Source organism: Cherax quadricarinatus, unplaced genomic scaffold (assembly GCF_038502225.1).
Source record: "Cherax quadricarinatus isolate ZL_2023a unplaced genomic scaffold, ASM3850222v1 Contig648, whole genome shotgun sequence".
Taxonomy (NCBI): Eukaryota; Metazoa; Arthropoda; class Malacostraca; order Decapoda; family Parastacidae; genus Cherax; species Cherax quadricarinatus.
In genome coordinates this window covers 892-145,070 of record NW_027195674.1, presented here as the reverse complement: position 1 = coordinate 145,070, position 144,179 = coordinate 892, and the positions used below count along the sequence as shown (strand labels likewise).

The window sequence follows — 144,179 nt, the reverse complement described above, 5'->3', positions numbered from 1 at the left end:
AAATTTATATTTTTTCTTATGAAATCGTAGAGAATCTTTTTGTGAAGGTAATAAAACAAAAAGTACGAAATTTGGTGGAAAATTGACGAAATTATGCTCTCGCGAATTTTGATGTGTCAGCGATATTTACGAATCAGCGATTTTGCCGACTTTGACTCCCATTTTAGGCCAATTACATTATTCCAATCAACCAAATTCTTAGCTATTTCACTAGTATTACTTCCATTCTATCGATTGAGCACAAGAAATCGCCAAGTCAACTGTTTCAACTACAAAATAAAGTGATCGGAAATTGTTAATTTGGCCAATTTAACACAAAGTTCAAAATATTCCAATTTCAAAATAGGGTCCAGAATAAACAATGTAGGCATTCCTGGCACTAAACTAACATTTCCTCTGTTCATTAGTTATGTTTTGAGGCTTTACAAATAAATTCCATTTTGATTTTTTATTCACATAATGAATTTTTATTCACACCAAAAAATAGAAGATTTACTGTTATGCAATACTGTAATAATTGTATAAATATCATCACCATATTTGTGAATGTATATTAGACCCACCAGCTGACGTGTATTAGACGTGTGAGGTCGTTTGTTTACTCTTGAATATCGGCAAAAATTTAACATTTCCGCTACTTTGAGCTCAGTTTCAAGCCATTTCCAGTGCTAAAACCAATCAAAATCATCACTATTTCTGTAATATGTCTTCCATTCTATCAAATGAGACCAAGAAATCGCAAATACATCTATAAAAAACATACGAAAAAACACTGCAAAGTTGCTGTTTCAATCGAAAAATCATGATTTCAGTTTTTTTCTCTCATTATACACAGTGTGCTGCAGGATCTGTTTTATGTGGTGCACACATACCACATAGATGTATTCTCTCATATCTAGGCCCAAATGTACCACTCACAGTTTATCAGAGTGAGCTGAGCTCATGGCGTAGATCTACGGTTTGGACACTCACCGTAAAGCCGTAGATCTACGGGACGGACCCTGAAAGGGTTAAAATGCCGACTTTATGGTCCATTTTCGTTTAGTATTTATGGTTGTATTCTCGTTTTCTTGGTCTCATTTGATAGAATGGAAAACATATTATAGAAATAGAGGTGATTTTGATTGATTTTACTATAAAAAAAAACTAGAAATGGAGCTCAAAGTAGGGGAAATGTTTGATTTTTGCCAATGTTCAAAAGTAAACAAATGATGCCGTTGTCCAATAAATGTCCAACTAGCCATTCTAATATGCAGTCATGAATGGGTTAATGTTATTTATACAATTATTACAGTATTGCAGTAGTCTGCATAATAGTAAGTCTTTATTTTTTGTTTGAATAAAAATTCAAAATAGAAAGCAAAAGTAATATCAGAGGGGCCTGGAGACATGACTGATGAGCAAAGAAAATGTTATTTTAGAGCCAGGAATGTCTGCATTATTCATTCTGGACCTTATTTTGAAATTGTCATATTTTTTAGTTTTCGTGAAATTGGCCAAATTGCAAATTTCTGACCACATTATTAGGTAGTTGAAATCGGTAAATGGGCAGTTTCTTGTGCTCAATCGATAGAAAAAATGGAGTTCTAAAGAAATAGCTATGAGTTTGGGCGACTGGAACAATGGAATTAGCCGAAAATAGGGCTCAAAGTGGGCGAAATCGCCGATTTGTAAACAGCGCTGAGGTCGCTAACTTCGTTAGAGCATAATTCCATCAGTTTTCCATCAAATTTCGTTTTTTTGGTGTCATTACAATCAGGAAAAGATTCTCTATCACTTCATAAGAAAAAATATTTTTTTTTTTTAAATTTTGCGACACCAGGAGACACCTCAGGATTGGGGGTTGCGACAGTCAAAGGGTTAAGGTAAGTAATGAGTGTACTGTATATGCATTTTATCGCTCTAGGGCACTTTAAATGCCTAGTATATAATGTGTGGGTGGGGTGATAAGATAAGATAAGATAAGATTTCGTTCGGATTTTTAACCCCGGAGGGTTAGCCACCCAGGATAACCCAAGAAAGTCAGTGCGTCATCGAGGACTGTCTAACTTATTTCCATTGGGGTCCTTAATCTTGTCCCCCAGGATGCGACCCACACCAGTCGACTAACACCCAGGTACCTATTTGCTGCTAGGTGAACAGGACAACAGGTGTAAGGAAACGTGTCGAAATGTTTCCACCCGCCGGGAATCGAACCCGGGCCCTCCGTGTGTGAAGCGGGAGCTTTAGCCACCAGGCCACCGGGCCACCCAGATGGGGTTACAATACCTACTACACTATTCGATACCTACCTACCCTACTATTCACCTTGCACCATATATTAAGACTACAAATATTTTAAGGTAAGTAATGAGTGTACACTATATGCATTTTATCACTCTAGGGCACTTAAAATGTTGAAGTATATTATGTGTGGGTGGGAGGGGTGGCCTGGCTGGCTACCATAACTACCACACCTAACTTCTTACAATAAACACTACTCACCCTACATTAAGCCTACAAATATTTTGAGGTAAGTAATGAGTGTACTTGTGTGTATTTTACTTTTTATTGTTTTTTTAATGCCTTGTTCTATTGCTAACTTAATATATATTAGTGTAAACTTATTATCTGACATTTATAAGTGGAAACAAATGGCATTTTGCTTTCTGGCAACGTCCGCTTTCCAGCAGTAACCTGGAACCTAACTTACTATATAAACGGGGCCCAACTGTACAATGCTGGCAGTAAATGAGTGCATATTTTCCTGCTATGATATCTTTCCTGGCTTGAGTGAAGCTTTGAGCACAGAAAAGTACAGTGGAACCTCTGTTATCGTATGCCCTGGTTTTCATAGGGTTCGGTTTTCAACGACTTTTTTCATCTAAATTTTGTTCCAGTTAAACCATACCCCCGGCCGGGATTGAACCCGCGGTCATAGAGTCTCAAAACTCCAGCCCGTTGCGTTAGCCACTAGACCAGCTAACGCGACGGGCTGGAGTTTTGAGACTCTATGACCGCGGGTTCAATCCCGGCCGGGGGTATGGTTTGTTTGCAATCGTGTCATTACGATTTCTTGAGTTTTGTTCCAGTTTTTGTCATTCGCTCGGTTTTCATAGAGTTGACAATGGTCCGTACTAAATGCCTCTGCCTGCCCGCGCCCACACAAAGTATCCCACGCATTCTGACTTAGTCTGGCATTGTTTCTCATTAAGTGAACATTACCCCACACATTCGGATAACATTTCATAATAATCCATTGTTTTTTTGCTTGTTTATTGAGTGGGACTGTTAAATAAGTTACCATGGGGCCAAAGAAAGTTCCAATTGATAAAGAAGGTGAGAAATATGATAGAATTCAAGAAAGAACTCATAGCAAAGTACGAAAGTGGTGTACGCGTGGCTGATCTTGCCAGGATGTATGGGAAGTCCGCATCAACGACCAATTCCATCCTGGCAAAGAAAAAAGAAATCAAGGAAGCTGATGTTGCAAAAGGGGTAAATGTGCTAATGAAACAGAGATCATAAATAATTGAAGATGTTGAGAAGTTGTTGTTGGTGTGGATCAATGAATAACAGTTAGCAGGAGATAGTGTTTTGATGGAAGAGTCGGTGAACGACCACAGGGAAGAGCTAACCACTGAACAGCTCAAAGGCCTTCAACTGGAACAGCTACAGACCACAGCTGAGGAAATTGCTTCAGAGGAGGAGGAGGAAGAGAGAGGGGAGAATGTGCCTTCTTCAGTAATTAAGGACATGTGTGCAAAGTGGAATGAGTTGCAAAGTTTTGTGGAGAAATATCAACCTAACAAAGCTGTTGCAAGTTATATCTGCAACATGTTCAGAGACAATACCTTGTCCCATTTTAGGCAAATCTTAAAGAGACGCCAGAAACAGACCTCTCTGGACAGATTTTTTGTGTGACAGGGGTCCAGTGACTCTCAAGCTGGTCCTAGTGTCAGTAAAAGACAAAGAAGGGAAGTAACCCCAGATAGGGCCTTGATACCTGAAGTCCTTATGGAGGAGGATTCCCCTTCCAAACAGTAACCTCTCCTCCTCACTCTCCCTTCCTGGCCGTCTTCCATACACCAACAAGAATATTCAGTAAAGGTAAGAGTAATGTTAAACATTCATTTATCCATTTCATTAGTCATTTATATTTATTTCTCATTTTCTGTATGTAAAACTATAGTTATTCTCTATAAAATATATTTTTTATTAATATTTTTCGGTGTCTGGAAGAGATTAATCGCATTTACATTGTCTTATGGGAAACGCTGCTTCAATTTTCGTACAATTCGGTTTTCGTCAGACTTTCTGGAACGAATTAATCACAAAAACCGAGGTTCCACTGTATGTTAGATGTGATAAAACAAGTGATTTGAATAGTGATGGTATAACTCTTCTTATAATTTCTCTGTGATTACAAAATAAAATATGTTTCAGGTTGACAGTCCCTTCAATACCAAAACCCAAGAGGGTTTGCTTGTGCTCAGGACTTGAAGAACCATACCAAGAACTATCCTTCAATACTGAGGAATCAATCAAACATTTATCCATTCCACTTAATCTTTCACCATTCAAGATTGTCAGCGTACGGATCAGTTATGGTTAAAACTACAGTTTGGTTCAATAGAGTTTAAATTAATGGAACCTTTTGTATTCTTTATATGCCTTTTTCAGTTTACTGGTTATAATGTTGAGAACCATACTGTTAAAAGATCAACAAAATATATTCATTAAAACTTTGCATTTAAAGTATTGTTCACTGTATACAGTACACTATTTAAAAATAAAATAGGATTTTATTGGTCAGTAGCCCGAAAGTTCAAGATCACAGTTGATTCTTTTTCATACCATTCTCTTAGGGTGATATTTGATATAGTATATTGTGTTTACATTCACTGTTGTTATTATACCTTTATATATACAGTAAAGTATTTTTGTAATGTTAGTTTTGTATGTTGTACAAAAATTCTTATGTAGGATTCTGGGGGATCTCCTAATACCGATATGAGCTGATTGCTCAGTTGTGCCCAAAACTGCCTCGTTTTTTCATTCAGCAGTCGTTATTTTATTTAGCAGTGCAAAAGTTTGATGGATTCTATCACAGTTTACATCCAGACTATATGTCATTACCTTCCTCTTCAATCATGTTGAGCTATTTTATTGTTTCTCGTATGCTCGTCACTAGGACACCACTGGGGATATTTGATATTTGTATTTCATGTTTTACACATCTGTCCAAAAATGATGCCTACTGTCTGTCTGGTACGTCCTAGAGGATGGGCCCAGTACAGGCTTTTCCATTAGATAAATTATTACTCTGTCTCTTTGGTTTTCTGATGATGATCCCTGAATTAAGGTGTTAAGTAAGAATACATCTAGGGATGTTACCTGAGATTTCCAAGTATCCTTGCTTTTCAGCTTCTTCAATAGATTCTACAGTCTCTCTGCCTTTTCCTGAGCTCTTTCAGAGTCTTGCATTAGAAGTGCAATATGGTGACATCTTTACTTCTATTCAAGTTTACAGATATTTTATGAGTGAACTTCAACATCTCCCAAGTCTCTGTGACATTTCCTCTTGCACCAGGATTTTGATGAAATATTCCTAAGATGTCTTCTATTTAAATCCTGCATTCTGACATTTCTGGCACTTCATGATCTGTCCATCCATTTGTTTTGCACCATCTGTACACTGGCTTTATCAAATTGACTTTGGCAACTTGGATTGACATTCATCCTATGCTCCAACAGGCTGGTTGTGTCCTGGTGTTCCAAACTGTAGAACCTAGCATCACTCTTCAACCCTATGCCCCCTTTCTGCTTTAGTAGAGGTGTTTCCATCTTATTACGTCTTCCAGTTTCCATCATAGTACAAATCACATATCAATCATATTCAGTCATACATTCGAAGGACATTTGTCAGACAGGTCTTGTCAAGTTCCCAGTTGTCACTTCTCTGCTTTGGTATGCCATTGTATCTTCATGGGTGAACATTCATTCATACATGGTGTTTGACAGCTTATAAATTACAAATAATCCCACGCAGAGGTTCTTAAATTGGAGGCAGCAGGCATAGTACTGAAGTAAAGATGTAATTAATCCATCAACCTTGGAGAACTAGTTTTTGTAATGGTCAGTCCCTCAGCCTGGAGAGGTGTTCAGCTCCATAGTCCGGAACAATGTAATGTTGAATAATAAGAATGGAGTCTTAAATACTGCCAAGGGTGAAGCGTAAGAGGTCTTGAAGACATTGCTTATCATGGACCAGTAGTCCCTCTTCAGTACTCCTCAAATTCTTACATTCTTCTACTAGTGGTCCCTGCCTCGTGCTATGTCATTCAGACCTACATGCTTTACCTTCAGCAGTATTTAAGATTAATGGACTGAATACATGAACTGATTGCTGAAGGGCTGATTACCTCAAACTGTTCCTTATCTTCTGCCATTCTTATCTGTATTGGACTGAAGAAGCCACTGGCTGGCTAAATGTTTCCTCAGTAAAGATTTCCAAAATTTGCACAGGTGTCTCTTCATACCCAACTGTTATATATGTGTCTTACCCTGCCATAATTTTCCTAATTTTCCAACTATACTACTTTTGCTTTCTTCTTTTAGTCATCTCAACCACTGCTACACTACAATTTCTATCTCTATTACTACTACTTCTACTAATGTTACTTCCATTTTCAGTACTGCTACTACTACTAATACTGCTACCAATATTACTTCTACTATTACTACTGCTACTGCTACAAATACCTCTATTTCCACTACCAGTACCTCTCCCCTCTTTCCCCACTCATTCTCATAAAAATTCTGGCCTTCCCTTCTCTTAATTGCAGGTTATGTATGTATTGTTCCTCTTCTATGTGTGGATTTTTGTGAATCATTATGTCACAGTAACTTTAGTGCCCAGCTGCGCATTGATATTGTGTAATATCGCATTGATATATTGTAATATTTCTGAAAATCAGTTACCACCGATGATCACCTTAGAGAGTCTCAGATTCACTTCTAACTATTCAGTCTCGCTGAAGGCCCTGTATGTTTTAAAATCAATATATGAAGGAAATGAATATGAATTAGTCTATAATGTGGTCAACCTGGCTATGATGACTACAATAACAGACTCATACCCAAAACACGAGAATTAAAGACCTTGAATATCATCTTACGACACAAAACTCAAAGATTAGTGAACTAGAAAACAAACTGACATCATTAATAAACTCGTCTAAAGAACAAGCAAACCTACATTCAACTATAGACACACATGCTAAACAAATAGATTCTCTCACCACCAAGCTGTCAGAAGCTACACAAGACTGGAAGTTAAACATGGAATCCCAGTGGAATGCATGCTTCCAGTACCAAAGGGATATGATTGAACAAGACAAGCTCCTAGGCTCTGTCATTTTAACCAGCTCTACCTTACCACCAGATACAAACAATGAGAATTGCACCATCAAAGCACTCCAAATAATAAAAGATGAGATAAAAGTTAACATTAAAACCAGTGATATCAAGGAGGCCCAACTGCTAGGCAAGTCGGGCCAACAACAAAGTGTTAGGTTAAAATTCAATTCCATTGATGTAAAAAATGATCTAATAAGTTCCTCCATCAAGAAACTGAGTAATGTGTATATCTGTGTCTAACTAAAAAACGTCAGAACCTATTATACAGACTTTGAAAACTTAAGCATGATAATGCATCAATAAAACAGTGCTTTACTCGTGATGGCATTATCGTGGTAAAATTATCAGACACGGGTCGTAGGTTTGAAATAACAAATGATCAAGAACTAGCATGTTTCCTCTCATTCACTGGTTTGACTGAATCTTGTTAAGCCATATCTCAACACATTATCAACCATGTTCAGTGCTGTAGTTTAGTAGAATTTACCCTAATTCTAATCCATATTTTCATGACTTAGTGAATAATGGTAATTAATTCCCAGCTACTTAATACACCTAAGGCACTATTCAAGGTGCTAATCCAGGTACTTAAGTGTTTTATTCTCTGTCTTATTTTATACTTGAAACCATAACTTTTAACTTTGAAATAATCAAGGTACTAAAGTGTTTTATTTTAATTTTCAGTAGCTCCATTATTTTTTAGATTTAAATTAACTATCTTAGTTCATAATTGTTAGTGGTTTAACATCACTGCTTTGGTCTTTTTGTTCTTTAATAATTGTAACGGCTATTTCTCTACATACCCCTTACATACATACCTCTTATTGAACAGCACACATAGTCCAAACAGTAATTGCCATTACTACACTGTAGTCAGGCTAATACCCTTCTCAGTGTCAGCAAGAACATTACAGTCTTCAACTACAATGTTAGATCATTGAGTAAACACTATGATGACCTTATTGCACTACTTAAGTCTCTAAATGCTACTATAACTTTCATTATACTTACTGAAACCTGGCTCAGACAAGATCTGACAGACATATTTACCATACCTGGTTACACAGCCATACATAACTGTAGGCCCGACCAATCAGGAGGAGGCACTGCCATCTGTTACTCTGATGAACTAGAATGTGTGAAATCAATTAATGTATGAGACGAAAACGGTGAATATATAATAGCTAATTTCACATTAAGGACACTTAAGAAACCTGGAGCAGTTGATGCAGTCTACAGACTACCACACTCAAACACTTACACCTTTAGCAATAACCTTAGAAACATGATAATTGAGTCAGAGTTGAATAAACACCATCTGATAATAGCAGGAGATTTCAACATCAACCTTATCCAAGCAACCGACCCTCCAGTAGTTGATTTCACAAATGCTATGAACAACAGCTTACTGCTACCCACTATAACAAAGCCAACAAGAATCTCTGACACTAGTGCCTCGTTACTCAACCATATCTGGATGAACATAATATCCTCACTACAAGCAGGTATAATCACAGATAACACCACAGGCCACTATCCTACCTTTCTCATAACCAACTTATCTAAACTGCCTCAAAAAAGAAGAAAGATCTCATTTCGCCTGCATGATGAGACATCGATAAACAACCTAAAACTAGCTCTAGGTGCCATTGATTGGCAGAGAGAGCTAGATGACAGTAATAACATCAATAAAGATATCAAACATTTTTTACATAAAACCCTAAACCTCTACAGCAAACATTGCCCAATCAAAATGAAACAGATCACAGAAAAGAGGCTAAACAGCCCATGGCTAACTAAAAGTATCCTCAAATCTATTAATAAAAAACACCAAATTGAAAACCAGTTCAGATTAGACTTAATTACTAAAGAATTTACTAAAAGACACACAATAATACTAACAAAACTAATACATAAATCAAAGCAAATGTATTATGAAAATAGATTTAGTGAAATGAAAGGTGACATGAAAAGTACCTGGTAAACCCTCTCCAAAATTCTGGGCTCAAGGAAACCGACTGGAAATAGAGATAGACTTAACTAAACCAGATGAACCTCACATGCAACCTATAGACATGGCCAACAAATTTAATGTCTTCTTCTCTACTGTAGGATCAAAGCTAGCAAGTCAAATTCCTAGCTCAAATACTCGTCTGAGCGAATAACTCACTGGCAACTATCTAAATACTCTATTTCTAGCTCTAACTAATCCCACTGAAGTCTCACTCATCATTAAATCATTAAGAAACAAATCAGGTAATCTAGGTAACTTGTCACCATTCATATATAAAAAAGCTGCACCAGATATGTTGCCCATTATTGCAACAATGTTTAACAAATCTATAGCTTCCTCAACCTTCCCATCCATACTCAAGACAGCAAGGGTCACCCCGATCCACAAAGGTGGAGATCCAACTGATTTGAACAATTACAGACCCATATCAAACTTGCCCTTACTATCCAAGATATTTGAAAAAATAATACACAAGCGACTTTACTCCTACCTTACACCCAACAATATACTTAACCCATGCCAGTTTGGATTTAGACCAAAAAAAAAGCATGAATGATACTATTATACAAATGCTTGACCTAATATACACAGCTCTCGATAAGAATGAATATCCCCTGGGGCTCTTTATCGACCTAAGAAAAGCGTTTGACACAGTTGACCATAATCTCTTGCACCTCAAACTGAATCATTACGGCATAAGAGGACATTCTCTTGAATACTTAAAATTCTATTTTAACAGCAGACACCAGTATGTACATGCAAATGGAGTCAACTCCGCTATCCAACCTGTAGCTGTAGGAGTACCCCAAGGCAGTGTCCTAGGCCCACTCCTCTTTCTCATCTACATCAATGATCTCCCCAGTGCATCCTAACTCCTTACACCAGTTCTGTTTGCAGATGACACTACTTATGTCTACTCCCATTCAGACCCAGCTGTGCTTGAAAACACTGTAAACAATGAACTGCTAAAGATATATGCTTGGGTGATGACCAACAAACTCACACTCAACGTAGACAAAACTTACTTCATGCTTTTTGACAACAGAGCCTCAAATATTCAACACAACATACTGTTAAATAGTTCCCCTATATCAAGACACATGGAGGGCAAATTTCTAGGTCTTCTCCTTAACTGTAATCTTAAATTTCAGTCCCATACCCATCACATAGCAAAGAAAATTTCCAAATCAGTAAGAATCCTTTCCGAGATACGCTACTATGTACCACAAACGACTCTCCTTACCCTGTACCACTCTCTAGTATATCCTTACCTCACCTATAGTATCTGTGCCTGGGGCTTAACCACAGCCAACCACCTTAGACCCTTAATAATCCAACATAAAGCTGCTGTGCGGGGTAATAACCAGCTCCTGCGCTAGACAGCACACACCACCACTTTTTCAAAAGACTCAACTTGCTAAATATACAAGACACACTCTTATTATTGTGCCTACCTTGACTGGTCCGAACCCGGGACTGGTTTCAAACAGTTTCGTTGGACAATAAAGCAGACTGTAAACGGATGGGGTTGTAGGCGCCCTTATAAACACAAACATTAAAAATCAGGAACGTGACGGTAAGCTGTCCAATATACAAAAAGAGTTAGAAACAGAAATACAAATAGCTAGAGCTTCATTTAAGGTTATTAATATAATATTCAAGAGGTTGCTAGTAGAATTGCAGTAAATCAACCATTCAAATCATTATGAAGCTGTGTGTAGTCTGTGGTCAGTCAAACAAACGGGCTTCCACATGGATAAATTGTCATTTTTGTGGAAATTGGTGTCACGCCCCTTGTGCAGATATCCCAGAACTAGCTACAAGCAGTATTAAAACAGAGAAGTGTTTTTGGGTATGCCCAAATGAGGAAAATCTGTGGACTAAAATCACAAGGGTATTAAAAGAGGATAACATCAAAGCTGCTTTCATAGAAAACCTGGAAGCTTTCTACAACAGATGGGAACATAAAAAGTCTGGGCTGAATGGTACTGCCCTTGATACTGGCCATGTAGTCACAAACTGTAAGGCTGGAGGTGATGTCCTGGTAGTCAGTAAATGTGGGGCTGATAGTGCTGTCCTGGGAGACAGTAATGGTGAAGCTGGAGATACTGTCCTGGGAGACAGTAATGAGGAAGCTGGAGGTGCTGTCCTGGGAGACAGAAATGGTGAAGCTGGAGATACTGTCCTGGGAGACAGTAATGGTGAAGCTGGAGATTTTGTCCAGGTAGTCGGGAATTATACGCAGGAAGGAATACATATAAATGACCTCATAGGGGACAGGAGCCATAGTAGGGAAACAAGTGTAGTCAAAGATAAGATAAAACCAATATTGCAAACTAGAAATACCGCAGGAAATAGCAAACAAGAGGACTCCAATAGCAATAGTGAGGATAAATTACCAAAAACAACTGGTGGGAGCTCCATTGTTGGTGCTAGGGAGGATAGAAGTAAGACAGGGAAACATGCACCAACAGGGAATACAGTCACAGAAACCCAAGGCAAGCGGAAACCAAGCCTGTGCACATACTATGCACTTGGTATCTGCTGGCATGGGAAATCTGGAAAAACAGATGGGACATGCAACTATGACCACCCTAGAAAATGCCATGCCCATATGACAACAGGAAAATGCAAACTCCCTTCCTGTAAGCTTTTTCACCCTGAAATGTGTACCTCTTCAGTACAGGAAAGACTGTGCTATAACTTAAATTGCCAGGCATACCATCTAAAGGGGACAAAAAGATACCAAACATCCAGGCCATGGGAAAACCTGGGTAGCCACAGCCACTCAAGAGGGAGAGGTTTTTTAGTGCCAGGAAGGAAAAAAAACTGGCAGGAAATGGCAGAAATCGTACACCAAATCCAGTCATTCCTGGAGTGGAACCACAGTCGATGGCCTCCACTCCAAACCAACAGATACAGATACTAATGCCGGAAAAAAAATCCCCCCCCAGTACCAACAATACCACCAGTCCGATAACATTCTTCTTTGCAAATATACAGGGTCTAAAACCAGCAACAAACAACAAAATACCTTTCATCCGTGGACTGCTTGCAGAGGCAAAGGCAATGTTCGCGGCTTTCACTGAGACCCACATAAAGGATCACTTGGACAACGAAATATGGATCCCAGGTTACAACCTATACAGATGTGACAGAGTGAACAGGCAAAAGGGGGGGGTTGGCCTGTACATTGCAGAGTCACTTGTTTGCACAGAACTGCTTAATGCCTCAAATGACGTAGTGGAAGTTTTAGCAGTAAAGGTCGAGAACCAAAACCTAGTCATTGTGGTAGTCTACAAGCCTCCGGATGCAACATCCCAGCAATTCCAGGAACAGCTGTTAAAAATTGACCACTGTCTGGAAAATCTTCCAGCTCCTGCACCCAACATCTTGCTCCTGGGGGATTTCAACTTAAGGCACCTAAAATGGAGGAATATAGCAAATAATATTGTTGCAGTAATAACACCAGGAGGCAGCTCTGATGAAAACTCACACTCACACGAGCTTTTAAATCTCTGCACAAAATTCAATTTAAACCAGCAAATAATAGAGCCTACTAGACTGGAGAATACACTAGACCTCATCTTCACAAACAATGATGATCTGATAAGAAATGTCACAATATCAAAAACAATATACTCAGATCACAACATAATTGAGGTTCAGACATGTATGCGTGGAGCCCCAGACCGACAAAATGAGACTAGTCACGAGGGAGCATTCACCAAATTCAACTTCAATAACAAAAACATAAAGTGGGACCAAGTAAACCAAGTCCTAATCGATATAAGTTGGGAAGATATACTAAGCAACACAGACCCAAACTTATGCCTAGAACAGATTAACTCGGTGGCACTCGATGTATGCACAAGGCTTATTCCTCTAAGAAAAAGGAGGAGTAGATGTAAAATAGAAAGAGACAGGCGCTCCCTTTACAGGCGACGGAAAAGAATAACAGAGCGGCTAAAAGAGGTCAATATATCTGAAATGCGCAGGGAGACACTGGTCAGAGAAATAGCAAGCATCGAACTTAAGCTAAAAGAATCCTTTAGGAGTCAGGAATCGCGGGAAGAACTAAAAGCCATAAATGAAATCGAAAGAAACCCAAAGTATTTCTTCTCCTATGCCAAATCAAAATCGAGAACAACGTCCAGTATTGGGCCCCTACTTAAACAAGATGGGTCCTACACAGATGACAGCAAGGAAATGAGTGAGCTACTCAAGTCCCAATATGACTCAGTTTTTAGCAAGCCGCTAACCAGACTGAGAGTCGAAGATCAAAATGAATTTTTTATGAGAGAGCCACAAAATTTGATTAACACAAGCCTATCCGATGTTATCCTGACGCCAAATGACTTCGAACAGGCGATAAATGACATGCCCATGCACTCTGCTCCAGGGCCAGACTCATGGAACTCTGTGTTCATCAAGAACTGCAAGAAGCCCCTATCACGAGCCTTTTCCATCCTATGGAGAGGGAGCATGGACACGGGGGTCGTCCCTCAGTTACTAAAAACAACAGACATAGCCCCACTCCACAAAGGGGGCAGTAAAGCAACAGCAAAGAACTACAGACCAATAGCACTAACATCCCATATCATAAAAATCTTTGAAAGGGTCCTAAGAAGCAAGATCACCACCCATCTAGAAACCCATCAGTTACACAACCCAGGGCAACATGGGTTTAGAACAGGTCGCTCCTGTCTGTCTCAACTACTGGATCACTACGACAAGGTCCTAAATGCACTAGAAGACAAAAAGAATGCAGATGTAATATATACAGACTTTGCAAAAGCCTTCGACAAGTGTGACCATGGCGTAATAGCGCACAAAATGCGCACTAAAGGAATAACAGGAAAAGTCGGTCGATGGATCTATAATTTCCTCACTAACAGAACACAGAGAGTAGTCGTCAACAGAGTAAAGTCCGAGGCAGCTACGGTGAAAAGCTCTGTTCCACAAGGCACAGTACTAGCTCCCATCTTGTTCCTCATCCTCATATCCGACATAGACAAGGATGTCAGCCACAGCACCGTGTCTTCCTTTGCAGATGACACCCGAATCTGCATGACAGTGTCTTCCATTGCAGACACTGCAAGGCTCCAGGCGGACATCAACCAAATCTTTCAGTGGGCTGCAGAAAACAATATGAAGTTCAACGATGAGAAATTTCAATTACTCAGATATGGTAAACATGAGGAAATTAAATCTTCATCAGAGTACAAAACAAATTCTGGCCACAAAATAGAGCGAAACACCAACGTCAAAGACCTGGGAGTGATTATGTCGGAGGATCTCACCTTCAAGGACCATAACATTGTATCAATCGCATCTGCTAGAAAAATGACAGGATGGATAATGAGAACCTTCAAAACTAGGGAGGCCAAGCCCATGATGACACTCTTCAGGTCACTTGTTCTATCTAGGCTGGAATATTGCTGCACTCTAACAGCACCTTTCAAGGCAGGTGAAATTGCCGACCTAGAAAATGTACAGAGAACTTTCACGGCGCGCATAACGGAGATAAAACACCTCAATTACTGGGAGCGCTTGAGGTTTCTAAACCTGTATTCCCTGGAACGCAGGAGGGAGAGATACATGATTATATACACCTGGAAAATCCTAGAGGGACTAGTACCGAACTTGCACACGAAAATCACTCACTACGAAAGCAAAAGACTTGGCAGACGATGCACCATCCCCCCAATGAAAAGCAGGGGTGTCACTAGCACGTTAAGAGACCATACAATAAGTGTCAGGGGCCCGAGACTGTTCAACTGCCTCCCAGCACACATAAGGGGGATTACCAACAGACCCCTGGCAGTCTTCAAGCTGGCACTGGACAAGCACCTAAAGTCAGTTCCTGATCAGCCGGGCTGTGGCTCGTACGTTGGTTTGCGTGCAGCCAGCAGCAACAGCCTGGTTGATCAGGCGCTGATCCACCAGGAGGCCTGGTCACAGACCGGGCCGCGGGGGCGTTGACCCCCGAAACTCTCTCCAGGTAAACTCCAGGTACAGTGGACCCCCGGTTAACGATATTTTCTCACTCCAGAAGTATGTTCAGGTGCCAGTACTGACCGAATTTGTTCCCATAAGAAATATTGTGAAGTAGATTAGTCCATTTCAGACCCCCAAACATACACGTACAAACGCACTTACATAAATACACTTACATAATTGGTCGCATTCGGAGGTAATCGTTATGCGGGGGTCCACTGTACAGAACTTTCAACTCCACTGTAAACCCTCCCCTAAAACTACTCCTCGACAGTTACAACAGAATGCACAGTCACAATACAAGGCATAAGGCCCTTTTCAACATCCCTCGAGTAAGGCTCTCACTATGCAAGAGCGCTATGCACATAAAAGGCCCAAAGATCTGGAACTCGCTACCGGAACAGGTCAAGGATCCAGAGACAACTTATAAATTTAGGACTCTGCTAAAAAATCATCTTATCTCACAATATTAACCAATTCAACCAAACATCTACTGACTAGTTTTATCATGTGACCTCCTGGCTTTTAATACTGCCATTCCATAGAATATTACCACCTGCACCATTCCTTGTAAATTAGATTTTGTACTAAGTATACATAAGATTTATTAAGTCCAAATAAGATTGTAAAACAGCTAACCACTATTCTATGTTTAGTTTTAAGTAATAATTGCTATGTACTCTTATCTTATCTAGTTTTAATTAGTTACTATGTATTAGGATTAGTTTGCCCGAAATGCCTCGGCATGATAGTGGCTATCTTTGTACTTAGCAAATCAAAATTGTAATTACACAATGTAACATTTACAAAGAAATAAAATTATTATTATTATTATTATTATAATCCAGCCATGTCCTGTACAGTGGTAAAGCTACAAGTTTTTTATGAGAAACCCTTTAATTAACACTACCACTGCCAGAGTTTAGCTATTTTTTTAACTGTAGTCACTGAGCAGTAAAATTCCCAAATAGAATATTAGAGCAGTCTGTAACCCACAATTTGCATAAAAGTTGAAATAATTTTTATATTTTTTTCTAGATTATTGACTGCAGCATTGAAATAAGCTGGACTTTTTCACAAACTGTGTTGGCAAGAGAAGTTCCCTATAAATAGAAATAAAGTAAATGTTTTGGAATAAACTAGAGTTCATCCTCAAGCAATTCTGAACTAGGAAGCTCAAGTACTGACAAACAAGTCAGGTACACAGGAAAAAAAACAAAAGCAGGTCACTCAGCAAAAAAAAAAAATATGACATATGAAGCAAGAATACAAGCTTATGTTCATTGACTCCGCCCATCAGCTTGCTTGTGCAGTTTTCATTTCCGAATTGATCTAGCTTAGAGTTATCAAATTCTTAATAGACAGGCTGCCTAAAAACATTTACTAACTTTTTGTTGATCATTTATCATTCTTCAAGATTTGTGGGGTTAGAGCATGTGATTTTTGTTCACCATGAGGTGGGCCAAGAGGACATGGGTTCAACTCCTTGGGTAGTACAGTGTTGTTATTGATCAATACCACTCGTTTGTGGTTACAATAATATATATACAGGTCTCCCTCAACATTCGTGTTTTCAAATTTCGCGGGCTTCACACATTCGCGAATCCCCAACTGCCAAATACCTAACCGCCAAATTCCCAGCCACCAAATCATATTTAAGTTTCCTGCCACCCGCGAGTCCCTACTACCCTCCCTCCAACCTCAACAACTGGCAGCCAGCCCTCTCACCACTCAGTGTGGTGAGTGTTTTGTTTGTTCATTATTTGTTATTAAACTACAGTATAAATAATGTCAATACCTGGCTGTTCGCACAGGTATTGGACGGTGACATCATATGTTTACTCTTGAACACGGCAAAGAATCAAACATTTCTGCTACTGCTAATAATAATAATATTAATAATAATAATAATATGATAGCATTGAAGGAAATTGTACAAAAATACGAGGGTTGAAACAGTGGTGGAAGAAGTGGTTGAGGCATCGTCAGTCAGTGTGGCTTTGTTTATGCTGGAGTGAGCATTAGTCTCCACACTCTTCCAAACATTTCACAATAATTCATTGTGTTTGGTGCTTGTAGATTGAGTGTGACTGGAGTGGTAGAGGCAGCAGTTGAGGCAGTGGTTGAGGCAGCAGTTGAGGCAGTGCTTGAGGCAGTGGTTGAGGCAGCGGTTGAGGCAGTGGTATTTAATAAGATATATGTTATTAATAATAATAATACATGTTATTATTAATAACATGTATTATTATTATTATTTTTTTTTTTTAACACACTGGCCGATTCCCACCAAGTCAGGGTGGCCCGAAAAAGAAAAACTTAAACAATCATTCGCTCCATCACTGTTTTGCCAGAAGGGTGCTTTTCACTACAGTTTTTAAACAGCAACATTAACACCCCTCCTTCAGAGTGCAGGCACTGTATTTCCCATCTCCAGGACTCAAAAACCACTCCCTTAACCACTGCCTCAACTGCTGCCTCAGCTGCTGCCTCAACCGCTACCTCTACCACTGCCTCTACCACTGCCTCTACCACTGCCTCTATCACTGCCTCAACCATTGTCTCTACCACTGCCTCAACCACTGCCTCAACCATTGCCTCTACCACTGCCTCTACCACTGCCTCTACCACTGCCTCCACCACTGCCTCTACCACTGCCTCTACCACTGCCTCAACCATTGTCTCTACCACTGCCTCAACCACTGCCTCAACCACTGCCTCTACCAATACAGTGGTCCCTCGTTGTTCGTAATTAATCCGTTCCTGGAGCCGTTACTATAAACGAAATTTACAATTTACGAATCAATTTTCCCCATAAGAAATAATGTAAATACAATTAATCTGTTCCTGACACCCAGAAGTATTAAAACAAAAAAAATTTTAACATGAAATATACATGTAGTACATAAACAATACAATGGGAAATGATGAATGAAACATTAACAGCATAACACTTACCTTTATTGGAGATTCTTCTTAGTGTATGGGAGACTGGAGGAGGAGAGAAAGTGGATTGTTAATAGTTTGGAAGGGGAATCCCCTTCCATCAACACCTCAGATACCATTTGCTTTTCTGGGGTTGCTTCTCTTCTCTGTTTCTTAATGCCACTAGGACCACCTTGAGAGTCACTGGAGTCCTGTCTCACAAAATAACTGTGGAGAGAGCTCTGTTTCTGGCGTCTCTTTAACACTTCCCTAAAATGGCCCAAGACTTTGTCACTGTACATGTTGCCAACCTGGCTTGCAACAACCTTGTTAGGGTGATGTTTCTCCATAAAGCTTTCCATCTTACCCCACATAGTAAAAATCTCTTTAATTTCTGAAGAAGGCACCTTCTTCCATCTCTCTTCCTCCTCCTCTGCAGCAAGATTCTGAGCTGCGATGTGTTGCTCTTCCTGCTGAAGCTCTTGCAGCTCCTCAGTGGTGAGCTCTTCATTGTGGTCTTCCACCAATTCTTCCACATCCTCCAAACTCACATCCAACCCCATGGAACTCCCCAGTGCCACAATTGATTTTACAACAGACATAGGCTCATTAGGGTCAGTCCCAAATCCTTCAAAATCCCTCCTGTCGACACAATCTGGCCACAATTTTCTCCAGGCAGAGTTCAAAGTCCTGGTAGTCACTCCCTCCCAAGCCATACCTATAAGGGTTATGCAGTGGAGGATGCTGAAGTGTTCTCTCCAAAATTCCCTTAGGGTCAAGTGAGTGTCTGTGGTCACAGTCAAGTACCTGTGAAACACTGCTTATGTGTAAAGTTTTTTAAAGTTTGCAATAACCTGCTGGTCCATGGGTTGGAGGAGAGGAGTGGTATTCGGGTGCAAGAACTTTACTGTGATGAACCCAAACTCCTCGAAAATTAGGTCATCCAAGTTTGGAGGATGAGCAGGTGCATTGTCCATTACTAGCATGCACTTGAGATCCAATTTCTTTTCCAGGAGATACTCCTTCACACTAGGGCCAAACACTTCATTGAACCACTCGACGAAAATTTCCCTCGTGACCCATGCCTTACTATTAGATTTCCAAAACACACACAATTTACTCTTCATAACATTGTTTTTCCTGAACACTCTGGGATTTTCAGAATGGTACACTAGTAATGGCTTCACTTTGAAATCCCCACTAGCATTAGCACAGAACATTAGCGTCAGCCTGTCTTTCATAGGCTTGTGTCCTGGCATTGCCTTTTCCTCTTGTGTAATGAAGGTCCTCTTTGGCATTTTCTTCCAAAAGAGGCCTGTTTCGTCACAATTGAACACTTGTTCAGGTTTCAGTCCTTCACTGTTTATGTACTCCTGGAATTCATGCACATATTTTTCAGCCGCCTTGTGGTCCGAACTGGCAGCCTCACCATGCCTTAACACACTGTGTATGCCAGTACGGTTCTTAAATCTCTCAAACAAGCCTTTGCTGGCCTTAAATTCACTCACTTCACCACTATTTGCAGGCAATTTCTTTACCAAATCTTCATGCAACTGCCTAGCCTTTTCACAAATAAACGAAGTCATTTGATAACTCTCCTCTCCTATTTTTAACTGACAAATCCATTTGTTCTCTAGGCTTCCTTAACTTGTTAATCTCACTCCAAAACTTTTTCTTATTTTCAACAAAATTTGTTGATAACATCTCACCCACTCTCTCATTTGCTCTCTTTTTACATTGCTTCACCACTCTCTTAACTTCTCTCTTTTTCTCCATATAATCTTCCCTCCTTGCATCACTTCTACTTTGTAAAAACTTCTCATATGCTAACTTTTTCTCCCTTGCTACTCTCTTTACATCATCATTCCACCAATCGCTCCTCTTCCCTCCCGCACCCACCTTCCTGTAACCACAAACTTCTGCTGAACACTCCAACACTACATTTTTAAACCTACCCCATACCTCATATTATCTTCATTCACCCTAAAAATGGTGTGTTGCTGTTTGTTTATTCTGAACTAACTTGTACACAATGTAAGAGTATTTGTATTGTGAGGTAATTATAATTAAAAAAATATTGAGGTAAATGTTTTACAAACTCTTACAAATGGACGTGAATGAACTAAAAGTAGACACATATTAATACGCATTTATTTTGCCTGACTAAGTGATCGTCCACTACCTGTTCAGTTTGTGTTCTTACATTGTCTCAACTCTGTATCTCGTTCTCTCTCTCATTTACTCTTTCGTTAACTAGTTGGCTCTCATTGATGATGGCGTCTAAGGTTAGCTGTGATAAAAAGAGAAGTTGTAAGCCTCTTGCTTTAAGTGCCAAGTTAGAGGATGATGGTGTGCCATTCTGATTTTATTCAATAAACACCCTGCCACTCACCTCTCACACATTAATACAGTGGACCCTCGCATACTGTTGGCATCACATAATGTTAAATCCGCATACCGATACATTTTATCACTAAAATTTTGCCTTGCATACCGCTAAAAAACTCGCTTAACGCTATTCGTCCGAGACACGTCTAATGTGCGGCTTGAGCCAGCCTCACATGTTCTGCCAGTGGCATTGTTTACAAGCCAGCCTCCGCGGTAACATCCAAGCATACAATCGGAACATTTTGTATTATTACAGCGTTTTTGGTGATTTCATATGCAAAATAAGTGATCATGGGCCCCAAGAAAGCTTCTAGTGATAACCCTGCGGTAAAAAGGGTGAGAAATACTATCATACCACAGTCAGCTGCTGCTGCACCATGGTCAGCTGTTGCTGGACCAGTCAGCTGTTGCTGGATCACTCAGCTGCTGCTGCACCATGATCAGCTGTTGCTGGACCAGTCAGCTGTTGCTGGATCAGTCAGCTGCTGCTGCACCACGATCAGCTGTTGCTGGACCAGTCAGCTGTTGCTGGATCAGCAACTGCTGCTGCACCACGATCAGCTGTTGCTGGATCAGTCAGCTATTGCTGTTTCAGTCAGCTGCTGCTGCACCATGATCAGCTGTTGCTGGACCAGTCAGCTGTTGCTGGATCAGTCAGCTGTTGCTGGACCAGTCAGCTGTTGCTGGATCAGTCAGCTGTTGCTGGACCAGTCAGCTGTTGCTGCATCAGTCAGCTGCTGCTGCACCACGGTCAGCTGCTGTTGCACCACCATCAGCTGTTTCTGAACATGACTCGTCCCGAACCTGTCCGTCCAGCCTGAGCGCCTGCCTTGCTGTCATTGTTTACAAGCCAGGGTGGCCGGTTGCATGCATACATTCGATACATTTTGTATTATTCCATTATTTATAGTGCTTTTAACTGCTAAATAAGCCACCATGGACTCAAAGAAAGCTTCTAGTGCCAACCCTGTGGTAAAAAGGGTGATAAATACTATTGTACCACAGTCAGCTGCTGCTGCACCACGGTCAGCTGTTATTGGACCAGTCAGCTGTTGCTGCACCACAGCTGCTGCTGCACCACAGCTGCTGCTGCACCACAGCTGCTGCTGCACCATGGTCAGCTGTTGCTGCACCACAGCTGCTGCTGCACCATTGTCAGCTGTTGCTGCACCTCAGCTGCTGCTGCACCATGGTCAGCTGTTGCTGCACCACAGTCAGCTGTTGTTGCACCACAGTCAGCTGTTGTTGCTGCACCACCATCAGCTGTATTACTCGAAGATGTGGAGAGTGTGTTGTTGGTGTGGCTTAACGTGAAACAATTACCGAGAAACGATTAACCCTGGAGGGTTAGCCACCCAGGATAACCCAAGAAAGTCAGTGCATCATCGAGGACTAACTTATTTCCATTGGGGTCCTTAATCTTGTCCCCCAGGATGCGACCCACAACAGTTGACTAACACCCAGGTGAACAGGAAAAAATGCCTGGAACTAGTGCTCATATTGGTGAGGTTAGTGGGGAGGATGTGGAAGAGTTGGTGGAGTAGGACAATGAAGAACTAACCACTGATGAGCTGCTAGATCATCTTCATCAGCATGAAGCCAGACCTGAGGAAACTGCTTCGGAGGAGGGGAGAGAGAAATTGAAGAAGTTGCCTACTTCAAAGATTAAGGAAAAGTGTGCAATGTGGCTTAAAGTGCAAACCTTTTTTGATGACAATCAACCTAACACAGCTATTGCAAGCCGTGCTGGTGACTGTTACACTGACAATGTTGTGAACCACTTTAGGAAAGTCATAAAGGAACGGGAGGTACAGGCCTCTATGGACAGATATGTTGTGCGACAGAAGTCCAGTGACTCTGAAGCTGATCCTAGTGGCATTAAAAGAAGAAGGGAAGTAACCCCGGAAAAGGACTTGACACCTCAAGTCTTAATGGAAGGGGATTCCCCTTCTAAACACTAAGACTCTCTCCTCCTCCCATCCCATCAATCATCACCAGATCTTCAATAAAGGTAAGTGTCATGTAACTGTGCATGTCTTTTTCAGTTTGTGTGTATTAAAATTAATATTTGATGTGGTAAAATTTTTTGTTCATACTTTGGGGTGTCTTGCACGGATTAATTTGATTTCCATTATTTCTTATGGGGAAAATTCATTCGCATAACGATAATTTCGCATAACAATGAGCTCTCAGGAACGGATTAATATCGTTATGCAGGGGTCCACTGTATATATATATATATATATATATATATATATATATATATATATATATATATATATATATATATATATATATGTAGTGGACGTTCGCCTAACGAACGCATCGCATAACGTTAAATTTGCCTAGTGATACATTTTATCGCAAAAATTTTGCCTCAGCTAGCGCTAAAAAACTCGCTGAATGTGATTTGTTTGAGACGCGTCCACATGCGGCCTGAGCCCACCTCATTTGTTCCGTGGGTGCCAGTGTTTACAAGCCAGCCACCGCGGTCGCTTCCAAGCATACAATCAGAACATTTCGTATTATCACATCCTTTTTAGTGATTGCACCTACAAAATAAGTCACCATGGGCCCCAAAAAAGCTTCTAGTGCCAACCCTACAGGAAAAAGGGTGAGAATTACTATGGATATGAAGAAAGAGATCATTGCTAAGTATGAAAGTGGAGGGCGTGTCTCCGAGCTGGCCAGGTTATACACAAATCCCCAATCAACCATCGCTACTATTGTGGCCAAGAAAACGGCAATCAAAGAACCTGTTCTTGCCAAAGGTGCAACTTTGTTTTCGAAACAGAGATCGCAAGTGATAGAAGATGTTGAGAGGCTGTTATTGGTGTGGATAAACGAAAAACAGATAGCAGGAGATAGCATCTCTCAAGCGATCATAGGTGAAAAGGCTAGGAAGTTGCATGACGATTTAATTAGAAAAATGCCTGCAACTAGTGGTGATGTGAGTGAATTTAAGGCCAGCAAAGGTTGGTTTGAGAGATTTAAGAACCGTAGTGGCATACATAGTGTGATAAGGCATGGTGAGGCTGCCAGTTCGGACTACAAAGAGGCTGAAAAATATGTGCAGGAATTCAAGGAGTACATAGACAGTGAAGGACTGAAACCTGAACAAGTGTTTAATTGTGACGAAACAGGCCTATTTTGGAAGAAAATGCCAAGCAGGACCTACATTACTCAGGAGGAAAAGGCACTCCCAGGACATAAGCCTATGAAAGACAGGCTTACTCTGTTGATGTGTGCTAATGCTAGTGGTGATTGCAAAGTGAAGCCTTTATTGGTGTATCACTCTGAAACTCCCAGAGTGTTCAGGAAAAACAATGTCCTCAAGGCTAATTTGTGTGTGCTGTGGAGGGCAAACAGTAAGGCATGGGTCACTAGGGACTTTTTCTATGATTGGTTACACCATACATTTGCCCCCACTGTGAAAAATTACCTAATTGAAAATAAATTAGACCTTAAGTGCCTCCTGGTATTAGACATTGCTCCTGGTCATCCTTCAGACGTGGCAGAGTGACTTTCTATGGAAATGAGCTTCATTAAGGTCAAGTTTTAGCCTCCTAATACCACTCCTCTCCTGCAGCCCATGGACCAGCAGGTCATTTCCAACTTCAAGAAACTGTACACAAAAGCTATGTTTGAAAGGTGCTTTGTAGTGACCTCAGAAACTCAATTGACTCGAAGAGAGTTTTGGAGAGATCACTTTAGTATCCTCAATTGTGTAAACATTATAGGAAAGGCTTGGGAGGAAGTGACTAAGAGGACCTTGAACTCTGCTTGGAAGAAACTGTGGCCAGAATGTGTAGACAAAAGGGATTTTGAAGGGTTTGAGGCTAACCCTGGGAATCCTATGCCAGTTGAGGAATCCATTGTGGCATTGGGGAAGTCCTTTAGGTTGGAGGTTAGTGGGGAGGATGTGGAAGAGTTGGTGGAGGAGGACAATGACAAACTAACCACTGATGAGCTGCTGGATCATCTTCAACAGCAAGAGGCCAGACCTGAGGAAACTGCTCTGGAGGAGGGGATAGAGAAATTGAAGAAGTTGCCTACTTCAAAGATTAAGGAAATGTGTGCAATGTGGCTTAAAGTGCAAACCTTTTTTGATGAAAATCACTCTCACACAGCTATTGCAAGCCATGTTGGCAACCTGTACACTGACAATGTTGTGAAACACTTTAGGAATGTCATACAGGAACGGGAGGTACAGGCCTCTATGGACAGATATGTTGTGAGACAGAGGTCCAGTGACTCTCAAGCTGGTCCTAGTGGCATTAAAAGAAGAAGGGAAGTAACCCCGGAAAAGGACTTGCCACCTCAAGTCCTAATGGAAGGGGATTCCCCTTCTAAACACTAACACCATCAACACTCTCCCCTCCTCCCATCCCATCAATCATCACCAGATCTTCAATAAAGGTAAGTGCCATGTAACTGTGCATGTCTTCTTCAGTTTGTGTATTAAAATTGATATTTCATTTGGTAAAAATTTTTTTTTGTTCATACTTTGGGGTGTCAGGAACGAATTAATTTGATTTCCATTATTTCTTATGGGGAAAATTAATTCGCCTAATGATAATTTCGCCTAACGTTGAGCTCAGGAACGGATTAATAGTGCTAGGCGAGGGTCCACTATACATGTATATATATATATATATATATATATATATATATATATATATATATATATATATATATATATATATATATATATATATATATATATATATATATATATATATATATATATATATATATATATATATATATATATATATATATATATATATATATATATATATATATATATATATATATATATATATATATATATATATATATATGTATTCAACAAACTGGCTGTATCCCGCCAAGGCAGGGTGGCCCAAAAAGAAAAACGAAAGTTTCTCTTTTTAAATTTAGTAATTTGTACAGAAGGGGTTATTAGGCCCATGCTCCAGGTATTTTAGTTGTCTCTTACAACAAGCATGGCTTACGGAGGAAGAATTCTGTTCCACTTCCCCATGGAGATAAGAGGAAATAAAAAAGAACAAGAACTAGAAGGAAAATAGGAGAAAACCCAGAGAGGTGTGTATATATATGCTTGTGTAGTGTAACCCAAGTGTAAAGTGTAAGAAAAAGTAGCAAGTCATACCTGAAATCTTGCATGTTTTTGAGACAAAAAAAAGGCACCAGCAAGTGACAGCGTGACAGTGTCAGCGTGCGTCGTTGTGCTCCGGGTTTTCTGGTGTTTTCACGGTCGCTCTTACGTGCTAGAACTTTAATTTGTGCCATCAATCCTATACGATACATCCCTCTAGCGCCTGGAACCAATCTTGGGCGGAAAACATTATATACTGAGTCAAAAAAAGGAGAATTAGTGTGCACTACCTAGCAGAGTTTACTGCCAGAGGGGAATCATAGGCCTGTGTTCCGTGTGAAAAAAAAATAATAATAATTGAACTTTTCGTGTCAGAGGAAAGAAAGTCTCCCTGATAACATTGAGTATACATAGTGTATAGTGTATACTACAGTGGCTCCCTAGTATATTGATGATAAAGGCTAAAGTGTCATTTGAAAACAGGTGAATTTGTAAATGAAGTGATAAGCCTATAGAGGCAGGTGCCAGAAGTCGCCAGAAACTTACCACAGGTCAGCTGTTTTTAATAATCTTCCTGGCTTGCTAGTGTACTCGCATATAATCTAGTGATACCAGTGAATAGCAGAATACAGTGTTGTAGTAGCAACTAACCAGTATTATAATGGTACTTAGTGGAGTGGAGTGACTTTCATTAGTTTCTTTTTTCTTGAAATACCAGACATATACTGTGAATTTCATATAACCTGTAGTTACCAGCGGTCGCAACATACACAACGAGAAGCAATTATTACTCCAGAAAAAGCGTCCTTCCTCCAAAATTTGCACCAGTCAACTATAGTGATAATATAGCATTTATTGTGGTGGAGACGGAAAAAAAAAATAGAAAAGCTAGATACAGCGATTGATAAACAAGGGTTGAGGTCGACTGTTCGTCATTGTAGGAGTTGCCAGCAGTCACCGACTCTTCAACACGCAAGTTATACTTTTGTATCAATCAAATCACATATTACTCGGGAAGATAATTTCCAGTAGATCCTTCATGTGTTAGCTCAAATCACCGACCAGTATGGTTTAAATAAGTAACCCACTGATCAGATCAGATCGACTGGTCCGAACCCTCGACTGGTCCGAACCCTTGACTGGTCCGAACCCTGGACTGGTCCGAACCCTGGACTGGTTTCAAATGGTTTCGTTGGACAATAAAGCAGACTGTAAACGGATGGGGTTGTAGGCGCCCATATAAACACAAACATTAAATGTATGTCAGGAACGTGCACGGTAAGCTGTCCAATATACAAAAACAGTTAGAAACAGAAATACAAATAGCTAGAGCTTCATTTAAGGAGGTTATTAATAGAATATTCAAGAGGTTGCTAGTAGAATTGCAGTAAATCAACCATTCAAATCATTATGAAGCTGTGTGTAGTCTGTGGTCAGTCAAACAAACGGGCTTCCACATGCATAAATTGTCATTTTTGTGGAAATTGGTGTCACGCCCCTTGTGCAGATATCCAAGAACTAGCTACAAGCAGTATTAAAACAGGGAAGTGTTTTTGGGTATGCCCAAATGAGATAAATCTGTGGACTAAAATCACAAGGGTATTAAAAGAGGTCAACATCAAAGCTGCTTTCATAGAAAACCTGGAAGCTTTCTACAACAGATGGGAACATAAAAAGTCTGGGCTGAATGGTACTGCCCTTGATACTGGCCATGTAGTCAGAAACTGTAAGGCTGGAGATGAAGTCCTGGTAGTCAGTAAATGTGGGGCTGATAGTGCTGTCCTGGGAGACAGTAATGGTGAAGCTGGAGGTGCTGTCCTGGGAGACAGTAATGGTGAAGCTGGAGGTGCTGTCCTGGGAGACAGTAATGGTGAAGCTGGAGATGCTGTCCTGGGAGACAGTAATGGTGAAGCTGGAGATTTTGTCCAGGTAGTCGGGAATTATACGCAGGAAGGAATACATATAAATGACCTCATAGGGGACAGGAGCCATAGTAGGGAAACAAGTGTAGTCAAAGATAAGATAAAACCAATATTGCAAACTAGAAATACCGCAGGAAATAGCAAACAAGAGGACTCCACTAGCAATAGTGAGGATATATTACCAAAAACAACTGGTGGGAGCTCCGTTGTTGGTGCTAGGGAGGATAGAAGTAAGACAGGGAAACATGCACCATCAGGGAATACAGTCACAGAAACCCAAGGCAAACGGAAACCAAGCCTGTGCACATACTATGCACTCGGTATCTGCTGGCATGGGAAATCTGGAAAAACAGATGGGACGTGCAACTATGACCACCCTAGAAAATGCCATGCCCATATGACAACAGGAAAATGCAAACTCCCTTCCTGTAAGCTTTTTCACCCTGAACTGTGTACCTCTTCAGTACAGGAAAGACTGTGCTATAACTTAAATTGCCAGGCATACCATCTAAAGGGGACAAAAAGATACAAAACATCCAGGCCATGGGAAAACCTGGGTAGCCACAGCCACTCAAGAGGGAGAGGTTTTTTAGTGCCAGGAAGGAAAAAAAACTGGCAGGAAATGGCAGAAATCGTACACCAAATCCAGTCATTCCAGGAGTGGAACCACAGTCGATGGCCTCCACTCCAAACCAACAGATACAGATACTAATGCCGGAAAAAAAATCCCCCCCCAGTACCAACAATACCACCAGTCCGATAACATTCTTCTTGGCAAATATACAGGGTCTAAAGCCAGCAACAAACAACAAAATACCTTTCATCAGTGGACTGCTTGCAGAGGCAAAGGCAATGTTCGCGGTTTTCACTGAGACCCACATAAAGGATCACTTGGACAACGAAATATGGATCCCAGGTTACAACCTATACAGATGTGACAGAGTGAACAGGCAAAAGGGGGGGGTTGGCCTGTACATTGCAGAGTCACTTGTTCGCACAGAACTGCTAAATGCCTCAAATGATGTAGTGGAAGTTTTAGCAGTAAAGGTCGAGAACCAAAACCTAGTCATTGTGATAGTCTACAAGCCTCCGGATGCAACATCCCAGCAATTCCAGGAACAGCTGTTAAAAATTGACCACTGTCTGGAAAATCTTCCAGCTCCTGCACCCAACATCTTGCTCCTGGGGGATTTCAACTTAAGGGTAGACCCACCAAAGCTGTTTGCAAATCTTACCGTGGATTGCCATCCTATATCAGCTAAGTCACGCCGCTATTCTTATGAGGATCGGATGTTCATTGAGAAAGAAACTCAGAGGCTGCTGAAGGAGGGTATTATAGAACCGAGTAATTCCCCTTGGCGTGCACAGGTTGTTGTTAAAGGTGATTATAGGAAATGGAGACTGGCTATCAATTACTCTGAGACAATCAACAAATTTACACTTCTTGATGGGTACCCTCTACCTCGAATTGATGATACAGTGAACAAAATTGCTCAGTACTATGTGTTTAGCACAATTGATCTACAGAGTGCCTATCATCAAGTCCCTATAAGGAATGAAGATAAACCATACACAGCGTTTCAGGCTAGTGATGGCCTGTATCAGTTTACCAGAGTCCCTTTTGGAGTCACCAATGGGGTAGCCTGCTTCCAACGAATTATGGATTCACTCATTCAGGAAGAGCAACTCATGGGAACTTACGCGTATTTAGATAATGTTACCATTTGTGGCAAGACCCAGGAGGAACATGATGCAAACCTTGATAAGTTTTTGGAAGCTGCCAAGAAGAAAAATATCAGTTACAATGAGGAAAAGTGCACTTTTTCAACTAAAAGGCTTAGCATCCTTGGTTATGTAGTGGAAGGAGGTTCAATATTCCCAGACCCGGAACGACTACGGCCTCTACGGGAACTTCCAATGCCTCAAGACAAAAAGTCACTCCGAAGAACTCTTGGTCTCTTTGCTTATTACTCACAATGGATCTACAACTATTCAAGTCCGCCCATTGAGTGCTACCACATTTCCTGTGACAAAGGAAGCAGAAGCCGCTTTCCATACTCTCAAACAGGACATTGAAAACTCAGTAGTTCAAGCCATTGATGAGTCCCTACCATTCGAAGTGGAAACGGATGCATCTGACATTGCCATTGCTGCAGTCTTATCTCAGGCAGGACGACCAGTAGCCTTCTTTTCGAGAACTTTTCAAGGATCAGAGAAATGTTAAGCTGCTGTAGAAAAGGAAGCCCAGGCCATCATAGAAGCAGTTCGCCACTGGAGGCATTATTTAACTGGTAGACATTTCACCATAAGGACTGACCAACGGTCCGTGATGTATATGTTCGACAAGAAGCACAAAAGTAGGATAAAGAATGACAAGATATTACGCTGGAGGATGGAACTATCGTGTTATGACTTTGATATTCTGTACCGATCAGGTCAAGAGAACATCTCACCTGATGCATTCTCAAGGTCCCACTGTGGAGCAGCATGTCATGATTTGCAATCACTCTCAGCGCTCCACAAGGCTTTGTGTCACCCAGGAGTTACACGCCTGTACCATTTTGCCAAATCAAAGAACATGCCCTTCTCAGTGGAAGATGTGCGACAAGTGATCAGAGCATGCAGAGTATGTGCAGAGTGCAAGCCAAACTTTCATCAGCCAGAGAAGACTCATCTCATAAAATCTACCCAGCCTTTCGAGAGACTGAATATAGATTTCAAAGGACCTCTACCAAGCACAAATCAGAATAGGTATTTCCTTAACATAGTAGATGAATATTCAAGGTTTCCCTTTGTATTCCCCTGTGCAAATATGACTGCTTCAACTGTTATTAGTTGTCTTTCACAGTTGTTCTCTATTTTTGGTATGCCAGCTTATATCCATTCAGACAGGGGATCCTCGTTCATGAGTAACGAACTTCAGGAGTTTTTGGCTAGCAAAGGTATTGCCTGCAGCAGAAAAACAAGCTACAACCCTCAAGGCAATGGTCAAGTGGAGCGGTTCAATGGTACTATATGGAAGGCAGTTACAATGACATTGAAGTTGCGCAATCTACCTGTTCAACACTGGCAAACTGTCCTACCTGATGCTCTTCACTCTAATAGATCATTGCTGTGCACAGCTACTAATGCAACCCCTCATGAAAGACTCCTCAACTATTCATGTCGTTCTTCTACGGGAGCCTCCGTGCCCACTTGGTTATGTCATCCTGGACCCGTTCTCCTGAAGAGTCACCGTAGGATGAACAAGATGGATCCTTTAGTGGAAGAGGTAGAGCTCCTGCAAGCTAATCCACATTACGCCCACATTCGCTACCAAAACGGTGAAGAGACTACAGTATCTAAAAGACATTTAGCCCCAGTTGAAATCCCCATTAGTGTGGAATCTCAAGATACACCAGTAGATGTGAAAGATGCTTCGTTTTCTCCTGGAAAGCCCCTTGAGACTACCCCTACGGAAATAGAGGATTCTGCTCCAGCAGTTAGTCAAACCCCACTGGAAAATATTGAACCTCGTGAAGAGGCTCAAGGGCTACGAAGGTCGGGACGTGTACGTCGCCCACCTGACAGTTTGGGAGATTACTGTCTCTGATATTTTAGAAGGGGGAGATTGTAGTGATACTGCTCCTGTGGGGAGCAGCAGCAGGATAATACTGCACCACCTCTCGGGGCCCTTAACAACAACAACAGTTTGGTGTGTGTCATGGGCGCCAACATATGGTGTGTGATTCTCTTCTCTTCTATCCCTATATTAGTGATGCAGATTACATGGTGAGTTTAAATATGTGGCCTGTAGTTATAACTTTTCTCTTGACATATGCAAGACATCACCATCCCTGTAGAAGCCGTTATTAGATGTTCTAGTCATTATATTTTGTTGTTGCAGAAGTACTATGAAGATTCTATGTTCAATAAAGCCTAGAGATAAGGCCTGTGTTTCTATCACAACAATCATCAGTTTCATAAGAGTGGCAGTATGATCATCAGGATCATAAGAGTGACAGTATAATCATCAGGATCATAAGAGTGACAGTATGATAATCAGCATCATAAGAGTGACAGTGTGATCATCATGATCATAAGAGTGACAGTATGATGATCAGCATCATAAGAGTGACAGTATGATCATCAGCATCATAAGAGTGACAGTATGATCATCAGTTTCATAAGAGTGACAGTATGATCATCAGCATCATAAGAATTACAGTATGATCATCATGATCATAAATGTGACAGTATGATCATCATCATAAGAATTACAGTATGATCATCATCATAAGAATTACAGTATGATCATCATGATCATAAATGTGACAGTATATTCATCAAAATCATAAGAGTGACAGTATGATCATCAGCATCATAAGAGTGACAGTATAATCATCAGCATCATAAGTGACAGTATGATTATCAGTATCATAAGTGACAGTATAATCATCAGCATCATAATTGTGACAGTATGATCATCAGCATCATAAGAGTGACAGTGTGATCATCAGCATCATAAGAATGACAGTGTGATCATCAGCATCATAATTGACAGTATGATCATTAGCATCATAAGAGTGACAGTATGATCATTAGCATCATAAGAGTGACAGTATGATCATTAGCATCATAAGAGTGACAGTATGATCATCAGCATCATAAGAATGACAGTGTGATCATCAGCATCATAATTGACAGTATGATCATTAGCATCATAAGAGTGAGAGTATAATCATCAGCATTATAAGAGTGACAGTATGATCATCAGCATCATAAGTGACAGTATGATCATCAGCATCATAAGAGTGACAGTATGATCATCAGCATCATAAGAGTGACAGTATGATCATCAGCATCATAAGTGACAGTATGATCATCAGCATCATAAGAGTGACAGTATGATCATCAGCATCATAAGTGACAGTATGATCATCAGCATCATAAGAGTGACAGTATGATCATCAGCATCATAAGTGACAGTATGATCATCAGCATCATAAGTGACAGTATGATCATCAGCATCATAAGAGTGACAGTGTGATCATCAGCATCATAAGAGTGACAGTATGATCATCAGCATCATAAGAGTGACAGTGTGATCATCAGCATCATAAGTGACAGTATGATCATTAGCATCATAAGAGTGACAGTATGATCATCAGCATTATAAGAGTGACAGTATGATCATCAGCATTATAAGAGTGACAGTATGATCATCAGCATCATAAGAGTGACAGTATGATCATCAGCATTATAAGAGTGACAGTATGATCATCAGCATCATAAGAGTGACAGTGTGATCATCAGCATCATAAGTGACAGTATGATCATTAGCATCATAAGAGTGACAGTATAATTATCAGGATCATAAGAGTGACAGTATAATCATCAGGATCATAAGAGTGACAGTATGATAATCAGCATCATAAGAGTGACAGTGTGATCATCAGCATCATAAGAGTGACAGTATGATCATCAGCATCATAAGAGTGACAGTGTGATCATCAGCATCATAAGTGACAGTATGATCATTAGCATCATAAGAGTGACAGTATAATTATCAGGACCATAAGAGTGACAGTATAATCATCATGATCATAAGAGTGACAGTATAATTATCAGGATCATAAGAGTGACAGTATAATCATCAGGATCATAAGAGTGACAGTGTGATAATCAGCATCATAAGAGTGACAGTGTGATCATCAGCATCATAAGAGTGACAGTATGATCATTATGATCATAAGAGTGACAGTATGATCATCAGCATCATAAGAGTGACAGTATGATCATTATGATCATAAGAGTGACAGTATGATCATCAGCATCATAAGAGTGACAGTATGATCATTATGATCATAAGAGTGACAGTATGATCATCAGTTTCATAAGAGTGACAGTATGATCATCAGCATTATAAGAATTACAGCATGATCATCATGATCATAAATGTGACAGTATGATCATCAACATCATAAGAGTGATAGTATGATCATCAGCATCATAAGAGTGACAGTATGATCATCAACATCATAAGAGTGATAGTATGATCATCAGCATCATAAGAGTGACAGTATGATCATCAGCATCATAAGAGTGACAGTATGATCATCAGTTTCATAAGTGACAGTATGATCATCAGCATCAAGAATTACAGTATGATCATCATGATCGTAAATGTGACAGTATGATCATCAGCATCATAAGAGTGACAGTATGATCATCATGATCATAAATGTGACAGTATGATCATCAGCATCATAAGAATTACAGTATGATCATGATGATCATAAGTGTGACAGTATGATCATCAGCATCATAAGACTAACAGTATGATCATGATGATCATAAGTGTGACAGTATGATCATCAGCATCATAAGAATTACAGTATGATCAACATCATAAACTCTAGAAAAGATGAATTTTCAACTAGAAATAAAAATCATGAGCAGATGACCGGCACTTAACACTCACTGGAAAGCTGCTATACAGTCTGACAGCTACAAAAGACTCTACAAATAATTTCTCCACAATAGCATGAGGCTCAGCCAGTCTTAAAAGTCTTCAGCAATTCACAGGAACATTGCTGAACCTGATGTAAAAGATACAAGCATATTAGCAAGATACAGTACTTTGGTTCTATAAACTTAATTATTATAATCAAAATGAAGTGCTAAACCTACAAGGGCCATACAGCACAGCAGGGCAGGGAAGGATGCAGGGGTACTGGGTAACGAGAGAGAGAGGGATGATTATTAGGGCATGGAGTGCAGCAGGGCAGTAGATAGTGCAGGGCTAGAGGGTAGCAAAATATTGAGGTAGAAAGGGCTGTAAGGAGTACTAGAAGCATCCTCATTAGAGTTTGTGTAGTAAATCATTTGCTGTCAAAAAGTCAATGAAAGTGGGTTACCTGGAGTTTACCTGGAGAGAGTTCCGGGGGTCAACGCCCCCGCGGCCCGGTCTGTGACCAGGCCTCCTGGTGGATCAGAGCCTGATCAACCAGGCTGTTGCTGCTGGCTGCACGCAAACCAACGTACGAGCCACAGCCCGGCTGATCCGGAACTGACTTTAGGTGCTTGTCCAGTGCCAGCTTGAAGACTGCCAAGGGTCTGTTGGTAATCCCCCTTATGTATGCTGGGAGGCAGTTGAACAGTCTCGGGCCCCTGACACTTATTGTATGGTCTCTTAACGTGCTAGTGACACCCCTGCTTTTCATTGGGGGGATGGTGCATCGTCTGCCAAGTCTTTTGCTTTCGTAGTGAGTGATTTTCGTGTGCAAGTTCGGTACTAGTCCCTCTAGGATTTTCCAGGTGTATATAATCATGTATCTCTCCCTCCTGCGTTCCAGGGAATACAGGTTTAGGAACCTCAAGCGCTCCCAATAATTGAGGTGTTTTATCTCCGTTATGCACGCCGTGAAAGTTCTCTGTACATTTTCTAGGTCGGCAATTTCACCTGCCTTGAAAGGTGCTGTTAGTGTGCAGCAATATTCCAGCCTAGATAGAACAAGTGACCTGAAGAGTGTCATCATGGGCTTGGCCTCCCTAGTTTTGAAGGTTCTCATTATCCATCCTGTCATTTTTCTAGCAGATGCAATTGATACAATGTTATGGTCCTTGAAGGTGAGATCCTCCGACATGATCACTCCCAGGTCTTTGACGTTGGTGTTTCGCTCTATTTTGTGGCCAGAATTTGTTTTGTACTCTGATGAAGATTTAATTTCCTCATGTTTACCATATCTGAGTAATTGAAATTTCTCATCGTTGAACTTCATATTGTTTTCTGCAGCCCAATGAAAGATTTGGTTGATGTCCGCCTGGAGCTTTGCAGTGTCTGCAATGGAAGACACTGTCATGCAGATTCGGGTGTCATCTGCAAAGGAAGACACGGTGCTGTGGCTGACATCCTTCTATGTCGGATATGAGGATGAGGAACAAGATGGGAGCGAGTACTGTGCCTTGTGGAACAGAGCTTTTCACCGTAGCTGCCTCGGACTTTACTCTGTTGACGACTACTCTCTGTGTTCTGTTAGTGAGGAAATTATAGATCCATCGACCGACTTTTCCTGTTATTCCTTTAGCACGCATTTTGTGCGCTATTACGCCATGGTCACACTTGTCGAAGGCTTTTGCAAAGTCTGTATATATTACATCTGCATTCTTTTTGTCTTCTAGTGCATTTAGGACCTTGTCGTAGTGATCCAATAGTTGAGACAGACAGGAGCGACCTGTTCTAAACCCATGTTGCCCTGGGTTGTGTAACTGATGGGTTTCTAGATGGGTGGTGATCTTGCTTCTTAGGACCCTTTCAAAGATTTTTATGATATGGGATGTTAGTGCTATTGGTCTGTAGTTCTTTGCTGTTGCTTTACTGCCCCCTTTGTGGAGTGGGGCTATGTCTGTTGTTTTTAGTAACTGTGGGACGACCCCCGTGTCCATGCCCCCTCTCCATAGGATGGAAAAGGCTCATGATAGGGGCTTCTTGCAGTTCTTGATGAACACAGAGTTCCATGAGTCTGGCCCTGGGGCAGAGTGCATGGGCATGTCATTTATCGCCTGTTCGAAGTCATTTGGCGTCAGGATAACATCGGATAGGCTTGTGTTAATCAAATTTTGTGGCTCTCTCATAAAAAATTCATTTTGATCTTCGACTCTGTCTGGTTAGCGGCTTGCTAAAAACTGAGTCATATTGGGACTTGAGTAGCTCACTCATTTCCTTGCTGTCATCTGTGTAGGACCCATCTTGTTTAACCCTTTGACTATTTCAGGGCCCTCTCTGAAACTGTCATTCTATGTCGCCAAATATTCGAAAAAAAAAAAAATTATTTTTTCTTATGAAAATGTTAAGATTATTTTTCTGAGTGTTTTAGTCCAAAAAAAAAATTTTTGCCATCGGTACTTACCGAGATATAGAGCCATGAAGTTTGCAGAAAATGAGCCGCGTATGGCAACAGCGGCGACTGCCGCTCACCCGGTAAACTTTAGTTTACTTGTAATTGAAGGTTTTTTGTTTTTTTCACTATTTTATTTTTTCACATAACTTATGTGGCCTATGAGACCAAAGTAAGGTGCAATGTATATATATACACTCGTTGTATACAACACAACAAGCACACAAACATAATTATCAATATATTGTTTACAAAACTTGTTTACAAAAACAAACAAACAATTCTTCTTCTTCTTCCTCTTCCTCTTCCTCTTCCTCCTCTTCCTCTTCCTCCTCTTCCTCTTCCTCCTCCTCTTCCTCCTCCTCTTCCTCCTCCTCTTCCTCCTCTTCCTCCTCTTCCTCCTCTTCCTCCTCCTCTTCCTCCTCCTCTTCCTCCTCCTCTTCCTCCTCCTCTTCCTCCTCCTCTTCCTCCTCCTCTTCCTCCTCCTCTTCCTCCTCCTCTTCCTCCTCCTCTTCCTCCTCCTCTTCTTCTTCCTCCTCCTCTTCTTCCTCCTCTTCTTCTTCTTCCTCCTCTTCTTCTTCTTCCTCCTCCTCCTCCTCCTTGTGTGCGAGTGTGTGGCTTATAATTGTTTTGAGTCAGGAGTCGGCAGCTGTCAAAGTGACATATTGTGTCATTAGTCACTACCCTACCGCCTGTCAAAACAATGGGGTCGGATGCTGCTTCCCCTCCTCCATTCTATCTAATTATCTTTCTCCCTCATTTTATATCTTTCAATCTGTCTCTCTTTCTATCTGTCTGCCTATCTCTGTCTCACAGGTACACATAAATACAAGTATACATAGTGTAAATTACCTAGGATAACCCAAGAAATCCAGACAAAGTGCTATACTCTGCTTGAAGATGTGAGTAAACGTGATGACACAGTCTTGTGGCTCTCTCTGAGACAGAGAGCTAGATGGACAGACAGGGAGCTTGACAAACAGACAAATAGACAGACAGAAATGTTTGTGTACCAGCAAAAACAAAGGGAGGGCAATGGTCATGTAATATTACCCTCCTTTACCCTCATCAAAGTCAGCTCTTATCAGATGTTATCTCCCCTTATCTTGTCACTGTCATGGGGTGGACTTTTTTTTTTCTTGCTTCAAGGGAACAATATTATTACATCTTCTTCTTCCTCCTCCTCCTCCTCCTCTTCTCCTCCTCCTCCTCCTCCTCCTCCTCCTCCTCTTCCTTCCCTCCTCCTCCTCCTCCTCCTCCTCCTCTTCCTCCCCTCCTCCCCCTCCTCCTCCTCCATTGCTTTTGGTCTCAAACTCCTCCAAATCATGAAATTGATCTTCACTGACACTTCCATCTGTGTTAGAGCATCACTTGGGAAGAGAAGAGTCCCAGATTTGCTGGGGAATCACATATTTCTTACCGCTAGACATGCTGAAAAATGACAACTGAAATGGCATTCCCACAATGCACCACTGGCTCCCCGATTTTTTTTATATGGTGCACACTGACCATGGAGACCCATTCTCTCACATGTGGGCCTACCAGCTTTCTCCTGCTTGATTTGAAGCCGCTAGAATTTGTGCGTATAAATACGTCAGAAACATTGGCTCGTAAGACGTATTTATACGTCGGAAACAGTCAAAGGGTTAAGTAGGGGCCCAATACTGGACGTTGTTCTCGATTTTGATTTGGCATAGGAGAAGAAATACTTTGGGTTTCTTTCGATTTCATTTATGGCTTTTAGTTCTTCCCGCGATTCCTGACTCCTAAAGGATTCTTTTAGCTTAAGTTCGATGCTTGCTATTTCTCTGACCAGTGTCTCCCTACGCATTTCAGATATATTGACCTCTTTTAGCCGCTCTGTTATTCTTTTCCGTCGCCTGTAAAGGGAGCGCCTGTCTCTTTCTGTTTTACATCTACTCCTCCTTTTTCTTAGAGGAATAAGCCTTGTGCATACATCGAGTGCCACCGAGTTAATCTGTTCTAGGCATAAGTTGGGGTCTGTGTTGCTTAGTATATCTTCCCAGCTTATATCGGTTAGGACTTGGTTTACTTGGTCCCACTTTATGTTTTTGTTATTGAAGTTGAATTTGGTGAATGCTCCCTCGTGACTAATCTCATTATGTCGGTCTGGGGCTCCGCGCATACATGACTGAACCTCAATTATGTTGTGATCTGAGTATATTGTTTTTGATATGGTGACATTTCTTATCAGATCATCATTGTTAGTGAAGATGAGGTCTAGTGTATTCTCCAGTCTAGTAGGCTCTATTATTTGCTGGTTTAAATTGAATTTTGTGCAGAGATTTAAAAGCTCGCGTGAGTGTGAGTTTTCATCAGAGCTGCCTCCTGGTGTTATTACTGCAACAATATTATTTGCTATATTCCTCCATTTTAGGTGCCTTAAGTTGAAATCCCCCAGGAGCAAGATGTTGGGTGCAGGAGCTGGAAGGTTTTCCAGACAGTGGTCAATTTTTAACAGCTGTTCCTGGAATTGCTGGGATGTTGCATCCGGAGGCTTGTAGACTACCACAATGACTAGGTTTTGGTTCTCGACCTTTACTGCTAAAACTTCCACTACATCATTTGAGGCATTTAGCAGTTCTGTGCAAACAAGTGACTCTGCAATGTACAGGCCAACCCCCCCCCCCTTTTGCCTGTTCACTCTGTCACATCTGTATAGGTTGTAACCTGGGATCCATATTTCGTTGTCCAAGTGATCCTTTATGTGGGTCTCAGTGAAAGCCGCGAACATTGCCTTTGCCTCTGCAAGCAGTCCACGGATGAAAGGTATTTTGTTGTTTGTTGCTGGCTTTAGACCCTGTATATTTGCAAAGAAGAATGTTATCGGACTGGTGGTATTGTTGGTACTGGGGGGGGGATTTTTTTTCCGGCATTAGTATCTGTATCTGTTGGTTTGGAGTGGAGGCCATCGACTGTGGTTCCACTCCAGGAATGACTGGATTTGGTGTACGATTTCTGCCATTTCCTGCCAGTTTTTTTTCCTTCCTGGCACTAAAAAACCTCTCCCTCTTGAGTGGCTGTGGCTACCCAGGTTTTCCCATGGCCTGGATGTTTTGTATCTTTTTGTCCCCTTTAGATGGTATGCCTGGCAATTTAAGTTATAGCACAGTCTTTCCTGTACTGAAGAGGTACACAGTTCAGGGTGAAAAAGCTTACAGGAAGGGAGTTTGCATTTTCCTGTTGTCATATGGGCATGGCATTTTCTAGGGTGGTCATAGTTGCACGTCCCATCTGTTTTTCCAGATTTCCCATGCCAGCAGATACCGAGTGCATAGTATGTGCACAGGCTTGGTTTCCGTTTGCCTTGGGTTTCTGTGACTGTATTCCCTGTTGGTGCATGTTTCCCTGTCTTACTTCTATCCTCCCTAGCACCAACAATGGAGCTCCCACCAGTTGTTTTTGGTAATATATCCTCACTATTGCTAGTGGAGTCCTCTTGTTTGCTATTTCCTGCGGTATTTCTAGTTTGCAATATTGGTTTTATCTTATCTTTGACTACACTTGTTTCCCTACTATGGCTCCTGTCCCCTATGAGGTCATTTATGTGTATTCCTTCCTGCGTATAATTCCCGACTACCTGGACAAAATCTCCAGCTTCACCATTACTGTCTCCCAGGACAGCATCTCCAGCTTCCCCATTACTGTCTCCCAGGACAGCATCTCCAGCTTCACCATTACTGTCTCCCAGGACAGCACCTCCAGCTTCACCATTACTGTCTCCCAGGACAGCACCTCCAGCTTCACCATTACTGTCTCCCAGGACAGCACTATCAGCCCCCCATTTACTGACTACCAGGACATCATCTCCAGCCTTACAGTTTCTGACTACATGGCCAGTATCAAGGGCAGTACCATTCAGCCCAGACTTTTTATGTTCCCATCTGTTGTAGAAAGCTTCCAGGTTTTCTATGAAAGCAGCTTTGATGTTGACCTCTTTTAATACCCTTGTGATTTTAGTCCACAGATTTATCTCATTTGGGCATACCCAAAAACACTTCCCTGTTTTAATACTGCTTGTAGCTAGTTCTTGGATATCTGCACAAGGGGCGTGACACCAATTTCCACAAAAATGACAATTTATGCATGTGGAGGCCCGTTTGTTTGACTGACCACAGACTACACACAGCTTCATAATGATTTGAATGGTTGATTTACTGCAATTCTACTAGCAACCTCTTGAATATTCTATTAATAACCTGCTAGGTAGTGCACAACGAAACCGTTTGAAACCAGTCCAGGGTTCGGACCAGTCAAGGGTTCGGACCAGTCAAGGGTTCGGACCAGTCAAGGGTTCGGACCAGTCAAGGGTTCGGACCAGTCAAGGGTTCGGACCAGTCTATCTGATCTGATCAGTGGGTCACTTATTTAAACCATACTGGTCGGTGATTTGAGCTAACACATGAAGGATCTACTGGAAATTATCTACCCGAGTAATATGTGATTTGATTGATACAAAAGTATAACTTGCGTGTTGAAGAGCCGGTGACTGCTGGCACTCCTACAATGACGAACGGTCGACCTCCACCCTTGTTTATCAATCGCTGTATCTAGCTTCTCTATTTTTTTTTTTTTTTTTTTTTTCCGTCTCCACCACAATAAATGCTATATTATCACTATAGTTGACTGGTGCAAATTTTGGAGGAAGGACGCTTTTTCTGTAGTAATAATTGCTTCTCGTTGTGTATATTGCGACCGCTGGTAACTACAGGTTATATGAAATTCACAGTATACGTCTGGTATTTCAAGAAAAAAGAAACTAATGAAAGTCACTCCACTCCACTAAGTACCATTATAATACTGGTTAGTTGCTACTACAACACTGTATTCTGCTATTCACTGGTATCACTAGATTATATGCGAGTACACTAGCAAGCCAGGAAGATTATTAAAAACAGCTGACCTGTGGTAAGTTTCTGGCGACTTCTGGCACCTGCCTCTATAGGCTTATCACTTCATTTACAAATTCACCTGTTTTCAAATGACACTTTAGCCTTTATCATCAATATACTAGGGAGCCACTGTAGTATACACTATACACTATGTATACTCAATGTTTTCAGGGAGACTTTCTTTCCTCTGACACAAAGTTCAATTATTATTTTTTTTTCACACGGGACACAGGCCTATGATTCCCCTCTGGCAGTAAACTCTGCTAGGTAGTGCACACTAATTCTCCTTTTTTGACTCAGTATATAATGTTTTCCGCCCAAGATTGGTTCCAGGCGCTAGAGGGATGTATCGTATAGGATTGATGACACAAATTAAAGTTCTAACACGTAAGAGCGACCGTGAAAACACCAGAAAGCCCGGAGCACAACGAGACACGCTGAAAACACCAGAAAATGGAGGAAATATTACCCGGAGCACAACGAGGCACGCTGTCACTGTCACGCTCTACATTAAGACTACAAATATTTTAAGGTAAGTAATGAGTGTACTGTGTGTATATTTTACTTTTTATTGTTTTTAATGTCTAGTTCTATTGCTAACTTAATATATGTCAGTTTAAATTTATCTGGCATTTATATGCATATATAAGTGGAAAAAATGGCGTTCTGCTTTCTAGCGATGTCCGCTTTCCATCGGTAGCCTACAATCTAACATGCCATGTAAATGGGGTCCCACTGTACATTCTCTAGATCTGCACTTTCGTCTGCTTGAAAGAGGCCGTTAGCGTACAGCAATATTCCAGCCTAGAGAGAGCAAGCAAGCATTAACTTGGCATCCCTTGTTTTGAAGGTTCTCATTATCCATCCTATCATTTTCTTAGCAGATGTGATAGAAACATTGTTGTGATCCTTGAAAGTGAGTTCCTCTGACATTATCACTCACAGGTTTTTCACATAAGTTTTTTGCTCTATTGTGTTGTTGGAATTTGTTTTATACTTCAAAACAGTTTTAATTTCCTCAAATTTTCCATATCGGAGCAACTGAAACTTCTCTTCATTGAACTTCATATTGTGTTCCACAGCACATGCCGTAGATCTACGGCTTTACGTTGAGGGTCCAAACCATAGATCCACTGTTATTACTGTTCTTGCTGTTGAACAGCGGTTTAGTGCCGATGGAGGTAGCATAGGTAGCAATGATACGGCCGTGGACTAGTTTGGCTTTAATTGGATAGGAGTGAGTACACAACTGGCAATGTGAGGGAATGACCGCTAGCCAGTCCGTGGAGGGGGAAGCACTTGTGCCTATCAAGTCGGTCGGCCGGGGAGTGAGGGCGAATGGGCCCAGCCTCCCACTGACCTGGGTGAGCCTACAGAGGGCAGCACTTATATGCTGCGAAATATGAACTAGTCAGAACAGACGGCTTAGGCTGTCTGTTCTGACAGTACAGGCTGTCTACACCACGCCAAAATTCTAGCGGCGTCAAATTTAGAGCGAGAAGGCTGGTAGGCCTACATCTGAGAGAATGGGTCTGGGTGGCCAGTGTGCACACTATAGAAAAAATCTGGACGCCCGCATGGCATTGTGGGAACACCTCCAAAGTAGTTTTGTTCATCGTGCCTGGCGGCAAGGAAACTCTCACTCCCCACTCACTCTCTGGGCGAATTCTGACTCTCCTCTTCACAACTTACAGTTCTAAGACTGATGGAAGTGGAGCTGAAGAGGAATTCTATGGTTTTGAACCATTGTACCATATGATACAATGGTACCATATGGTACATTGGTGTCATGTCATACAATGGTATCATATGGTACAATGGTACAATGTGCCATATGGTACATTGTGCAATATGGTACATTATACCATATGGTACATTGTACCATACAGTACAGGTACAGGGACCCTAATAGAAATAAGTCTGACTTTTTTGGGTTATCCTAGGTTCTCCAAACGTATACCTGGAGGTTACCTGGAGGTTATTCCGGGGATCAATGCCCCCGCAGCCCGGTCCATGACCAGGCCTCCTGGTGGATCAGGGCCTGATCAACCAGGCTGTTACTGCTGGCTGCACGCAGTCCAACGTACGAGCCACAGCCCGACTGATCTGGCACTGACTTTAGGTATCTGTCCAGCTCTCTCTTGAAGGCAGCCAGGGCTTATTAGCAATTCCCCTAATGCTTGATGGGAGGCTGTTGAACAGTCTTGGGCCCCGGACACTTATGGTGTTTTCGCTTAGTGTACCAATGGCACCCCTACTTTTAATTGGGGGCATTTTGCATCGCCTGCCCAGTCTTTTACTTTCATAGGGAGTGATCTCTGTGTGCAGATTTGGGACCATTCCTTCCAGGATTTTCCATGTGTAGATTATGATATATCTCTCCCTCCTGCGTTCCAACGAGTACAAGTCAAGTGCTTCCAAGCGTTCCCAGTAGTTAAGGTGCGTGACAGAACTTATACGTGCAGTAAAGGATCTCTGCACACTCTCTAGATCTGCAGTTTCACCTGCTTTGAATGGAGATGTTAATGTACAGCAGTATTCCAGCCTAGAGAGAACAAGTGATTTGAAAAGGATCATCACTGGCTTGGCATCTCTCGTTTTGAACTTTATTTGTGTATACCTAAATAAACTTACTTATGATTCCACATGCGCTTAAGTAAGTTTATTCAGGTGTACAGAAATACAATTACAAGGATTATCATACACAGCAGCATATATATAAAACCCTAGTTTAACCCAAAAAAGTCAGGGTGACTTATTTCCATAGAGATCCCTGTATATGTACCATATGGTGTCTTGTACTCTATGGTACCTTGTACCATATGGTACAAGATACCATATGGTACCCTGTGCCATATGGTACCCTGCACAATATGGTACCCTGCACCATATGTTATCCTGTACTGCATGGTACCCTATACCATATAGTACAATGTACCATATGGTACCCTGTAACATATGATACCGTGTACCATATGGTCAATAGGTGGTGTTGGTGACCCGAGACACCAGCCAAGACTGAGTGGCGACGCAAGCTAGCTAGTGACTCAGCAGTTTCCAAGACAAAGGGCTTTGTCATCCACCTCAAGGAACATGTCGAGTGGCTGTATATTTGTAAATATGTAATAAAACATTACTAATATACAACATTTTTGCATATTTTTGTTGTAAACAATTATTGTAAACAAAATAAAGATGAAAATATTAGTGTGTTTATTGTGTTGAATACAACAGTACCATATAGTACCATATTACCTGGAGTTTACCTGGAGAGAGTTCCGGGGGTCAACGCCCCCCGCGGCCCGGTCTGTGACCAGGCCTCCTGGTGGATCAGAGCCTGATCAACCAGGCTGTTGCTGCTGGCTGCACGCAAACCAACGTACAAGCCACAGCCCGGCTGATCAGGAACTGACTTTAGGTGCTTGTCCAGTGCCAGCTTGAAGACTGCCAGGGGTCTGTTGGTAATCCCCCTTATGTGTGCTGGGAGGCAGTTGAACAGTCTCGGGCCCCTGACACTTATTGTATGGTCTCTTAACGTGCTAGTGACACCCCTGTTTTTCATTGGGGGGATGTTGCATCGTCTGCCAAGTCTTTTGCTTTCGTAGTGAGTGATTTTCGTGTGCAAGTTCGGTACTAGTCCCTCTAGGATTTTCCAGGTGTATATAATCATGTATCTCTCCCTCCTGCATTCCAGGGAATGCAGGTTTAGGAACCTCAAGCGCTCCCAGTAATTGAGGTGTTTTATCTCCGTTATGTGCGCCGTGAAAGTTCTCTGTACATTTTCTAGGTCGGCAATTTCACCTGCCTTGAAAGGTGCTGTTAGTGTGCAGCAATATTCCAACCTAGATAGAAGAAGTGACCTGAAGAGTGTCATCATGGGCTTGGCTTCCCTAGTTTTGAAGGTTCTCATTATCCATCCTGTCATTTTTCTAGCAGATGCGATTGATACAATGTTATGGTCCTTGAAGGTGAGATCCTCCGACATGATCACGATGGTACAATGAACCACATGGTATCATTGTACTGTATGGTACAATGTACCATATGGTGCCATTGTACCATTGCACCATATGGTACCATTGTATCATATGGTACCATTGTACCATATTCTACCATATGGTACCATTGTATCATGTGCCATTGTACCATATGGTACAATTGTACTATATGGGGGTGGAGACGTTACCCTTGCAATGTGGCTCGTTTAACTTTTGACAGCCGAGAACTCCCGTCCTCTGTATATGTCGCGGGACATCAATTACAAGTTCGAAAGATGATACCTACACCGCAACAATGTAGAAATTGCTGGCATTTTGGCCACCCAGCGAAATATTGCAGATCTATGGCCGAATGCCCAGTCTGTGGTGCCGACAACCATTCTAATACATCTTGCAGTCAACCTCCATCTTGCCTTAATTGTAATGAAGCTCACCCTTCGTACTCCTGCCATTGCCAGGTCTACTTAAATGAACGTGAAATCCGTTGCCTCAAAGAGGCAGAAGGTCTCCCTTATGCTATGGCAGTTACTCATCTCCGCCTCCAAGGGAGACTACCCCGTGTTTCTTATTCTCGTGTTTCCAAACATCCCCCTACTTCTGGGGTCCCATCTTCTGCAGCCTCCTCTGTTGTTACCCCTCCCATAGCCACTCCGGCATCTAATCCTTTTGCTATCCTTGGCTCTGACGTCCCGACTACAACTCAGTCTGTTCTCACATCTTCGCGTCCTTCCTCACAAGCCCCAGTATCGACAAGACCTCGTACGACACCTAATACCAATCGCCCCTCTACTTCTCAGAAGCCCAAAAAATCCACATTGCTCAAATCTTCTTTGCCCCTTCCTTCCCTTCTTCCACCTCCACACTTTACCTTTCCAGTCTCTGTACCTAGTTCTTCCCCTCTCTCTGGCTCTATTACAAGTGTGGAGATTCACCCTCCTCCTCATACTATGCCTTCCACCCCCGTCCCCTCCCAAGTTTCTCCCTCTTCTGCCACCTCCCAGGTTTCTGCCTCTTCTGTCCCCCCCCACACTTCATCTCCAGTCCCTTACACTCTTCCCTCCCCCTCTACTTTGGTACAGTCCATTACTGTCCCAATCTTTACTCACCCTCCTCCTTCTATCTCCAATATGGTCTCCCATACATCTTTGAATTCAGAAACACTTGAAGCCATTTCAGAATATATTGCAGAGACTAAACCTTCAATGGACACTGATTCACTTCCTGTTCCTTCTCTTCCCTCTCCTCCATCTTCACAACCCCATTCTTCGCAACGTTCCATTCCTTCGCTGCTTGAACATCTTCCAATGCCACCACACGTTGACTTTTCTAACCCCTCTAGCCCGTAGGTGCCTTTACCTACAGATTCCTGGTATTTTTTTCATCGCCAATCATGGCCTATTTACAGTGGAATATACGCGGCCTCAGGGGTAATCGGGGTGAGCTTCAGATGTTGCTTTCCAGGTTTTCCCCTGTTGGTGCTTGCTTACAAGAACCAAAATTACACTCGGCTGTTTTCCAACCTATCTCAGGCTATAATTTATTGTATTCTTCGGATCCTTTCTCAGATGGGACCTTTAATGAAAGTGCCCTTCTTCTATGCAATGATATTCCGTACTGTCAACTATTTGTCCATACCTCGCTGCATTACACTGCAGCCCGTATCCACTTGAATAAGTGGTTTACAATATGTTCTTTATATCTCTCTCCTTCTCGAGCATTTTCTATCCCAGACTTTGCCTTTCTTGTTTCATCCTTACCACCACCACTTCTGTTACTTGGTGATTTTAATGCCCACCATTTCCTCTGGGGGGGTCTCATTGTGACTCACGTGGCATCCAGTTGGAGGCTTTTCTCGCCTCTCACCCCTCCATGTTTTAAATACGGGTACTCCCACCCATTTTGATCCTCGTACTCATACTGTCTCTTGCATCGATCTATCAGTCTGCTCTTCCTCCACTGCACTAGACTTCACCTGGTCTGTTCTACCGGACTTACATGACAGTGATCATTTTCCAATCACTCTTACTTCTCCTTCCTATTCACCACCTTTCCGTAGCCCTCGCTGGCAATTTGATCGGGCAAATTGGGATCTTTACTCACACCTCACTGCTTTTAGTGAGGTTCCTTCTTCATCCTCCATTGATGAGCTCCTACACATCTTCTCGACGTCAGTTTATACCGCAGCTTCTCATTCTATACCCCAAACCTCAGGCAGGCATTCTCAGAAGTGCGTGCCTTGGTGGTCTCCTGCTTGTGCTCGTGCAGTACGTTTGAAACGCGCTGCATGGGGCAGGTACCGGTACAATAGAACCGCTGAGAGACTTATTGATTTTAAGCAGAAGCGTGCGATCGCTCGCCATGTCATCCATGAAGCTAAACGCACTTGTTGGCGAGACTATGTTTCCACCATCACCTCTGCTTCTTCTATGAGTGCAATCTGGAAAAAAGTGAGGAAATTGAGTGGTAAATACTCTCCTGACCCGGCTCCTGTTCTATGGGTCGCTGGTGTTGATGTAGCAAACCCTCTCGATGTTGCCATTGAACTTGGCATACATCTGGTCCGTATTTCCCGAGGGCTCCATCTATGCCCCTAGTTTCTTTCCTCAAAGTCTGCCAGAGAGTTAGTACCCTTGGACTTTTCTTCTCTCAGAGAAGAACAGTATAATGTGCCTTTTACACTTCAAGAACTAGAGGCAACGCTCTCAGCTTGCCGATCATCGGCAGCTGGGCCTGACGACATTCATATTCGTATGTTACAACATTTACATCGGTCAGCCCTTGTAGTCCTCTTACACCTCTTCAATCTTATTTGGGCACAAGGAGTTCTTCCCCAGCTGTGGAAATCTGCCATTGTTCTCCCTTTCTGCAAACCGGGTACTACAGGACATGATGCCTCCCACTATCGTCCCATCGCTCTTACTAGTGCAGTTTGCAAAGTGATGGAACGTCTCGTAAATCGACGTTTAATGTGGTATTTAAAGACACACAACAGTCTCTCCACTAGTCCCTTACTATGCTTGGATACGTATGTTCGTAATGCCTTTGCGAATAATCACTCGGTTATTGACATATTTTTTGACCTTGAGAAGTCATATGACACAACTTGGAGGTATAATATTTTGGCCCAGGCCCATTCCTTAGGCCTCCAAGGCAATCTACCATCCTTCCTTAAGAACTTTTTAACTGACAGACATTTCCGTGTTCGAGTCAATAATGTTCTTTCCCCGGACTTTGTCCAAGCTGAAGGTGTCCCTCAGGGATGTGTTCTAAGCACAACACTTTTTCTCCTTGCTATAAATGATTTGGCCTCTGTTCTTCTACCCAATATTTGGTCAACACTCTATGTTGATGACTTCGCTATTGCTTGTGCAGGCGCTGACTGTCATCTTATTGCAGTTTCTCTCCAGCATGTGGTCGACCGTGTTTCCACTTGGGCCACCACGCATGGGTTTAAATTTTCAAGTACCAAAACTCACCAAATTACTTTCACTAGACGCTCTGTTATCTCTGATCATCCTTTGTATCTCTATGGCTCCCGTATCCCCGAACGTGATACAGTCAGGTTTCTAGGCCTTCTCTTTGACCGTAGGTTATCCTGGAAACCTCACATTACCTCTCTGAAGGCAACTTGTCACAGCCGGCTAAACCTTCTTAAAACCCTTGCTCATCTTTCCTGGGGAGCTGATCATCGAACTCTGCTTCGCCTACATTCAGCCCTCGTTTTATCGAAACTCGATTATGGTGACCAGATTTATTCCACGGCCTCTCCTGCTACTCTCTCTAGCCTTAACTCTATCCATCACCAAGGATTACGTTTGTGTCTTGGTGCTTTTCGCTCTTCCCCTGTTGAGAGCCTCTATGCAGAAGCGAATGTTCCATCCTTGTCTGATCGCCGTGATGCCCATTGCCTTCGCTACTATGAATGCTCTCACGATCTACACAATCCTTCCATTTATAGAATGGTCACCGATATTAGTAGACATTCTTTATTCGTTCGCCGCCCCTGTTTGCTCCGTCCCTTTTCTCTTCGCCTACATTCACTCGTCTTCCCTTCAGTTACCATCTTTATATGTTCATGTAGCATCTCACTTTTCCCTACCATCCTGGGAAGTTCCAGCTGTTTGGGTCTGTTCTTTCTCACTCCCTTGCTCGAAAGCTCAACTACCTATGGTGGCTTCCCGCTCTCTTTTTCTTGATCACTTCCACTCCCATTCTCATGCCACCGCTGTGTACACAGATGGCTCTAAGTCTTCAGACAGTGTCGGATTCGCAGCAGTGTTTCTGGACAGCGTCATGCGGGGGCATTTACTATCTTCAGCTAGCATTTTTACTGCTGAACTGTATGCCATTCTTGCAGCACTTATTCGTATCGCATCTATGCCTGTGTCATCATTTGTAGTAGTCTCAGACTCCCTTAGTGCTCTACAGGCTATACGAAAATTTAATACATCTCATCCCCTAGTTCTCCGTATCCAACTTTGGCTACGCCGTATCTCTACCAAGCATAAAGATATTGTTTTTTGTTGGGTCCCTGGTCATGTCGATGTACAGGGCAATGAACAGGCAGACACTGCTGCACGGTCAGCAGTACATGACCTACCAATTTCCTATAGAGGTGTTCCATTTCTGAACTATTTTGCTGCAATAGCTACCCACCTTCGCACCCGTTGGCAACAACGTTGGTCAACTCTGCTCGGTAACAAACTTCATTCTATTAAACCGAGCATAGGTTACTGGCCGTCTTCTTGTCATCAGTGCCGAGGTTGGGAGACCACTCTCTCCCGCCTTCACATTGGCCACACTCGTCTTACTCATGGGTATCTCATGGAGAGGCACCCTGTTCCTCTCTGTGAGCAGTGTCAAGTTCCAGTATCGATTAGCCATATTCTGTTAGACTGCCCTCTCTATCAACGAGCACGCAGAATTTACCTCCAACGTCGTCTTCGTTCTACTACTCTCTCTTTACCTTCCCTTCTTGCTGATAGACCCTCCTTTAATCCTGACTCTCTCATTGACTTCTTGACAACGACTGATTTACTCCACAAACTCTGATGATACTTTTCACACTCCCCTCAGCCCTTTCTAGTTCAGTCTCTTGCTGCCCTTTACCCTTTCACCATCCACTACCCCGCTGTTATCCGTAACCTATTACTCATCCATCTCCCTTTTGCCACCTGATGCCCTCGCTTCCTTCCTGCCCTGCAGCGCTGTATAGTCCTTGTGGCTTAGCGCTTCTTTTTGATTATAATAATAATATTCAGATTGGCGGGGCCCCTTTGAGTTACGGGTAAGAGAAGCGACCCCTTCCAGCTTGGGGGTGGGGGGGTCAGTATGAGCCTGTTTAAGGTCTAATTAAATACATTCTGGCTATTTAGATTAAATTTAATAGGGAAAGTACATCAAGACAACCAAAACCATTTACCAACAGCCATTATAACTATCTTGTTAAATCATGCATTTTAAAGAGAATAAACTCAAGACAGCATAGTATTACTAGATTAGGCTATTAAAGTAGTGACATCATGTACCTATTATATTCAGCATAACCACTACAGTACTATTATTCCCTTTATAAATCACTGACCATTATTGTTATTATTGCATCATGCATAAGACTATCAAATCATATAAACTCTAAGAAAGTAAAGAATTGTTTATATTCACAGGCACTTCTTAAACTTTTTTCTGGATTTCATATTGGCAAAAATCATCAATTATATTCTGAAAAATCAATATTTCTTGTTAGATCAGACTCAATGGTCAACAAGGCTAGGTTACACAATTTGTCTTGGCTCATTGTTGAACGGAGCTGGTTTTTCGCTCTTTTCAAAACAGAAAATGAACGTTCTCCTTCACAGTTAGTAGCTGGAAGTGTTAGGTAAAGGCAATACACTATGTCAACATTAGGGAAGGTTTCTGAGATACCTGCATTTCTTAAATGTTTCAAAGCAGCTGAGGGCACACATTTTTCAGGTGGAGCTTTAATCTGATTCATATACCCAGAAAAATGAACTATTTCTTCAACAAATGTGTCCTGAACATCTGCTGAAAGGTGTTGTTGCAACTTTAATGCAGCTTCTCTCAATTCTGCATCTGGCATAGTAGTAATTTTGAACAGAAATCCAAACTTGTCATTGAGATTCTGGTAGATTTCTTTTCTTTTCACTGATTCTGTAATCAGTGAATCCAGAATGAGGAAGTATGTAGCTGTCTTACATTTCTGCCTTGGTAGCAACACAATTTCATTGTCTGGCTCTTCAAAATTGTGTTTCCTCTTCCTTGACCGCTGATGATCAGTCCGGTAACTGTAGTCTTTCACCAGCAGTTTAGCTTTCTCTTCAAACATTTCAAAAGCTTCATCATTGCGAAGTGAGCTTACAAATTCCACTAAGCCTGCATAGAGGTTAGCACAAGTAGCCATTTCAATTTCAATTTTCTGAAGTGTCTTGTTCGTGGCATTTAACCGTTCCAGTATACAGTCCCAAAGCACACAGAGTAAGGCCAATTCAAAATCTTCCAATTTTGATGCTAAGCTGGCTGCTTCGCTTCTTGTAGTTGCTGTCTGGTCTTCATTCTCTGCTATTTGGATCAAAGCAGAATGTATTTCAGCAAAGCTGTCTTTCAAAGCATGTGTTGCATCATGCTGCGCTGACCACCTTGTTGTTGATAATGATTTGATGGCATCTCCATGAATGGTTCACTTGAGTATACTCCACCGATGCGTTGAAGCAGAGAAAAAATTAAAGAGTGCTTGTAAAAGCCCAAAAAATGAAACTGCAGCGACACAACACTCCGCAGCACATGACCCAACAAGATTAAGGGAATGTGTTGAGCAGGGCACATATTCAGCAAGTGGGTTGATTTGCTTGATATGGGCTTGCAATCCATTATATTTACCCGACATGTTACTTGCCCTGTCGTAGCTCTGGCCACGGCAATCCATAATAGAAAGATCATGTTCAAGCAGAGTATCCAGTACTACATTCATCATTGTTTCTTCATCATGGCCTGAAAGAGGAATGAATTTTATAAAGCGCTCTACAGGCTTACCACTGGAGTCGACAAAGCGAACAATGAATGTCAATTGATCTGTATGTGAAATATCTGGTGTTGAATCTACACTTATTGCAAAGTATTTTGCAGTTTTCACAGCTGCTATGATGTTATTGAGGACCTTCTTAGTCATCAGTTCAATAAATTCATTGCATATAGTAGATGACATGTAAGATACAGTGCCTCTTCCTGCATTCCCAAGGCGTGACACATGATTTGCTAAGAATGGATCGAATTGTGCTTACAGTTCTATGATCCCTAGGAAATTGCCATTGTTTTCTGAACCAAAAACCTCATTTTCTCCTCGGAAAGCAAGTCCTCTTAGAGCTAAGAATTTTACAACAGCAACAACTCTTTCTAGAACTTTTCTCCAATAAGTGTGCTCTTTTTCAGTTTGATTTTCCAAATGAGAATCCAATAAGCCTTTTTTCTGTGCACGAAATACACTGGCTAAAATGCAGCTCCTATGAGTGGTGCTGTTTTCATGTTCCTCGAAACGCTTGGAATTTTTCCAGCCATTGAACCCCTGTGTGAAGGTATTTTCTTTGGTAGAAAATGGCTTGCATGCTGAACAGTACACTTTTCCTGAGCTTTCAGAGTATACCATCCATGATCTTTTCACAGTTTCTGAATTTGCAAGCTTCCTATAAAACATAGACGACTTTAAGCAACGACGATTTCCATCATCATAAATCCTTGTTGATTTCCTAAAGTCAATGTTCAGAGTTTGACTGAAGTTTTCTGCAATGAAAGCATTACGTAGAGAATCTGGGATTACATTTGGCCATGAGGCAGGATCTTTTAAGACAAATACTGTGGATGAAATGTCCGTTGAGACATTGAGAGGAGACACAAAAGAAGTAGATGCTGGCTGAGAAATAATGGAGGGAGGGCTTCCTGTATGATCTGACGTATCTGCAGATTCAACTGTACTGGTAACATCAGAAACTGTTTTCGTGAGCATGTCTGTGATCTTTCTGCAGCTTCCTACATCTTACTTTTTCTGTTCTTCTTGAATTTTCTTCTTTCTTTTCTGTGACCCACTCGCATAAGAACGTCCAACATCACGTTCATGAGATGCCATAATGAGGATGCATCACGGTCTGTAATCATGCAAATACAAATTTTTCATTATCAGTTATTAATTTTTTAATTATTAAATTTTTTTTCTGTCAATTGGGGGGATATGGGCCTTGTAGCCCCCCTTTCCTCTGGCTGCGCATCTAAAAATTCAAAACGTTACCAGAAAGGAGTCATATACAGAACTTTTACCATAGATTAGGTTAGTGATTTGGGCTACGAATATTTTACTAATTCATCCTCCTTGATCTCCAATTTACTTAAACAGAAATCATACTGAGTCCAAGAACAATGCACAATGGTATTTATATTACCATTTTCATAACTAAACTAATCATTATGTTTTGCATGATATATGGCCTACCACCAAAGATAAGGGCATGAGAATTAAAGAATGCAGGGACAATTTTCAGTTTCACCCAACCAACGATTTTCTGATGTGGCTTAAGTGTTTCTGTTGAAATATGTAGTAAATTAATTGATGTTCTACATCACTTCCATCACAACTTGAAAACTAAGCATTTGCAACGGAAGTTATGTAGAACATCAATCAATTGAGATCTGTTATTGAAACGATAAAGACTTAAAGACAGGACAAAGTGCTTTTAAAACCTACAAACGGAAGTCAGTTTGCGTTTTTAGGATTTTCTTTATAGTATTTTTACCAAAAATGCGTCTTTACTGGTCCATGCATCTTTACTGGTCCATGTGTCTTTACTGGTCAAGTAACCCTATCAGGTACCTCCCTTAACATTTAGAGGTGAAAACAAACATTTATCCATACACATCAATGTCTATCAACAACACTTCAGTTAATTTGTCACAGTACAAGTCTAGATAATGTGTAATTACTACAGAAAATTGGAGAGGAATCTCCCATACTCACCCATTAGCGGGAAAACACAGCTGTTCTGATGTAAACAAAGGCGTGTTGAGTGTTGCCATCTATGGTTAGGTTTATTTATTTTTATTTTATTTTATTTCATTATTTATTTTTTTGATTAATTTTTAAAAATCAATTTTACTCTCCAAACACTTGAACTTTTTAGGTAGGGACCCCTTTCCACTTGCACCATGTGCGCAGTCTTGGATGAGCCCCTGAACCCCTTGGACCGCGGGGCCCCCAAATGCGCGGGGCCCTAGGCAAATGCCTCGTTTGCCTATGCGGTAATCCGGCCCTGCCCTTACTGACTCCACAGGCTGCAGACAGTACCATGATACTTCATGGTAGGGAAACTTCATGATAGTTCATAGTAAGGGACCTCCATGATAGTTCAAAGTAGGGAAGCTCCATGATAGTTCATAGTAGGAAAGCTCCATGATAGTTCATAGTAGGGTAGCTCCATGATAGTGCATGGTAGGGAAGCTCCATGATAGTTCATAGTAGGGTAGCTCCATGATAGTGCATGGTAGGGAGGCTCCATGATAGTGCATGGTAGAGAAGCTCCATGATAGTGCATGGTAGGGAAGCTCCACGATAGCTCTTGGTAGGGAACCTCCACAATGGTACAATTTTGTTCGAGTGCAGCAACACAACCGTCATAAGAAATGCCAGAACAGAACTGCAGAGTAAATCATCCTACTTTCTGCAAGGAAAAATTAGTTTTTACAGAATTAAACTGTCTCAACAAACACAAAAAAAGAAGAGTGAATAATGATATTCAAACTTGTTCTGGGAAATGAACAAAAAGTTTTTTTTTTTCTTTAGATCAGAGTCCCTTCACCAGTACAAGAAATCTCACCGGAAAAAAAGATATCCAACTCCTTGGATGAGGATCCCTGGAACTCACTACAACCCCATCCAGCCCTTGTAAGATCAATGATTCCAAAATTCTGTTTCTTCACTAAATAATACTCTCATGAATGACAATGAGTTGATTTGTGATATGGGAGATTTGGAAGAGAAGTTGCAGAGGTTGGTGGATGAGTTTGGTAGAGTATGTAAAGCAAGAAAATTGAAAGTGAATACAGGTCTCCTTCAACATTCGCAAGAGTTAGGGGATCAAAAGCCTCGTGAATGTTGAAAAATTGCAAATGTTTGGTGCCTCAACATATTGTAAGGAAATATAATACTGCTTCCTTAACCTGTTGAACCATGAACAATCATAAAATACATGAAAATGTCGTAAAATAACATGTATGTAACATGTATGTATAACATGTACGTTATTAATACCACTGCCTCCACCAGTGCCTCAACCATTGCTGCGCACTGCTCATATTTTGGTACAATTTCTTTCTTCAATTCTATCGTGTTTCTCAATTTCTTTACCAAAGGGCTGGCACTAGCAAGTTTCTTTGGGCCCATGGTTAATTATGTGGCAGTTGCACTCAATCTACAAGCACCAAACACAATGAATTTTTGTGAAATGTTTGGAAGTGTGTGGAGACTAATGCTCACTCCAGCATAAACAAAGCCACACTGACTGACTATGCCTCAACCACTTCTTCCACCACTGTTTCAACCCTCGTATTTTTGTACAATTTCCTTCTTCAATTCTATCATATTATTATTATTATTAATACAATAGAATTGAAGAAGGAAATAGTACAAAAATATGAGGGTTGAAGCAGTGGTGGAAGAAGTGGTTGACACATCGTCAGTGTGACTTTGTTTATGCTGGAGTGAGCATTAGTCTCCACACTCTTTCAAACATTTCACAATAATTCGTTGTGTTTGGTGCTTGTAGATTGAGTGCTACTGGAGTGGTATTATTATTATAATAAAAAAGAAGCGCTAAGCCACAAGGGCTATACAGCACTGAAGGGTAGGGAAGGAAGCCAGGGTATTGGGCAGCAGATGGGGGAGGGGCAATCAGTAGGTTACAGAAAACAGCGGGGCAGGGGATAATGCAGGGTAGAGGGTAGCAAGAGATTGAGGTAGAAAGGGCTGAAGGTATCAGAGTTTGTGAAGTAAGTCAGTTGTTGTCAAAAAGTCAATGAGAGAGTCTGGATGAAAGGGGTGGGTCCATCAGCGAGAAGGGAAGGTAAAGAGAGAGCAGCGGAGCAAAGACCACGTTGGAGGTAAATTCTGCATGCTCATTGATAAAGTGGGCAGTCTAACAGAATGTGGCTGACCAATAATGGAACCTGACAATTCTCACAGAGAGGAGCAGGGCGCCTCTCCATGAGATATCCATGAGTAAGACGAGTATGGCCAATGTGAAGACGGGAGAGAATAGTCTCTCAACCTCGGCACTGGTGACAAGAAGACGGCCAGTAACCTATACTTGGTTTAATAGATTGAAGTTTGTTACCGAGTAGAGTAGACCAACGTTGTTGCCAACGGGTGTGAAGGTGGGTAGCAATTGCAGCAAAATAGTCCGTAAATGGAACACCTCTATATGAAACTGGTAGGTCATGTGCTGCTGACCGCGCAGCAGTGTCTGCCTGTTCATTGCCCTGTAAGTCAACATGACCAGGGATGCTGCATAGCCAAAATTGGATATGGAGGACTAAGGGGTGAGGTGTATCAAATTTCTGTATAGCCTGTAAAGCACTAAGGGAGTCTGAGACAACCACAAATGATGACACAGGCATAGATGCAATACGGATAAGTGCTACAAGAATGGCATACAATTCAGCAGTAAAGATGCTAGCCGAAGATAGCAAATGCCCTTGTACGATGCTGTTCGGAAACACTGCTGCGAATCCTACACCGTCAGAAGACTTAGAGCCATCTGTGTACACTGCAATGGCATGAGAATGAGAGTGGAAGTGGTCAAGAAAAAGAGAGCGGGAAGTTACCGTAGACAGTTAGGCTTTCGAGGAAGGGAGTGAGAAAGAACAGGCTCGAACAGCTGGAACTTCCCAGGGGGGTAGAGAAAAGTGAGATGCTACATGAACATAGAAAGGTGGAAATTGAAGAGAAGACGAGCGAATGTAGGCGAAGAGAGGAGGGACGGAGCAAACAGGGGCGGCGAACAAATAAAGAATGTCTACTAATATCGGTGACCATTCTATAAATGGAAGGATTGCGGAGATCATGAGAGCGTACATAGTAGCAAAGGCAATGGGCATCATGGCGATCGGATAAGGATGGAATGTTCGCTTCTGCATAGAGGCTCTCAACAGGGGAAGAGCGAAAAGCACCAAGGCATAAACGTAATCCTTGGTGATGAATAGGGTTGAGGCTAGATAGAGTAACAGGAGAGGCAGCTGAATAGATCTGGTCACCATAATCAAGTTTCCATAAAATGAGGGTGGAATGTAGGCGAAGGAGAGTTCGACGATCAGCTCCCCATGAAAGATGATGAAGGGTTTTAACCCTTTGAGGGTTTTCGTCGTACTAATACGTCTTACGCGTAGGGGTTTTTGACGTACTAGTACTCATAAATTCTAGCGACCTCAAATCTAGTGGGAGAAAGCTGGTAGGCCTTCATATGAAAGAATGGGTCTATGTGGTCAGTGTGCACAGTCTAAAAAAAATCCTGCAGCACACAGTGCATAATGAGAAAAAAAAACTTTTTCCATTTTTTTTTAATAAATCAGCGACTTTGCAGTGTATTTTCGTATGGTATTTATTGTTGTATTCTAGTTTTCTTGGTCTCATTTTATAGAATGGAAGACATATTACTGAAATTGAGATGATTTTGACTGGTTTTACAATGAAAAGTGCCTTGAAATTGAGCTCAAAGTAGCAGAAATGTTCGATTTTTACCAAACTTCAAAAGTAAACAAATCGTGCCAAGCGTGCAATACACGTCAACTGGTGAGTCTAATATTCTTTCACAAGTGCACCAATAATATTTATACCATTTTTTACACTAATGCAGTAGTCTGCATAACAGTAAATCTTATATTTTTTGTGAGAATAAAAATTCAAAGTGGAAAGCAAAAGAATATAAGAGGGGCCTTGAGACGTGACTAATGACTAGAGGAAATGTCATTTTAGTGCCAGGAATGTCTTTCTTGTTTATTCTGGACCCTATTCCGAAATTGGCATCTTTTGAAATTTGTGTGAAATTGGCAAAATTGCTAAATTCTGACCACTGTACTGGATAGTTGAATTTATAAATGGGTGGTTTCTTGCACCCATTCGATAGAAAAAATGGAGTTCTAGCGAAATATTCATGTTTTTTGTCGACTAGTACAGTGAAATTGGCCGAAAATGGGGCTCAAAGTGGGCAAAATCGCCGATCCGTAAACATCGCCGAGACCGCTAACTTTGCGAGAGCATAATTCCGTAAGTTTTCTATCAAATTTCAAACTTTTGGTGTCGTTATGATCGGGAAAAGATTCTCTATCTTTTCATAAGAGAAAATAATTTTTTGTTTTTTTTAAATTTGGCCGACCCTGAGAACGAGTTTCGGAGAGGGCCTGTCGACCCTCAAAGGGTTAAGAAGGTTCAGCCGGCTGTGACACGTTGTCTTCAGAGAGGTAATGTGAGGTTTCCAGGATAACCTACGGTGAAAGAGGAGGCCTAGAAACCTGACTATCACGTTCAGGGATACGGGTGCCATAGAGGTATAAAGGGTGATCGGAGATGACAGAGCGTCTAGTGAAAGTAATTTGGTGAGTTTTGGTACTGGAAAATTTAAACCCATGTGTGGTGGCCCAATTGGAAACACGGTCAACCTGCATGCTGGAGTGAAACTGTAATGAGGTGACAGCGCCTGCACAGGCAATAGCAAAGTCATCAACATAGAATGATGACCAAATATTGGATGGAAGACTAGAGGCCAAATCATTTATAGCAAGAAGAAAAAGTGTTGTGCTCAGAACACATCCCTGGGGGACACCTTCAGCTTGGATGAAGTCCGGGGAGAGCACATTATTAACCCAAACACAGAAATGTCTGTCAGTTAAAAAGTTCTTAAGGAAGGATGGTAGATTGCCTCGAAGGCCTAAGGAGTGGGCTTGGGCCAAAATATTATACCTCCAAGTTGTGTCATATGACTTCTCAAGGTCAAAAAATATGGCAGTAACTGAGTGGGTATTTGCAAAGGCATTACAAACATACGTATCCAAGCGTAGTAAGGGGTCTATGGTACAATGGCCCTTACGAAAGCCATATTGACGAGTGGAGAGACTGTTGTGTGTCTCTAAATACCACACTAAATGTCTATTTACCAGGCATTCCATCACTTTGCAAACTGCACTGGTAAGAGTAATGGGACGATAGTGGGAGGCTTCATGTCCTGTAGTACCCAGTTTACGGAAAGGGAGAACAATGGCAGATTTCCACAGCTGTGGAAGAACTCCTTGTGACCAAATAAGATTGAAAAGGCGTAATAGGACTGCAAGGGCTGACTGATGTAAATGTTGTAGCATACGAATATGAATGTCATCGGGCCCAGCTGCCGATTATCGGCAAGCTGAGAGTGTTGCCTCCAGTTCCTGAAGTGTAAAAGGCACATTATACTGTTCTTCTCTGAGAGAAGAAAAGTCCAAGGGTGCTAACTCTCTGGCAGACTTTGAGGAAAGAAACGAGGGGCATAGATGGAGCCCCTGAGAAATACAGACCAGATGATTGCCAATTTCATTGGCAACATCTAGTGGGTTTGCTATATCAACACTGGCAACCCGCAGAACAGGAGCAGGGTCAGGAGAATATTTACCACTCAGTTTTCGTACCTTTTTCCAGACTGCACTCATAGAGGAAGCAGAGGTGATGGTGGAGACAACCTTCCCAGCAAGTGCGTTTAGCATCACGGATGACACGGCAAGCGATCACACACTTCTGCTTAACCCTTTGACTGTTTCAGGCCCCTCTCTGAAACTGTCATTCTATGTCGCTCAATTTTTGAAAAAAAAAAAAATTATTTTTTCTTATGAAATGATAGAGAATATTTTCCCGATGGTAATGACACCAAAAGTTTGAAATTTGGTCGAAAACTCGTGGAATTATACTCCCGCGAAGTTAGCGGTCTCGGCGACATATGCGTATCGGCGATTTCGCCGACTTTGAGGCCTATTTTCAGCCAATTCCATTGTTCCAGTTGACCAAACTCATAGCTATTTCTTTAGAACTCCATTTTATCTATCAGCTTAGTACAAGAAACCTCCCATTTACTAATTTGGACTACCCAATATGGTGGTCAGAATTTGGCAATTTGGCCAATTTCACGCAAAATAAAAAAGATGCCAATTTCAAAATAGGGTCCAGAATAAACAAGGTAGACATTCGTGGCACTAAAATAACATATGCTCTGTTCATTAGTCACATCTCTAGGCCCCTCTTATATTATTATTGCTTTCTATTTTGATTTTTTATTCATACAAAAAAATACAAAATTTACTGTTATGCAGACGACTGCATTATTGTAAAAATGGTATAAATAATATCAGTGCACTAGTGAAAGAATATTAGACTCCCCAGTTGACGTGTATTGGACGTGTGGTGTGATTTATTTACTCCTGAACATTGGTAAAAATCGAACATTTCCGCTACTTTGAGCTCAGTTTCAAGGTCGTTTTCATCGTAAAAGTAATGAAAATCATCTCTATTTCTGTAGTATGTTTTCCATTTTATCACCTAAGACCATGAAAACTCGAATACAACGATAAATACTATACGAAATTACACCTCAAAGTCGGCGTTTTATTCCAAAAAAACGATCAGTTTTTTTTTTCTCATTACGCAATGTGTGCTGCAGGATTTTTTTTATGTGGTGCACACTGACCACACAGACCCATTCTCTCACATGTGGGCCTACCAGCTTTCTCCCACTTGATTTGAAGCCGCTAGAATTATTGAGTATATATACGTCAGAAACATTGGCTTGTAAGACGTATTTATACGTCGAAAACAGTCAAAGGGTTAAAATCAAGAAGTCTCTCCGTGGTTCTATTGTACCGGTACCTGCCCCACACAGTGCGTTTCAAACGTACTGCACAAGCACAAGCAGGAGACCACCAAGGCACACATTTCTGAGAATGCCTGCCCAAAGTTTGGGGTATAGAATGAGAAGCTGCGGTTAAAACGGAGGACGAGGTGCAAAAGCTCATCACTGGAGGACGAAGAAGGAACCTCACTAAAAACAGTTAGTTGTAAGTAAAGGTTCCAATTTGCCTGATCAAATTGCCAGCATGTGTCACGAAGAGGTGGTGAATATGAAGGGGAAGTAAGAATGATTGGGAAATGATCGCTGTCATGTAAATCCAGGAGAACAGACCAGGTGAAGTCTAATGTGGTGGAGGAAGAGCAGACTGTGAGATTGATGCAAGAGAGAGTATGAGTCCGAGGATCAAAATGGGTGTGAGTACCTGTATTTAAAACATGGAGGGGGTGGGTAGCAAGAAAAGCCTCTAACTGAATGCCACGGGAATCACAGTGAGATCCCCCCCCCCAGAGGAAATGATGGGCATTAAAATAGCCAAGTAACAGAAGTGGTGGCGGTAATGACGAAACAAGAAAGGCAATATCCGGAATAGATAATGCCTGAGGAGAGAGATACCAAGAACAGAGTGTATACCACCTATGTAAGTGGATATGGGCTGCTGTGTAATGCAGCGAAGTACGAACAAATAGCTGATGGTACGGAATATCAGTGCATAGAAGAAGGGCACTTTCATTAAAGGTCTCATCAGGAAAAGGATCTGAAGAATACAATAAATTATAGTCTGAGATGGGATAGATAACAGCAGAGTGTAATTTTGGTTCCTGTAAGCAAACACCAACAGGGGAAAACTGGGAGAGCAACATCTGAAGCTCACCCCGATTACCCCTGAGGCCGCAAATATTCCACTGTAAATAGGCCATGATTGGCAATGATAAAGATACCTGAAATCCGCAGGTAAGGGTACCTATGGACTAGAGGGTTTAGAAAAGTCCACATGCGGTGGCAAAGGAAAACGTTCAAGTAGCGAAGGAACGGTGCGTTGTGAAGAAAGGAGTTGCACAGATGGAGAAGAGGAAAGAGAAGGAATAGAGGGTGGATCAGTGTCCATTGATAGTTTGGTCTCTGCAATATATTCAGAGATTGCTTCAAGTGTTTTGGAGTTCAGAGACGTTGTATGGGAGACAATATTGGAGATGGAAAGAGGAGTAGTTTGAATAAAGATCGGAGCTGTAATGGACTGTACCAAGGTAGGGGGGGCGATAGGGTGGAGGGAACTGGAGAAGTGTGGGAGGGGACAGAAGAGGCAGAACCTGGGAGGTGGCAGAAGAGGAAGAAACTTGGGAGGGGACAAGGAAGGAAGGCACATTACGAGGAGGAGGATGAACCTCGAAACTTGTAACGGAGCCAGTGAAAGGGGAAGACCCAGGTACAGAGACCGGGAAGGTAAAATGTGGAGGTGGATAAAGGGAAGGAGGGGTTAAAGGAGATTTGTTGGACCTCTGAGAAGTAGAGGGACGATTGGGAGGAGGTGTCGTACAAGGTCTTGTCGATACTGGGGTTTGTGAGGAAGAACACAAAGAAGTGAGGACAGACTGAGGTGTTGGAGTAGGGACATCTGAGCCCAGGACAGCAAAAGAATTAGATACAGGAGTGACTATGGGACTGGCAACCGCAGAGGAGGCTGCAGAAGATGTGACCCCAGAAGTGGGGGGACGTTTTGAAACATGAGAATAAGAAACACGGGGTAGTCTCCCTTGGAGGCGGATTATTATTATTATAATCAAGGGGGAAGCTCTAAACCCAGAGGATTATACAGCGCCTGGGGGGGATGTGGAAGGCATTCAGGCTTAATTCGGGGAACTGGAGCACAGATCCAATTCCCTAAATCAAGAGCCCCTCACCAACATCAAGGAACCTTCCTTGAGGGGTTGGAGGCGGAGATGAGAAACTGCCATAGCATAAGGGAGACCTTCTGCCTCTTTGAGGCAACGAATTTCCCACTCATTTAAGTAGACCTGGCATTGGCGAGAGTATGAAGGGTGAGCCTCATGACAATTAAGGCAAGAGGGAGGTCGACTGCAAGATGTATTAGAATGGTCATCGGCACCACAGACTGGGCATTCGCCTATAGATCTGCAATATTTTGCTGGGTGGCCAAATCGCCAGCAATTCCTACACTGTTGCGGTGTAGGGATCACCTTCCGAACTTGTAACCGATGTCCTGCTACATAAACAGAGGATGGGAGTTCACGGCTGTCAAAAGTTAAACGAGCCACATTGCAAAGGTATTGTCTTCGCCCGCAGGCAGGAAGAACATAAGTGTCTACCTTGAGAACTGGGAGATCTTGGAGTTCCAGCTGTTCGAGAATGTCACTGCCACATGTCTGGAAATTCTGTTGGACTATGGTATGGGGCAGAATAACAGTACCACTACAAGAATTGAGGGAATGATGTTTTTCGACAATGATAGGAATAGTATCGATATGTGAAAGAAGAGAAAGATCATGAGCTTGGGTAGAATTCTGGACTGTGATGATGCACATACCACTCTTAAGAGCATGAAAGGAAATATCTGTACCAACATGGTGTAGGAGCGCTTTGCCAATACTATGGTCGGAAAGATAGACAGTAGAAGAAGTCGGTCTTAAAGTAAAGAATTTAGTCCATTGTATGGTCTGAAACTGAGTGTGGAGAGGGAGTGCATGACCTGTCGGTCTTTTCCGAGTAGAATGGGAAGGTAATGAAGTAACATCATCAGGAGATTGTCGTTGGCATTTAGAAGTGGGACCAGAGTCGGTCCGATGTGGGATGGGCTGGCAATTCGAAAATCATTGCACGATAGAGGGAGAGGCCAGAAGCATAGTCAAAGGAGAGCTGAGGTCAGACAAATCAAAGGAGTCAGTCGAAACCCCGGCACCTGAAGCGGGTGACGAAACAGCACCAGCAAGAGGTACAGTTAAACCCTTCATGCCAGTAAACCAGCAATCCGGGATAGCAACCTCACATCTGACGAGCTATCTCAGTGGACAAAAGAGAGGGCGGCCAGATATCCACCACAAAGCATACCTCCTTCGGCCACCACCCCCGGAATCCGAAAGGTGGCTTTCAGAGATACACCCGTCGCCCGAAAGACACCTAAAGCCACCCTCCGGGATACTGGAGAGGGATTGGGACATCCCTAGGCGATCCAGATTCCACGGCAAACTATGCCACCGCCAAGAACCTCAACGGAATGGGATGAACCATGGTACCCTTTCCCCTACCTAGGAACTAGCACGTCTGTGGGAAAAATCCCAAAGGCCAAAAAAGGAAGGGCAAAAGAGAGGGGTGGGGAGGAGGAGGAGGAAGAAAGGAAAAAGGGGAGGATGGGATAGGGAAGGGGGGGATTGGGGGTAATTAGGTTTGGTCTGAGGAAGGAGACCGACAGGTCTAATTCCTCAGACCAAGAGCCTCTTCACCACGCCAAGGAGCCCCCCTTGAAGAGGGACTGGAGTGGTAGAGGCATTGGTAGAAGCAGTGGTTGAGCCAGTGGTAGAGGCAGTGGTAGAGGCAGTGGTAGAGGTAGCGGTTGAGGCAGTGGTTGAGGCAGCGGTTGAGGCAGCGGTTGAGGCAGTGGTTGAGGGAGTGGTTTTTAATAACATGTTAATAATAATAATACATGTTATTAATAGTAACATGTATTATTATTATAACATATATCTTATTAAATACCAATGCCTCAACCACTGCCGCAACCACTGCCTCAACTGCTGCCTCTACCACTGCCTCAACTGCTGCCTCTATCGATCCAGTTGCACTCAATCTACAAGCACCAAACACAATGAATTATTGTGAAATGTCTGGAAGAGTGTGGAGACTAATGCTCACTCCAGCATAAACAAAGGCACACTGACTGACGATGCCTCAACCACTTCTTCCACCACTGTTTCAACCCTCATATTTTTGTACAATTTCCTTCAATTCTATCGTATTATTATTATTATTATTATCAGCAGTAGCAGAAATGTTTGATTCTTTGCGGTGTTCAAGAGTAAACATATGATGTCCAATACCTGTCCGAATAGCCATTCCAATATTCAGTCATGAATGGGTTGACATTATTTATACTGTAGTTTAATAGCAAATAATGAACAAACAAAACATTCACCACACTGAGTGGTGGGAGGGCTGGCTGCAAGTTGTTGGGGTCGGAGGGAGGGTAGTAGGGACTCGTGGGTGGCGGGAAACTTAAATATGATTTGGTGGCTGGGAATTTGGCAGTTGGGAATTTGGCAGTTGGGAATTCGCGAACGTGTGAAGCCCGCGAAAGTTGAAAACGCGAATGTTGAGGGAGACCTGTATATGAAGGAGTAAGGTGATGAGGATAAAAAAAAAAGATAACAAAAAGGTTGGATATCAAGTAGGAGAGAGATAGTATGGAGGAGGTGAATGTATTCAGATATTTAGGAGTGGACGTGTGAGCAGATGGGTCTATGAAAGATGAGGTGATTCACAGAACTGACGAGTGGAAAAAGGTGAGTGGTGCACTGAGGAGTCTCTGGAGACAAAGAACTTTGTCCCTGGAAGGAAAGAGGGGAATGTATGAGAGTATAGTTATACCAATGCTCTTATATGGGTGTGAAACATGGGTGGTGAATGTTGCAACAAGGAGAAGGCTGGAGGCAGTGGAGATGTCGTGTCTGAGGGCAATGTGTGGTGTGAATATGCAGAGAATTCGTAGTTTGGAAATTAGGTGGTGCTGAATTACCAAAACTATTATCCAGAGGGCTGAGGAGGGGTTGTTGAGGTGGTTCGGACACATAGAGAAGATAGAACGAAGAAGAATGACTTCGAGAGTGTATAAATCTGTAGTAGAGGAGAGGCGGGGTAGAGGTCAGTCTAGGAAAGGTTGGAGGGAGGGGGTAAAGGAGGTTTTGTATGTGAGGGGCTTGAACTTCCAGAAAGCATGCATGAGAATGTTAGATAAGAGCAAATGGAGACAACGGGTTATTAGGACTTGATGTGCTATTGGAGTGTGAGCAAGGTAATATTTACGAAGGGATTCAGGGAAACTGGCAGGCCGGACTTGAATCCTGGAGATGGGAAGTACAGTGCCTGCACTCTGAAAGAGGGGTGTTAATGTTGCAGTTTTATAACTGTAGTGTAACCATGCCTCTGGCAAGATAGTGGTGGAGTGAATGATGGTGAAAGTATTTTTTGGGGCCACCCTACCTTGGTGGGAAATGGCTGATGTGTTAATAAAAAAAAAAATTAGTCTTGTCTTAGTGTTAAGATTATTATAATCAAAACCAAGCACTAAACCCATGAGGGTCATACAGCACTGCAGGGCAGGGGGTGTTGCTAGAGCAGAAAGTAGTAAGGATGGAGAGGATAACAGACTATTATTTTAGATTTGTGTTCTTTTACTACATGTTAAATATGTCCCACATATATTTCTAATAAAGAGCATCAATTTCACTTGGATTTTCCTGATGAAGTGACCTGAGTTACATAAGGTTTTGCAAGATGAGATTTTTCTTAAAAAGTCTTTAAAGCCCTTCACATTTCTATGTACTCTCTCTCAAATATATGAGTTATCATATGATTTACTAGCTTAGTTTTATAGGAATAACTCTCCAAGCACCTTGAACACTGATATGGCTGGTTTGTGTTGTAACCTCTCATGTGATTTTCAAATTTTAATTTACGTTAAAAGTTTTGCAGGCACATGAGCAACTATAGTGTTTCTCCTGCATAATTTTTTTAAATGTTTTACTAAACTTTTTCCTACTGAAAAGCCTTCTTGACAACTTGAAAACTTTAATAGTTTATGTTCTTAATGAAGTGTCATGTGCTTAACTAAAGTCATTTTAAAATAGTTTCTTACAATCTGGATACTCATGTTTTTTTTCCTCTGTGTGATTGGTCATGTGCTTCACTAGAGAACATTTTACTGAAAATTGCTTTGGACACAGTGAACAGTGATATGGTTTCTCTCCAGTATGAACTCTCTCATGTTTTTTTAATAATTTTCTTTGAGTAAAGTCTTGCAGACACACTGGACAATGATATGGCCTCTCTCCCGTATGAACTCTCTGATGTTGTTTTAGTGAGGTTCTATGAGTAAAGTCTTTCAGACACACTGAACAATGATATGGCTTCTCTCCTGTATGAAATCTCATGTGTATAGTGAGGTGACAACTTTCTGTAAAGTCTTTTTGGCACACTGAACACTGAAATGGCTTCTCCCCTGTATGAATACGCATATGTCTTACCAGAGCACATTTTACTGTAAATAATTTTGTACACACTGAGCACTGATATGGCTTCTCTCCAGTATGAAGTCTCATGTGTGAATTCAGGTGACCAAGTTGTTTAAAGTCTTTGTGACACACTGGACACTGGAATGGTTTCTCTCCCGTATGAACTCTCTCATGTTGTTTTAGTTTGGCTTTATTAATAAAGTCTTTCAAACATTCAGGACATTGATATGGCTTCTCTCCTGTATGAATTCTCTCATGTTGTTTTAGTGAGGACTGATAAGTAAAGTCTTTCAGACACACTGAACACTGATATGGCTTCTCTCCTGTATGAATTCTCTCATGTTGTGTTAGTGAGGATTTATTAATAAAGTCTTTCAGACACATTGAACACTGATATGACTTCTGTCTTGTATGAGTACTGTTATGTCTCACGAGTTTAGAATTACTTGGAAAAACTTTTTCACAAACAGGACACTTATGGAGTTTCTTTGCTTCCTTCATGTTGTCTTTTTTTTTTTTTTCAAGTTTTGAAAGCTAAATAAATTTGTAATTCCTTGTATGCTACATACTTCACATAACAACAGACTTACTGTACTTCATACACTTACTGTACCTCACATAACAATACACTTACTGTACTACACACAACAGACTTACTGTAGTTCACATAACAATAGACTTACTGCAATTCACATAACAACAGACTTACTGTACTCATTTTGTATTTTCTCTTTCTATTGTTTCACATTTAATACAGTCTCCAATGAAGACTTTTCTAAAAAAAAAAAAAAAACTGCCAAACTTATAGGAAATTCTTCTCAAGTGAACTTTTTTAACCAATGCAAATTTATGTGAAAAAAAGTCACAAAACATTTACAAAGAGGTTTGTATCTAGAATCAAATATTATATATTTTTTTAATTTTAATATAAAATATTTTAAGTTTTGGTAATGTGTGAGCTTTCTTCTGAACTAATAAGGTTTTAAAATTACTCTGTACAAAAACTGAAATAGAAGTTAAGAATGTGTTTAAAAATTGTGTATATTGTCCTGATATACTATGCAGTGGTTCCCAAACTTTTTCAGCTTGTTACCCAATTTAACATGCCACATAAAGCATGTTACCCCTTTCACAAAATGTTGTTATTATTGATATATATGGCTAAACGTGAACGTATACAGCCTCGCATACTCTGCTAATCCTAGCAAAACCATTGAAAATGTAAGAACCACACATACATTATATATAAAATTAATAATAGCTACAAATTCACAGTAACAGTGGGTAAATACTAACTATATACTGCACAGGGTAGTACACATACATACCTCAGCTGATGCTCACAGATAAACTGACAGTGTGAAATAGAGGCAGCCTCAGGAAGTGAGTGACTCGTACTGGACAGGTCGACTTTTGTCCTGAAGCATACTTGTCAAAATACTTTTGGGTTTCCACACACTTAGCTATATATTTCTTCTTTTCTAATACTGTATATTAGTTTTTGATGTTTATTGTTATTTGGTTTAACTTTATTACTTACTTATAATAGGTTTACTTTACAACTTTATATACTAAGACAAAGTTAACAATAATCCTCATACCAGGTACCGCATTGTTTTCTTGATTTTCAGAATTCATAACTTTTTTTCTGTCACCCCTCCATTACCCCCCAAAAATGGTTAAATTACCCCCAGGGGGTAATTTACCCCCAGTTTGGGAACCACTGTGATAGAGGAATGATGTTAATTTGGTGCAAGTGTAGGTTGTGTAAATTGTTTAAAAGGGTGCTAATCTAGGTCGTGTAAGTTGTTTAAAAGGGTGCTAGTATAGGTCATGTAAGTTGTTTAAAAGGGTGCCAATGTAGGTCATGTAAGTTGTTTAAAAGAGTGCTAGTGCAGGTCATGTAAGTTGTTTAACCCTTAAACTGTCCAAACGTAGATCTACATTTTTTCAACATTTGAAAGTATGTAAAAAAGTAATCTTTTTTTTTTTTTTTACATTTGAAAACGTGTAAAAAAACTCTGATCTTTTTTTTTGTTATATATTTGAAAATATGTAAAAAAATGTAGATCTACTTTTGGAGCACTACACATGTGAACGTAGATCTGCTTGGGCAGTTTAAGGGTTAAAAGGGTGCTAGTGCAGGTCATGTAAGTTGTTTAAAAGGGTGCTAGTGCAGGTCATGTAAGTTGTTTAAAAGGGTGCTAGTGGGTGTTGGGGCAGGTCATGTAACTTTATATATTAAATAAACAAAGCTAAAATCTTATTTCATCATATATTAAGTGCATTTATACACAATTATTTTCTATATCACTATACACTACATATAATGACTGCAATAATTAAACTATAATAGTAAAGAAACTGATAATTGCACTGTAATTGATAAAGTTTTTATCAATTAACCGAGTCTCATTAAAGTACTCTTTTTCCATGATTATTGATATAATTATTAATTAACTTGATTCATGTGGTGTCATCACTGCATATTACAATGAAAAAATCAAAGAGATGACAGAATAAGGATATCTGAAGAATATTTCAAGGTAATAAGATAAAATTACTAATACTCGGGTTTTTGAAAGTTAGTGAAAAGATTATGATAAATATTTTCATAATAGGGGTAAGCTATTACTTTCATAATCAGGATAGGACTATTATTTTCATAATCAGGATAAGACTATTATTTTCATAATCAGGATAAGACTATTATTTTCATAATCAGGATAAGACTATTATTTTCATAATCAGGATAAGACTATTATTTTCATAATCACAATAGGACTATTATTTTCATATCAGGGGAAAGATTATTATTTTATATTAGCAGTAAGATTTTTCATAATTGGGCTAAGACTATGACTAATATTTTCATAGTATTGGTATGGGTAAGATTGTGACTACCATAATAGTTTCATGGACAGAAAGAATATAGAAATAGTTACTTAATATAGACAGTCATGAATTAGGATTCTTTTGAATGGTCTTTTACAGTATTAAGTATAATGTGTACATGTACCACATTTTCTGTTACTTTAATTCCATGTAAAAGTTAAAAATTATGAGATTTCCTGAACAGTACAGTCAAATACTGACAACTGAAGCACATCACAAACTGTCAATAGTACTGAAACAGTGCTGACAGTACTTGTACTCAGTATTTCAGATAATATAATATGCATCATTAAACTTAGAGTTCAGATAATAGCTGTACTCATTACTTCAGTTCAGTGGACATCATTAAACTTGTTATTGACAGCAGTTGCACTCAGTATTTCAAACAGTGTAGTACTTTTGCCACTGTCTTCGGTCTGCAATAAATAAAATAAATAAATGGTATGTTTACTACAGTACTGACAGTGTAAACACCAAACTGTAAAAGAAAAGTGTAATGAGACCTTTTTGTAAATCTATTTCTGCAAAGATATCACAGTATTAATATAGTGGGCAGGTTTATTTTACAGAGCAGTAGATGGGTTTGAGTAATGGATAACTGGCCAACAATGGCTTTAGTTCACATTTAAACATGTGCAAATCTAGTTAATTCAGGGATGTTGAATTCAAGGCTGAAGTTATTTTTGCTCCAACACATACAGTTTCTATGAAATAGAACCTCACAGAGAATAGATATGAAGAGAACATGACCATCAGTTTGATGACTGACTACTGCTGGACTCTGGTGCAGGAGAGCATTACTGAACACAAGCGAAAAAACTAAAAACAGATGTAAATATGTTTGCAGGTACGAAAATTCCTGTCATATGTCATGTACATACAGTAGACTGCTATTTAGCACGAATTTATTTAGCACCATTTGAGTATAGCACGACTGAAGAATTGCGACACATTTTTATGTAACACGTCGTATGATCAATTTAACACGATTCGTGGTAGGGGAAAAAATTTTGAGTATGCAGTCGCCCGCAGTGGGTTATACCATTAAGTCAATGGGGGAGGCCTACTGCCATCCCCCCTGCCACCCACACCCAGCCCCACCATGCTCCCAGCCTCCAGTTCGGTTCATACGTGTGCAGGACGGATATACTCGGAAACCTAGCTGTGTTTATATACATACATATTTTCTTAATTTCATTGCCATTTGTTAAATCTGCCAAGCAATAATGGCACCCAGTAAGCATACAAGTGTTGCAGAAAGTGACAAGAAAAGGTTTAAGCGCTCAAGTCTAGGAATTGCGAAGAAAATTGAGATATTAGACAAGCTTAAGAGTGGATCACGTGTGGTGGATATAGTGAGGGCCTATGGCCTTAATGAAGCATCGGTTCGTACAATTAAAAAGAATGAGGCTAATATACGAGCTTGTGTAATGAATAACCCAAAATGTCATCTCATGAAAAGAATGACACGTAGGTCCCAACAAGTAAATAAAACAGAAAACTTGTTGCTTGAGTAGATTGAACAAAAGACAAAGAAAAGTGCACCACTTAATTTCATCTTAATTAGGGAAAAGGCCTTACAGTTGTTTAAAGCAGTGTGTCATAAGGAAGGAAAGCCTGAAAAAGAGTGTGTTTAGCACAAGCTGGTTCCACGCCTTTAAATTGCATAATAAGTTATATAATATTAAGTTTTCTGGTGAAAGTGCTTCAGCTGATCATACAGCAGCAAGTAATTTTCCTGCTGAATTGCAGGAAATTATTTCTGAGGGTGGCTATGAGCCACATCAAGTATTTAATGCTGACGAGACAAGTGTTTTTTTGAAAAAAAAAAAATGCCAACACGAACTTATATTAGTCAGCAAGAGAAGAATGCACGGGGCTTCAAGGCAGCAAAGGACCGCTTCACCTTGCTCCTTTGCGGTAATGCATCAGGTGATTTCAAGTATAAGTTCATGGTTATTTACTGCTCTAAGAATCCTCGTGCTTTGAAAGGTGTAGATAAAAACACCTTACCAGTAATTTGGAGGTCAAACCAGTCAGCATGGATGACAGAGGAAATATTTATTGACTGGTTTAAGCATCACTTTATTCCTGAAGTCAAGTTTTACCTGAACAACAAGAACCTTGCATTCAAGGTCTCTTCATTCTTGATAATTCCTGTACTCATCCACAAGCTTTGTTGGATGTGACCCCACATGTAAAAGTTATATTTTTACCTCCAAATACAACATCTTTAATACAACCACTGGATCGGGGAGTTATTAAGTCATTCAAGTGTAACTACACAAAAAAAAGTTATGAAAAAACTAGTTGCATCAATGGACTCTGACTCCAACTTGGCAGTACCAACCTTCTGGAATAAATTTAACATTGCAGATGCTATCAGCTATGCTAGAAGTGCATGGAATGAAGTTATGGCCTTCTCTGGTTAATTCTTTCACCTTGCCTGAGAATCAGGTTCAGGAAATAGTTCAGCTGGCAAGGAGATTACCAGGTTGTGCAAGAAGGTATAAAATACCAACAATATGAGAATACCAGGTGATGGCTTTGAAGATATGAATGAAGACTATGTAATGAGCTCTTAGAAGATGATGATGATGAAGACAGGAGTCCAGAGGAAATGTTAGCAGAGCTCGATACACAGATACAAGGGAGAGATATAACAGAAGAAGATGAAGAAGAACCTGAAGAAAACAGTTAACATTGCAGCAGTTATGTAAGCAGTTCCATATTACTGGTAAAGTTGCAGACTCTTTCACTGAAGAGGACCCTGACAAATCTAGAAGCAGTGCTTTAAAACGGGGTCTTGACCAGCTGATGATGCCTTACCATCACCTGTATAATGTATTGCAGGGTAAAACAGCCCAGAGAACTATTACAGAATTTATGCACACTCCAATACGACCATCGACTTCAGTACCAGAACCTCTACCATCCACTTCTGTTGGCAACCATCAACCATCCACCTCAGCCCAGTAGGGCCACACCATCCATATCCACTCTCTCCACAATCATCCACACACACCATTACCCACAATTTAAAGTAAGAAATACTATTATTTCTATTGTATTTGTAGTCTCAAGCAGTAATATATCACGACAATGAACTACAATTACATATTCACTTTTATTTTTGAAAGATCTATTGGTCTAAATAAAAGTTGTTTGGCTGTTTTGGGGGCTCCCAGAAATGTAACCCTATTTTTCCCATAAGTTCTTCAGTTCATTTAGCATGATTTTTACCTAACACGGCATTTTCAGGAACAAGTAGGGCCCCACTTATACGGCAGGTTAGGTTCCAGGCTACTGCCGGAAAGCAGACATCGCCAAAGCACAGAACACCTTTTTTTTTCACTTATAAGTGAATATAAATGCCAGATAACAAATTTTCACTAACATGCATTAAGTTAGCAATAGAACTAGGCATTAAAAAAATAAAACGTATAATACACACACAGTACACCCATTACTTACCTTAAAATATTTGTAGTCTTAGTGTAGGGTAAGAGATAAGTTTTATGTGTAGGAAGTCAGGTCTGGGAAGTTTGGTAGCCAGCTAAGGCAGCCCTTCCTGTCCTACCCTGCCCACACATAATGTAAACAAACCAGGCGAACATGTCTGGTGTGTGTTTATACACGTTTGTATTATACCCTAATACAAACACTACATTGTGTCCATGTTGTCTCCACATTGATACAGTAGAATAAACAAAGACCAACACTTCCATTCTCATGTAATTTTTAGAAGGAATGATGCTCTGGCAAATTATTATTATTACAAGTTGTTGTTATTATTACAAATTGTTATTATTATTACAAGTTATTATTATTACAAGTTATTATTATTGTTAGAAGATATTATAATCATAATAAAAAAGAAGCACTAAACCCACAGCACCGTGTCTTCCTTTGCACATGACACCCGAAAATGCATGACAGTGTCTTCCATTGCAGACACTGCAAGGCTCCAGGCGGACATCAACCAAATCTTTCAGTGGGCTGCAGAAAACAATATGAAGTTCAATGATGAGAAATTTCAATTACTCAGATATGGTAAACACGAGGAAATTAAATCTTCATCAGAGTACAAAACAAATTCTGGCCACAAAATAGAGCGAAACACTAATGTCGAAGACCTGGGAGTGATCATGTCAGAGGATCTCACCTTCAAAGACCATAACATTGTATCAATCGCAGCTGCTAGAAAAATGACAGGATGGATAATGAGAACCTTCAAAACTAGGGATGCCAAGCCCATGATGACACTCTTCAGGTCACTTGTTCTATCTAGGCTGGAATATTGCTGCACACTAACAGCACCTTTCAAGGCAGGTGAAATTGCTGACCTAGAAAATGTACAGAGAACCTTCACGGTGCGCATAATGGTGATAAAACACCTCAATTACTGGGAGCGCTTGAGGTTCCTGAACCTGTATTCCCTGGAATGCAGGCAGGAAAGATACATGATTATATACACCTGGAAAATCCTAGAGGGACTAGTACCGAACTTGCACCTGAAAATCTGGTGGTTAACGCTCTCGCTTCACACGGTGAGGGCCTGGGTTCGATTCCCAGCCAGAGTAGAAACATTGGACGTGTTTCTTTCCACCTGTTGTCTATGTTCCCCATCAGTAAAATGGGTACCTGGGTGTTAGTCGACTGGTGTGGGTCGCATCCTGGGACACTGACCTAAGGAGGCCTGGTCACAGACCGGGCCGCGGGGGCGTTGACCCCCGGAACTCTCTCCAGGTAAACTCCAGGTAAACTATGAAAGCAAAAGATTTGGCAGACGATGCAACATCCCCCCAATGAAAAGCAGGGGTGTCACTAGCACGTTAAGAGACCATACAATAAGTGTCAGGGGCCCGAGACTGTTCAACTGCCTCCCAGCATACATAAGGGGGATTACCAATAGACCCCTGGCAGTCTTCAAGCTGGCACTGGACAAGCACCTAAAGTCGGTACCTGACCAGCCGGGCTGTGGCTCGTACGTTGGTTTGCGTGCAGCCAGCAGTAACAGCCTGGTTGATCAGGCTCTGATCCACCAGGAGGCCTGGTCACAGACCGGGCCGCGGGGGCGTTGACCCCCGGAACTCTCTCCAGGTAAACTCCAGGCAAACAAGGGTCGTGAATAGCTATAGATAGAGTGAAGGCATACGAAAGGAATAAATTTCTAGTTAAGTTACCAAACACTTCGTGAACAAATCTCATATTTAAGTCAATTTTTATACTGTGGGTGTATCATGCTTATATGTTACGTAGCATATTTATTATATAATTTTGAAAAAATATCATAGATGGATTAATGGAAATGTCTATACCGTATTAACATGATATACGACACTTAATGTGCCCAAGAGATTATATGGCATTGAGTAGAAAGACTCTTGATGATTTTAATGTGTACCTGCAAGCCAGCACAGTAAGTAAATTTAGGTACAGGTAAACATAGGTATAATCATCAGAGAACATATAAAATATGCAAAAACTTTAAAACACTTAAAATTTTTGAAAATTTTCAGTCATAATAGAGTTGGGCTCACAAAGAATGTAAACAAACCTGGTGGGGCATGCCGTATTTGACCGACCGCTCGCCGTATAGCAAATTTTGGTCATAATTCGAAATTGCCATATTAGCAGAACGCCATAAGGTGAAACGCCATAAAGCAGGGCCCTACTGCATACATGTATATATAATGCATTAACATTAACCCTTTCACTTTCTCTTATGTAGATCTATGTTACTGATACCAGTGTCACTTGCACAGATCTATGTTTTAAGCACTGTGCCCTCAAATATGCTGCTAGTGGTAAATTTTGGCCTAGACATGAGAGAACGGATATGTGCGGCATGTACACAGTAAAAAAAAAATATCCATGCCTCATGCAGTGGATTATGGGAAAAGAAAACTTCTGATCTTGTATTTGGTTGAAAACTGTGAATTTGAAGCATTTTCTAGGAAACAGTGGGTGTTTTGGTAAGTTTCAGGACCAAAGGTAGCTTGATATTGGGCTCAGAGCAGCATAAAATTTTAAATATTCATTGTACTGAGCTGCCTTATATTGAAGGCTTACTGTATTTCAGTCTAAGTTTGTCAGTGACTTACGCCTTTCTAAACATTACACTAGCCAAGAAATTTTAACTTTTTATCTAGTTTAGAAACCAAACTGGTTGTTTTTAAGTAAACTTTGATGCAGTGATCACGAATCTCGGTTTATTTAGTGTCTGTCAATTACGTTTTTTTTTTAAATTTTATGATAAATATTTTGGCAATTTGAGGATGAAAAGCCACATAATATATTATGTATCAAAAGTATTGTCATAGATATGTGCTGCATGCAATGACAAAACCTAATCTTTCTTAACCCTTTCACTGCTGGACCCCTGAAATTATAAGCACAAGTACCATCCGACTTACGACCGAGTTAAGTTCCGACCAACTGGTAGCAAGTCAAAATGGATGTAAGTCGAACCTTTGAAAATTGCCAACATACTGGATAGGGCATAATGTCCAACCTTTGCTATATAAACTACCTACATAGTACTGTAATGTAATGTACAATCATTATTTCATTCTTTTTACCATAATTTACTTCTATTGATATATTTTAATCATTTATGTACAGTATATTATGTATACATGGTAGTGAACTGTATTGTAAATTTTACATCTCATACAGTATATGTTACTGTTATCTTTAAGTATTGTTGACACAGTGGAATGGGAGAATACCACTGGTAGTGTCATCCTGCCAGAATGTCCTATAACCTATGCCCTAAGTAAAGAGAAACAACTCTGGAACATGTGTAATACGTATTCGGCTAGCTGGCTGGGTGGGTGGTTGGCTGCCTGACTCACTGAATTTGGATTTCTCTCCATCTGTATCTGTCTCTGTCTGTCTGTGTGTCTCTGTCGCTCTCTCTCACAGCTACGCATAAGTAAAGTTATCATACATAGTGTAAATTACCTAGGATAACCCCAAAAATCCAGACAAAGTGCTATACAGTGGATCTGTGTTCCAGTCCCCTAAATTAATAATAATATTAATAATAATAAGTGAACAGTATTTAGATAAGGCTAAAGAGGTTTTTGTGGCATTTATGGATTTGGAAAGGCATATGACAGGGTGGATAGGGGGGCAATGCGGCAGATGTTGCAGGTGTATGGTATAGGAGGTAGGTTACTGAAAGCAGTGAAGAGTTTTTACGAGGATAGTGAGGCTCAATTTAGAGTATGTAGGAAAGAGGGAGATTATTTCCCAGTAAAAGTAGGCCTTAGACAAGGATGTGTAATGTCACTGTGGTTGTTTAATATATTTATAGATGGGGTTGTAAGAGAAGTAAATGCGAGGGTCTTGGCAAGAGGCGTGGAGTTAAAAGATAAAGAATCACACATAAAGTGGGAGTTGTCACAGTTGCTCTTTGCTAATGACACTGTGCTCTTGGGAGATTCTGAAGAGAAGTTGCAGAGGTTGGTGGATGAATTTGGTAGGGTATGTAAAAGAAGAAAATTAAAAGTGAATACAGGAAAGAGTAAAGTTATGAGAATAACAAAAAGATTAGGTGATAAAAGATTGGATATCAGATTGGAGGGAGAGAGTATGGAGGAGGTGAATGTATTCAGATATTTGGGAGTGGACGTGTCAGTGGATGGATCTATGAAAGATGAGGTGAATCACAGAATTGATGAGGGGAAAAGGGTGAGCGGTGCACTTAGGAGTCTGTGGAGACTAAGAACTTTGTCCTTGGAGGCAAAGAGGGGAATGTATGAGAGTATAGTTTTACCAATGTTCTTATATGGGTGTGAAGCATGGGTGATGAATGTTGCAGCGAGGAGAAGGCTGGAGGCAGTGGAGATGTCATGTCTGAGGGCAATGTGTGGTGTGAATATAATGCAGAGAATTCGTAGTTTGGAAGTTAGGAGGAGGTGCGGGATTGCCAAAACTGTTGTCCAGAGGGCTGAGGAAGGGTTGCTGAGGTGGTTCGGACATGTAGAGAGAATGGAGTGAAACAGAATGACTTCAAGAGTGTATCAGTCTGTAGCGGAAGGAAGGCGGGTTAGGGGTCGGCCTAGGAAAGGTTGGAGGGAGGGGATAAAGGAGGTTTTGTGTGTGAGGGGCTTGGACTTCCAGCGGGCATGCGTGAGCGTGTTTGATACCTGGAGTTTACCTGGAGAGAGTTCCGGGGGTCAACGCCCCCGCGGCCCGGTCTGAGACCAGGCCTCCTGGTGGATCAGAGCCTGATCAACCAGGCTGTTGCTGCTGGCTGCACGCAAACCAACATACGAGCCACAGCCCGGCTGATCCGGAACTGACTTTAGATGCTTGTCCAGTGCCAGCTTGAAGACTGCCAGGGGTCTGTTGGTAATCCCCCTTATGTGTGCTGGGAGGCAGTTGAACAGTCTCGGGCCCCTGACACTTATTGTATGGTCTCTTAACGTGCTAGTGACACCCCTGCTTTTCATTGGGGGGATGGTGCATCGTCTGCCAAGTCTTTTGCTTTCGTAGTGAGTGATTTTCGTGTGCAAGTTCGGTACTAGTCCCTCTAGAATTTTCCAGGTGTATATAATCATGTATCTCTCCCTCCTGCGTTCCAGGGAATACAGGTTTAGGAACCTCAAGCGCTCCCAATAATTGAGGTGTTTTATCTCCGTTATGCGCGCCGTGAAAGTTCTCTGTACATTTTCTAGGTCGGCAATTTCACCTGCCTTGAAAGGTGCTGTTAGTGTGCAGCAATATTCCAGCCTAGATAGAACAAGTGACCTGAAGAGTGTCATCATGGGCTTGGCCTCCCTAGTTTTGAAGGTTCTCATTATCCATCCTGTCATTTTTCTAGCAGATGCGATTGATACAATGTTATGGTCCTTGAAGGTGAGATCCTCCGACATGATCACTCCCAGGTCTGATCATGTCGGAGGATCTCACCTTCAAGGACCATAACATTGTATCAATCGCATCTGCTAGAAAAATGACAGGATGGATAATGAGACAAATAGTTTTTAATACTTGATGTGCTGTTGGAGTGTGAGCAAAGTAACATTTATGAAGGGATTCAGGGAAACCGGCAGGCCGGACTTGAGTCCTGGAGATGGGAAGTACAGTGCCTGCACTCTGAAGGAGGGGTGTTAATGTTGCAGTTTAAAAACTGTAGTGTAAAACACCCTTCTGGAGTGAATGATGGTGAAAGTTTTTCTTTTTCGGGCCACCCTGCCTTGGTGGGAATCGGCCAGTGTGTTAATAAAAAAAATTAATAATTATTATTACGTATTATTATTACAATAATAAGTATGTACTAATATTAATGATAATAATATTAATATTAAACTATAATATAATATAGTGTTTACTCATTACTAACCTTAAAATATCTGTAGTCTTAATGTAAAGTGAGAGGTGAGTAAACAAGATTAAATGAATAAACGAGAGAGAATGAGTGTAGAAGGTTCAAAAGTTTTGTAAACAAACTAGTTGTTGTTGTTATTACCAGCCCGGACACGAATGGTTTTTGTTCACTCCGTTAAGCTGACTGGAAAAACACCTCATATTTATGTTAATTTATATGTTACATAGCATGTTTATTATACAGTGGACCCCCGGTATTCGATATTAATCCGTTCCTGAGAGCTCATCGAATACCAAAAATATCGAAACGCGAATCAATTTTCCCTATAAGAAATAATGGAAATCAAATTAATCCGTGCAAGACACCCAAAAGTATGAAAAAAAATATTTTACCACATGAAATATTAAGTTTAATGCAATAGAATAATTACAATAACAACAATAACAATAGAATAATAACAATAGAATAATTGACACTTACCTCTAATGAAGATCTGGTGATGATTGATGAGATGGGAGGAGGGGAGTGTGTGGATGGTGTTACTGTTTAGAAGGGGAATCCCCTTCCATTAGGACTTGAGGTAGGAAGTCCTTTTCCGGGGTTACTTCCCTTCTTCTTTTAATGCCACTAGGACCAGCTTGAGAGTCACTGGACCTCTGTCGCACAACAAATCTGTCCAAAGAGCTCTGTACCTCCCGTTCGTTTACGATTTGTCTAAAATGGGCCACAACATCGTCATTGTAATAGTCACCAGCACGGCTTGCAATAGCTGTGTTAGGGTGATTTTCATCCATAAAGGTTTGCAGTTCAACCCACTGTGCAAACATTTCCTTAATTTTTGAAGTAGGCACAATGGATTCCACAACTGGCATAGGCTTCTCAGAGTTAGCCCCAAACCCTTCAAAATCTTTCATAATTTCCATACTAATTCTCACCCTTTTTACCACAGGGTAGGCACTAGAAGCTTTCTTGGGGCCCATGGTGACTTATTTTGCAGAAACAAGCACCAAAAACAGTGATAATATGGAATGTACCGAATGTATCCTTAGATGCGCGCACACTGGCTGGCTTGTACACACTGGCACACACGGGGCAGTGTGGCCACGTCTCGTATGAATCGCATCGAATACCGGGTTTTCGATCAGATACCGAGGCAAAATTTTTGCGTTAAAATGCATTGAATACTGGATTTATCGAATACCGATGCCATCGAATACCGGGGATCCACTGTATAATTTTGAAAAAAAAAATCATAGATGGATTAAGCAAAATGTCTATATTAACATTTTATACACAGTTAATGCACCTCATTGTGATTATTATTGTGTTATTATTATCATTATTAACCCCTTGACTGTCACAACCCCAAATCCTGAGGTGTCTCCTGGTGTTGCAAAATTCCCCCCCCCCCAAAAAAAAATTATTTTTTCTTGTGAAATGATAGAGAATCTTTCCCTGTTTGTAATGGCACTAAAAGAGCAAAGTTTGATGGAAAACTGACGGAATTACGCTCTTGCGAAGTTAGCGACCTCAGCAATGTTTATGAATTGGTGATGTCGCCCACTTTGAGCCCTATTTTCGGCTAATTCTATTGTTCCAGCCGACCAAACTCATAGCTATTTCTTTAGAACTCCATTTTTTCTATCGACTGAGTACAAGAAACTGCCCATTTACCAATTTCAACTACCTAATAACGTGGTCAGAAATTTGCAATTTGGCCAATTTCACGAAAATTTAAAAATATGACACTTTCAAAATAAGGTCCAGAATGAACAATGCAGACATTTCTGGCTCTAAAATAGCATTTTCTTTGTTCATCAGTCATGTCTCAATGCCCCTCTGATATTACTCTCTTTCTATTTTGAATTTTTATTCAAACAAAAAATGGAAGATTTACTGTTATATAGACTACTGCAATATTGTAATAATTGTATAAATAATGTCAACCAATTCATGACTGCATATTAGAATGGCTACTTGGACATTTATTGGAAAATGACATCATTTGTTTACTTCTGAACATCGGCAAAAATCAAACATTTCCCCTACTTTGAGCTCCATTTCAAAATCACCTCTACTTCCATAATATATTTTCCATTCTATCAAATGAGACCAAGGAAACAAGAATACATTATTATTATTATTATAATAAAAAAGAAGCGCTAAGCCACAAGGACTATACAGCGCTGCAGGGCAGGAAGGAAGCGAGGGCATCAGGTGGCAAAAGGGAGATGGATGAGTAATAGGTTACGGATAACAGCGGGGTAGTGGATGGTGAAAGGGTAAAGGGCAGCAAGAGACTGAACTAGAAAGGGCTGAGGGGAGTGCGAAAAGTATCATCAGAGTTTGTGGAGTAAATCAGTTGTTGTCAAGAAGTCAATGAGAGAGTCAGGATTAAAGGAGGGTCCATCAGCAGGAAGGGAAGGTAAAGAGAGAGTAGTAGAACGAAGACGACATTGGAGGTAAATTCTGCGTGCTCGTTGATAGAGAGGGCAGTCTAACAGAATGTGGCTAATCGATACTGGAACTTGACACTGCTCACAGAGAGGAACAGGGTGCCTCTCCATGAGATACCCATGAGTAAGACGAGTGTGGCCAATGCGAAGGCGGGAGAAAGTGGTCTCCCAACCTCGGCACTGATGACAAGAAGACGGCCAGTAACCTATGCTCGGTTTAATAGAATGAAGTTTGTTACTGAGCAGAGTTGACCAACGTTGTTGCCAACGGGTGCGAAGGTGGGTAGCTATTGCAGCAAAATAGTCCAGAAATGGAACACCTCGACAGGAAATCGGTAGGTCATGTACTGCTGACCGCGTAGCAGTGTCTGCCTGTTCATTGCCCTGTACGTCGACATGACCAGGGACCCAACAAAAAACAATATCTTTATGTTTGGTAGAGATACGGCGTAGCCAAAGTTGGATACGGAGAACTAGGGGATGAGATGTATCAAATTTTCGTATAGCCTGTAGAGCACTAAGGGAGTCTGAGACTATTACAAATGATGACACAGGCATAGATGCGATACGAGTAAGTGCTGCAAGAATGGCATACAGTTCAGCAGTAAAAATGCTAGCTGAAGATAGTAAATGCCCCCGCACGACGCTGTCCGGAAACACTGCTGCGAATCCGACGCCATCTGAAGACTTAGAGCCATCTATGTACACAGCGGTGGCATGAGAATGGGAGTGGAAGTGATCAAGAAAAAGAGAGTGGGAAGCCACCATAGGCAGTTGAGCTTTCGAGCAAGGGAGTGAGAAAGAACAGACCCGAACAGCTGGAACTTCCCAGGGGGGTAGGGAAAAGTGAGATGCTACATGAACATATAAAGGTGGTAACTGAAGGGAAGACAAGAGTGAAAGTAGGTGAAGAGAAAAGGGACAGAGCAAACAGGGGTGGCGAACGAATAAAGAATGTCTACTAATATTGATGACCATTCTATAAATGGAAGGATTGTGTAGATCGTGAGAGAGTACATAGTAGCGAAGGCAATGGGCATCACGGCGATCAGACAAGGATGGAACATTTGCTTCTGTATAGAGGCTCTCAACAGGGGAAGAGCGAAAAGCACCAAGGCACAAACGTAATCCTTGGTGATGGATAGAGTTAAGGCTAGAGAGAGTAGCAGGAGAGGCCGCGGAATAAATCTGGTCACCATAATCGAGTTTCGATAAAACAAGGGCTGAATGTAGGCGAAGCAGAGTTCGACGATCAGCTCCCCAGGAAAGATGAGCAAGGGTTTTAAGAAGGTTCAGCCGGCTGTGACAAGTTGCCTTCAGAGAGGTAATGTGAGGTTTCCAGGATAACCGACGGTCAAAGAGAAGGCCTAGAAACCTGACTGTATCACGTTCGGGGTACGGGAGCCATAGAGATACAAAGGATGATCGGAGATAACAGAGCGTCTAGTGAAAGTAATTTGGTGAGTTTTGGTACTTGAAAATTTAAACCCATGCGTGGTGGCCCAAGTGGAAACACGGTCGACCGCATGCTGGAGAGAAACTGCAATAAGGTGACAGTCAGCGCCTACACAAGCAATAGCGAAGTCATCAACATAGAGTGATGACCAAATATTGGGTGGAAGAACAGAGGCCAAATCATTTATAGCAAGGAGAAAAAGTGTTGTGCTTAGAACACATCCCTGAGGGACACCTTCAGCGTGGACGAAGTCTGGGGAAAGAACATTATTGACTCAAACACGGAAATGTCTGTCAGTTAAAAAGTTCTTAAGGAAGGATGGTAGATTGCCTCAGAGGCCTAAGGAATGGGCCTGGGCCAAAATATTATACCTCCAAGTTGTGTCATATGCCTTCTCAAGGTCAAAAAATATGGCAATAACTGAGTGATTATTCGCAAAGGCATTAAGAACGTGCGTATCCAAGCGTAGCAAGGGGTCTATGGTAGAACGACCCTTACGAAAGCCATATTGACTAGCGGAGAGACTGTTGTGTGTCTCTAAATACCACATTAAATGTCGATTTATGAGACGTTCCATCACTTTGCAAACTGCACTAGTAAGAGCGATGAGGCGATAGTGGGAGGCATCATGTCCTGTAGTACCCGGTTTGCGGAAAGGGAGAACAATGGCAGATTTCCACAGCTGGGGAAGAACTCCTTGTGCCCAAATAAGATTGAAGAGGTGTAAGAGGACTACAAGGGCTGACCGATGTAAATGTTGTAACATACGAATATGAATGTCGTCAGGCCCAGCTGCCGATGATCAGCAAGCTGAGAGCGTTGCCTCCAGTTCTTGAAGTGTAAAAGGCACATTATACTGTTCTTCTCTGAGAGAAGAAAAGTCCAAGGGTACTAACTCTCTGGCAGACTTTGAGGAAAGAAACGAGGAGGCATAGATGGAGCCCTCGGGAAATACGGACCAGATGTGTGCCAAGTTCAATGGCAATGTCGAGAGGGTTTGCTACATCAACACCAGCGACCCGTAGAACAGGAGCCGGGTCAGGAGAGTATTTACCACTCAATTTCCTCACTTTTTTCCAGACTGCACTCATAGAAGAAGCAGAGGTGATGGTGGAAACATAGTCTCGCCAACAAGTGCGTTTAGCTTCACGGATGACTTGGCGAGCGTTCGCACGCTTCTGCTTAAAATCAAGAAGTCTCTCAGCGGTTCAATTGTACCGGTACCTGCCCCATGCAGCATGTTTCAAACGTACTGCACGAGCACAAGCAGGAGACCACCAAGGCACGCACTTCTGAGAATGCCTGCCTGAGGTTTGGGGTATAGAATGAGAAGCTGCGGTATAAACTGACGTCGAGAAGATGTGTAGGAGCTCATCAATGGAGGATGAAGAAGGAACCTCACTAAAAGCAGTGAGGTGTGAGTAAAGATCCCAATTTGCCCGATCAAATTGCCAGCGAGGGCTACGGGAAGGTGGTGAATAAGAAGGAGAAGTAAGAATGATCGGAAAATGATCGCTGTCATGTAAGTCTGGTAGAACAGACCAGGTGAAGTCTAGTGCAGTGGAGGAAGAGCAGACTGATAGATCGATGCAAGAGAGAGTATGAGTACGAGGATCAAAATGGGTGGGAGTACCCGTATTTAAAACATGGAGGGGGTGAGAGGCGAGAAAAGCCTCCAACTGGATGCCACGTGAGTCACAATGAGACCCCCCCCCCAGAGGAAATGGTGGGCATTAAAATCACCAAGTAACAGAAGTGGTGGCGGTAAGGATGAAACAAGAAAGGCAAAGTCTGGGATAGAAAATGCCCGAGAAGGAGAGAGATATAAAGAACATATTGTAAACCACTTATTCAAGTGGATACGGGCTGCAGTGTAATGCAGCGAGGTATGGACAAATAGTTGACAGTACGGAATATCATTGCATAGAAGAAGGGCATTTTCATTAAAGGTCCCATCTGAGAAAGGATCCGAAGAATACAATAAATTATAGCCTGAGATAGGTTGGAAAACAGCCGAGTGTAATTTTGGTTCTTGTAAGCAAGCACCAACAGGGGAAAACCTGGAAAGCAACATCTGAAGCTCACCCCGATTACCCCTGAGGCGGCGGATATTCCACTGTAAATAGGTCATGATTGGCGATGAAGAAAATACCAGGAATCTGTAGGTAAAGGCACCTACGGACTAGAGGGGTTAGAAAAGTCAACGTGTGGTGGCATTGGAAGACGTTCAAGTAGCGAAGGAACGGAGCATTGCGAAGAATGGGGTTGTGAAGATGGAGGAGAGGGAAGAGAAGGAACAGGAAGTGAATCAGTGTCCATGGAAGGTTTAGTCTCTGCAATATATTCTGAAATGGCTTCAAGTGTTTCTGAATTCAAAGATGTATGGGAGACCATATTGGAGATAGAAGGAGGAGGGTGAGTAAAGATTGGGACAATAATGGACTGTACCAAAGTAGAGGGGGAGGGAAGAGTGTAAGGGACTGGAGATGAAGTGTGGGGGGGGGGGACAGAAGAGGCAGAAACCTGGGAGGTGGCAGAAGAGGGAGAAACTTGGGAGGGGATGGGGGTGGAAGGCATAGTACGAGGAGGAGGGTGAATCTCCACACTTGTAATAGAGCCAGAGAGAGGGGAAGAACTAGGTACAGAGACTGGAAAGGTAAAGTGTGGAGGTGGAAGAAGGGAAGGAAGGGGCAAAGAAGATTTGAGCAATGTGGATTTTTTGGACTTCTGAGTAGAGGGGCGATTGGTATTAGGTGTCGTACGAGGTCTTGTCGATACTGGGGCTTGTGAGGAAGGACGCGAAGATGTGAGAACAGACTGAGTTGTAGTTGGGACGTCAGAGCCAAGGACAGCAAAAGGATTAGATGCCGTAGTGGCTATGGGAGGGGTAATAACAGAGGAGGCTGCAGAAGATGAGACCCCAGAAGTGGGGGGATGTTTGGAAACACGAGAATAAGAAACACGGGGTAGTCTCCCTTGGAGGCGGAGATGAGTAACTGCCATAGCATAAGGGAGACCTTCTGCCTCTTTGAGGCAACGGATTTCACGTTCATTTAAGTAGACCTAGCAACGGCGGGAGTAGAAAGGGTGAGCTTCATTACAATTAAGGCAAGATGGAGGTTGACTGCAAGATGTATTAGAATGGTCGTCGGCACCACAGACTGGGCATTCGGCCATAGATCTGCAATATTTCGCTGGGTGACCAAAACGGCAGCAATTTCTACATTGTTGCGGTGTAGGTATCACCTTTCGAACTTGTAACCGATGTCCCACGACATATACAGAGGACGGGAGTTCTTGGCTGTCAAAAGTTAAACGAGCCACGTTGCAAGGGTAACGTCTCCGCCCCCGGGCAGGAAGGACATAAGTGTCTACTTTGAGGATTGGGAGATCCTGGAGTTCCAGCTGTTCAAAAATGTCATTGCCACATGACTGGAAATTCTGTTGGACTATGGTATGGGGCAGAATGACAGTACCACTACAAGAATTGAGAGAAAGATGTTTTTCAATAGTGATAGGAGTAGTATCGATATTCGAAAGGAGAGAAAGATCATGAGCTTGGGTAGCATTCTGGACAGTGACGATGGGCATACCGCTCTTGAGAGCATGAAATGAAATATCTCTACCAACATGACGCAGGAGCGCTTTGCAAATACTATGGTCAGAAAGGTAGGCAGAAGAAGAAGTCGGTCTTAAAGTAAAGAATTTAGTCCATTGTGTGGTCCGAAACTGAGCGTGGAGAGGGAGTGCTTGACGTGTCGGTCTTTTCCAAGTAGAATGGGAAGGTAACAAAGGAGCATCATCAGGAGATTGACGTTGGCGTTTAGGAGTAGGACCGGAGTTGGTCCGGCGTGAAATGGGCGGGCGATTCGAAAATTGCTGTACCGTAGAGGGAGAAGCCGGAAGCATAGTCAAAGGAGAGCAGAGTTCAGACAAATCGAAGGAGTCAGTTGAAGCCCCGGTACCTGAAGCGGGTGAGGAAACAGCACCAGCAAGAGGTACAGGGGCATCAGGAGTGTCCGAAGAGTGGTCTAAACACAAGGCAGGGTCAGAATGGGGTGCGGTATCAAGAAGGGGCATGGGGGTAGTGGGTTCATGGACTAGGGCTGCCATGGTTAGGTTACTCCTTTGCTTTTTGTTTTTAAGAAAAAAAAAAGAAAGAAAAGAAAATAAAAATAAAAAAAAGAAAAAAAAAGGGGGGAGCGGGGAGGAATAGTTCCCAGGAGGAATGAAAGGGCCGGAAATCTCCCTCCATGCCCAAGAGGACCTCAGCACCGCTAGTAGCGCAGATGCAGCATGGAACCCGTGCCATAGGGAAACAAGTGTAGTCAAAGATAAGATAAAACCAATATTGCAAACTAGAAATACCGCAGGAAATAGCAAACAAGAGGACTCCACTAGCAATAGTGAGGATATATTACCAAAAACAACTGGTGGGAGCTCCATTGTTGGTGCTAGGGAGGATAGAAGTAAGACAGGGAAACATGCACCAACAGGGAATACAGTCACAGAAACCCAAGGCAAATGGAAACCAAGCCTGTGCACATACTATGCACTTGGTATCTGCTGGCATGGGAAATCTGGAAAAACAGATGGGACGTGCAACTATGACCACCCTAGAAAATGCCATGACCATATGACAACAGGAAAATGCAAACTCCCTTCCTGTAAGCTTTTTCACCCTGAACTGTGTACCTCTTCAGTACAGGAAAGACTATGCTATAACTTAAATTGCCAGGCATACCATCTAAAGGGGACAAAAAGATACAAAACATCCAGGCCATGTGAAAACCTGGGTAGCCACAGCCACTCAAAAGGGAGAGATTTTTTAGTGCCAGGAAGGAAAAAAAAAACTGGCAGGAAAAGGCAGAAATCGTACACCAAATCCAGTCATTCCTGGAGTGGAACCACAGTCGATGGCCTCCACTCCAAACCAACAGATACAGATACTAATGCCGGAAAAAAAATCCCCCCCCAGTACCAACAATACCACCAGTCCGATAACATTCTTCTTTGCAAATATACAGGGTCTAAAGCCAGCAACAAACAACAAAATACCTTTCATCCGTGGACTGCTTGCAGAGGCAAAGGCAATGTTCGCGGCTTTCACTGAGACCCACATAAAGGATCACTTGGACAACGAAATATGGATCCCAGGTTACAACCTATACAGATGTGACAGAGTGAACAGGCAAAAGGGGGGGGGGGGTTGGCCTGTACATTGCAGAATCACTTGTTTGCACAGAACTGCTTAATGCCTCAAATGATGTAGTGGAAGTTTTAGCAGTAAAGGTCGAGAACCAAAACCTAGTAATTGTGGTAGTCTACAAGCCTCCGGATGCAACATCCCAGCAATTCCAGGAACAGCTGTTAAAAATTGACCACTGTCTGGAAAATCTTCAAGCGCCTGCACCCAACATCTTGCTCCTGGGGGATTTCAACTTAAGGCACCTAAAATGGAGGAATATAGCAAATAATATTGTTGCAGTAATAACACCAGGAGGCAGCTCTGATGAAAACTCACACTCACACGAGCTTTTAAATCTCTGCACAAAATTCAATTTAAACCAGCAAATAATACAGCCTACTAGACTGGAGAATACACTAGACCTCATCTTCACTAACAAAGATGATCTGATAAGAAATGTCACCACATCAAAAACAATATACTCAGATCACAACATAATTGAGGTTCAGACATGTATGCGTGGAGCCCCAGACCGACATAATGAGACTAGCCACGAGGGAGCATTCACCAAATTCAACTTCAATAACAAAAACATAAAGTGGGACCAAGTAAACCAAGTCCTAACCGATATAAGCTGGGAAGATATACTAAGCAACACAGACCCCAACTTATGCCTAGAACAGATTAACTCGGTGGCACTCGATGTATGCACAAGGCTTATTCCTCTAAGAAAAAGGAGGAGTAGATGTAAAATAGAAAGAGACAGGCGCTCCCTTTACAGGCGACGGAAAAGAATAACAGAGCGGCTAAAAGAGGTCAATATATCTGAAATGCGTAGGGAGACACTGGTCAGAGAAATAGCAAGCATCGAACTTAAGCTAAAAGAATCCTTTAGGAGTCAGGAATCGCGGGAAGAACTAAAAGCCATAAATGAAATCGAAAGAAACCCAAAGTATTTCTTCTCCTATGCCAAATCAAAATCGAGAACAACGTCCAGTATTGGGCCCCTACTTAAACAAGATGGGTCCTACACAGATGACAGCAAGGAAATGAGTGAGCTACTCAAGTCCCAATATGACTCAGTTTTTAGCAAGCCGCTAACCAGACTGAGAGTCGAAGATCAAAATGAATTTTTTATGAGAGAGCCACAAAATTTGATTAACACAAGCCTATCCGATGTTATCCTGACGCCAAATGACTTCGAACAGGCGATAAATGACATGCCCATGCACTCTGCCCCAGGGCCAGACTCATGGAACTCTGTGTTCATCAAGAACTGCAAGAAGCCCCTATCACGAGCTTTTTCCATCCTATGGAGAGGGAGCATGGACACGGGGGTCGTCCCACAGTTACTAAAAACAACAGACATAGCCCCACTCCACAAAGGGGGCAGTAAAGCAACAGCAAAGAACTACAGACCAATAGCACTAACATCCCATATCATAAAAATCTTTGAAAGGGTCATAAGAAGCAAGATCACCACCCATCTAGAAACCCATCAGTTATACAACCCAGGGCAACATGGGTTTAGAACAGGTCGCTCCTGTCTGTCTCAATTATTGGATCACTACGACAAGGTCCTAAATGCACTAGAAGACAAAAAGAATGCAGATGTAATATATACAGACTTTGCAAAAGCCTTCGACAAGTGTGACCATGGCGTAATAGCGCACAAAATGCGTGCTAAAGGAATAACAGGAAAAGTCGGTCGATGGATCTATAATTTCCTCACTAACAGAACACAGAGAGTAGTCGTCAACAGAGTAAAGTCCGAGGCAGCTACGGTGAAAAGCTCTGTTCCACAAGGCACAGTACTCGCTCCCATCTTGTTCCTCATCCTCATATCCGACATAGACAAGGATGTCAGCCACAGCACCGTGTCTTCCTTTGCAGATGACACCCGAATCTGCATGACAGTGTCTTCCATTGTAGACACTGCAAGGCTCCAGGCGGACATCAACCAAATCTTTCAGTGGGCTGCAGAAAACAATATGAAGTTCAATGATGAGAAATTTCAATTACTCAGATATGGTAAACATGAGGAAATTAAATCTTCATCAGAGTGGAAAACAAATTCTGGCCACAAAATAGAGTGAAACACCAACGTCAAAGACCTGGGAGTGATCATGTCGGAGGATCTCACCTTCAAGGACCATAACATTGTATCAATCGCATCTGCTAGAAAAATGACAGGATGGATAATGAGAACCTTCAAAACTAGGGAGGCCAAGCCCATGATGACACTCTTCAGGTCACTTGTTCTATCTAGGCTGGAATATTGCTGCACACTAACAGCACCTTTCAAGGCAGGTGAAATTGCCAACCTAGAAAATGTACAGAGAACTTTCACGGCGCGCATAACGGAGATAAAACACCTCAATTATTGGGAGCGCTTGAGGTTCCTAAACCTGTATTCCATGGAACGCAGGAGGGAGAGATACATGATTATATACACCTGGAAAATCCTAGAGGGACTAGTACCGAACTTGCACACGAAAATCACTCACTACAAAAGCAAAAGACTTGGCAGACGATGCACCATCCCCCCAATGAAAAGCAGGGGTGTCACTAGCACGTTAAGAGACCATACAATAAGTGTCAGGGGCCCGAGACTGTTCAACTGCCTCCCAGCACACATAAGGGGGATTACCAACAGACCCCTGGCAGTCTTCAAGCTGGCACTGGACAAGCACCTAAAGTCAGTTCCTGATCAGCCGGACTGTGGCTCGTACGTTGGTTTGCGTGCAGCCAGCAGCAACAGCCTGGTTGATCAGGCTCTGATCCACCAGGAGGCCTGGTCACAGACCGGGCCGCGGGGGCGTTGACCCCCGGAACTCTCTCCAGGTAAACTCCAGGTAATACCCTACCCTTCATGCCAGTAAACCAGCAATCCGGGATAGCAACCTCACATCTGCCGAGCTACCTCGGTGGACAAAAGAGAGGGCGGCCGGATATCCGCCACAAAGCATACCTCCTTTGGCCACCACCCCCGGAATCCGAAAGGTGGCTTTCTTCGCCCGAAACACACCCAAAGCTACTCCGGGATACCGGAGAGGGATCGGGACATCCCCAGACAATCCAGATTCCACGGCAAACTACGCCACTGCCAAGAACCTCAATGGAATGGGATGGACCCCGTGTCCTTTCCCCTACCTAGGAACTAGCGCGCCTGTGGGAGAAATCCCAAAGGCCAAAAAGAGGAAGGGCAAAAGGGAGGAGTGGGGAGGAGGAGGAGGAATGGAAACAGGGGAGGATGGGGAGGATGGGATAGGGGAGGGGAGAATGGGGGGTAATTAGGTTCGGTCTAAGGAAGAAGACCGACAGGGCTAATTCCTCAGACCAAGAGCCTCTTCACCACACCAAGGAGCCCCCCTTGAAGAGGAACAAGAATACAACCATAAATACTATACGAAAAATAGACCACAACGTCGGCATTTTAATTAAAAAAAACGGTCTTTTGTTTTTCTCATTATGCACTGCATGCTGCAGGATTTTTTTTATATGGTGCACACTGACCACACAGACCCATTCTCTCACTTGTGGGCCTACCAGCTTTTTCCTGCTTGATTTGAAGCCGCTAGTATTTATGAGTATATATACGTCAAAAACGGTGGCTCGTATGGCATATATATATGACCAAAACAGTCAAAGGGTTAATATGGCATCTTCAAGACCAATAACACACTCTTAACGATTTTAATGTGTACCTGCACACAGCAGAGGTGCAAGATGTGGAGTCTAAAGCAGTTAAGTTCATATTTTATTCATTCTAGAGCGTATATCAGGTTTTTATGTTATTTATATTGTTTATTATGTCATATTAGATGAATTGTAATAGATAAATAAGCTGTATAGCGATATTAGCATCATATTGAAGATGTGACACCTCTGCTTTGTGTGTAATACCTGTTGGTTCATGAGCGGCTCTGAGACAGAGAGACAAGCAGACAGACAGACACACAGGTAGACAGAAAGACACACAGATAGACAGAAAGACACACACAGGAAGAAAAAGACAAATAGACAGACAGAGACAGACACAGACAGACAGATATACAGGCAGACAGACACAGACAGATTTATGTGCAACAGTGAAAACAAATAAGAGAGTTCGAATGTAAGAGCCTTTCTTGCCTTCTTGCCACAATCTCCAGTGCAAAATTCAGACTTCCTCTTAGGGACCATGGTGAAATTTACTGTCCAGTTAGTACAGTTAATACAGTACGTATGATGCTGCTGATAGGGCAGGGTAACTCAAACTGATGCTGCCTGCATGGCGCGTTGCCGCTGCGCATATCGTCAAATATTGCACAGTGGTATGTATCAGCCGGCCCAGCCCAGCTGCCAGATGTACGGTCGTAAGTCGAGTGGAAGTATGTCGAGCAGGTCGTAAGTCAGATGGTAGGTGTATACCTGGAGACAGAAAGGGTGTTTTGGCATATTTCTTTTTTAAGCAATTCAGTAACCCATTTTCTTCTTCAGTACCATCAGGGCTTGGCGTTGGTTGAGTTAATTTTCCCAATAAGAAATAATGGAAATAGAATTAATCTGTTCCTGACACCCCAAAGTCTGAATTTTTTTTTTCTTTTACATGAAATATACATTTCCTTATATGGAAAGGAATGGGACATGCAAAATAAACACTAATTAAATGCCACTTACCTTTATTGTGGAGTTGTTGATGAGTGATGTGCCAGCAGCAGGGGAAATTCAGAATTGTCTATTGCTTGGAAGGAGAATCCCCTTCCAGAAGGACTTCAGGTTCCAAGTACTTTGGTGGGGTTACCTCCCTCCTTGGTTTTTTAATGCCACTAAGACCAGCTTGAGTCACTTGACCCCTGCCCAGAGAGCTCTGTTTCTCATGTGCCCTTAGGATTTCCCTAAAATTGGGACACATGAGTGTCATTGTACATGTACATTTCCATCATAATTCTCACCGTTTTTAACACAGGCTCGGCACTAGAAGCTTTCTTGGGACCCATGGTGGCTTATTTAGCAGTTACAAGCACTAGAAATACTAGTAGAATAATCCAAAATATATGGGAGGCACACGTGGAAACCAACCTCAACAGCTTGTAAACAATGGCACACTGACTCTTGGAGTGGTGGACAAACGTCAATGGTTAAGTTTTTCACCGTTGGTTAAGGCATTTTTTCTATGGCAAAAAGTGCCATTAGACGAAATTGCCATTACTTAATGCCGCCGTTAGTTGAGGGTCGACTGTATATATACAGTGGATCCCAGCTTAACGATCACCTCCCAATGCGACCAATTATGTAAGTGTATTTATGTAAGTGCGTTTGTACGTGTATGTTTGGGGGTCTGAAATGGACTAATCTACTTCACAATATTCCTTATGGGAACAAATTCGGTCAGTACTGGCACCTGAACATACTTCTGAAATGAAAAAATATCGTTGGCATTACATTACGTTGGCATACTGTTGGCATTACATAACGTTAAATCCGCATACCGATACATTTTATCGCTAAGATTTTGCCTCGCATACCGCTAAAAAACCCGCTCAACGCTGTTCGTCCGAGACACGTCTAATGTGCGGCCTGAGCCAGCCTCACATGTTCCACCGGTGGCATTGTTTACCAGCCAGCCTCCACGGTAACATCCAAGCATACAATCGGAACATTTCGTATTATTACAGTGTTTTTGGTGATTTTATCTGCAAAATAAGTGACCATGGGCCACAAGAAAGCTTCTAGTGCCAACCCTACAGCAATAAGGGTGAGAATTACTATAGAGATGAAGAAAGAGATCATTGCTAAGTATGAAAGTGGAGTGCATGTCTCCGAGCTGGCCAGGTTGTATAATAAACCCCAATCAACCATCGCTACTATTGTGGGCAACAAAACGGCAATCAAGGAAGCTGTTCTTGCCAAAAGTTCAACTGTGTTTTCGAAACAGAGATCGCAAGTGATGGAAGATGTTGAGAGACTTATTGGTATGGATAAATGAAAAACAGATAGAAGGAGATAGCATCTCTCAAGTGATCATAAGTGAAAAGGCTAGGAAGTTGCATGAGGATTTAATTAAAAAAATGCCTGCAACTAGTGATGATGTGAGTGAATTTAAGGCCAGCAAAGGTTGGTTTGAGAGATTTAAGAAGCGTAGTGGCATACATAGTGTGATAAGGCATAGTGAGGCTGCCAGTTCGGACCACAAAGCAGCTGAAAAATATGTGCAGGAATTCAAGGAGTACATAGACAGTGAAGGACTGAAACCTGAACAAGTGTTTAATTGTGATGAAACAGGCCTGTTTTGGAAGAAAATGCCAAGCAGGACTTACATTACTCAGGAGGAAAAGGCACTCCCAGGACATAAGCCTATGAAAGACAGGCTTACTCTGTTGATGTGTTCCAATGCTAGTGGTGATTGCAAAGTGAAGCCTTTATTAGTGTATCACTCAGAAACTCCCAGAGTGTTCAGGCAAAAGAATATCCTCAAGGCTAATTTGTGTGTGCTGTGGAGGGCAAACAGTAAGGCATGGGTCACTAGGGACTTTTTCTATGACTGGTTACACCATGCATTTGCCCCCAATGTGAAAGATTACCTAACTGAAAAGAAATTAGACCTTAAGTGCCTCCTGGTGTTAGACAATGCCCCTGGTCATCCTACAGACGTGGCAGAGCGACTTTATGGGGACATGAGCTTCATTAAGGTGAAGTTTTTGCCTCCTAATACCACTCCTCTCCTGCAGCCCATGGACCAGCAGGTTATTGCAAACTTCAAAAAACTGTACACAAAAGCTGTTTGAAAGGTGCTTTGTAGTGACCTCAGAAACTCAATTGACTCTAAGAGAGTTTTGGAGAGAGCACTTTAATATCCTCAATTGTGTAAACCTTATAGGTAAGGCTTGGGAGGGAGTGACTAAGAGGACCTTGAACTCTGCTTGGAAGAAACTGTGGCCAGAATGTGTAGACCAAAGGGATTTTGAAGGGTTTCAGGCTAACCCTGAGAGGAGTATGCCAGTTGAGGAATCCATTGTGGCATTGGGAAAGTCCTTGGGGTTGGAGGTTAGTGGGGATGATGTGGAAGAGTTGGTGGAGGAGGACAATGAAGAACTAACCACTGATGAGCTGCTAGATCAACTTCAACAGCAAGAGGCCAGACCTGAGGAAACTGGTTCGGAGGAGGGGAGAGAGAAATTGAAGACGTTGCCTACTTCAAAGATTAAGGAAATGTGTGGAATGTGGCTTAAAATGCAAACCTTTTTTGATGAAAATCACCCTAACACAGCTATTGCAAGCCGTGCTGGTGACTATTACACTGACACTGTTGTGAAACACTTTAGGGAAGTCATAAAGGAACGAGAGGTACAGGCCACTATGGACAGATATGTTGTGCGACAGAAGTCCAGTGACTCTGAAGCTGGTCCTAGTGGCATTAAAAGAAGGGAAGTAACCCCAGAAAAGGACTTGACACCTCAAGTCTTAATGGAAGGGGATTCCCCTTCTACACTAAGACTCTCTCCTCCTCCCATCCCATCAATCATCACCAGATCTTCAATAAAGGTAAGTGTCATGTAACTGTGCATGCCTTTTTCAGTTTGTGTGTATTGAAATAAATATTTCATGTGGTAAAAATTTTTTTTTCATACTTTGGGGTGTCTTGCACGGATTAATTTGATTTCCATTAATTCTTATGGGGAAAATTCATTCGCATAACGATAATTTCGCATAACAATGAGCTCCAGGAATGGATTAATATCGTTATGCGGGGGTCCACTGTATATGATCTTCTAGGTTTCCTCAGTGGTACATGCTTCAGCCTTTGTATGCTTCTATATTCATCTTCTCTAGGCAATGGTGGGGATTCAGGGTGCTCATGTCTGATTCCCAGGATATATCTGATAGCTCGTGGTTTATTTTTTCCCTGTCAATTCTATGGTTGTTAAAATTAAACTTACTGAACAACCCTTCTCTAACATTAGTGATGAAGTTCCCTAACCCTGAGTTAACCCTTTGACTGTCGCGGCTGTATATATACGTCTTACGAGGTACCGTGTTTGACGTACATATACTCATAAATTCTAGCAGCGTCAAATCAAGCAGGAGAAAGCTGGTAGGCCCGCATGTGAGACAATGGGTCTGTGTGGTCAGTGTGCACCATATAAAAAATATCCTGGAGCACACAGTGCATAATGAGAAAAAAAAAACTCTGACAGTTTTTTTTAATGAAAATGCCAACTATTTTCGTATAGTATTTATGGATGTATTCTCGTTTTCTTGGTCTCATTTGATAAAATGGAGAACATATTATAGGAATAGAAATGGAGCTCAAAGTAGGAGAAATGTTTGATTTTTGCAAATGTTCAAAAGTAAACAAATGACATCACTGTCCAATAAATGTCCAACTAGCCATTCTAATAAGCAGTCATGAATAGGTTGATGTTATTTATACAATTATTACAGTATTGCAGTAGTCTGCATAACAGTAAATCTTCTATTTTTGTTTGAATAAAAATTCAAAACAGAAAGCAAGAGTAATATCAGAGGGGCCTGGAGATGACTGATGAACAAAGAAAATGTTATTTTAGAGCCAGGAATGTCTGCATTGTTCATTCTGGACCTTATTTTGAAATTGTCATATTTTTTAGTTTTCTTGAAATTGGCCAAATTGCAAATTTCTGACCACATTATTAGGTAGTTGAAATCGGTAAATGGGCAGTTTCTTGTACTCAATCGATAGAAAAAATGGAGTTCTAAAGAAATAGCTATGAGTTTGGGCGACTGGAACAATGGAATTAGCCAAAAATAGGGCTCAAATTGCGCGAAATCGCTGATTTGTAAACAGCGCCGAGGTCGCTAACTTCGCAAGAGCATAATTACGTCAGTTTTCCATCAAATTTCGTTTTTTTGGTGTCATTACAATCGGGAAAAGATTCTCTATCATTTCATGAGAAAAAATAATTTTTTTTTTTTAAATTCCGTGACACCAGGAGACACCTCAGGATTGGGGGTTGCGACAGTCAAAGGGTTAATGCTCGTTTGAACTTATATGATGTTGTAATCAGAGTATATTGTTTTTTGTAACTGTTATATTTCTGATTAGTTCCTTGTTGTTTGTGAATATCAAATCTGGGGTATTTTCATTTCTAGTGGAATCAATTATCTGTTGGTTCAACGAGTACTTTTCACAAAGCCTCATTATTTCCCTGGTATGTGCCTGTTGGGCCAGGGTGCTTTCTGGAGATATTTCTGGTATAACATTGTGTTGATTCATCCTCCATTTTACATGAGGGAGATTAAAATCTCCAAGGAGTAAAATATTTGGTGTGGGATTTTCCAGCCTGTCCAGGCAGTTACCTATCTTCCTTAACTGATCTGTGAATTCCTCAGCAGTTGCTGATGGTGGTTATATATATACTAGGATAATTACCAAATTCCTGTTTTTAACTTTATTGCCTAGGATTTCTACTATATGATTCTGTGCAACAAAATCTTTTACATAGTCCTACTCCTCCCTGTGATCTATTAATTCTATCATATCTATACATGTTATAGGTTTCTATCTTTAAATCTCCATCAACAACATCCCTTGTGTGTTTCTGTAAGTGCTCCAAATATGGCATTCGCTTCTGACAGGAGCCCACTGACATAACTAACATTGTCATTTTTATTTGACTTCAGACCCTGAATATTTGCAAATATGAAGCAGGAATTACCATTTGAGATGTTTTGGTTTGCTGTGTGTTTAGTTAGCACCACTGGTGATGTACTACCTGGTATGTGCTATTGCAAAATTGCAGCAAATTTTCAACTAATACACTGTAAAATTCTGCCCCAGGGATGAAGAGCCACACTCAACTGGATCCCCGAGCCACGTCAGCATCCCTGAAAACGACATGGCAGACAAGACTGCCAAGACCATCAAGCTGGAGGCATGGCTGAGGACCTCCATCTGCACCAGCCACAGGTAAACAACCCTGTGGGCCGCCAGGGTGGCCAAGAGCCCACTGCCAGATCCAGAAGATTCCAGGAGCCAGCAATGGTATGACAGGGTGACAGAGGAAGCCCCTGCTGATTATGCAGAAGCAGGACAGGGAGCTGCGGGTGAGTGTCACCACCTGCACCTTGGGTATCCCACTGCCAAATGACTTATCAAACGAGCGAAAGAGCTCTGCAGTCAATGCAGCTAGATGCTCGTGGGGCCCCTTCTGCACTACTTGCCAGACTGCCCTGCAACAATGCTCCCTCACTACAGACACTTCCTGATGGCCCTGATTGGATGGACCCAGGAGGACGAGGCGGCACATCTGGTGTATTTGGCCATCCAGGACTTGGAGACTCTGCTCCCAGTCATTGCAGCCCAACCACCTCCCCACTGAAGGCATTGTGAAGACCTTCTGCTGGAACCCTTATACAGCCTCTCCTCACTTACTCATCGGTAAACGAGTATGTCGCTAAGTGAGGAGAAGCTGTATTATCCTTGTCCTTCACCCCATTCCTCCTCTTTCCTCTACTATAAAAAAAAACACCCTGTGGGGGGCGATATTTTATTTTCAGAATGAGGAACAGCTGATTCTTATGCAAGAAGAAACTACCCTGCAGCACCAGTGACCCCACCCTACTCACAATGAGAGGTACTCCACCGATGCCACAATGGCCAACTCAAGACCATAATGGCAGTAGTGACAGCAAGTGTCTGAAGACTTAGAGTTGACACCCTCTTCCCAAGGCATGACCACAGCACAAGAAACAAGAAGGAAGACAACGAACCACCCTCCCCACCTCAGGGAGTCACCGCAAGATCTCTGTGCAAGACATCTCACCCAGGGGATGTTGTTCTTGTCCCATTGGTGACTTGGCCAATGCCAGGTCACCAACTGGACAAGACCCAGGCCAGGAAAATACGTACCAGTGAACCATATCAAATCAAACTGAACCATAAAATTCGACTAACATGGTGTCACTTCTGGAGGAAAAATTTGGAGTGGCACGAGCTGGACTGCAGGACTTTTCCATTTCATTTTGTGGGTTCACAGGCAGCCTGCCTGTAGGTCAGACCATTGTCTTCCCCTGCCTCCCCTGTCCTGCATCTCATTGGTCTGTACATGTGTGTCCCATATTATTATTATAATCAAAACTAAGCACTAAATCACCAGGGTCATACAGCACTCCAGGGTAAAGGTTGTAAGGTCAATGAAGAGTGCTAAAAGAAGTATAATCAAAAGGTTGTGTAATAAATCTCTTGCAGTCAAAACGTCAAAGAGGGAGTCTGTGTCAAAGGTGGGGCCATCAGCAAGGAGGGAAGATAAAGTAAGGGTGTTAGAGCAGTGATGACATCATAGGTAAATTCTGCGTGGTCGCTAATAGACTGGACAGTCCAACAGAATATGGCAAACTGAAAGTGGAACCTGACAGTTTGCACAGAGTGGAACTGGACGCTTCTCCATATGATACCCATGAGTGAGAAGTGTGTGCCCGATGCAAAGACAGGAAAGCATAGTCTCCTAAACATGACACTGATGATAAGACGAGGATCCTAAAGTTGGCTTGACAAGAGTGTAATTTGTTATAAATCAATTCAGGCCAACGTTGTCGTCAACAGTTGTGAAGATGGCTAGAGATTGCAGCAAAATAATCTGAGAATGGAATACCACTCTATGAAACTGGAAGATCGTGTACCGCTGATCACGCAGCAGAGTCTGCCTGCTCATTGCCCTGAATATTAATGTGCCCAAGTACCCAGCAGGAAACGATTTCTTAGTTTTTGCTAGAAATGCAGCGCAACCAAAGTTGTATACGAAGAACTAAAGGACGAGGCAAATTAATTTTTTTGTTAGCTTGCAAAACACTAACGGAGTCCGAGACTATCACAAACTGTGAGGTAGGCATAGATGCAATATGGATAATTATGAGAATTCCATATAGTTCAACTGTAAAGATGCTAGCTAAGTCTTATAAATGACCTCATGCAACACTGTCTGGGAACAGTTTCAAACCCAATACCAGCAGAGTAAACTGCAATGGCCTGAGAATGAAGCTGGAGGTGTTTAAGAAAAAGGAATTGAGAAGCCACCGTAAGTATTTGAGCTTTTGAACATAGCATTGGAGAAGAACAAACACGAACTGTCAGAAAACCCCAAGGGGGAAGAGAAAGGTTAGATGTCAGATGAACATGTAAAGGGGGCAACTGAAGAGAAGTCAAGAGCGAGTGAAGACAAAGAGAATAGGGATGAGGTAAATGAATGACGAATAAATAATGAACCTCTACCAATGTCCATTACTATCCTGCACGTAGAAGAATCGTGAATGTCATGAAAGAGGACAAAATAATGGAGGCAATGGACATCACAGTGATCGTTCGAGGATGGAGCATTTGCCAACGCATATACACTCTCGACAGGGAAGGAGAGAAAACCACCTAGACTGAATGCAGTCAAAGGAGAGTTTAACGATCCGCCCTCCATGAAAGATGCGCAAGGGATTAACCCTCTCGGTGTCAGTCCCGTTGCATCATGACTTTGAAGCCAGTGTTGGTCCAGCAAGATGATGCCATGAGTTCAGCTCAGCTCAGATAAGCTGTAAGCAGTATATTTGGGCCTAGATACAATAGAATGGGTCTATGTGGTAAGTGTGCACCATATAAAAAAAATCCTGCAGCAGTGGATAATGAGGAAAAAACTGCAACCGTGTTTGTGGTTCAAAACAGCGAATTTGCAGTGTATTTTTGCATGTTTTTATAGTTGTAATCTTGTTTTCTTGGTCTCACTGGATAGAATGGAAGATACATTCTAGATATAGAGATAATTTTGTTTAGTTTCAGGACTGAAAGTAGCGGAAATGTTCGATTTTTGATGTTCAAGAGTAAACAAATCGCATCTCACGTCCAATACATGTCAACTGGTGGATCTAATATTTGTTTACGAATGTGCTGATATTATTTATACAATTATTGCAATAATGCAGTAGTCTGCATAACAGTAAATCTCCTGTTCTTTGTGTGAATAAAAATTCAAAATGGAAAGCAAGCGTACTATAAGAGAGGCCTTGAGACAGGACTAATGAACAGAGAAAATGTTATTTTAGTACCAGGAAAGTCTGCACTGTTTATTCTGGACCCTATTTTGAAATTGACCTTTCTTGAATTTTTTTGTGAAACTGGCCAAATTACCAATTTCTGATCACTATTAGGTAGCTGAAATGGGAAATTGGGCAGTTTCTTGTACTCAGTCGATAGGATAAAAGGTGTACTAGCAAAATAACTATAAGTTTGGTTGCTGGAACAATGGAATTGGCCCAAAATAGGGCTCAAACTGGGCAAAATCGCCGATGTGTAAATATCACCAAGACTGCTAACTTTGTAAGTGCGTAATTCCATAAGTTTTCCATAAAATTTCATACTTATGGTTTTATTACCTTTGGAAAAAGGGTTAAAGAGGTTCATCTGGCTATGGTAAGTTGCTCTCAGGGAGGTAATGTGAGGTTTCCAGGACAGTTGGTGATCAAACAGAAGGCCAAGAAATCTGAACGTATCACGTTCAGTGATACAGGAGGCATACAGGTACAATGGAGCATCAGAGACAACAGAATGTCTGGTGAAAGTAATTTGGTGAATTTCAGCGCCTGAAAATCTAAACTTGTATAATAACCCAATGGGAAACATGGTTGACAGCATTCTGGAATAAGGCTGTTACTATTCAACAATTAGCACCTGCACAGGCTATTGCAAAGTCATCAACAAAGTGGTGAGTAAATATTAGATGGGAGACAGTGCCGGATTTACCTATAGGTTTGGCAAGCTGAAGCCTCTGGCCAAGGTGTATAATATTTTTGAGAACATGGATGATTTAGTGTCTATCTCATAACTGAACTTGAAATTGACTTTTGAAATGCTGAGGGCAGTCTTACAACAATGCTGCAAATATGGCTGGCAGGTACAACGGTATGCAGCAAAAAAATCATTGAAAAAACTAATTTGCAAGATTTATTCCATGTGCTGGTCACTCTTCAAATTTGGTGGGCCATTTGGCTGTTGATTGCTGTTCTGATGCAGTGAACTATCAAAGAAATTTATACCTTGTTTTCATCCTCCACAAACAGATGAGCAGTTCCAAAATAATTTTTGCAACTTCAGTCAAAACTGTCAAAATATTTGTCAAGAGACTAGGTGGGATGCACATGCAAAGGGCAAAGAAGCCATTTTGGAAAGTTACAGTGCTATCACTGAGGCCCTCAGTCATTTGTACTCTGATGTTAATGAGGGTGATACCGGGCTTCAAGCTAACAATCTTTTACAGAAAATGGAAGAAATGAAATTTGTGTTTATGCTGCATTTTTGCACCCATGTGCTAGGTCATTTTCACAAGATCAGCAGAGCCATTCAAAAATCAGAAACTGTTATTGAGTACCTGTGCATGTTTGTACAGTTCACTTTGGGATTTTTTAAGCAAAATTAATGATTTAGATTAGCTTTAGCAACAAGCGAAAGCCACCTTGCCAAATGTTAACTACAGAACTGTTACAAGGAGACACAAGAGTAAGGAATAGCAAGGATATGACAACAGTGCACCTCATCCTGATGCCTTAGATGAGCTTTCTTCAAGAGATAAGTTTAGAATAAAACCCGTTATTCCTATACTAGATGCACTTGAAGCCAATTTAACCTTTTCAGGGTCCGTGCCGTAGATCTACGGCTTTACGTTCAGGGTCCAAACTGTAGATCTATGCCATGAGCTCAGCTCACTCTGATAAGCTGTGAGTGGTAAATTTAGGCCTCAATATGAGAGAATAGATCTATGTGGTATGTGTGCACCACATAAAACAAATCCTGCAGCACACAGTGTATGAGAGGAAAAAACTGAGACTGTGATTTTCGATTAAAACAGCGAATTTGCAGTGTTTTTCCTATGTTTTTTATAGCTTTATTTGCGATTTTTTGGTCTCATTTGATAGAATGGAAGACATATTACAGAAATAGAGATGATTTTGATTGGTTTCAGCAATGGAAATGGCTTGAAACTGAGCTCAAATTAGCGGAAATGTTAAATTTTTGTCGATGTTCAAGAGTAAACAAACGACCTCACACGTCTAATACACGCCAGCTGGTGAGTCTAATATACATTCACAAATGTGGTGATGATATTTATACAATTATTACAATATTGCATAACAGTAAATCTTCTATTTTTTGGTTTGAATAAAAATTCATTATGTGAATAAAAAATCAAAATGGAATTAATTTGTAAAGCCTCAAAATGTAACCAATGAGCAGAGGAAATATTAGTTTAGTGCCAGGAATGCCTACATTGTTTATTCTGAACCCTATTTTGAAATTGGAATATTTTGAACTTTGTGTTAAATTGGCCAAATTACCAATTTCCAATCACTTTATTTTGTAGTTGAAACAGTTGACTGGGCGATTTATTGTGCTAAATCGATAGAATAGAAGTAATACTAGTGAAATAGCTAAGAATTTTGTCGACTAGAATAATGTAATTGGCCTAAAATGGGAGTCAAAGTCAGCAAAATCACCGATTCGTAAATATCGCTGACACATCAAAATTTGCGAGAGCATAATTTCGTCAATTTTCCATCAAATTTCATACTTTTTGTTTTATTACCTTCAGAAAAAGATTCTCTACCATTTCATAAGAAAAAATAACATATTTTTTTTTTTTAAATTCTTGGACCCTGGTGCGCACTATGAAATTTGGCTTCTGGGCCCTGAAAGGGTTAAGAAGAGCCACTGTGTTCAGTGATGCTGCATGTTTTCCTTTCTTGCTAATGCTGATAGAAGTATACGCAAAAGATGTTGAGCTGAAACTTAGAGATGAACTTACATACTCTTGTTTTATTTTTATTTTATTTATTTTTATTTATTTTATGTCTTTGCAAACAGTACATAGAGATTTTATATTTACAATATTGGGTTGCAATGCAAAGAGAGCCTCTATTATGCCTAGGCATTATGAGCCAACTTACAGTCTACTTAACACTAAGGAGTATATCATAGTTGTACAGTAGGATAGTAATTATTTCATAGTTGTACAGTAGAATATTAATTATGAATGAATCAAAATTTGTATAATACAAAGATATATTTATATTCGAAAATACTTTTTGTGAAAACAATGATTCAATTTTATTCCTGTCAACAATGGATAAAAGGTTCAAAGTGATTGTTTCAGTTATGATGTGGGAGTACATAGGTGAGTATGTGTGTACTGAGTATTTAGCATTTAGTCTAGGGTGATTAAGTGGCTTTTGAGAAGAGTCATAAATTGATTTTCAGACTGGGTTACTTTAATATCTTCTGGTAATGAATTCCATATTTTGGGGCCCTTCATGTGCACAGAGTTTTTACACAGTGTGATATGGACACGAGGTATATCAAAAAGAGATCTGTGTCTTGTGTTGTGGTCATGTGTCCTGTTTAGGTTGGTGAGGAGAAGTTTGAGTGGGGGGTTTATATTTGTGTGTATTGTTCTGTGTATGTAGTAGGCACATGAATAAGTATGGATGTTCTTAATGGTGAGCAGATTCAGACTTTTGAAAATTGGTGGAGTATGCTGGCGGGAGTGGGAATTTGTTATCATTCTTACTGCTGCCTTTTGCTGGGTTATTTGGGGTTTTAGGTGATTGGATGTTGTTGATCCCCATGCACAAATTCCATATGTAAGATAAGGGTATATGAGTGAATGGTACAGTGCCAGGAGAGCTGATTGTCGAACGTAGTACCTTGTCTTTAATAGTATGCCTGCAGTCTTGGAGATTTTCTTGATTTGTTGTATGTGTGTCTGGAACTTAAGGCTACTGTCAAGGTGGATACCTAGGAATTTTCCCTCTGTGAGTCTTGTGACTGATGATCCATTTAGCATTATGTTAATTGGATCATTTGCAGCTTTGTTTCCAAACTGAATGAAATAGGTTTTATCAGTGTTCAGGGTAAGTTTGTTAGTCATCATCCAGGCAGATATTTTCTGTAATTCAGCATTGACTGTGTTTGCTAGTATGACTGTGTTTGGGTGGGAAAAGACATACGTAGTGTCATCTACAAATAATATGGGTTTGAGTAGCTGTGATGCATTCGGTAGATCATTGATGTAGGTGAGACAAAGGCATAGGCCTACAGACCATTATCAAATTATATATGTACAAAGAAAAAATTCAGATGGCCTTCCCTAATGTGGAAGCAATCTTACAGCTATTTCTTAGCATAATGGCTACTAACTGCTCGAGAGAGGTGTTTTTCAAGCCTCAAAAGAATTAAAAATAAATTAATGGCTACAATGTCTCATGAGAGTGTCCACACTGAGCATTTTGTGCACTGAGTGACAAACTTAGATAAACAAATTTTGAGGATCTTTTGGATGATTTGCTATGGGGAAGGCAAAAAATAAAAATAAATTTAGTCACAGTTTATTTGCATTCACCACAGACCCATTCTCACCTGACTAGGTCAAAATTTACTGCTCCAAAATATAAATCTATGCGAGTGATACTGGCATATATAATGTAGATTTATGTAAGAGACAGTGGAAGAGTTAAGCATAGTTTATTTCTTAATATGCATTTTAAAAGAATACATATATGTATTTTAACTAAAACAATAAACTTACAATTTCATTTTTCTAAAAAATCCTGCTTACAAAGATCAGTTATTGCAAAAAGTTTTTCAGAGTGTTACTTTTAACATTTATGGTTTTTTCAATCACTACAGTATTTAACAATAACATCTTATGTCTTTAGAGGAGGAATTGTGAACTGCGAAATTTCAAATACACGTCATCCTCTTCTTCACTGAATTTTGTTTAAAATACTCTTCCACCTTTCTCTAGTCGTGAGGGTGGGGGAATGTGAGGGGCCTCACAAGTGGATTAGCCTAGGGCCTCTCACCATCTAAATCGAGTACTGCCTGGGTGGCTAACACTTCCTACCCTGGGTTATCCTGGATGGTTAACACTTCCAACCCCGGGTTATCCTGGATGGTTAACACTTCCTACCCCGGGTTATCCTGGGTGACTAGCACTCCCTACCCCAGGTTATCCTGGGTAGTTAACACTCCCTACCTCGGGTTATCCTGGGTGGCTAACACTACCTACCCTGGGTTATCATGGGTGGCTAACACTCCCTGCCCTGGGTTATCCTGGGTGGCTAACACTCCCTACCCTGGGCTATCCTGGGTGGCTAACACTCCCTACCGTGGGTTATCCGGGGTGGTTAACACTCCCTACCCTGGGTTATACTGGGTGGCTAACACTCCCTACCCTGGGTTAACCTGGGTGGATAACACTCCCTACCCTGAGTTATCCTGGGTGGATAACACTCCCTACCCTGGGTGGCTAACACTCCCAACCCTGGGTTATCCTGGGAGGCTAACACTCCCTACCCTGGGTGGATAACACTCCCTACCCTGGGTTATACTGGGTGGATAACATTCCTTACCCTTGGTTATCCTGGGTGGATAACAGTAACTACCCTGGGTGGATAACACTTCCTATCTTGGGTTATCATGAGTGGCTAACACTTCATATCTTGGGTTATCATGAGTGGCTAACACTCCCTACCCTGGGTTAACCTGGGTGGATAACACTCCCTACCCTGAGTTATCCTGGGTGGCTAACACTCCCTACCCTGGGTTATCCTGGGTGGATAACATTCCCTACCCTGGGTTATCCTGGGTGGATAACACTCCCTACTCTGGGTTATATTGGGTGGCAAACACTCCCTACCCTGGGTAATCCTGGGTGGCTAACACTCCTTAAACTAGGCTATCCTGGGTGGCTAACACTCCCTATGCTGAGTTATCCTGGGTGGCCAACACTCCCTACTCTAGGTTATCTTGGGTGGCTAACATTCCCTACCCTGGGTAATCCTGGGTGGAAAACACTCCCTACCCTGGGTTATCCTGGGTGGATAACACTCCCTACCCTGGGTTATCCTGGGTAGATAACACTTCCTACCCTGGGTTATCCTGAGTGACTAACACTCCCTACCCTGGGTTATCCTGGGTGGCTAACACTCCCTACCCTGGGTTATCCTGAGTGGCTAACACTACCTACCCTGGGTGGCTAACACTCCCTACCCTGGGTTATCCTGGGTGGCTAACACTCCCTACCCTGGGTTATCCTGGGTGGCTAACACTACCTACCCTGGGTTATCCTGGGTGGCTAACACTCCCTACCCTGGGTTATCCTGGGTGGCTACCACTCCCTACCCTGGGTTATCTGGGGTGGCTAACACTCCCTACCCTGGGTTATCTTGGGTGGCTAACACTCCCTACCCTGGGTTAAACTGGGTGGATAACACTCCCTACCCTGAGTTATCCTTGGTGGATAACACTCACTACTCTGGGTGGCTAACACTCCCGACCCTGGGTTATCCTGGGTGGCTAACACTCCCTACCCTGGGTTATACTGGTTGGATAACATTCCTTACCCTTGGTTATCCTGGGTGGATAACAGTAGCTACCCTGGGTGGATAACACTTCCTATCTTGGGGTTATCCTGAGTGGCTAACACTCCCTACCCTGGGATATCCTGGGTAGATAATACTTCCTACCCTGGGTTATCCTGGGTGGATAACATTCCCTACCCTGGGTTGTCCTGGGTGGATAACACTCCCTACTCTGGGTTATACTGGGTGGCAAACACTCCTTAAACTACGCTATCCTGGGTGGCTAACACTCCCTACCCTGGGTTATCCTGGGTGGATAACATTCCTTACACTTGGTTATCCTGGGCGGATAACAGTAACTACCCTGAGTGGATAACACTTCCTATCTTTGGTTATCCTGAGTGGCTAATACTCCCTACCTCGGGTTATCCTGGGTGGCTAACACTCCCTACCCTGGGTTATCTTGGGTGGCTAACATTCCCTACCCTGGGTTATCCTGGGTGGATAACACTCCCTACCCTGGGTTATGTTGGGTGGATAACACTCCCTACCCTGGGTTATCCTGGGTGACTAACACTCCCTACCGTGGGTTATCCTGGGTGGATAACACTCCCTACTCTGGGTTATTGTGGGTGCCTAACACTCCCTACCCTGGGTTATTCTGGGTGGCTAACACTACCTACCCTGGGTTATCCTGGGTGGCTCCCTACCCTGGGTTAACCTGGGTGGCTAACACTCCCTGGTGGCCTGGTGGTTAACGCTCTCACTTCACACGGTGAGGGCCTGGGTTCGATTCCCAGCCATAGTAGAAACATTGGACGTGTTTCTTTCCACCTGTTGTCTATGTTCTCCATCAGTAAAAATGGGTACCTGGGTGTTAGTCGACTGGTGTGGGTCGCATCCTGGGACACTGACCTAAGGAGGCCTGGTCACAGACCGGGCCGCGGGGGCGTTGACCCCCGGAACTCTCTCCAGATAAACTCCAGATACCCTGGGTTATCCTGGGTGGCTAACACTCCCTACCCTGGGTTATCTTAGGTGGATAACAGTCCCTACCCTGGGTTATCCTGGGTGGATAACATTTCTTACCCTGGGTTATCCTGGGTGGATAACAGTAACTACCCTGGGTGGATAACACTTCCTATCTTGGGTTATCCTGAGTGGCTAACACTCCCTATCCTGGGTTATCCTGGGTGGATAACACTCCCTACCCTGGGTTATCCTGGGTGGATAACACTCCCTACTCTGGGTTATCGTGGGTGGCTAACACTCCCTACCCTGGGTTAACCTGGGTGGATAACACTCCCTACCCTGAGTTATCCTGGGTGGATAACACTCACTACTCTGGGTGGCTAACACTCCCGACCCTGGGTTATCCTGGGTGGCTAACACTCCCTAACCTGGGTTATACTGGTTGGATAACATTCCTTACCCTTGGTTATCCTGGGTGAATAACAGTAGCTACCCTGGGTGGATAACACTTCCTATCTTGGGTTATCCTGAGTGGCTAACACTCCATACCCTGGGATATCCTGGGTAGATAATACTCCCTACCCTGGGTTATTCTGGGTGGATAACATTCCCTACCCTGGGTTATCCTGGGTGGATAACACTCCCTACTCTGGGTTATACTGGGTGGCAAACACTCCCTACCCTGGGTTATCCTGGGTGGCTAACACTCCTTAAACTAGGCTATCCTGGGTGGCTAACACTCCCTATGCTGAGTTATCCTGGGTGGCCCACTCTCCCTACCCTGGGTTATCTTGGGTCGCTAAAATTCCCTACCCTGGGTTATCCTGGGTGAATAACACTCCCAACCCTGGGATATCCTGGGTGGATAACACTCCCTACCCTGGGTTATCCTGGGTGGATAACACTCCCTACCCAGGGTTATCCTGGGTAGATAACACTTCCTACCCTGGGTTATCCTGGATGGCTACCACTCCCTACCCTGGGTTATCCTGGGTGGATAACACTCCCTACCCTGGGTGGATAACATTCACTACCCTGGGTTATCCTGGGTGGATAACACTCTCTACCTAGGGCTATCCTGGCTGGATAACACTCCCTACCCTGGGTTATCCTGGGTGGATAATACTCCCTACCCTGGGTTATCCTGGATGGCTATCACTCCCTACCCTGGGTTATCATGGGTGGATAACACTCCCTACCCTGGGTTATCCTGGGTGGATAACACTCCCTACTCTGGGTTATCCTGGGTGGAAAACACTCCCTACCCTGGGTTATCCTGGGTGGATAACACTCCCTACCCTGGGTTATCCTGGGTGGATAACACTCCCTACTCTGGGTTATCCTGGGTGGCAAACACTCCCTACCCTGGGTTATCCTGGGTGGCTAACACTCCTTAAACTAGGTTATCCTGGGTGGCTAACACTCCCTATGCTGAGTTATCCTGGGTGGCCCACTCTCCCTACCCTGGGTTATCTTGGGTCGCTAAAATTCCCTACCCTGGGTTATCCTGGGTGAATAACACTCCCTACCCTGGGATATCCTGGGTGGATAACACTCCCTACCCTGGGTTATCCTGGGTGGATAACACTCCCTACCCAGGGTTATCCTGGGTAGATAACACTTCCTACTCTGGGTTATCCTGGATGGCTACCACTCCCTACCCTGGGTTATCCTGGGTGGATAACACTCCCTACCCTGGGTGGATAACATTCACTACCCTGGGTTATCCTGGGTGGATAACACTCCCTACCTAGGGCTATCCTGGCTGGATAACACTCCCTACCCTGGGTTATCCTGGGTGGATAATACTCCCTACCCTGGGTTATCCTGGATGGCTATCACTCCCTACCCTGGGTTATCCTGGGTGGATAACACTCCCTACCCAGGGTTATCCTGGGTAGATTACACTTCCTACCCTGGGTTATCCTGGTTGGCTACCACTCCCTACCCTGGGTTATCCTGGGTGGATAACACTCCCTACCCTGGGTGGATAACATTCACTACCCTGGGTTATCCTGGGTGGATATCAGTAACTACCCTGGGTGGATAACACTTCCTACCTTGGGTTATCCTGGGTGGCTAACACTTTCTACCCTGGGTTATCCTGAGTGGATAACACTCCTTACCCTAGGTTATCCTGGGTGGCTGACACTCCCTATGCTGAGTTATCCTGGATGGCTAACACTCCCTACACTGGATTACCTTGGGTGGCTAACACTCCCTACCCTGGGTTATCTAACACTCCCTACCCTGGGTTATCCTGGGTGGATAACACTCCCTACCCAGGGTTATCCTGGGTTAGTAACACTCCCTACCCAGGGTTATCCTGGGTTAGTAACACTCCCTATGCTGGGTTATCCTGGGTGGGTAACACTCCCTACCCTGGGTCATCCTGGGTGGCTAGCACTCCCTATGCTGAGTTATCCTGGGTGGATAACACTTCCTGCCCTGGGTTATCCTGGGTGGCTAACACTCCCTACCCTGGGTTATCCTGGGTGGCTAACACTCCCTACACTGGGTTATCCTGGTTGGCTAACACTCCCTACCCTGGGTTATCCTGGGTGGTTAACACTCCCTACCCTGGGTTATCCTGGGTAGCTAACACTCCCTACCCTGGGTGGATAACACTACCTACCGTGGGTTATCCTGGGTGGATAACACTCCTTACCCTGGGTTATCCTGGGTGGATAACACTCCCTACCCTGGGTTACCCTGGGTGGATAGCATTCCCTACCCTGAGTTATCCTGGGTGGATAACAGTAACTACCCTGGGTGGATAACACTCCCTACCCTTGGTGGCTAGCACTCCCTACCCTGGGTGGCTAACACTCCCAACCCTGGGTTATCCTGGGTGGCTAACACTCCCTACCTTGGGTTATCCTGGGTGGCTAACACTTCCTACGCTGGGTTATCTTGAGTGGGTAACACTCCTTACCCTAGGTTATCCTGGGTGGCTAACACTCCCTAACCTGAGTTATACTGGATGGCTAACACTCCCTACCCTGGGTTATCTTGGGTGGATAACACTCCCTACCCTGGGTTATCCTGGGTGGATAACACTCCCTACCCTGGGTTATCCTGGGTGGATAACACTCCCTAACCAGGGTTATCCTGGGTTGGTAACACTCCCTATGCTGGGTTATCCTGGGTGGATAACACTCCATACACAGGGTTATCCTGGGTTGGTAACACTTCCTATCCTGGGTTATCCTGGGTGGATAACACTCCCCACCCTGGGCGATAACATTCCCTACCCTGGGTTATTCGGGGTGGCTAACACTCCCTACCCTGGGTTATCCTGGGTGGCTAACACTCCCTACCCTGGGTTATCCTGGGTGGCTAACACTCCCTACCCTGGGTTATCTTGGGTGGCTAACACTCCCTACCCTGGGTTATCCTGGGTGGTTCACAATTCCTACCCTGGGTTATCCTGGGTGGATAATACTCCCTACCCTGGGTTATCCTGAGTGGGTGACACTCCCTACCCTGGGTTATCCTGGATGGCTAACACTCCTTACCCTTCGTTATCCTAGGTGGATAACACCCTACCCTGGGTTATCCTGGGTGGCTAACACTCCCTACCCTGGGTTATTAACACTTCCTACCCTGGGTTATCCTGAGTGGCTAACATTCCCTACCCTGGGTTGTTAACACTTCCTACCCTGGGTTATCTTGGGTGGATAACACTCCTTACCCTGGGTTATCCTAGGTGGATAACACCCTACCCTGGGTTATCCTGGGTGGATAACACTCCTTACCCTAGGTTATCCTATGTGGATAACCATCCCTACCCTGGGATATTCTACACAGTAATTTACAGAAGTTACTATGTATGATAATTGTGTTTGTGTACCTAAATAAACTTACTGTACTATGTATCACTGGGAAGTGTAAACCCGTAGGGGTCACACAGCTTGTGGATCACTCAATTTAGATCCAAAATAAGGAAGGATAACTGTGGTTCCTTGGATCAAGATCCGTCAGGGTCATCATCAAGGCACCTTTATATATCACATGTATGGCAAGCGGTGGTAAACCCGCACGGGAGGGGTCCAGCTGGCAAGTGAGAGCCACAAATACGAGACAAACCAGACTCACCACTGTTTACATGTGAGGTGTTTACATACGGTGTTCCAACATCTACACTTAATTGTTCAATTATTATATAGAACTTCTGTGATGTATTATATTCATAACTTATAATATACTTGACTCTTAAATGTACTATCGGTATTTTACACCTTCTAGTGTATGCCTTCATTAGTAGTGCAGGGAATTTAATTAATAAAATGTTTAATTGAAGGAAGAGTTTCGGATGAAGTATTGACTGGTGACTCCAGCTGTGAATCCGGATTTGTCTTCACCCCTGAAGAACCTTGCTTATTAATTATTGAGACTGTTCTTACAGATCAAGTGGGCAGGAAAAGAAAACATAAACCTTCCACTATAACTGACAATAAAAACCAATGTAAATACTATAATGATCTAGAGCTACGCAATCTAACACATGCAGCAGCTAGGAGGATTGGTAAAGCATACCGTGAATGTAGAACCCCAGACCTGATCAGAACGTTCCAAGCTGCACTAACAAATGCAAGTAATAGAAAGCAAGAACTTAGGCAACAGGAATGGGAATAATTTGTTTGTGGATTAAATAGGTCCACCCCTTTAAGTTTGGCTTTGAAAGGTATAAATAAAATAACCAGGAAAAAGTCTGGCAATGTTGCTCATCCCTTTCCTCTTGAAAAAGCAAATGACCTCATAAATGACTGGTTCAAAACATCCAGGCATGAAAACCTTCCATTTCATATTAGAAAAAAATTAGAGAGTACTTTTGAAAAAATGTTGAAACTGATAAATTTTATGAGCGATCGTGTTACTGAAAGAAATATCCTTATTGGGGTCAATATGCTTAGGCTAGCCCATTCAAACCCCTGCACAGAAGCCCTCCAAACTTTCCTTATCACTGGTGAACATCCTTCCAGAAGGATGGAAAAAACTGGAACCGAACTCCGCATGAACCAGCTACGTGATCTATGACAAGTTAGACAACAGAGACATTTCCCTGCTCCATGGGATATTACCCCATTCCAAACTACCATTCCTACATTTCCCCCCAAAACTCTTCTTATATCACAACCAAAGCTTCGTCTTGAAGCCAAACATGATGCCTTAAGCTGTACTGATAACTTAGTCACACAGAACACTCTTTCACAAATTATTTACGTTGATGGTTCTGTTCACCAGTCCACTGGTGTAGCTGGTAGTGCTGCTGTTGTCATACAGAGTGATGGCACTCATAAAGAAATTGGAGCACGCATCAATAACTGGGCCTCTACCCTTCAAACAGAACTGTTTGCCATACTCCTTACACTCAAATGCAACCATGTATCTAAGGTTGACACTTTAATTGTAACTGATTCTCTGTCATCCATTAATGCTCTCAACTCATTAAGTATAAATTGTGGCATGCTTTGTGTCAGAAGCCAGATACACGTATGGTAGGATTGTGGACAGTGGAGTCAGGGTGCACATGCCGTGGATTCCATCTCACATTGGTCTTCAGATGCATGATAGAACTGATAAATTGGCTAAGCTGTATGCTTTCAAAGAGGGGGTAGATTACAATCTTGGGTTGTCAGTTAGCAGTTTGAGAATAATACGAAAAGAACTTCAAATGAACTTTATTGACTTAAGACTTAGGGGGACTGACACAAGTCAGTCCATCTATCATCATTCCATCATGCAGGAGGAGCAACATGTCTATGGTGCATCCAACAAGATAAGCAGACTCTTGGATGTCACTACCGCCCAGCTCCGGCTGGGTTACAAGCAGGGCCGGATTACTGCATAGGCAAACGAGGCATTTGCCTAGGGCCCCACGCATTTGGGGGCCCCGCAGTCCAAGGGGTTCAGGGGCTCATCCAAGACTGCGCACATGGTGCAAGTGCAAAGGGGTCCCTACCTAAAAAGTTCAAGTGTTTGGAGAGTAAAACTGATTTTTAAAAATTAATCAAAACAAAAATAAATAATGAAATAAAATAAAATAAAAATAAATAAATCTAACCATAGATGGCAACACTCAACACGCCTTTGTTTACATCAGAACAGCTGTGTTTTCCCGCTAATGGGTGAGTATGGGAGATTCCTCTCCAATTTTCTGTAGTAATTACACGTTATCTAGACTTGTACTGTGACAAATTAACTGAAGTGTTGTTGATAGACATTGATGTGTATGGATAAATGTTTGTTTTCGCCTCTAAATGTTAAGGGAGGTACCTGATAGGGTTACTTACCTGGAGTTTACCTGGAGAGAGTTTCGGGGGTCAACGCCCCCGCGGCCCGGTCTGTGACCAGGCCTCCTGGTGGATCAGCGCCTGATCAACCAGGCTGTTGCTGCTGGCTGCACGCAAACCAACGTACGAGCCACAGCCCGGCTGATCAGGAACTGTCTTTAGGTGCTTGTCCAGTGCCAGCTTGAAGACTGCCAGGGGTCTGTTGGTAATCCCCCTTATGTGTGCTGGGAGGCAGTTGAACAGTCTCGGGCCCCTGACACTTATTGTATGGTCTCTTAACGTGCTAGTGACACCCCTGCTTTTCATTGGGGGGATGGTGCATCGTCTGCCAAGTCTTTTGCTTTCGTAGTGAGTGATTTTCGTGTGCAAGTTTGGTACTAGTCCCTCTAGGATTTTCCAGGTGTATATAATCATGTATCTCTCCCTCCTGCGTTCCAGGGAATACAGGTTTAGAAACCTCAAGCGCTCCCAGTAATTGAGGTGTTTTATCTCCGTTATGCGCGCCGTGAAAGTTCTCTGTACATTTTCTAGGTCGGCAATTTCACCTGCCTTGAAAGGTGCTGTTAGAGTGCAGCAATATTCCAGCCTAGATAGAACAAGTGACCTGAAGAGTGTCATCATGGGCTTGGCCTCCCTAGTTTTGAAGGTTCTCATTATCCATCCTGTCATTTTCCTAGCAGATGCGATTGATACAATGTTATGGTCCTTGAAGGTGAGATCCTCCGACATAATCACTCCTAGGTCTTTGACGTTGGTGTTTCGCTCTATTTTGTGGCCAGAATTTGTTTTGTACTCTGATGAAGATTTAATTTCCTCATGTTTACCATATCTGAGTAATTGAAATTTCTCATCGTTGAACTTCATATTGTTTTCTGCAGCCCACTGAAAGATTTGGTTGATGTCCGCCTGGAGCCTTGCAGTGTCTGCAATGGAAGACACTGTCATGCAGATTCGGGTGTCATCTGCAAAGGAAGACACGGTGCTGTGGCTGACATCCTTGTCTATGTCGGATATGAGGATGAGGAACAAGATGGGAGCTAGTACTGTGCCTTGTGGGACAGAGCTTTTCACAGTAGCTGCCTCGGACTTTACTCTGTTGACGACTACTCTCTGTGTTCTGTTAGTGAGGAAATTATAGATCCATCGACCGACTTTTCCTGTTATTCCTTTAGCGCGCATTTTGTGCGCTATTACGCCATGGTCACACTTGTCGAAGGCTTTTGCAAAGTCTGTATATATTACATCTGCATTCTTTTTGTCTTCTAGTGCATTTAGGACCTTGTCGTAGTGATCCAGTAGTTGAGACAGACAGGAGCGACCTGTTCTAAACCCATGTTGCCCTGGGTTGTGTAACTGATGGGTTTCTAGATGGGTGGTGATCTTGCTTCTTAGGACCCTTTCAAAGATTTTTATGATATGGGATGTTAGTGCTATTGGTCTGTAGTTCTTTGCTGTTGCTTTACTGCCCCCTTTGTGGAGTGGGGCTATGTCTGTTGTTTTTAGTAACTGAGGGACGACCCCCGTGTCCATGCTCCCTCTCCATAGGATGGAAAAGGCTCGTGATAGGGGCTTCTTGCAGTTCTTGATGAACACAGAGTTCCATGAGTCTGGCCCTGGGGCAGAGTGCATGGGCATGTCATTTATCGCCTGTTCGAAGTCATTTGGCGTCAGGATAACATCGGATAGGCTTGTGTTAGTCAAATTTTGTGGCTCTCTCATAAAAAATTCATTTTGGTCTTCGACTCTCAGTCTGGTTAGCGGCTTGCTAAAAACTGAGTCATATTGGGACTTGAGTAGCTCACTCATTTCCTTGCTGTCATCTGTGTAGGACCCATCTTGTTTAAGTAGGGGCCCAATACTGGACGTTGTTCTCGATTTTGATTTGGCATAGGAGAAGAAATACTTTGGGTTTCTTTCGATTTCATTTATGGCTTTTAGTTCTTCCCGCGATTCCTGACTCCTAAAGGATTCTTTTAGCTTAAGTTCGATGCTTGCTATTTCTCTGACCAGTGTCTCCCTGCGCATTTCAGATATATTGACCTCTTTTAGCCGCTCTGTTATTCTTTTCCGTCGCCTGTAAAGGGAGCGCCTGTCTCTTTCTATTTTACATCTACTCCTCCTTTTTCTTAGAGGAATAAGCCTTGTGCATACATCGAGTGCCACCGAGTTAATCTGTTCTAGGCATAAGTTTGGGTCTGTGTTGCTTAGTATATCTTCCCAGCATATATCAGTTAGGACTTGGTTTACTTGGTCCCACTTTATGTTTTTGTTATTGAAGTTGAATTTGGTGAATGCTCCCTCATGACTAGTCTCATTTTGTCGGTCTGGGGCTCCATGCATACATGTCTGAACCTCAATTATGTTGTGATCTGAGTATATTGTTTTTGATATGGTGACATTTCTTATCAGATCATCATTGTTAGTGAAGATGACCAGTAAAGACGCATGGACCAGTAAAGACGCATTTTTTGGTAAAAATACTATAAAGAAAAACCTAAAAACGCAAACTGACTTCCGTTTGTAGGTTTTAAAAGCATTTTGTCCTGTCTTTAAGTCTTTATCATTTCAATAACAGATCTCAATTGATTGATGTTCTACATCACTTCCGTCGCAAATGCTTAGTTTTCAAGTTGCGACGGAAGTGATGTAGAACATCAATTAATTTACTACATATTTCCCCAGAAACATATAAGCCACATCAGAAAATCGTTGGTTGGGTGAAACTGAAAATTGTCCCTGCATTCTTTAATTCTCATGTCCTTATCTATGGTGGTAGGCTATATATCATGCAAAACATAATGATTAGTTTAGTTATGAAAATGGCAATATAAATACCAATGTGCATTGTTCTTGGACTCGGTATGATTTCTGTTTAAGTAAATTGGAGATCAAGGAGGATGAATTAGTAAAATATTCGTAGCCCAAATCACTAACCTAATCTATGGTAAAAGTTCTGTATATGACTCCTTTCTGGTAACGTTTTGAATTTTTAGATGCACAGCCAGAGGAAAGGGGGCTACAAGGGCCATATCCCCCCAATTGACAGAAAAAAAAATTAATAATAATTAAAAAATTAATAATAATTGATAATGAAAAATTTGTATTTGCATGATTACAGACAGTGATACATCCTCATTATGGCATCTCGTGAACGTGATGTTGGACGTTCTTATGCGAATGGGTCACAGAAAAGAAAGAAGAAAATTCAAGAAGAAGAACAGAAAAAGAAAGATGTAGGAAGCTGCAGAAAGATCACAGACATACTCACGAATACAGTTTCTGATGTTACCAGTACAGTTGAATCTGCAGATACGTCAGATCATACAGGAAGCCCTCCCTCCATTATTTCTCAGCCAGCATCTACTTCTTTTGTGAACATAGGCAACAGTTATGCAACTTTATTCCGACAGTATTTAAGTCTTCGCACTGTCGCTTGATCTTCAGAAAGTTCCTGACTATGGAACTGAACTTCTCCAGGCTGAGGGACTGACAACCTCAAATTCTACGACTTCAAGGGTGATGGACTGATTACATCGTCTTCTCTACTGTTCCTGCCTATTTTCTGTATTCGACTGAAGAAGCCTACTGTGTAGGCGAAACGTTTCGGAATAAAGTTGCCTAACTGTTGCCTATGTGTCTTACCTACCAACCTGTCGGTATTGTATACCATTTTGATGTTCATCTTGTCAGACACTGCAGCACATGGCATCTTGATACAGAAAACACCTTGGACAACCTTTTCAAGTGAGAATTGTTGGATCTGAGAGGGACCTGACCTCTCAGTGGCTACATTCTCATTACTACTACTACTCTGCACCTCTCCTTCCGACAGTATTTAAGTCTCCGCACTGTCGCTTGATCTTCAGAAAGTTCCTGACTATGGAACTGAACTTCTCCAGGCTGAGGGACTGACAACCTCAAATTCTACGACTTCAAGGGTGATGGACTGATTACATCGTCTTCTCTACTGTTCCTGCCTACTTTCTGTATTCGACTGAAGAAGCCTACTGTGTAGGCAAAACGTTTCGGAATAAAGTAAGTTTGTCAGGCAGGAACGACCTCTCGTGAATCCATGCTGAGATTCATTTATCAAGTTATGCTCTTCAAGGTGACTTCTGATAATGTCAGCTTACCTACCAACCTGTCGGTATTGTATACCATTTTGATGTTCATGTTGTAAAATTCTTAGCTCTAAGAGGACTTGCTTTCCGTGGAGAAAATGAGGTTTTTGGTTCGGAAAACAATGGCAATTTCCTAGGGATCATAGAACTGTTAGCACAGTTCGATCCATTCTTAGCAAATCATGTGTCACGCCTTGGGAATGCAGGAAGAGGCACTGTATCTTACATGTCATCTACTATATGCAATGAATTTATTGAACTGATGACTAAGAAGGTCCTCAAGAACATCATAGCAGCTGTGAAAACTGCAAAATACTTTGCAATAAGTGTAGATTCAACACCAGATATTTCACATACAGATCAATTCATATTCATTGTTCACTTTGTCGACTCCAGTTGTAAGCCTGTAGAGCGCTTTATAAAATTCATTCCTCTTTCAGGCTATGATGGAGAAACAATGATGAATATAGTACTGGATACTCTGCTTGAACATGATCTCTCTATTATGGATTGCCGTGGCCAGAGCTACGACAATGCAAGTAACATGTCGGGTAAATATAATGGATTGCAAGCCCGTATCAAGCAAATCAACCCACTTGCTGAATATGTGCCCTGCTCAGCACATTCTCTTAATCTTGTTGGGTCATGTGCTGCGGAGTGTTGTGTCGCTGCAGTTTCATTTTTTGGACTTTTACAAGCACTCTTTAATTTTTTCTCTGCTTCAACGCATCGGTGGAGTATACTCAAGTGAACCATTCATGGAGATGGCATCAAATCATTATCAACAACAAGGTGGTCAGCGCAGCATGATGCAACACATGCTTTGAAAGACAGCTTTGCTGAAATACGTTCTACTTTGATCCAAATAGCAGAGGATGAAGACCAGACAGCAACTACAAGAAGCGAAGCAGCCAGCTTGGCATCAAAATTGGAAGATTTTGAATTGGCCTTACTCTGTGTGCTTTGGGACTGTATACTGGAACGATTAAATGCCACGAACAAGACACTTCAGAAAATTGAAATTGAAATGGCTACTTGTGCTAACCTCTATGCAGGCTTAGTGGAATTTGTAAGCTCACTTCGCAATGATGAAGCTTTTGAAATGTTTGAAGAGAAAGCTAAACTGCTGGTGAAAGACTACAGTTACCGGGCTGATCATCAGCGGTCAAGGAAGAGGAAACGCAATTTTGAAGAGCCAGACAATGAAATTGTGTTGCTACCAAGGCAGAAATGTAAGACAGCTACATACTTCGTCATTCTGGATTCACTGATTACAGAATTGGTGAAAAGAAAAGAAATCTACCAGAATCTCAATGACAAGTTTGGATTTCTGTTCAAAATTACTACTATGCCAGATGCAGAATTGAGAGAAGTTGCATTAAAGTTGCAACAACACCTTTCAGCAGATGTTCAGGACACATTTGTTGAAGAAATAGTTCATTTTTCTGGGTATATGAATCAGATTAAAGCTCCACCTGAAAAATGTGCGCCCTCAGCTGCTTTGAAACATTTAATAAATGCAGGTATCTCAGAAACCTTCCCTAATGTTGACATAGTGTATCGCCTTTACCTAACACTTCCAGCTACTAACTGTGAAGGAGAACGTTCATTTTCTGTTTTGAAAAGAGTGAAAGACCATCTCCGTTCAACAATGAGCCAAGACAAATTGTGTAACCTTGCCTTGTTGACCATTGAGTCTGATCTAACAAGAAATATTGATTTTCAGAATATAATTGATGATTTTGCCAATATGAAATCCAGAAAAAAGTTTATTTAAGAAGTGCCTGTGAATATAAATAATTCTTTACTTTCTTGAGTTTATATGATTTGATAGTCTTATGCATGATGCAATGATAACAATAATGGTCAGTGATTTATAAAGGGAATAATAGTGCTGTAGTGGTTATGCTGAATATAATAGGTACATGATGTCACTACTTCAATAGCCTAATCTAGTAATACTATGCTGTCTTGAGTTTATTCTCTTTAAAATGCATGATTTAACAAGATAGTTATAATGGCTGTTGGTAAATGGTTTTGGTTGTCTTGATGTACTTTCCCTATTAAATTTAATCTAAATAGCCAGAATGTATTTAATTAGACCATAAACAGGCTCACACCGACCCCCCCCCCCCCACCCCCAAGCTGGAAGGGGTCGCTTCGCTTACCCGTAACTCAAAGGGGCCCCGCCAATCTGAATAGGCTAGGGCCCGGAGACTTCTTAATCCGGCCCTGGTTACAAGTATCTATGGCAGGTTAAATCACCACCACCAGATATAGACCAAACGAAATGTAAACTTTGCCAGATGGACTATTGTCACACCCTGCGTCATTATGTACTGGAGTGTGATCAAATTAATGAATTTAGAAACAACTCACTCAGAAATGTTCAAGAAATGGCAAAGTATTTTATCCACAGTGGTATATTACAGACCATTCTGGAGAAATACCCTGACTTTGATAGCTGTAAATAATGCATTACCATGTGTGTGTGTACTCACCTAGTTGTACTCACCTAGTTGAGGTTGCAGGGGTCGAGTCCAAGCTCCTGGCCCCCCCTCTTCACTGATCGCTACTAGGTCACTCTCCCTGAACCGTGAGCTTTATCATACCTCTGCTTAAAGCTATGTATGGATCCTGCCTCCACTACATCGCTTCCCAAACTATTCCACTTCCTGACTACTCTGTGGCTGAAGAAATACTCCCTAACATCCCTGTGATTCATCTGTGTCTTCAACTTCTAACTGTGTCCCCTTGTTGCTGTGTCCCATCTCTGGAACATCCTGTCTTTGTCTACCTTGTCAATTCCTCTCAGTATTTTGTATGTCGTTATCATGTCCCCCCTATCTCTCCTGTCCTATGGTGTCGTCAGGTTGTTTTCTCTTAACCTCTCCTCGTAGGACATACTTTTTAGCTCTGGGACTAGTCTTGTTGCAAACCTTTGCTCTTTCTCTAATTTCTTTACGTGCTTGGCTAGGTGTGGGTTCCAAACTGGTGCTGCATACTCCAATATGGGCCTAACGTACACGGTGTACAGGGTCCTGAATGATTCCTTATTAAGATGTCGGAATGCTGTTCTGAGGTTAGCTAGGCGCCCATATGCTGCAGCAGTTATTTGGTTGATGTGCGCTTCAGGAGATGTGCCTGGTGTTATACTCACCCCAAGATCTTTTTCCTTGAGTGAGGTTTGTAGTCTCTGGCCCCATAGACTGTACTCCGTCTGAGGTCTTCTTTGCCCTTCCCCAATCTTCATGACTTTGCACTTGGTGGGGTTGAACTCCAGTAGCCAATTGCTGGACCAGGTCTGCAGCCTATCCAGATCCCTTTGTAGTTCTGCCTGGTCTTCGATCGAATGAATTCTTCTCATCAACTTCACATCATCTGCAAACAGGGACACTTCGGATTCTATTCCTTCAGTCAGGTCGTTTACAAATACCAGAAACAGCACTGGTCCTAGGACTGACCCCTGTGGGACCCCGCTGGTCACAGGTGCCCACTCTGACACCTCGCCACGTACCATGACTCGCTGCTGTCTTCCTGACAAGTATTCCCTGATCCATTGTAGTGCCTTCCCTGTTATCCCTGCTTGGTCCTCCAGTTTTTGCACTAATCTCTTGTGTGGAACTTTGTCAAACGCCTTCTTGCAGTCCAAGAATATGCAATCCACCCACCCCTCTCTCTCTTGTCTTACTGCTGTCACCATGTCATAGAACTCCAGTAGGTTTGTGACACAAGATTTCCCGTCCCTGAAACCATGTTGGCTGCTGTTGATGAGATCATTCCTTTCTAGGTGTTCCACCACTCTTCTCCTGATAATCTTCTCCATGACTTTGCATACTATACATGTTAGTGACACTGGTCTGTAGTTTAGTGCTTCATGTCTGTCTCCCTTTTTAAAGATTGTGACTACATTTGCTGTCTTCCATGCCTCAGGCAATTTCCCTGTTTCGAAAGATGTATTGAATATTGTTGTTAGGGGTACACATAGCACCTCTGCTCCCTCTCTCAGGATCCATGGAGAGATGTTATTAGGCCCCATTGTCTTTGAGGTATCTATCTCACTCAGAAGCCTCTTCACTTCTTCCTTGGTTGTGTGTACTGTGTCCAGCACTTGGTGGTGTGCCCCACCTCTCTGTCTTTCTGGAGCCCCTTCTGTCTCCTATGTGAACACTTCTTTAAATCTCTAGTTGAGTTCCTCACTTACTTCATGGTCATTTCTTGTTGTCTCTCCTCCCTCCTTCCTTAGCCTGATTACCTGGTCCTTGACTGTTGTTTTCCTCCTGATGTGGCTGTATAACAGTTTTGGGTCAGATTTGGCTTTCGCTGCTATGTCGTTTTCATATTGTCGTTGGGCCTCCCTTCTTTTCTGTGCATATTCATTTCTGGCTCTATGACTGCTCTCCTTATTCTCCTGGGTCCTTTGCCTTCTATATTTCTTCCATTCCCTAGCACACTTGGTTTTTGCCTCCCTGCACCTTTGGGTGAACCATGGGCTCATCCTGGCTTTTTCATTAGTCCTGTTACCCTTGGGTATAAACCTCTCCTCAGCCTCCTTGCAGATTGTTTGTCTGCATATTCCATCATCTCATTAACTGACTTCCCTGCCAATTCTCTGTCCCACTGAACCCCGTTCAGGAAGTTCCTCATTCCCGTGTAGTCCCCTTTCTTATAGTTTGGCTTTATTCATCCTGGCCTTCCTGCTTCCCCCTCCACTTGTAGCTCTACTGTGTATTCGAAGCTTAAAACCACATGATCGCTGGCCCCAAGGGGTCTTTCATATGTGATGTTCTCAATATCTGCACTACTGAAGGTGAATACTAGGTCCAGTCTTGCTGGTTCATCCTCTCATCTCTCTCTTGTAGTGTCCCTTACGTGTTGGTGCATGAAGTTTTCCAGTATGTAGTGATACTGCTCCTGTGGGGTGCAGCAGCAGGATAATACTGCACCACCTCTCGGGGCCCTTAACAACAACAACAGTTTGGTGTGTGTCATGGGCGCCAACACATGGTGTGTGATTCTCTTCTCTTCTATCCATATATTAGCGATGCAGATTACATGGTGAGTTTAAATATGTGGCCTGTAGTTATAACTTTTCTCTTGACATATGCAAGACATCACCATCCCTGTAGAAGCCGTTATTAGATGTACTAGTCATTATATTTTGTTGTTGCAGAAGTACTATGAAGATTCTATGTTCAATAAAGCCTAGAGATAAGGCCTGTGTTTCTATCACAACAATTTATTGAACATAGAATCCTGGGCTACCTGGTGGTGATCCTGCGCTAGACTACATCACAACATGGAGCGTTTACTGAAACCTGAGAGGCTAGACTGTGACCTCAGCTTATCAACTGCTGCTCAGGAATGGAAGCACTGGTTTAAGACTTTCGAAAACTTGTTGGGAGCCCTTCCTAAAGAAGAGCTAGATAAACTAAGTGTGCTCATCAATTTTGTGTCACCTAAGATATATGAGGCTATTTCTGAGTGTAATACCTACGAAGATGCTATCAAAACCCTCAAGTCTCAGTATATTAAACCTACAAATGAAATCTTTGCACGCTATCGCCTTGCAACTCGCCGCCAGCAGATTGATGAATCCTTAGAGGAATACCTTCAAGCACTGAAAATTTTAGGTAAGGACTGTCACTTCCAAGCAGTGACAGCTGCTCAGTATTGTGAAGAGTCCATCAGGGATGCTTTTATCAGTGGCCTGCAATCACCAATAATAAGGCAGCGTTTATTGGAGAATAAAACTCTCGACTTAGCTGCTGCCTTTGACCAGGCAAGAGGTCTAGATTCAGCCCAGAAGAATTCTGAAGTATACAGTACCACTCAGCCTTCTCGAGTGGTAAGTGCTGCAATTTAGCAGTAAAGGTCGAGAACCAAAACCTAGTCATTGTGGTAGTCTACAAGCCTCCGGATGCAACATCCCAGCAATTCCAGGAACAGCTGTTAAAAATTGACCACTGTCTGGAAAATCTTCCAGCTCCTGCACCCAACATCTTGCTCCTGGGGGATTTCAACTTAAGGCACCTAAAATGGAGGAATATAGCAAATAATGTTGCAGTAATAACACCAGGAGGCAGCTCTGATGAAAACTCACACTCACACGAGCTTTTAAATCTCTGCACAAAATTCAATTTAAACCAGCAAATAATAGAGCCTACTAGACTGGAGAATACACTTGACCTCATCTTCACTAACAATGATGATCCGATAAGAAATGTCACCATATCAAAAACAATATACTCAGATCACAACATAATTGAGGTTCAGACATGTATGCGTGGAGCCCCAGACCGACATAATGAGACTAGTCACGAGGGAGCATTCACCAAATTCAACTTCAATAACAAAAACATAAAGTGGGACCAAGTAAACCAAGTCCTAACCGATATAAGCTGGGAAGATATACTAAGCAACACAGACCCCAACTTATGCCTAGAACAGATTAACTTGGTGGCACTCGATGTATGCACAAGGCTTATTCCTCTAAGAAAAAGGAGGAGTAGATGTAAAATAGAAAGAGACAGGCGCTCCCTTTACAGGCGACGGAAAAGAATAACAGAGCGGCTAAAAGAGGTCAATATATCTGAAATGCGTAGGGAGACACTGGTCAGAGAAATAGCAAGCATCGAACTCAAGCTAAAGGAATCTTATAGGAGTCAGGAATCGCGGGAAATACTAAAAGCCATAAATGAAATCGAAAGAAACCCAAAGTATTTCTTCTCCTATGCCAAATCAAAGTCGAGAACAACGTCCAGCATTGGGCCCCTACTTAAACAAGATGGGTCCTACACAGATGACAGCAAGGAAATGAGTGAGCTACTCAAGTCCCAATATGACTCAGTTTTTAGCAAGCCGCTAACCAGACTGAGAGTCGAAGATCAAAATGAATTTTTTATGAGAGAGCCACAAAATTTGGTTAACACAAGCCTATCCGATGTTATCCTGACGCCAAATGACTTCGAACAGGCGATAAATGACATGCCCATGCACTCTGCCCCAGGGCCAGACTGATGGAACTCCGTGTTCATCAAGAACTGCCTTTTCCATCCTATGGAGAGGGAGCATGGACACGGGGGTCGTCCCACAGTTACTAAAAACAACAGACATAGCCCCACTCCACAAAGGGGGCAGTAAAGCAACAGCAAAGAACTACAGACCGATAGCACTAACATCCCATATCATAAAATCTTTGAAAGGGTCCTAAGAAGCAAGATCACCACCCATCTAGAAACCCATCAGTTACACAACCCAGGGCAACATGAGTTTAGAACAGGTCGCTCCTGTCTGTCTCAACTATTGGATCACTACGACAAGGTCCTAAATGCACTAGAAGATAAAAAGAATGCAGATGTAATATATACAGACTTTGCAAAAGCCTTCGACAAATGTAACCATGGCGTAATAGCGCACAAAATGCGTGCTAAAGGAATAACAGGAAAAGTCGGTCGATGGATCTATAATTTCCTCACTAACAGAACACAGAGAGTAGTCATCAACAGAGTAAAGTCCGAGGCAGCTACGGTGAAAAGCTCTGTTCCACAAGGCACAGTACTCGCTCCCATCTTGTTCCTCATCCTCATATCCGACATAGACAAGGATGTCAGCCACAGCACCGTGTCTTCCTTTGCAGATGACACCCGAATCTGCATGACAGTGTCTTCCATTGCAGACACTGCAAGGCTCCAGGCGGACATCAACCGAATCTTTCAGTGGGCTGCAGAAAACAGTATGAAGTTCAACGATGAGAAATTTCAATTACTCAGATATGGTAAACATGAGGAAATTAAATCTTCATCAGAGTAGAAAACAAATTCTGGCCACAAAATAGAGCGAAACACCAACGTCAAAGACCTGGGAGTGATCATGTCGGAGGATCTCACCTTCAAGGACCATAACATTGTATCAATCGCATCTGCTAGAAAAATGACAGGATGGATAATGAGAACCTTTAAAACTAGGGAGGCCAAGCCCATGATGACACTCTTCAGGTCACTTGTTCTATCTAGGCTGGAATATTGCTGCACACTAACAGCACCTTTCAAGGCAGGTGAAATTGCTGACCTAGAAAATGTACAGAGAACCTTGACAGTGCGCATAACGGAGATAAAACACGTCAATTACTGGGAGTGCTTGAGGTTCCTAAAACTGTATTCCCTGGAACGCAGGCGGGAGAGATACATGATTATATACACCTAGAAAATCCTAGAGGGACTAGTACCGAACTTGCACACGAAAATCACTCACTACGAAAGCAAAAGACTTGGCAGACGATGCAACATCCCCCCCAATGAAAAGCAGGGGTGTCACTAGCACGTTAAGAGACCATACAATAAGTGTCAGGGGCCCGAGACTGTTCAACTGCCTCCCAGCATACATAAGGGGGATTACCAACAGACCCCTGGCAGTCTTCAAGCTGGCACTGGACAAGCACCTAAAGTCGGTTCCTGATCAGCCGGGCTGTGGCTCGTACGTTGGTTTGCGTGCAGCCAGCAGCAACAGCCTGGTTGATCAGGCTCTGATCCACCAGGAGGCCTGGTCACAGACCGGGCCGCGGGGGCGTTGACCCCCGGAACTCTCTCCAGGTAAACTCCAGGTAATTCCTGACCAAGACTCTTGCAATGAAGTTACTGTGGAACCTGCCTCAGTGACAGCAGCAGCAGGTACGGTGTGTTTCTTTTGTGGTTTTTGAAGACATCCACGTCCAAAGTGTCCTGCTCGTGAAGCAATGTGCCATAAATGCCACAAGAAACGTCACTTTGCTAAAGTATGTCGTGCTAATGCATCAACAAGAGCTAGTGCCTCCACACATTCCAGTGATCATGCGACTCTAGCAACAGTGACTTCTGCGGCTACTCCAAATTCACTGTCAAAGGCAGTTGTGAAAGTATTCATCAAAGGAACAGAAGTAGATGGTCTTATTGATAGTGGCAGCTCAGAGAGTTTCATCAACCTTGACTTAGTTAAACGCCGCTCCTTGACTGTACATCACTCACCAGGTACCGTTTCCATGGCATCAACATCTCTCTCTATTCAGACCTTAGGGTTTTGTAAGGTAAATCTCAGAATCAATGGAAAAGATTATCAAGATGTACATTTAGCTATTCTGCCACAACTGTGCTCTGATGTTATCCTTGGTCAGGACTTTCAGAAGCTGCATGGTAGTGTCACCTTAACATATGGAGGTGAACTGCCTCCTCTTGTTGTCTGTGGACTTAGCACTTTAAGGGTAGACATTTCACCATAAGGACTGACCAACGGTCCGTGATGTATATGTTCGACAAGAAGCACAAAAGTAGGATAAAGAATGACAAGATATTAAGCTGGAGGATGGAACTATCGTGTTATGACTTTGATATTCTGTACCGACCGGGTCAAGAGAACATCTCACCTGATGCATTCTCTAGGTCTCACTGTGGAGCAGCATGTCATGATTTGCAATCACTCTCAGCACTCCACAAGGCTTTGTTTCACCCAGGAGTTACACGCCTGTACCATTTTGCCAAATCAAAGAACATGCCCTACTTAGTGGAAGATGTGCGACACGTGATCAGAGCATGCAGAGTATGTGCAGAGTGCAAGCCAAATTTTCATCAGCCAGAGAAGACTCATCTCATAAAATCCACCCAGCCTTTCGAGAGACTGAATATAGATTTCAAAGGACCTCTACCAAGCACAAATCAGAATAGGTATTTCCTTAACATAGTAGATGAATATTCAAGGTTTCCCTTTGTATTCCCCTGTGCAAATATGACTGCTTCAACTGTTATTAGCTATCTTTCACAGTTGTTCTCTATTTTTGGTATGCCAGCATTCAGACAGGGGATCCTCGTTCATGAGTAACAAACTTCAGGAGTTTTTGGCTAGCAAAGGTATTGCCTGCAGCAGAACAACAAGCTACAACCCTCAAGGCAATGGTCAAGTGGAGCGGTTCAATGGTACTATATGGAAGGCAGTTACAATGACATTGAAGTCGTGCAGTCTACCTGTTCAACACTGGCAAACTGTCCTACCTGATGCTCTTCACTCTATTAGATCATTGCTGTGCACAGCTACTAATGCAACCCCTCATGAAAGACTCCTCAACTATTCACGTCGTTCCTCTCTCTCGGTGGTCTGGTGGCTAAAGCTCCCGCTTCACACATGGAGGGCCCGGGTTCGATTCCCGGCGGGTGGAAATTCCGACACGTTTCCTTACACCTATTGTCCTGTTCACCTAGCAGCAAATAGGTACCTGGGTGTTAGTCGACTGGTGTGGGTCGCATCCTGGGGGACAAGATTAAGGACCCCAATGGAAATAAGTTAGACAGTCCTCGATGACGCACTGACTTTCTTGGGTTATCCTGGGTGGCTAACCCTCCGGGGTTAAAAATCCGAACGAAATCTTATCTTATCCTCTACGGGAGCCTCCGTGCCCACTTGGTTATGTCATCTTGGACCCGTTCTCCTGAAGAGTCACCGTAGGATGAACAAGACGGATCCTTTAGTGGAAGAGGTAGAGCTCCTGCAAGCTAATCCACATTACGCCCACATTCGCTACCAAAATGGTGAAGAGACTACAGTATCTACAAGACATTTAGCCCCAGTTGAAATCCCCATTAATGTGGAATCTCAAGATACACCAATAGATGTGAAAGATGCTTCGTTTTCTCCTGGAAAGCTCCTTGAGACTATCCCTACGGAAATAGAGAATTCTGCTCCAGCAGTTAGTCAAACTCTGCTGGAAAATATTGAACCTGGTGAAGAGGCTCAAGGGCTACGAAGGTCGGGACGTGTACGTCGCCTACCTAACAGTTTGGGAGATTACTGTCTCTGATATTTTAGAAGGGGGAGATTGTAGTGATACTGCTCCTGTGAGGAGGAGCAGCAAGATAATACTGCACCACCTCTCGGGGCCCTTAACAACAACAACAGTTTGGTGTGTGTCACGGGCGCCAACACATGGTGTGTGATTCTCTTCTCTTCTATCCATATATTAGTGATGCAGATTACATGGTGAGTTTAAATATGTGGCCTGTAGTTATAACTTTTCTCTTGACATATGCAAGACATCACCATCCCTGTAGAAGCCGTTATTAGAAGTACTAGTCATTATATTTTGTTGTTGCAGAAGTACTATGAAGATTCTATGTTCAATAAAGCCTAGAGATAAGGCCTGTGTTTCTATCACAACACAGTACCACCTCCATTATGTTAGCCCTCCATGTGTCTTGGTCCCCATGTGGCTCCAAGTTCTCCCAATCAATCTCCTTGTGGTTAAAGTCGCCCATGATCAGGAGCTTTGCCCTGCATGCATGAGCTCTTCTGGCCACTGCAGCCAGTGTGTCAACCATCGCACTATTGCTCTCGTCATACTCTTGCCTTGGCCTCCTGCTGTTCTGTTTACCTGGAGTTTACCTGGAGAGAGTTCCGGGGGTCAACGCCCCCGCGGCCCGGTCTGAGACCAGGCCTCCTGGTGGATCAGAGCCTGATCAACCAGGCTGTTGCTGCTGGCTGCACGCAAGCCAATGTACGAGCCACAGCCCGGCTGATCCGGAACTGACTTTAGGTGCTTGTCCAGTGCCAGCTTGAAGACTGCCAGGGGTCTGTTGGTAATCCCCCTTATGTGTGCTGGGAGGCAGTTGAACAGTCTCGGGCCCCTGACACTTATTGTATGGTCTCTTAACGTGCTAGTGACACCCCTGCTTTTCATTGGGGGGATGGTGCATCGTCTGCCAAGTCTGCCAAGGTGTATATAATCATGTATCTTTCCCTCCTGCGTTCCAGGGAAAACAGGTTTAGGAACCTCAAGCGCTCCCAATAATTGAGGTGTTTTATCTCCGTTATGCGCGCCGTGAAAGTTCTCTGTACATTTTCTAGGTCGGCAATTTCACCTGCCTTGAAAGGTGCTGTTAGTGTGCAGCAATATTCCAGCCTAGATAGAACAAGTGACCTGAAGAGTGTCATCATGGGCTTGGCCTCCCTAGTTTTGAAGGTTCTCATTATCCATCCTGTCATTTTTCTAGCAGATGCGATTGATACAATGTTATGGTCCTTGAAGGTGAGATCCTCCGACATGATCACTCCCAGGTCTTTGACGTTGGTGTTTCGCTCTATTTTGTGGCCAGAATTTGTTTTGTACTCTGATGAAGATTTAATTTCCTCATGTTTACCATATCTGAGTAATTGAAATTTCTCATCGTTGAACTTCATATTGTTTTCTGCAGCCCACTGAAAGATTTGGTTGATGTCTGCCTGGAGCTTTGCAGTGTCTGCAATGGAAGACACTGTCATGCAGATTCGGGTGTCATCTGCAAAGGAAGACACGGTGCTGTGGCTGACATCCTTGTCTATGTCGGATATAAGGATGAGGAACAAGATGGGAGCGAGTACTGTGCCTTGTGGAACAGAGCTTTTCACCGTAGCTGCCTCGGACTTTACTCTGTTGACGACTACTCTCTGTGTTCTGTTAGTGAGGAAATTATAGATCCATCGACCGACTTTTCCTGTTATTCCTTTAGCACGCATTTTGTGCGCTATTACGCCATGGTCACACTTGTCGAAGGCTTTTGCAAAGTCTGTATATATTACATCTGCATTCTTTTTGTCTTCTATTGCATTTAGGACCTTGTCGTAGTGGTCCAATAGTTGAGACAGACAGGAGCGACCTGTTCTAAACCCATGTTGCCCTGGGTTGTGTAACTGATGGGTTTCTAGATGGGTGGTGATCTTGCTTCTTAGGACCCTTTCAAAGATTTTTATGATATGGGATGTTAGTGCTATTGGTCTATAGTTCTTTGCTGTTGCTTTACTGCCCCCTTTGTGGAGTGGGGCTATGTCTGTTGTTTTTAGTAACTGTGGGACTACCCCCGTGTCCATGCTCCCTCTCCATAGGATGGAAAAGGCTCGTGATAGGGGCTTCTTGCAGTTCTTGATGAACACAGAGTTCCATGAGTCTGGCCCTGGGGCAGAGTGCATGGGCATGTCATTTATCGCCTGTTCGAAGTCATTTGGCGTCAGGATAACATCGGATAGGCTTGTGTTAATCAAATTTTGTGGCTCTCTCATAAAAAATTCATTTTGATCTTCGACTCTCAGTCTGGTTAGCGGCTTGCTAAAAACTGAGTCATATTGGGACTTGAGTAGCTCACTCATTTCCTTGCTGTCATCTGTGTAGGACCCATCTTGTTTAAGTAGGGGCCCAATACTGGACGTTGTTCTCGATTTTGATTTGGCATAGGAGAAGAAATACTTTGGGTTTCTTTCGATTTCATTTATGGCTTTTAGTTCTTCCCGCGATTCCTGACTCCTAAAGGATTCTTTTAGCTTAAGTTCGATGCTTGCTATTTCTCTGACCAGTGTCTCCCTACGCATTTCAGATATATTGACCTCTTTTAGCCGCTCTGTTATTCTTTTCCGTCGCCTGTAAAGGGAGCGCCTGTCTCTTTCTGTTTTACATCTACTCCTCCTTTTTCTTAGAGGAATAAGCCTTGTGCATACATCGAGTGCCACCGAGTTAATCTGTTCTAGGCATAAGTTGGGGTCTGTGTTGCTTAGTATATCTTCCCAGCTTATATCGGTTAGGACTTGGTTTACTTGATCCCACTTTATGTTTTTGTTATTGAAGTTGAATTTGGTGAATGCTCCCTCGTGACTAATCTCATTATGGCGGTCTGGGGCTCCACGCATACATGACTGAACCTCAATTATGTTGTGATCTGAGTATATTGTTTTTGATATGGTGATATTTCTTATCAGATCATCATTGTTAGTGAAGATGAGGTCTAGTGTATTCTCCAGTCTAGTAGGCTCTATTATTTGCTGGTTTAAATTGAATTTTGTGCAGAGATTTAAAAGCTCGCGTGAGTGTGAGTTTTCATCAGAGCTGCCTCCTGGTGTTATTACTGCAACAATATTATTTGCTATATTCCTCCATTTTAGGTGCCTTAAGTTGAAATCCCCCAGGAGCAAGATGTTGGGTGCAGGAGCTGGAAGGTTTTCCAGACAGTGGTCAATTTTTAACAGCTGTTCCTGGAATTGCTGGGATGTTGCATCCGGAGGCTTGTAGACTATCACAATGACTAGGTTTTGGTTCTCGACCTTTACTGCTAAAACTTCCACTACATCATTTGAGGCATTTAGCAGTTCTGTGCAAACAAGTGACTCTGCAATGTACAGGCCAACCCCCCCCTTTTGCCTGTTCACTCTGTCACATCTGTATAGGTTGTAACCTGGGATCCATATTTCGTTGTCCAAGTGATCCTTTATGTGGGTCTCAGTGAAAGCCGCGAACATTGCCTTTGCCTCTGCAAGCAGTCCACGGATGAAAGGTATTTTGTTGTTTGTTGCTGGCTTTAGACCCTTTATATTTGCAAAGAAGAATGTTATCGGACTGGTGGTATTGTTGGTACTGGGGGGGGATTTTTTTTCCGGCATTAGTATCTGTATCTGTTGGTTTGGAGTGGAGGCCATCGACTGTGGTTCCACTCCAGGAATGACTGGATTTGGTGTACGATTTCTGCCATTTCCTGCCAGTTTTTTTTCCTTCCTGGCACTAAAAAAACCTCTCCCTCTTGAGTGGCTGTGGCTACCCAGGTTTTCCCATGGCCTGGATGTTTTGTATCTTTTTGTCCCCTTTAGATGGTATGCCTGGCAATTTAAGTTATAGCACAGTCTTTCCTGTACTGAAGAGGGACACACTTCAGGGTGAAAAAGCTTACAGGAAGGGAGTTTGCATTTTCCTGTTGTCATATGGGCATGGCATTTCCTAGGGTGGTCATAGTTGCACGTCCCATCTGTTTTTCCAGATTTCCCATGCCAGCAGATACCGAGTGCATAGTATGCGCACAGGCTTGGTTTCCGTTTGCCTTGGGTTTCTGTGACTGTATTCCCTGTTGGTGCATGTTTCCCTGTCTTACTTCTATCCTCCCTAGCACCAACAATGGAGCTCCCACCAGTTGTTTTTGGTAATATATCCTCACTATTGCTAGTGGAGTCCTCTTGTTTGCTATTTCCTGCGGTATTTCTAGTTTGCAATATTGGTTTTATCTTATCTTTGACTACACTTGTTTCCCTACTATGGCTCCTGTCCCCTATGAGGTCATTTATATGTATTACTTCCTGCGTATAATTCCCGACTACCTGGACAAAATCTCCAGCTTCACCATTACTGTCTCCCAGGACAGCATATCCAGCTTCCCCATTACTGTCTCCCAGGACAGCATCTCCAGCTTCACCATTACTGTCTCCCAGGACAGCACCTCTAGCTTCACCATTACTGTCTCCCAGGACAGCATTTCCAGCTTCCCCATTACTGTCTCCCAGGACAGCACTATCAGCCCCCCATTTACTGACTACCAGGACATCATCTCCAGCCTTACAGTTTCTGACTACATGGCCAGTATCAAGGGCAGTACCATTCAGCCCGGACTTTTTATGTTCCCATCTGTTGTAGAAAGCTTCCAGGTTTTCTATGAAAGCAGCTTTGATGTTGACCTCTTTTAATACCCTTGTGATTTTAGTCCACAGATTTATCTCATTTGGGCATACCCAAAAACACTTCCCTGTTTTAATACTGCTTGTAGCTAGTTCTTGGATATCTGCACAAGGGGCGTGACACCAATTTCCACAGAAATGACAATTTATGCATGTGGAAGCCCGTTTGTTTGACTGACCACAGACTACACACAGCTTCATAATGATTTGAATGGTTGATTTACTGCAATTCTACTAGCAACCTCTTGAATATTCTATTAATAACCTGCTAGGTGGTGCACAACGAAACCGTTTGAAACCAGTCCAGGGTTCGGACCAGTCAAGGGTTCGGACCAGTCAAGGGTTCGGACCAGTCAAGGGTTCGGACCAGTCTATCTGATCTGATCAGTGGGTCACTTATTTAAATCATACTGGTCGGTGATTTGAGCTAACACATGAAGGATCTACTGGAAATTATCTACCCGAGTAATATGTGATTTGATTGATACAAAAGTATAACTTGCGTGTTGAAGAGCCAGTGACTGCTGGCACTCCTACAATGATGAACGGTCGACCTCCACCCTTGTTTATCAATCGCTGTATCTAGCTTCTCTATTTTTTTTTCTTCTCCACCACAATAAATGCTATATTATCACTATAGTTGACTGGTGCAAATTTTGGAGGAAGGACGCTTTTTCTGTAGTAATAATTGCTACTCGTTGTGTATATTGCGACCGCTGGTAACTACAGGTTATATGAAATTCACAGTAACGTCTGGTATTTCAAGAAAAAGAAACTAATGAAAGTCACTCCACTCCACTAAGTACCATTATAATACTGGTGGTTGGTTATACATCACTGCAATTACCACCTTGGGACCTCCAGAGTGAAGTGTTCCCGCTATGTAATCGCTTGCTTCTCCGCTGTCTCCTCTCTCCAGCTCATTAAAATTCCATTGGTTTTTGATCAACAGTGCCACTCCTCCCCCCCTGTTACCTCTGTCTTTCCTCAGGATCTGGTATCCCGTTGGAAATATGGCATCTGTTATCATATCTGTTAGCTTGGTTTCTGTGAGAGCTATGATGTCCCGTGATCCTTTGACTCTTTCGTGCCACTCCTCCCACTTATTTGTTATTCCATCAGCGTTTGTGTACCATACCTTCAGTTTCCTTTCCAACACTGTGGTTTCGGGGGCCTGTGAAGGTGGGAGACCTTGTAGCATACTGTGGGATTCTATAGCTGGGTGTTGGGTGGAAGCTGTGAGTGTGGATTGTTGTTTGTGTTGGGATGGTGTTCTCAGGATAGTTCTGTGTGTGCTTGCACTTGCTGCTCTGTTCTGCTCTGATTGACCTCTGCTGGTTCCAACCTTGTCTCCTTTCGTAGCTCCTTTCGCTTTTTTGTCTTCTCCCTCAGCTGCTGTCATTCTGTTTGTGTTGTTTCTCTGTCTAGGAACACCCTCATGTACTTTTCCGAGTATCTCAACCGTGGTTTCTCTTGGAGGATCCTGTTCCGTACTGTTTCTGTCCTGAGAATCAGCTTGATCGGTCGTTTTCTCCCCTTGAAGTACCTCCCTATTCTCTGAAAATTTACAATATCGTCCATGTCTTCTTCACCTATTTCCTTGATGATGTTCTCAATCTCCTTTCTTTCTGCGTGCTGTCTTTCAGTGTGTGTCCTTTCCTCTCCCTCCTGAAACCCGTAGATAAACACTGATTTAGCCCTTTCCTCCTCCCATTGCCTCTCCCTCTGTGACTGTGGTTCCTGTCTGTACATGGTCATTTTCTCCCTTGTTTTTTCCAGAGGCTCTTGGTAGCATTGTTGTGCCTCTTCATTTGACCTAACCCCCTCTCCGCCTGCACCCAGCTGCTCTCCCTGCTCTCTCCTTGGCCCTTCTTAGCAGTTTTTTTTTTTTTTTTTTTTTTTTTTACACAGGGTTTGACAAGGTTAAGGATCCCTAACTTTATTGACAAGCTATTTACAGGTTAAGGATTCCTAACTTTATTGGCAAGCTAAGAACTGTTACCTACATCAGCTCATTTGAAAGCATTTTTATTGTTATGAGACATTCAAGTAGGGAACAGGATGAAGTTGGAGCCATCTGTGGGCCAGCATTTTCATTTGATCAACTGACTTTATCTCGTTGACATCATTATGCTGTACAAATGTGTTCCATACTCGAGTCATCCTGGGTATGTATGATCTCAGATGGAGTGATGTTCTGGAGAAGGGTACAGCCAGAGTGAAGTTGCTGCTTTCTGCCCGTCTTGTGGCATAAAAGCTTGTTTCACGCTGTCCTCGAAGTGGATCCAAGTGTGGTATTTTGACAATATTGGCCTTGTACATAACAGTAAGGCCACCCACATCCCTCCTATGTTGAAGGCTCTGCTGAAATGACAGATCTATCCAGGATGGGTCCAGGCGAGAGATGAGACGTCTTGCTCTGTTCTCTACTCTGTCAAGCAGTCGCAGATGAGAGGGGGGGGTAGGCAAACCAAGAAAGTGGAGCATACTCAAGGTGTGAGCGTACTTGTGCCTCGTACAGGATCTTGCAACCCCTACTGTCAAGCAGATGCGAGATACGGCGAAGTGCTGTAAGCTTCTTGGCTGCCTTGTTTGCAAGATTTACAACATGGTTCTTCATGGTTAGTTTGGAGTCAAATTTCACCCCAAGGATATCAACTTCTTCTCCAGGTGCCAACACCCTCCCATTCATCCTTACTACTGCCCCAGCATTACTATCATGGTGCCTAGAGACGATCATCATTTGCATTTTCTCAGGTGCAAATGTTACTTGCCATCTATTTCCCCAAGCTGATACAGCTCTCGGCTGGTGATTGATGTAGCTTAGAGCAGCTGGCATTTCTTCTCTTGGATAAGTGAATGTCAGTGTACAGTCGTCTGCATATGCATGTGATTCTGGGATGAGATGAAGAAGGTCGTTGAAATAGACATTCCATAACAATGGACCCAGCACGCTTCCTTGTGGAACACTTGCCCCAATAGGATGTCTTGCTGATTCCGTTCCATTGAGAACTACACTTAGAGATCTACCATGAAGGTAATCACTGAGGAGACATAGCGTAGAGCCTGCAATTCCCAGTGCTTGAAGTTTTGCTAAGAGGCCCTGGTGCCACACCCGGTCGAAAGCGCCAGCAATGTCCAGTGCTACCACACAGCTGACTTTGGATTCATCCAGTGACTGGTGCCACTTAGTGGAGAGGTTTAACAACAGATCAGCAGCAGAGTAACCTTTCCTGAAGCCATATTGACGATCACAAAGTAGTGAGTGGTAGTCAAAAAACTCTGTTATTTGTCTTGAGATTATTGTCTCAATGATCTTACCAGTGATTGACAAGAGTGACACTGGTCTGTAGTTGCTGATTTCTGCTCTGCTCTTCTTTTTGTGAACAGGGACTACATTTGCCTCTTTCCATAGAGAGGGCCATTTACACTGTACTAGGCAGTGCTGAAATATGCGAGTTAGAGGTGCTGCTAGCTGGTCTGCACATCTTCTCAACAATCTTGGGCTCAACTTGTCTGGGCCCATAGCCTTTTCTTGGTCCAGCGATTTAAGAAGGAAATGCACCTCCTCCTGCCTTATTGTCACCACTGACAGTTTTGACACAGTTCTTGCAGCTAGCCAAGGAGGGACCCTTGCTGGATCAGGAACTTGCATTTTGGTAGCAAAGTGTTCAGCAAAGAGGTCCGCCTTCTCTTGACTACTAGTAGAGGTGGTCCCATCCTGTCAATTTAGAGGTGGAATAAGTTCATCAGGCAGATAACCTTGTCTGTCCTTGACCAGGGACCACCAGGTTTTGGAGCCTACCCTACCTGATGCAAGCTTTGTTTTAGTGTCCACCTCCCATTTAGCAATGGCCCAATTTTGAACATCACCCATATGCCTACAGGCTTGCCTGTGCAAGTTCCTGTTATAGGTGGTAGGATGTCTCTTATACCTTCGCCATGCTTTGTACTTAGCAGTAGCAGCCTCTCTACAACGAAAGCCAAACCAAGGCTGATCTGTAGGCTTCGTCACATATTGCCGGTGAGGAATGTGTTCTTGTTGTAGATTAAGGATGTGTCCAGTGAAGGCTTTCACTTGGTTGTCAACATCCCCTTGGAGAAGAGGATTCCAATCGGTGGTTGCGAGCTCAGAGCAAAGGGCTGGCCAATTACCTCTTTCCCATAGCCAGGTTGTGCATGTGGACTCCTCACCTCGTTCTGTTGGGATCTTAAGTGTCGTAAAAACAGCCTTGTGGTCAGACGATCCAACGTAGCCAAGGGGTTGACAAGTGACTATGCCTTCTGCCAGATCACTCACTACTGGGTCAAGGGAGGAGCCAGAGATATGAGTAGGGAAATCAACAAAGTTTCTCATGTCAAACACTGCAAGAAGGTCATCAAAGTCCCTCTGTATAAGGTGCTGGTTGAGGTCACCAACAATTATAATATGTTGACAGTTGTGTTGTAGCAGAAGGGAGTCAATATTTTCCATTAGGAAGTTGATGGGGTCTGCATGTTGCCACTGAGGTCTGTACATTGCACATGCTAGTACAGAGGTACTAGTGTTTATACAGAGCTTGAAGAACATCATTTCAAGATGTGTAGGGGTGGCAACATCAATGTGCTGGGCATGAACACTTTTAGAGAAGCACACAGCAACACCTCCTCCTTGCCCTTGCCTGTCTCTTCTCATCCATGAGGTGTAGCCAGCAATTCTTGCAAAATTTTCTGGAGTCCTGTCATCCAAAAATGTTTCAACAACAGCTATCATGTCGGGACGTCGAGTGTTCACAAAACTATGTGTGAGCTCTCCAACATTAGTGATGAAACCTCTAATGTTGGCCGACAGGATGCTGATAGACTGGCTCCTCATGATGAAGTGGTCAGCTTGAGGTGGTGGGTGTGTAGGGAATGTAAGGTGCCTGCCCTTGAGAGAGGTAGGGTACTGAGGCAGCTGCAGGGATGTAGGTCTGTGGTCTTGTATAAGGCACAATCCCACCTGCTGGGCTGGGATAGGAGTAGCTAAGTGGGTGACGTGTGAGAGTGTTCACCAATTCAGAGATCCTGCTGGTTTGTTCTGAGAACAGGTCTCTAAATAGGTGGCCCTGTCTGTCTAGTTCCTTTTTCTTCCGACACTGGTCCTCCTTATGTCCTTTCTTGTAGCAGTAATTACACCTGGTATCTCGCAGGCAGTTGTTGGCAGTGTGCCCCTTCCGGTGACAGCGGGAGCACAGCCTAGGTGCCTGGGAGGGTGGACTAGGATTTGTTGCACCTCCTGTGTTTTGCAGATTTGTCCTCAGATTCTGCTGCTGGAACTGTGTTAGTGGAGGGTGAGACGGCTGTAGATGTCTTCCTCCTCCACGTCCTCCTCCACGTCCTCTGCCCTGTCCTCTACCAGTTCTGACAGATGTGTCCCTGCTGTTCGTACTTTGGCGCAGTAGATGATCAGGTGCAGTGAAGGTTCCCTGATTATTAACTGCACCGATCTCTGGTGGAGAAACTCCTGGCTCAGAACTTGCTGACGAAGCACTACTACCAGATTCTGGAATAGTGTCGGCAGGTGTGCTGACAGGTGTAGGATCAGAGATGGTATGTGCACTGTCAAGTAGACTGGCAGTGGCTGAAGCAGAGATGTCAGGTGTAGGAGAATTAACAGATCCAAGGCTTCCCTCGTTGCTGGGAAGAGGATTTGTTCCCTCTGTGGTGGTCAGAGGAATTGTGTTAGAATTCCCAAAGGTAGTGTTTTGAACTCTGCTGTCTGTGGGACCTTAGTGATGACAGAATTCCACCAGTTATTTACCCCTGAGTTAAGCTCAGTGTGGGACTTCCAGTCTTTGTCAATAGTGTCACCATCAGCTGGGAGGCAGCTTACGTCACTTGATGCAGGCTTGCACTGGCCTTCTACAATAGCTTGTAGGTTATCTAATGATTTGAGGAGCTCATGAAGTGCTTCCCTGTGATGGATTATCTTGGCTGCAACTTTACAACACAGCCCAAGAGGGCAGTCTTGATCTTTGGACAGGAGTCCCTGAGGTAGGACTTCTGAACCTTCCTCCTGTAGCTCCAGGCTTGTATCCACATATACCACAAGAGTATGGATATCCTTCAATTTTCTGAGATTTTCAACCTGGCTGCAACAAAATTCTTCTTCTGGAATGCAATCTGTGTGGCAGTAGTTGGAACAAGTAGGCTCCTTACATCTAAGAAGAATTTTGTCCCTTGTGGTATACCCACAAACACTGCAGTAACTACTGGGACAATAGCCAGATAGCGTAGATATTCTTGCTATTTTGCGGTGTGAAGTCATCCCAGAGGAGGCTTGTAGGTTTGAAGTTCACAGGAGAGAGAGGGTGGGTGGTGGTGTCGTGGGTGGGGGTGGTGGTATCGTGGGTGGGGTGGTGGTATGGCCTTAGCATAATTCATATCTCCCTCCTTCCTGTTCGGCCTCTCAGCTTCATATGCTGTGTCTTCTCTGGTCAATGCCAATGTAACTTGCTTCAGCCTGTTTACCTCAACTTCTAGGACCCTTATCCTGGTTATTGCAGTTTCGGCTTGTGCCTCCCAATTCTTCTTCTCCTTCTCCAACCTCTCTTCTAATTTCACAGAAAGCTCTGTCTCTATTTTTTTTATCAGAAAGCTCTCCTAATTTTCTCTCCCACTCTTGTTCCATCCTTTTCCACTGCTCCTCCATCCACTCCTCCCTACCAGAACCATTCTAATCTGATCCCTGGTTCCTGCGAGTCCCCACCATATTTTTTTTAAGAGAAAAGAGTGAGAGAGAGAGAGAGAAAAAGAGAGAAAAGGGAAAGGTAGGAGAGAGGGAGAGAGTGAGAAGGGAAAAGGGAGGAGAGAGGGGGAGAGTGAGAAGGGAAAAGGGAGGAGAGAGAGAGAGAGAGAGAGAGAGAGAGAGAGAGAGAGAGAGAGAGAGAGAGAGAGAGAGAGAGGAGAGGGGCAAAGAGAGGGGAGAGGGGGAGAGAGACAGGGAAGAAGGGGAGGAGAGGGGGGAGATGGAAGAGGAGAGAGGGGAGAGAGAGGATAGGGAGACAGAGGCGAGAGAGTGAGAAATGGGAGAGGGAGAGATAGTGAGAGGGGAGAGATGTTAGAGGGGAGAGACGTTAGAGGGGAGGTGTTAGGGGAGAGATGTGTGAGGGAAAAGTTCAATAGATAGGAGTAGAGAGGGTATATAGTAACAATAGTTTCATTGCCGGCTACTTGTTAAGGTAAGTAAGTCCAGCTCCGCTATTCCCCCTTTTCCCCCTCCTCAAAAGTGATAGTTTGATTGCCGGCTGCTTGTTGGGGTAGGGTCAGTCTAGCTCCCCACTATCCCTTCCCCTCCCTCTTCCCCCTCCCCCAAAAGGTGGCGTGTGGGGTTCGGTCAAACAGTAAATCACTCGACTCACAGCTCCCAACACTACTGTAAGTACGCCTGATCATATTTTAGTGGACTTATTGGTTGAAAGCTTCACTTTTGACCAATAATTAATGTAGTCCTTTCCGTCTTGATAGGTTAAAATATTTTAATAATCACCACATCTTTTAGGTATTGTACTTATCATGGAGAGTGATTTCTTAAGCAGTGGGTAATCTGTCTCTCTTTACAGCTTGAAAGGACAGAGAGGGTCACCTGCTAATCACTGAGTAGAATTGAAGGAGATGGACTAACGTTCTGAGACGTCCCAAATTCTGATCCACTTACCTGTTTGTGTATGCAAGTAACAGGATATAACCCCTCATCATTGCAGTGGAGAAAACCTGCTTTCCTGTCCCCAATGGAAATAAGTCACTCTGACTTTTTTGGGTTATCCTAGGTTCTCTACACATATGCTGCTATGTATGATAACTCTATGTAACTGTATTTGTGTATACCTGAATAAACTTACTTACTTACTTACTTAATCTGGACGGATTATTGATGGCTATAAAATCTGTGAAGAACGAGCCGGTGGGTTGTCACCAACACCTGCGACCCCCCCCCCCATCATCGGCAACGGCTACGATTTCAACATGCAGTGTCACCAACACCAGACACCCAAGTTTTATATATATATATATTAGCGTTGAATTCAGATACCATTTATATTTTTCATTTTTCATTTTCTTTAAGGTAGGATCAATATTTCATATTTAAGTGTTTTATATTTTATATTTTCTAAATAATAAAGTGTTTATGTTTGTCAGTTTTTGTTCTTTTTCTATTCATTAATTTTCCTGAGGAGGAGCCAGCTTTGGTAATACTGTCTGAAGTTGTTACAGAGCTGAGTAAGCCTTCACAAGATGTTATAGGGGAGAGATGGGAGAACGGAGAGTTGGGAGAAGGAATAGAGAGAGATAGGCAAAGGGAGAGATAGGTAGTGAGAGAGATAGGTAGTGAGAGATATAGGTAGAGATAGGTAGAGAGAGGTATAGGTAGAGAGGTATAGGTAGAGAGAGGTATATGTAGAAAGAGGTATAGATAGAGGTAGTGAGAGAGATAGGTAGAGAGGGAGAGAGATAGGTGAGGGGTAGAGAGAGCAGGTGCTAGAGAGATAGGTGAGAGATGGGTAAAGAGGAGGTAGAGATAGGGTATTGAGAGAGAAAGAGAGGGAGGGATTTCAGGTCAGTTAACAGGAAGGTATGAAATCCTGTGTGTGTGTGTGTGTGTGTGTGTGTATGTGTGCCCCCACTTCTAGGTATTCATACTGCTAATAAATATCAGCAGTAATACCAGTATTTCTAAAACTACCAATAGTGATTCTAGCACTTATCACATCTACTTATAAAACACAGAAAGTAACTAGGTTGTAAAATTTAGCTTGTCTCAGCTTCTAGGAGTGTCTGACGTCACCCTCACTAGGCTTCCCCTCGCTAGTCAACACTATCTTCACCTTATCTATGCTATTTCTGCTCTAATTCTGGTAATAGCTTGCAGGAGTGAGTAACCAGTATCTAACAGTGATG

General features: G+C 42.5%; 1 protein-coding gene across 2 annotated transcripts; it reads right to left on the bottom strand.

Annotated features, from left to right (window-relative positions):
- Positions 1 to 66,847: 66,847 nt before the first annotated feature.
- Positions 66,848 to 113,533, bottom strand: LOC138851449 (zinc finger protein 570-like). Of its 2 annotated transcripts, none has more exons than XM_070080587.1 (2): positions 113,462 to 113,533; positions 66,848 to 71,008 (listed from the first exon to the last, which is right to left on the bottom strand). In XM_070080587.1, the coding sequence occupies exon 2, from the start codon at positions 68,196 to 68,198 to the stop codon at positions 67,305 to 67,307; it is 894 nt and encodes a 297-aa protein (XP_069936688.1). In that variant the 5' UTR covers positions 68,199 to 71,008; positions 113,462 to 113,533; the 3' UTR covers positions 66,848 to 67,304. The 2 variants fall into 2 exon arrangements, with proteins under 2 accessions (XP_069936688.1, XP_069936687.1); XM_070080586.1 differs by lacking the exon at positions 113,462 to 113,533 and adding an exon at positions 113,231 to 113,439.
- Between the last annotated feature and the right edge of the window lie 30,646 nt (positions 113,534 to 144,179).

Bases quoted from the DNA above. Each gene is read 5' to 3' on its own strand.
- LOC138851449 (XM_070080587.1), bottom strand. From the start codon at position 68,198: ATGAAGGAAGCAAAGAAACTCCATAAGTGTCCTGTTTGTGAAAAAGTT.